Genomic DNA, 144,179 nt, shown 5'->3' with positions numbered 1-144,179 from the left:
TCCAGCTGCAGCAGGAGCCCTGCCTGAAAGCTGCTGGATAGGCAGAGCACTTCTGCCCAAGAGGGTGGGAGCAAGGCCCAATAGGGTATGTTAGGGGGTTGTATGCATGCACACCTTGCTCCCGCCCTCATGGGCAGAAGGGCTGGGCAGGGTGTGATTTGTGGGGTGCCACAGGCCGGATGAAAGTGCCTGGAGGGCTGGATATGGCCCATGGGCCATATTTTGCCCACCCCGAGGTAGACCCAGAAGCCAGTGTGTACTAAAGCCAAAAACAGTGCAAGTGGAAAGCAAGTTCAAGAAAGATGGTGAGGACTTGGTAATGAGATCCGAGTATGGGGAAATAGCCCAGGGGTTGTAGTTTTGAAACTTGCTGGAGAATTAAATCCAGACTGGGCTGTGTTCCAGCCACGTCTCCTACCTCCTACCCACTTCTGCCCAGTGGACAGGGAAAACCTTACCACTAGGCATCAGAGAGTTTAGCTGAGAGGCAGTGAACAGATGAGAGAGAGAAGTTGGATCTGGGACTCCAAATACTTGCCTGCTCCTTCAGACACAGCATCAGGCCCGGGATCCTGTCTGACCACGCTCCTCCTCAAGATAGAGACCAGGGGAAACAACATATTCCAATTATAACAGCAGTAGCCATGAAGATGGAAAGCGATGAAGGTAGTTTAAGTAGATGTGACTGCTTTAGCAGCAAGAAAGCTTCATTGTCTCATTCTTTAAAAGACTCTAGTTGGAAGATGCATGTGGTTATTTTCAGCATGGTCAGGCACAATCCAGAGCTCACTACAATCAATAAAAACACTGCCATTGATTGTAACCAGGTTTTAGACAGAAGATCAGCTATGTCTGAGCCATATCTACATCCAAACTAGGCTCATGTGTATGAATCTGTAGTGCCGTTCCATACAGATGAATTACTCTGTGAAACCAACTGGCCAGAGGCTTGACACTCAAGCAGTGAAATTATTTGGAAAAGGGTCTTTCTGCAGTCTTCCTTAATGAAGCCATGCATATGCATATTAATACAATTATTTGGTATTAGAATAGCAAAATGGAGGAAAGGTGGAAGGTGTCAGATAGTTAACTTGACTTTTGTTTTTTTGTTCCACCTCTATGATGAAAGGATCCAACTATATTTAAAACTGAGTTCTATCTGTAGAACTCAAAGTAATCAAAAGAGGACAGAAAAATGTCCCTGAAATTTTCTGCATCACCTATTTTTTCTGCTCCACCCCTCCATAAAGGCATGAATGACTGGTGCCTCCCAAGATGGGGGACACAATCTGTGGGCAGTAGTGTCAGCGGCAGGGTGGCAAGCGGCGACCACCCACAGAAGCCAGTGGTGGTGATGGTGGCAGTGGGAGAGGGTTGCAAGCAGCAATTGGCAACTGCCTGCAGAAGCCAGCGGCAGCGAGCAGCAACCACCTGCAGAAGCCTTTGGCTGTGGTAAGCAATGACTGCTCACAGAAGCTGGCAGGTGGTGGCAGGGAGGGGGCATGGCAAGCAGTGACTGCCTGCACAAGCCAGCGGCAGTGGCTAATCTCAGAAGGGGCACATGCCCCTCCACACACATCACCCATGCATAAAGGAATCCCTTCTTTCCTTCTCCCTTGCATATTTAAAGTTCCAGTCATTTATGCGTACATATGCCTTTTAAAAAAAAGTATAGCTCTTCCAATACATGAACAGAAACATTTGGACTCTTCTGTCTACAGATAATCTGGAAGCACAGAGGAAACCCTCCCCATGTGACTTTGGGCAAATCACTTAGGACTGTATCAGTAAAGTACTGGCTCTTAGAGATCACACATATCTCTCCATATGCATTGTACAGGGAGCCTTGACAATGAACTCTTAACTGTGGATACCAGGTAACCATATCCTGTAGAGTGGTAGCACTTAATTCTTTTGTGCATTTGATCCTCAGCCTCTTTTTGTGGGTTAGACCCCTTATGTAAACTTTCACTGCCCTGCCTCACAAGGGCCAGGTACAGACATTACACTTATACCAGCTTAAGTGCTCGGAAACCAGTCCCCACTAATAACTGTATCGAAGTTCAGTGCACATTGGCAAGTTTAAAAATGGTGGAGCCCAGTCTAAGATAGACCTGGATGGATATAGTATCAGACTTAAGTGATTTAGGTTAGACCAGTCTATCGAACTTCTGTATCACATTTCCTAGCAACTCAAGTTAGGTTGCAGTTTGCCAGCACTTAGTTGCTTTTGTATCCCCTGCTCCTCCCTCCCTCATGGAAGCCTGCTGGAACTCATCTTGCTCTCAGCTACTCTGGCTGAGCATGCAGCCTGCCCCACCCCCAGGCTGTCACAGAGCCAGGGCAACAAAGACTCTGCCCCCAGTCCCACCTTCTGCCTGCACTTGTCAGCCCAGTCTGGGCTGCAGGGGGTAGGGGAGTGGTGGCCCCCAGCATGCCCCCCACCCAGCTGGATCAGGTTGTGCGGAGGGAGGGCTGGGTCCAGGGCTTCATGGCATGGGCCTCTGCTCCCCCCTGCTACTGCCCAGCCTAGCTAACTGGCACAGGCAGGACATGGGACTGGTAGCTGTGCAGCTGTCAGCTGGACCAAACAGTGGGGGTGAAGGAGAGGGGAAGTGGAGGCCTCTACCGCATGGGCCTCTTGCAGCTGTGCTGGCTTAGGTCTGGGGAGGCTAGGGCCAAGGCAGGTCCTCTGCTGTCCCTCCCTGCCACCACAGACAACTGGCCACTGGTGCGCTTTTTGAGTGTTTGTACTTAGCCAAGGTGTGGTAAAGAGAGACCTGATTCAGAGTCATGAAAGATTCTGAACTACACAGGTACTAATGTAATGGGGGCATGCAAGTAGCATAGATAGGCTGTAATTTGTTCGTAATGAAAATGATTTCATTATGAATACTGGGCATATTTGGAAGGACTTTGCCCCATGACTGGACAGTTCCATTGCTGGAGGAGTGTGAGGCTGTGAATAGTCAGACTAAGTTTTCTTGGTTGTTCACATTAAGTGGGCACATAGTAACGTTCTCCCAGTTTTAGAGATCAGTCTATTCATATCTAGTTCCTAGTATTAATACTGCCTGCTTCTAGGTTTCAGATTATAAATGCACAAAATCCCTCACTTTATTACAGAATAAACTAAAGTACTGATGAATCACAGGGTAAAGGAGAAAGATGTAATTAGAGAACCTGTTTGTTCTTCTGTGCCTAAGACTATACAACACATTCGTGCCAGGCACATAAGCTTATGGTTACTCTGCACTCAGCTGCTACAAATTGGCAGAAGCTTGTTAGAGTCATCCTACTTAATGATCTTAGCTGAAGATCTTCCCATCAGTTAATTAACCTCTATGATCCAAATTATTTGTTTCATTCCAAGGGTATAAAGCATCCAGAAAGCCAACTTAACTTGCTATCTGGGGATTCCCTCACACAAGAGGAATCCTGGCCAGAGTACAAGTAGTACAGCTAATCTTGACTGTATTTCCTGACTGGTATGAAAGCATTCCTCAGAAAGCGAGAAGCCGTGGCTAGCCAGCCAGTCCCCATATTCTCTGACAGCTAGAGGAGCTTTCTGGGCCACAGTCAGGCATGGAGATACTGACTACACAGTAGCCCAATACTACTGCTCAGTAGCGTTGCGTGGCAAAAACCATGATGCAACACTACTGCGCTACAGTATTAGGCTATTGGCTACCACGGTAGCATCACAAAAAAAGGTGTTCACCAGTGCTACTGTGCAGTACTCAGGTTACTGCACATTTATTTAGTACTTGTTTATGTAGGTACTAGATAAATGTGCAGTAATGGTTGCGCAGTAGCATCTTGTGTAGACATGGTTACTGGGGACCAAATTACCTCCCAGATGCTACCAGGACTGAACAGAACGGCACAGTTCAACCAGAGAACCTAAGCCTTGAGTCTCAACTCCTCTGTCAGTTGTGCTGGATGCACTTTGATGTAGCAGCAAATATGGTGCAGCCCTCATCTTTTATTGCTATTACCATTTGTGGCATGTTGCAATCATTTCAAAATTGTGCTGTATCACAAAGATTTGGTTTTGTTCTTTCATGAGTTCCGGCTCGGATTACATGAACAGAAACACATGACAGTGAATTTTTCCCATAATCTAGTGCTGGCTTCTACATACCAGCTTCCTCAAACTGCTTCCCATTTAGGAACACCTTGACAAGCACAGGGATAGCATTGTGGATGGAGTGAGATAAACCTCTGATTAGAGTACAGTGGGAAAGAATAGAAAAGCAGGAGTTGGGTTTGGCTAAACGAGTGTTTTTTCTCAATCTTCTCTCTGCACCTTGGCTGAGATATCTCTCAAATCATGCTTCCTAGTGAGATTTTTCATTACTTCCTTCTTTCAGACAGTCCTGAAATATTGCTAAAAATTACTTTCCCACCATATCTACTTCCCATTCCAACTTAAAGCAGTGCATAGGAGCAGGTTCAATCTAAGCAGGTCTCAAAACCACCTAATCTCTTATAAAACATCTGCACAATGATGTGCTTTGTTCTCCCCTTTTCTGGAGTTTTGATAAGTTGGGGAACATTTCAGTGCTCATTTTAAGAAAATGTGGATTTCCCTAGCTTTGTTCCCTGTGCAGACAGCACTGGAAATATATATAAATGGATCTTAATTTAATTCCTTCTTGCCAAGAGGGACAAAGGTGCTTTAAATTTATTATTAGTTAGTAGTAGTACTATAAATGAATAATATCCCTGCTGTTTATTTTGATTTATAACATTATATTCTATATTGTATCTATATTATATAAATGAATGGACACTTTCGTAAGTTCCATCATTGTAGTTCAATTCAACTGTAGTCAAAAGTCTTCTGGATCTCTTCAGATGTGCATTGAAGTAAATCCTCCTGACCTGAACAAGATTTGTGATCCAATTCTGGTCCTTTCAACATTTGGCAAATTAATGTAGGTCTGAACAGGAAACCCAGATCCATTTTGCTAAACCCCAAACTTCAGATCTGGATCGTGATGTGGATCCAAATTCTGTGGTCTGGATTCTGACCTCAGTGATCTCAGCATGCATTTAGAAATGAGGCACTCCAGATTTACACTTTGAGTAGCTGAGGTTAGAATATTTCTCCGTGGTTCAGGTCTCCCTGTATAAATGGAATGAATTATAATAATTACTATAAAACCACAGCGTTTTGGGGTACAAAAGTGAAAGTACCCTTATAGTTAGGGTGACCCTATTATTTTTAAGGACATCCAGGACACTGCCACCCACCCTGGCTGATCCTCTCCCCAGGCAGCAGGAAGGGATGCCCAGCCCAATGCCTACCCAGTGGTGCTGAGGAGGAGCCAGACCAGGTAGTGTGGGCAGGGTGGCACCAATCCAGGACTTTTTTTTCTATTTTCACCAACCAGCTGGGATGCCAGGACAGTCTATGAAATCCAGGACAATCCCATCCAAACTGGGACATATGGTCACCTTGGTCATAGCTTATGAATTGGATTAGTTCAGTGAGGTTTCTCATGTTAATAAAGAAAAGGGCATATTCTGGTCTTACAGGGCTGCTTTTAACCACGCTGGACCCAAAAATATGACTAACTTGAAAAAACATTTTTGCTTATGGTGTGGAAAGTCAAAATTCCTTCCAACACAGTTTTTCTTACATCAAATATTCATAACAGAAATTGAAGACTTGATATGGTAACTTCTCATGTATTACCCCCTACACAAACAAAACAGTTACATTTCAGAATGTTTACTGTAAAATAGAGAGGTTTCTGCCCTTAGCATCCATCAGTGTATTGAAGTATGTCACTTCTACTAGACACTGAATGGCATTTAGTGGTTCAAGGGGTTTCATACTGCTGCAGTGGTGGAAATTACTGTATTCCTTACTCAAAACATTCCTGTAAATTTAAATGTGAATATTGAACATAGTTAATCATACAAAGAGAGTTTTCTGAGAGGTAGGTGTACTCCTTACACCAGCCTATATCCTGTTGACAGCTGAAATGGCAGTAGGACATTTATTGGTTTCTAGTGGTTTAACTGACAATATCTTGGTCACACAACATGTGCTATAAATATCATACTTAGCAGTGCCTTGTTGTATGGTGGTATACCAAGCATTCAGATGGCTGAGAATGATGTTTCCCAATGGGAAATGTGGCCTTTGGCAATTACTTGTTCCTGTTTCCTTTTGAGGATGTTAAAGGAAGGTTTACAAAAGAAATCCCTGAATAAAAAGAAGCAAAAAAAAAAAAAAAAAGAACTTTGACAGAAAACAGTATAGACCCTTGAATGATAAAGTGTAGGAAAACTGTGTGATGGGATACAGTGGCTGCATATTTTTACTTCTAAAGGGAAATTAATGCTTCCTCTTTCCACCCACAGAGTTGGTGGAAAAAACTACTGAGGGCCGATTTCAGTTGTTTGGATATGAGCCCCTTTCCTGAGACTGACTTTGTAGCCCAAAATCCGCCTTTAGATTCACAGTAGGCCCCACCTTGTTTCCATTACAACCCGTAAGCACTTTACCAGTGGTTTCAATACAAACAGGATCAAGCCCCAAATGGGCAGGTTCTAATATCATAGAGTTCCGGAGGTGGGTGACAAACTCTGGACTTCTCTTCATCTGGAACAGGAACATTTATAAAGAAGATGGGCAGAAGCAGCCCTGGAGTAGTGTTCAGGGCCATGGTATAATGTCAAAGAAAACCAAAGGCCTGAAGAAAAAGCAGGACGGTCGGGGATTTATCTAGTATACAGAATCAATACTTACTGTTCTTTACTCTCATTTTATTATTTCCACATATATATTTGTCAACCTGGATTTTCTGTTCATCATCAGTAGAGGTTTCTCAGCCTTTTGACCTTTACTTAATTAAAGCAAAACCTTTCTTGGGCTCATTTCCCTTCCCTTTCCCATTGGCACTACTGAGCAAGACTTTTATATCAAGAAATAAGCAGTTTAGGTCGCCTATGTTAGGGATGGGGAATGAACATAAATATTTTCTAGCTTCATCAGAAAGATTTTTAACCACTATGAAAAAGCTTGTACTACAATTCTCAAGTGAAGATGCAGGTGTAATGAAAGGAAGCAGTTAAATGCTGATCTCAGAATAAAACCTAAGACCACAAAATCATGTTTTAAAGCCTCAGGATAGTAGTCACTGCTGAAGCAAACAAAAAATGTGTTGGCTGTGCAGATAAGAGAGCCTTAGGGTACCTTAGAAATTGTGACTCCATACACTGGGTCTACTACTGTATTACAAGAAAGTGCTGACTCATTTACTACTTAGACATCAATAATGAAACTTTTGGGAGTTCTATTTTTTCCCCCCAAAACAAGCAGTGGTTCTCTATGTTGGGCTTGTTGGGCTACAGCCAGTGGGACCTGCCTTTTAAGTTGCAGGCGACAGTAAGAAAGTTTAAATGCAACATAAGGTTCTGCATGTGGCATAAGTAAAAGGAAGCAGAACAGACAGATTGAGAGTAGCTACTTTTGCTGCTGTGTATGCCTTTCCAGGCAATCTGTTCACAGTAAACAGCTAATCACAGGTTAAAAGAGGAGGGGTTCATATCAGAAGCTGATATTGCACCTGCGCAGCTCCACTGATTTCAGTGATAGGCTGCCCCAGCAACTCCAGTTTTCTTTTAATACGTATCCCTTGAACCAAGCACTTGATTAACCTAAAGATGGCTTATATTCCCAATTAATACAGTCACTAGAAATGAAGACAATGACAAGTAGGGTATCACTAACATACACACTAATGTCACTAGCTAATAAATGTTGCATCTAGCCCATTGGGCTGATGAAACCCTACTAATCCTAAAACACTTTAATGCTTCCCTACTGCCTTTCTGGACCTCAGTTCTACTATATCGTACTCGGCCTTGGTGAGGCCGCAGCTGGAGTACTGCATCCAGTTTTGGGCTCCACAATTCAAAAAGGATGTGGAGAAGCTTGAGAGAGTCCAGAGGAGAGCCACGCGCATGATCAGAGGTCAGGAAAACAGATCTTACGATGACAGGCTGAGAGCCATGGGACTCTTTAGCCTGAAAAAGCGCAGGCTCAGGGGTGATCTGATGGCCACCTATAAGTTTATCAGGGGTGACCACCAGGATCTGGGGGAATGTCTGTTCACCAGAGCGCCCCAAGGGATGACGAGGTCGAACGGTCACAAACTCCTGCAAGACCGTTTCAGGCTGGACATAAGGAAGAATTTCTTTACTGTCAGAGCCCCCAAGGTCTGGAACAGTCTGCCAGCGGAGGTGGTTCAAGCACCTACATTGAACACCTTCAAGAGTAAATTGGATGCTTATCTTGCTGGGATCCTATGATGCCAGCTGACTTCCTGCCCTTTGTGCAGGGGGCTGGACTCGATGATCTCCTGAGGTCCCTTCCAGCCCTAATGTCTATGAATCTATGAATCTATATCTGGGGTGTCAAACATATGGCCTGCAAGCTGGTCTTCCAAACTACTCGTATGGCAGGGGGAGTGGCCTGCTGCAGAACGGTGATTGGCGGCAGGAGAGTGAGTGAGGGATGATACACCCCTGCCAACTTCTGGCCACTTTGCAAGCTGCCACTGCCACCTCCCCACCTACTGCATGTCACACGATGGAGATGGAGCTATCACCACCTACTGCCACCATCCAGAGGACTATGTGCTTTGAGTCAGAGCTGGAGCTGCCTCCACATGCTCCAGTTCAGAGGCAGAGCTGCCACCTCCATATGCTCTGGCCCAGAGCTAGACTTGCTGCCACTGCTGCATGCTCTGGTCCAGAGCCAGAGCTGCTGCCACTATGGTAGCTTCCTCATGCCCCAGTCCAGATCGAGCCCAAGGCACAAGGTGAGTTTGAAGTTGCCTTTAGAAGATTCACAAATTCACAGAAGTTCATGGCTGGAAGATGTATATGGCTGTATGGCATGTCAGCAAAGTGGCAGTCCTTGTTGAAACAGTCAGCAGACAGCATATGCAGTGGACCCAGACAGCACATGCAGTGGACAGTATTCACATGGAGTTCTCCTACTTGTACCATAGCCTAGCGGAGTCTGCAGTTCTGAATTAGGCATGCAGTTCCTTCATGCAATGCAGGGAAAAAGCAAGATGCCTGTGAAAGGGATTCATGCAAACTAGTGAGCCTGTTTGATAAGCCATCCAAGCACTTCAATAGGAAACACCAAGCAGGGGGGCAGAAGCATTGTAGAAGACAGCTGGATGCCTAACTTTAGATGTGACACCTTCATAGCCACAAAAGCAAGGAGTTGGAGCACAGGCTGGAACCCGTCTTCCCAGTGTCCTCCCAATTGGGCATAGGAGGCATCTGATCTGTTCACCATGTTGCACAGGACATTTGACATATGCTAAGTGCACACAAAACATGAGTGACTACTCATTCAAGCAGTAAAACACATGCTTTTTGGGTAAAGAGTATCTCCAGATCATATGAAGGAACATGTTCTGCTGTTGTTGGCCTTAGTGGACTTGCTCCCCACCCAGACTCAGATAAGACCCAGGATTCATGTGATGGGGACAGTTTGGATGAGACCTGCACTGAGGAGGCTGGCATGGACAACCCAACACCAGCCACTGGTAAGCTTCAAGAACTCTGGAGGAAAGGGGGGGATCGCATAGTGCTTGGGGGTGACTTAGGGCTCTTGGGAGAGGCTCATGGCTCAGGGAAGTGCCTAGGTGTGAAAGTAGCAATCAGTACAGATTGTCCCCCACCCCTGTAGTTTACCAGAAAGGAGGGGGCAGAGAAGGTGAGAATTAGCGGCACACCTGTGCTTGGACCACAGCAGTTGTACATGAGCCAATGAGCCAGAGCAGCTATGGGTACTAGCGCCCCTTCACCCTTCTTCCTCCCCTCCTCCTCACTCCTCCCTCCTGCCTGCCCTGCTGCCTTTGTATTCCTGAGGCATTGTGCCATGCCACCAGACTGCACCCCATGCTAAACGTTAACTGGTAATGCATTCCTGGTATAAATATGCTTATCGTTTAAACATTTAACTTTTTACATCCCTATTCCAGAGTAGAAGGCAATGAGACTGCTCCAGGGAGTAGTGAAGCTGCCAGCAGTAGCTTCCAAAAAGTGGAGAATCTCCATGCATGGGGGAAATTCTCTGTGGAGTATCTCTAGCTGGTGAAGGTTTCATCTGTGCTTCATAAAGACCTAAAGTGGATTTTAGCAGACTAGGGGACCTGGCCCAATGTGGACCGAGGGGAGGGGAATAGCAGTGCAAACCATATTCTGCACTGAGGGTTTGAATCTATAGTGTGCATTTTGCTATTGAATTTAACTTTAACCCCGACTTCGTGTACTCCTGATGTAAGGCATGTCATTTATGCCTGTATAAGTACCTCACAAAGAGTTTCCAGAATAAGGGTAGCATTCCTGGAGTTACCTTGTTGGCTGGCATGACACCCTGCCATAAACTTGATCTTATCATTTCTGCAAAAAGAGCCTCCTTTCAACTCAAGGTACAGTTTTAAGTCCTTAAACTGGGTTCCTCACAAGTCAGAATGACCAACGGATCTCCAAAGTTGGCTATCCAGAGGGAGTCTACTGCCTTGCCCTTTGGGCATAGGGCATGGAGGGAATGCAGAAGTATACTGCATTTGCACTTTGGTGAACATCTGCATCTGTTTCATATTCTTTAGTTTATCTGTTCCTTCTTCTTAGCTACTGACTCAAACTAAAAAAAGAGATTGAGTTCAAAGAGACAGGTTCTATCATACTCGGTTTTAGCAATTAATTAAGGCCAGGTCCCAGATCACTGAAGTCAATGGCAAAATACCTCTTTTTTTTTTCAATGGGAGCCTATTTTGACTTAGAGACCAGATCTTCCGGCATATCTAGGTTGGTTAGGAGTGTGATAAAATCACAGCACTAACCCACAAAGTATGCCATGTAGATGAATTTATACCAACCAATGAAGCCTTTAGGCACTAATAGTCCTGTAACTGGGGAAGGAAGACTTTTAAATATACCATCACTAAAATCCTTTAGTCAGCATAATCCTGTGTCTTATGCACTGAATTTTTATAAAGAAATCTGTTGGGATGAAATATAGTTGGTCATAATTTTTTTTTAGAGGTTTAGAAGGATTTTTTATTGTTGAAATATACATTTATATGAGAAATACCCATTTGTGAATAATTTGGCTGGGTTTCATAAGACAAGAATTTGAAAAACAACATTTTTTTTCAGTCTTTGGCTGGTTTTTGATGTAAACCTGGAAAAAAATCCTGCTATCTTCAAAAATATTTTTGCTGGGAGAAACAAAATTTTCCCAGGAAGCTCCAGTGTTCACCATTACTAAGATAGTGTGTTAATTGCTGTTTCATTACTACAGTAGTATATGACATTCAAGAGATTCTCTAAAATGATGTAGAACTTAAGTAAGATGCACTGTAAATAGACATTTCTTTCTAGAGTTAATAACAAAAGTTTCACTCATGATTCACTAAGGCTAGGGACAAAAATTACACATAAAGCCGTATAAGTGATTGGAAACTGGTTCAGACCTGTAAGACAACAGAGGTTCAGTGCATATAAATTGCTTTCAAAATTGCTGAAACTGATTTAAGATACACCAGGATGGATGTAGTATCAGATTTAACTGATTTAGGTTAAGCCGGTTTATTGAATTTCTGTCCCAGATCACCTCCAGATTAAAGTTAAATTACAGTCCCTCAGCACCCCAGGATGCCTTGCACCTCATCTGCAGCTCCCCCCCGCCCCCACAGGGTGAGGGCTAACCTTGACCCATGTTGTCTGCTCCAGCCAAGCAGGGAGGCATGCTCTAGTGCCCCCCAGCCTCTGGTCTGAGCCATTACAGGCATGCAGCTGCATTTCTAGAATCAGAAGTGACTGTCTGTTCACTTGCTCATTAGTTCAATCTACAGTTTAGACTAACCTCCAGTGACTGAATTGATTCAGCCTTGGGCATTTTGACTTTCTGTACTTAGCCTAGTAGTTCAGTACTGTCTATTGAACTAGGTTTTAAAAGTAGGCAGGGTATCCATCCTGAAGATGTTGATGCCTAGCAAGAGAAAATGTCTTTTCTAAGGTGGAATCTGAAAGTGGTTCATGGCCAAAGGAGTGGAACATTCTTTTCTCCCACCTGCTGCCAACCCATATAATGTGAGTGGAGGCTATGATCTTTACTAGATATAAGCAAGGCATTTTATCCCTGCAAAGTGGGAGTTGCTGAAACCAAGAAGGAAAGGGAAGGGGGTATGTGCAAGCAAGTCTGGGGGATCCTACAGATGGGAGGCTTCTGGAAAGAGTGGGTCAGATTTCACAGTCACACTGAGCTAGGCAGATAGTGGGTGTGAGAGGGAGGGAGTTAATACAGAGATGGCTGGGCCCCAAGGTGTGGGAAAGGAGCAGGGTGCTCACACAAGAAGGGGGAGAAAAGTAGGGTAAAGAGAGAAACATTTGAGAGGAAAGTGTGAATACGCTTGAAGTTTTCCTTTGTGGGCTAGCAGTGTAAGCATTGGGACTGCCCCCTCACTAACTGTGCAGGGAGGAATAATCTGTTTCAATGGATGTATGTAATGGAGAACCCACTGTAGAGGACAGCAGCAGCCTAAAGAGGGCAAGGATATAGCCATCCAGCCATCACCACCATCGCCCTCATTTATAGTGATGATCAGAAATGGGATTTTCCATGAAAAGTTTCCAAAAGAAATGAACATTTTGGAAGAAGTCACTGACTTTTTTTGAGAAACACTAAAAATGTTTGTTTTGGCTTTTTTGTCAGAAAAACGGAAACTGCAAACTTCTTTACATGCAAGCCTTCTTTTTAAATAAATGATGTTTTACAACAGGGAAAGTTTTTAAATGAAAAACCTGATGATTTATTCTGGTTTGAAACAGGGATAACACCTAAGCTTGGGTGGTTTTGTTTTTTAGGTACCATATGAACATACAGGAGACAGTTATGAACTTAAATAGACAAGAAAGGCAAAAGTCATGCCAACACTGGAAAATGAGTAGCATTTGATTACATGTTAACATGCCTGTTGTGAATACCCATATAAATACCCATAGTGAAATCATGACTTCAGTGGAAATCATTGACTTGAGTGAAGGGGGAGACAGGATTTTTTGCCCACTACAGCCAAAGGCATGATGTCCTAGGGTTAAATATGACCAGTAGTAAATAATGCTTTAAAGTATTTTCTATATTGGGTGCTACATGGTGTTTAACACATTTTAGAATATAGTTCATTTTCTTGGGGTAGACAAGACCAAAGATTAGGGATAATTTCATAGATTTCATAGACATTGGGGCTGGAAGGGACCTCGGGAGATCATCGAGTCCAGCCCCCTGCACAAAGGGTAGGAAGTCAGCTGGCGTCATAGGATCCCAGCAAGATAAGCATCCAATTTACTCTTGAAGGTGTTCAATGTAGGTGCTTGAACCACCTCCGCTGGCAGACTGTTCCAGACCTTGGGGGCTCGGACAGTAAAGAAATTCTTCCTTATGTCCAGCCTGAAACGGTCTTGCAGGAGTTTGTGACCGTTCGACCTCGTCATCCCTTGGGGCGCTCTGGTGAACAGACGTTCCCCCAGATCCTGGTGGTCACCCCTGATAAACTTATAGGTGGCCATCAGATCACCCCTGAGCCTACGCTTTTCCAGGCTAAAGGGTCCCATGGCTCTCAGCCTGTCATCGTAAGATCTGTTTTCCTGACCTCTGATCATGCGCATGGCTCTCCTCTGGACTCTCTCAAGCTTCTCCACATCCTTTTTGAATTGTGGAGCCCAAAACTGGACGCAGTACTCCAGCTGCGGCCTCACCAAGGCCGAATACAAGGGGAGAATGACGTCCCGGGATTTGCTCGAGAAGCATCTATGGATGCACGCCAGCATTTTGGTCGCTTTACTAGCCGCAGCATCGCATTGCAGGCTCATGTTCATCTTGTGGTCAACGATGACCCCCAAGTCTTTTTCTTCTGTAGTGCTAACCAATGTAGCACTGCCGAGCCTATACGGGTGCTGCAGGTTTTTCCTCCCAAGGTGGAGAACCTTGCATTTTTCGGTGTTAAACACCATGAGGTTCTCGTCTGCCCATTTGCTGAGCTTGTCCAGGTCAGCCTGGATCACCCGCCTATCTTCTGGCGTGGATGCTTTGCCCCAAAGTTTGGTGTCATCGGCAAACTTGGCCAGTCCACTCCTGACTCCAACATCCACATCGTTAATGAAGATGTTGAACAGTATGGGTCCCAGGACAGAGCCTTGAGGGACCCCACTGGTTACAGGGCACCACGATGAGTGACTGCCATCAATCACAACCCTCTGGGTCCGACCACGAAGCCAATTTCCCAGCCAGCGGATCGTGGTGGAGCCAAGGCCACAACCGGCCAGTTTGGCCAAGAGGTGATCATGGGATACCAGATCAAAAGCTTTTTTGAAGTCAAGATATATGACATCAATCTCTTCTCCCTTGTCCAGGTGATAGGTCACCTGGTCATAGAAGGAAATAAGATTGGTCAAACAAGACCTACCCGCAACAAACCCGTGCTGGCAGTCCCTTAGAATGTTAGCCTGGGCCAGTCCCTCAAGGATGGCCTCCTTAATAAACTTTTCTAAGATCTTCCCCAGGATAGAAGTCAGGCTAATGGGCCTGTAGTTAGCCAGATCCACTCTCCTCCCTTTCTTGAAGATCGGCACCACACTGGCCTTCTTCCAGTCTTCTGGCACTACACCAGAGCGCCAGGAGTTTTCAAAGATCCATGCCAGGGGCTGGGCTATGACGCTCGCCAGCTCCTTGAGTATCCTGGGGTGCAGGTTGTCAGGGCCAGCTGACTTGAAGGTATCCAGCTTCTCAAGGTGTTCCTTCATGAGGTCAGCATTGATGGAGGGTAGGGGATTCCCCTCACCCAGATTTCCCTGTCCCATAGCAGGCATGGGCATCCCGTGTGACTGATGAAAGACTGACGCAAAGTACCTATTTAATAGGTTGGCTTTTTCCTGGGCGTCAGTTGTCAGTTGCCCCATCTGGTTTAGCAGGGGTCCAACATTGCCCTTGCTTTTCCTCCGGCTCCCCACATATCTGAAAAGGGACTTTTTGTTGTCCTTGATGCCTGAAGCTAGTTGGAGTTCTGTTGCAGCCTTGGCTTTCCTGGCTTGGTCCCTGCAGGACCGGACCAGTGCGGAGTAATCCTCCTTGGAGGTGAATCCCGTCCTCCATCCTTTGTAGGCTTTCTTTTTTAGCCACAGTAGGTCCGCTAGGTCTCTGGAGAGCCAGGGGGGCTGCTGTGCCTTCTTGCTGCCTTTCCTCCGTGTTGGAATAGATTTAGCTTGTGCACTGAGGATCGCTTCCTTGAGAAGCAACCACTCTTCTTGAACTCCCATCTCCCTGGGGTCATGGTCCCTGAGGGCCTGACCAACTAGCCTCTTGAGCTTGTCAAAGTCGGCTTTTCTGAAGTCAAGGACTTCTGTGTTGCTGACTGACTTGCCAGCTTTACGGCGGATGGTGAAGGTGATCAGCTCGTGGTCGCTGTCACCCAACTTCCCATCGATCACTAGGTCGCCGATTAGGTCGTCCCCCGTAGCCAGTACCAGGTCAAGCAGCGCTTTGCCTCTCGTTGGCCCATAGACATAATGAAGTAGTATTTCTTTCATTTCATGGATAGGTACTTAGCAGGTGCATGGTTTCCTGAAGGTCACACAGAAAAGCAGAGATTGGAATGAGAGACAGATTTCCTTAACTGATGGCCGAGGTCCTGGACAATCTTTCTTCCCATTTGTATTTGAGGAGTGCCCCCACGCCCTTTTCAGGCTTCAGGCTGTACCACTGTGGGCTCCAGGGAAGTGTAAATGAAAGCTGGCTCTTACCCAAAGACTCTCAAGGAGGTAAATTATAGACTGTTTATATATATTACTTATTTATATATATTATATTGTTACATTAATATAGTGGAAAAAACTCTATGGGATTCTTAGGAGAGTAAACCATGGAATTTGGGGTGGGGGGAAACAGTTTTATTTGGTTGCAATTTGCATTCTTTACTAGGCTTTTATTTCATTATCTCCTATTTCCTGAATACAGTGAAATGTCCTCACTTTTCCTGTTACCCAAGGTCAGTTATTTGTACTTTGCAGAACATATCTCTTGCATATCTGTTGGTAATCATGGACAATTCACCATTCTCCACTTGTTTTAGCATCTTTTGTATTCTCAAGTAAAAAACATCGTAATTCTCATGACGTTTACAAGCAGGATACAATTATATGGATGGTCCAGTGCCTACCCACCTACAGAAGAAGACTGGTAGGTGGATTTCCAGCTCCATTACCCCATGACTTTTCTGATCTCTTCATGTGTTTTTTTGCATAAGGGAAAACATTCGTCCAGTAAAGTCAGTAAAATTCCTCTGAAGTCAGTGAAGTCAAGTAGTGTGCCTGTGGGCTCTTCACTTGCAGGATGGAAGTGAGTGTACACTTAGTAAATTTGCAAATGATACCAAACTGGTTGGGGTAGCAGATGCTTAAGAGGACAGAAGTTAACTAGCTAAGCTGCGGTACTTTAGAAAGACCTTGTGACCACTGCGAATAAGAGTCAACAGTGTGCTCTTATTGCAAAAAAGAAAAGCTAATAGAATATGGGACTCTATTAAAAGGTGTAAACTGGGTGGTTCCCAATCATATATTCCCCTCCCCAAATGAAAGGAATGTTAGCAGGGCAGGTGCACTGAGGGGTGAAACTGCCTGTGACACAGTGTCCCTCCTTTCCCTAAAGAGCAGGGCTAGGACACATGTTAAGGCTTAACTATGTACAAATTTAATAGGATATAAAAGTTATAGGTTTAACATATTTACACATAGGATATAGGAGCTAAAATAGCTTATATACAGGTCAATGCAAACACTATACAGGTGAGAAATCCAAAAAAGGATCAAAGTAAGAATCTCATTAGAAGTCATGCAAATCTTATACTTTAATGGAATGCTACTTTACAAACTATGAGGCGCAGGGTTCACAAAATATGAGGTGCGTGGCCCAGGGGAAATAAAGAAGAAAAAAAACAATAAGGTATATTAAAACAATATTAACACCCCAAGAGAAGGAGTGGCTCTGGATGAAAGGAGTGGGGAGCCCTAGATGCCCCAGCTGCCCCTTTAACCAACTTAAATACCCCAACTGCTCATCACAGGGAGAAAGACCCTCCTCCCCATGGGAATCCCGTTCCCAGGCAACTCACGACTCCTCCAAAGGCCCAGTGAAGCTGTCTTCATCTTCCAGAGCAAGGCGTCTTTTCCCTCAGCAGGGGGCCTCAGCTGCTTTGGGGCTCTCCAGGCCTCCAGCCTGCTCGGGGCCCTGTGCACCACTCCAGGCACCATTAGCCCTACCTTGTGCCAAGGGTTGGAGACCTGAGCCAACTTGTGCAGTGCCAAGGTCTTGGTCCACTGCTGGACCCTCCGTGTACCTGCTGTGCACCACGTGCCTGGCCTTGTGCCAGGGTTGGGGTCCCAAGCTGCCTCGTGCAGCACCAGGGTCTTGGTCCACTTCTGGACCTTCCGTGCACCAGCTGTGCATCACTCACCCTGCCTCATGCAGGGGGTTAGAGACCTGAGCTGCCTTCTGCAGCTCCCAGGGTCTCAGTCCCTCCAGGATCCTCTGTGCATTGGCTGTGCACTAATGCTTATGTCCTCACAGCAAGGTTGGGGAATGCGGCCACTTGCTGTTCCTGTCCAACAATCTGTCTTCTGGCTCTTCAGGTCTACTGCTCCGCCCCACTGGCCAGCTCTCCCAGCTCTTCTTCCTCCATCTTATTCATCCCTTGATGCAGCCACCCATGGGCATGCTGCCCTTTTATTCCCTCCAAAGGCTCCTCCCCCAGATTGCAAATGGACCAATCAGAGAGAGGGGGAGTTAGTCCCCTCTCAGGTCCAGCTCTTAGCTTCAGCCCTGTGTAGAGGCAGGACAAGCCTCTCCCCTGCCGTCACCTGATTGGTGGGAACACCCCACCAATTGCTCGGAGGTCTTCTGAGCCAGGAAGCTGGGCTGCTGCCAGCAAGCCCACCACAAAGGAATGTTGTATGCAAGTCACAGAACTCCATGCTGAACTTCAAGTAAGATGTGGACAAATTGGAAAGAGCCCAGAAGAAAGCAACAACATTATTAGAGGGCTAAGAAATATGACTTCAGGAAAAGGGTGGAAGAATTGGGATTATTTGGTCTGGAGAGGAAAAAAACTGAGTGTGCAGAGCAAGTTTTGATAACAGTCCTTAAATACCTGAATGGTGGTTAAAAAAAGGCTGTCAGTCACCCTCTGTCCACAGGAGGACAAGACAAGGGGTAACAGTCTTAAATTGCAGTAAGGGAGATCCAGTAAATATTAGCAGAACTTTTACTCTGAGAGTGATTAAGCACTGGAAGCAATACCTAGGGAGGTTATAGAATCTCAATCTTTGGAGTTTCTAAGAGCAGGTTAGACAAACGCTGAGTCAGATAGTGTAGACAGGGGTGACCCTGCCTTGAGCAAGAAATTAGACTACATGGCTTTCTGAGGTCCTTTCCAGTTTAATTTTTCTATGAGTTTCATCAGAAATGAATCTGACCCTGTATAATAGGCACAAATCCAACAATCTCCGTGCGAGTCCTTTCTCCTCTGATGATCCAGAAATTAAGTTTCATATTATGTAGCATTATGTATTGTTTTTATGGTTTTTTTATCCCCTCTTTCCTTCCTGATTTTTCAAACAAGTGTCCATAACTAAGCTGCAGGCTTTTCAATAAAGCAGCTTTGTGTTAGATCTCCCCAAGTTTGCATCTGCCAGGTGCAAACTTTATCCTCATGACTGTGATCTGTCGAACTTTATCATCATGACTGTGATCTGTCAAGACACGATTTGGTATCCTACTGAATTTAAAGACCATGGATCTATCAGATGTAAAGCAGATTGTGATTCAAGTACAGGACTCATGGAGTTTAGACTCTTTTTCAGAATCATCACAGGACATGGAAGACTCATGGTTTGCCTTTTGCCAATTTTCAACTTGTTTACATAGTTCTGTTGGCTCATTTTTGCTTTAAGCTTGCAGATTAAGCTTAGCCACATCTACTCTGGGGTGTAATTAAGACACAACCCGTGTGGTGTGACAATGAAGAACAATTGATGATACTTCTTAGGTAGGATGTGAGCCAGGCTACCAGATCTGAACATACCCATATCCCTGATCTTTGAATTTAGTGCTCTTCAGGCCTATCACAAGGTAATAGAATAAGCCTGGGGGTAACAGGAAGGATATATGTTATACGTCAGGCTAAATAACAACAATCTCTGCACTCAGCTGGTAAAAAGCCTACTCCTGTGTGAATGCAAGGAGGAACTTATTAAGCTGACAAAAAGCTGTCCTCTTGTAAACTACATTAGGGAAAGGAGAGCAGCAGAGCACAGAGATTCAGTGGAAGTCAACATTCCTCTGCTCTGCTTTTACCACTCAGAAGTACTGCATACCTTCAGTGATCCCAGTGCCAGCATCTTAATGAGAGAGCAGTCAATTAGTTGTGAGAGAGGAGAGAGCAGGGACTAAATCACTTAACTTCCTAAACACCTAGAAGACATATGCATGTTTTCTTCTGTAGCTGCTCCTGACACAAAGCTAGTTGACCAGCTGATCCTCCAGTGTTCCATGTACAGTTGGGTATTTAAATATTTTAAATATATAGAATGCTTTGATGAGATTTATGAAACGGCAACTTGCTTGTACTGTGCTGTACTGTACTATAGTTATACAGCATGGGAAATTCCCCTTGCTGTCCTCCCAATGTATCTGATTGTTTGAGGACAGCAAATTTTTACTGCAAGTAGTGCTGCTGGCAGAGCATTTTTGGGGTCAGGAGAAGTTCTTAAGTCAGGCTCCCTCCCTATCCAATGTCCACATACTCCATTCATGACACAAAGAAATCCATCAGTCTAGGACCCTAAGATACCTGGGAAAAAATCCTAGTAGTCCCCTGCAATGGGAATTTCCAAATGTGTGGCATGGTACTGTTGGTGCCTGCCACTTTAAGGGCTGAGACAAGCAGCCAGCAGGTGCCTGATTGCAGTGGCCATTTTAGCTCTCTGGCTGTCCATATAATCAGAGCAGTTTGCTGCTGGCAGGCCAGGTAGAAACATAGTTTGGCTACATGCAGCATTTTGGAGGTGAGGGCAGGTGCTAAAGGGGATGGTTTGGAGGCTCCTGGTCTTGGGTATGACCTTAAACTGTACCCTGCTGGGAGTGAGTGTCACACACTTCCAGAGGGCCATGGGGGGTGGGGTTCAGAGGAGGGCCACTTGCATGATGAGTGGTCTCTGTGAAAGGCCCTATGAGGAGAGGCTGAGAGCTCTGGATCTCTTTAGCCTGTACAAAAGATGGTTGAGGGGTGACCTTGTAGCTGCTTATAAACTTATTGAGGGGAGGACAGCAGGGAATTAGGGATGTACTGTTTACCAGAGTGCCCCAGGGAGTAACTGGAAATAATGGGTACAAACTAGTGGAGAGCAGATTTATGTTAAACATTAGGAAGAAATTTTTTTTACAGTAAGGGTGGCCAGAGTCTGGAATGGGCTTCCAAGAGAGGTGGTGCTATCATCTAACTTAGAGGCTGTCAAGCCTCTTTTTGAAGATCACCTGACCTTGGTCCTCTTTCCTGCCAGGGGTAGGGAGTTGGGCACCGTTGGGTCCCTTCTGACTCTAATCTATGAATCTACCAGTGGCCTGGTGGGGCTCCCAGTGGTATGGGAGCCCCCAGGAAATACCAAGCTAGCTACCAACCTAGTGAAAGGTTGGTTGGGGTGCCTTAATCCCTAGACCCACAAAACTGAGTACAAGGGGGGGCCAGGCATAGCTATGGCCACCTGACCCCCTACTGGGACTGTCACCCCAGTGAGGGGGTGGAGATGAGAAGCCCCAGTAATAGGCTGGCCCCAGTGAGGGGGAAACCAGAGGGCTAGGAGCAATGTATAGAGTTGCCCAGTGAGGGCTGTAGGGTGGAATTAGCCCAGAATTTGGCACAAAGCCAGACCACACAGAGCAGGGGAACTCATGGGAGCTAAAGGAGCTGCATAGTGAGGCTGGTATGTGAGTAATGAAGCCTGATGGCCCAGAGGGGTTGCTCATGTTTTGCCACCTCATTTGGACCATTACAACTAAGTCCTACTTCTAAACCCAGTGTAGAACTGTCACCAAAAAACCTGGACCAATATAAGCCTAAAGCATTCAGATCCAAGGTTAACTAAGGACCAAAAATGCTTGTTCTGTTCCCTGTTCATCTGAACGGGTTTTTCTCTAGATCCCAGGCATCTCCAGCAGAGATGGTGGCTCTAATGCAGAAAAACTCTAGCTACACTTACTTTTATTGAGAGAGGAAGAAAAAAAAATTATACCAGGCCAAGTGCAATGGCAGGAGTGCAGAAGTCCTGAATAAAAGGACTGCTCTTGCCCCTTTGAACTGCACATCCATGGATCTTTGGCTAGAGCCATATTGTACAAAACAGTGAGCAGCTGCTGCCCAAGTACAACTGAGAATTGAATTCTATTTAGAGAGATAATTGCTTTATAGATATAGGATATTTATATCTCATTATAGTTTTCCCTAGTAATATACAGTATGTTCTAAACAAAAATTAAAAATAAAGAGATGACAAGAATTGACCTTTGGAGAAGGTGAATGAGTTTCTTTCACTTCGGGGAGCAAGAATGCACAATACTCCAGGTCAGGGGGAATGCTAATTGTATCCAGCTCTCTCATCAGAGGTAGAAACAGAACACACCTGTGCTCTTCTTTCACTTAGTAGTTTCTGAAGTGTGTTTTCCTCCTGAAGTTTCTGTGCCTTGGACAAAGAAGGAGGAATACAAACTCCTGTATTTTTCCAGGCCATGTTATTAGCTCTTCATTATGGTACTAGAGGACCCACACTTTCAGAACTGACTGACTAGTGGTTTCATTGATTGGTGTTCCTTTTGAGCTGCCTTAAAAGGAGGTTTATCTGTATGTTGGCTCACCCAAAATTATGATGATGTAGGTGATGCCTATCTTTTTTTATGGTTCTCCAGTAATTTCCTTCCTTTCTCATGTGCTTGACCTTTAGGGCAAACTTTGAAAGAACTACAAAACTGTCCCACATCAAATACTTACAGCAGGGAAACATCAGGTGTACCTGTGAAGATGGTGTAACTATCAAATCTGAATGTCATCTCAAAGCAATTTCCTAAATACTGTCTACTACTGGGAAGCAGGATATTGGTTAAGAGACTAATTCTGAGAATTTGCAATCTCCTGCATTTTATAGTTAATGTCATCTTTTTTTTTTTTTTCTTTCATACTTCACAACCCAGATTACCACACTGCAAATGGATATCAGCAAGTGTGGCACTGGGGCTGATTGCCTGCTCTCTATTGTAGTTTAGATAAGGAGTGAAGTTTTCTGAAGCAGCAGACAGGTTCTGAGGTCAGTCCACTTGCACAGTAGCTTCTGTATCAGATGCAATCAAATGGCCAGGCAGTGTTAGAGCACAATCTTGTATTCTTTATGCACCCTGGTTTCCATGGACTTTTGCAAGAGCCAGGAGCAAGCAAGGACTGCAAGAGTGACCCAAATGTTTTGGGCACTCTTCAGTGTTTAGCTTCATGTCTGATTAAAAAGAATTGCCTTTGTTTCTTGAACGTTAGTTCCACAATGACCTCTGGCCTACCTGTATCACACTGAGCACCCACACACTTCAGCAACCTTGAAGGGAGTGAGGGATGATCAGAGTAGAATACATCTAATAAACAACCGGGAGGTGTTGTTCTGTTAGGGCTGGTGCCATGCATAAGCTCCTTCCCACCCCTCAGCATGAGTGTTGGGAGAAGGAGAGGGGTTTGCAGGTGTCGGTATGATGCTCTAGCAGTAGGGGCTCCTGTACCTTCCTCAGTGTTCTTGCCCTGTGCTAAGTTGGCAGAGGGAAAATTCTATCAAAGTGAAATGAGAGTACTGCACAAATCTCCCCTGCTGTAAGCAGGAACTTACCAAAATCACAGTTGTGCGATTTTTTTTTTAATTTTTTTTTTCATGGAAACTGCAATTTCAGGTAAAAAAATTCAGACGGGCGTCATGATTTTGGCAAACTTGCTGCAACCCCCCCCCCAAGCAAAACTTACTGGCAAGCAGAGAAGCCCTGCAGTCTTGGAGCACAGGGGCAAGGCAGTGGGGGGTGGACAGTTCTGGGTTGTTTCTAGCAGGAGGCACAGAGGCCCCAAGTCTTTGCAGTTAGCCTACCAAAGTCACAGAGCTTAGCACTAGGGGACGGTCCAAAATCATGGCTTAATTACCCTGACTAAACCTGGAAAGCCATTAATCCACACTTAATAACATATGAATTAATGGCTTTCCTGGGCTTAATCAGGGCAATTAAACTGCACTTTTGGGCCATATGGGAATCTGTGGGGAGGGGCAGGACTGCTGGGGTCCCTGAGCAAATCAGAGGCATGGGTGGGGGGGTGCTGCTATGCTTAGATGGTAAAAATGGCAGCCAGCCCCCTGATATGCCCACAGAATTGGGCAGCTGCCTCCTCAAGTTCATGAACCATCAGCTGTCTTGGAAAGGCTCATAGGATATGGTTTCTCATCATGCTAACAGTAAGAACCAAGGTCATTCAAATATACTCAGAAAAACTATTCATGTTGTAAATTCTGAGCAGGGAATACATTTTCTTCCACATCTGGTTAATGAGGTTATGCAATGAAATTCTCTTGCACCATTTTGAGAACTTACTGCAAGGCAACTGATTAATTGAAAGAATTTCAAATGATAGCTGCTATTCTTCAACATAGGCATAAGACTTGTTTGTCTGAGAGAGATTGTAGATTCTGTTCCATTTATTGATCATCTAAGTGGACTTTGACACTTAAGTAAGCTTCTATACCACCCTGTTGAAGTCCTGAAAATCCAATAAGGCATCTAATTTATTAACACACCATCATCTCACCCTTAAGACTAAGTCACAAAAAACAGTAAGGAAGAGAAGGAGCACCCACCTACATGTAGTAACTGGTTTTGGGGGTCTTGAAGACAGTGGCTTCTGATCTCACTTAAGTCCACCTAGATGCCAAAAAGGAATCTGACCCTTAATCTTCTTTTGTGTCTTAGTTCCCTGTCTGTAAATTGGTGATGGTTTAGTTGGTTATTTAGATTATAGGCACTTTTGTGTACTGCCTGTCCTCATAAATATGTTTGTGTAATGAGGACTGCATCTTGGTGAGGACCTTTAGCTGCTACTGGAACATAAGGACTAATGGTATGATGGATATGGGATTTAATTTTGTGATTCCAATAAATGCCAGTAAACCATCCCTACAGTCCTCATTCACACAAATGGATCCTTTCTGACTGTAGTAAGGATGCCAGTTTAAGAATGGTCACTCAGATAAAACAAATGCACATGGTTTTTTTAAAATAGCCTCTCCATTCTCCAGTGTCCTGGCCTGCTCCAGCTATTCCCCTGTCACTACCATCATGGAGAATGAAGTTTTGGTAGGTTCTAGACTTTAGGGAGAGGTTTACCCTGAATTAATTTAGCATTACTGCTGCACAAGTGGCCATCAATCAAATCTTGCAATGCATTCCCTATGGAGAACCCCGCCCCCCACCCCATCCTTGGTTCTTGCCTTTCTTGCTTCTTGGAATTATATGGATTGTAGCGCATCTAGGATGCTGTTTCCCTGGTATACTCCATCACAGCAATGATAAGCAATGGAACAGCTTCTGCCCAGCCAGTGCATAAGACCCTTTTACATTCTGGCCTCAGAAAGCAGAGAATTCAGGTGAACCTGTGGGAGCTAGCATGAATTCATTGAAGTACTGAACTGGAGCATGTAAGGCAGGGTCTAGAAGTGAAAAGAAAGGGCAAAGAAGTGTCTCAAGGAGTAAGAATGAAAGAAAATACTTTGAAGGAGGGCCTGTGAGGGTTCACGCAGAGGATGACTATCAAAGACCAGATACAAGTGGAAGGAATTGCAGGGAAGAAATGGAGGGCCCTTCTGGGATCATACAGAAATAAAAGCATATACAAGGGGTCACCTGGAGGAGGCGAAAAGACTGGGAGAGGTCTTGTCTATTGGTGGAGGGAAAGAATGTCTAAATGCTTTGCAGCAGGAGAAAGAGAGATTGCAGGGGGATAACAGACTGCTTGAAGAGGCCAGGCTCTAACAAAAAAGAGCTGAGGTGTTAAAAAAAAAAAAACAAAAAACCCCAAGATGAAGAAGGATGAGATAGGAAGTTTGAAGTTGAGAGGAGAGAGTGTTGCACAGGTAAGGAGTGTCCCTGAGAGAAGCCAACAGCATTCATGAGAGGGAAAGTATTCCCTGCTAGTGACCAGCAAAAGCCCCGAGTCATGGAATTACCAGATGTCATCCACAAGGCAAGAGATACCTCTTGCACCAAATTTGGACTTCAAGCGCATGAGTCTACATCATTCTCACCACTAGTTAAGCCAGAATCCCTGTCCTATTAGACCATTCCCTCCATAAACTTTTCCAATTCACTTTAAAGCGGTTAAGGTTCTTTGCCACTACTGCTTGTATTAGAAGAACTTTTCAAAACTCCATTCCTCTACTCTTCTAATTTCCAACTTAAATTTATCCATATCCAATTTGTAGACACCTGATCTTGTGCCAGTGATGTTTTTCAGCCCAAACAGCTCTTCCCCTTCCTTAATGTTTATAATATCCTCTCATTCAAAGTTTTTCCCCAAGATTGCCACACATTACTTCTCAAGTGTGATCATGTCCTTCCTCAATATCCATTTTGCTAAATGGAACAATCCAAACTCCTTTAATTTTCTTTTATAAGAAAATGTTTCCATTCCCTTAACCATCTTAGTGGACCTTCTTTGAACCCATTCCAGTTTAAATTAATTAAGTTCACTGAGCCAAGGGTTTTCTACTGGGTGCTGAGCATCACCAGCTGTTGATGATAGAAGAGGGTAGTCAGCATCTTGCAGAATTGACCCTGCCTCTATCAAGAATTTGGGTGAGTTGATTTGCTTGAGACACAAAGCAGGATGGAGAGCAGTTAACATATTAGCTGCCTGGTCATTAATTACCATCAGAACTAGTTCAGAAGCTTTATTACTGTTGCAAATAATAATAGCAATATTACATAATCTTAATAACAGTAGCACATCTCTAAACGGCTGCAGCCTTCCTCCTTTGACAGCTGCAGTGGAAGATGGATCACTAGATGGTCATGAAATGAGTATTTTCCCTAATCAGAATGGAGAGCTTTATTAGCCTTCTAATTACTTGTTTAGCAGTCACTTATTAGATTTTTTTTAGATCCATGAGTAATAAAATGAGCCTGTTTATTAAATAACATTTTAATTAGGAATCATTTTTAACATGTGCCATGTTCTTAATGTTTTCTCCTCTGCAATTACTTAGATAAATACTTGTATCTCTGATGACTCCATTGACACAATCAGCCAAGCTAGTTACGTTGTACTTGCTCAATATATATATGACAGGTTCCAGACCTCTTCACATCCTGGCAAGGCTCAATCTTAACTTATTCTAGTAAAAGATCGTTTATTTCAGTTTACAGAACTGATTGGACTCACTTCCTTTTAAATTACTCTGAGGTCCATCATGAATCCCTGAGCGCTCAGATAAAGTCTCATATTCCAGGGGAATGAGCCTGCTCAACATTTTCTGAAACTTGGTTTTTCAACAATATTTTTGGATGAAATTTTAAATTTTCTTTTAAAAGAAAGAAACATTAACAGAGCCATTTTGAACTTGAGAAGCTGGTTATGATCTTTTACTTGAGATGAGGAAAAAAGTTGGATTTTCATATTTTAACCTCAGAGGAAATTATATCAAATTTCCATGAGCTTTTTTCACTTTCCAGCCAGCTCTAAATATGAGACTTGCCTATGATGACTTATATGATCTGGATGTTATATGTTTCCACTCATTACCTCTTTAGAGAGGTGAGTTCTGGCAGTAGCATGAGCCCTGTAAAATCTTTACTCTGTGGTGCAGATAGTCAGCTGATGAATGACGATATAGCTCACATGACTTACTGTACCTGCTGACTTTACCTCAGTCAGGACTCTAGCTCCGCAAGTCCACCTGTTTTCATCGTGCCTGACTTTTATCATATACTCTTCCTCCCTCATGCTTCCTGGTTGTGCAAAAAGACCAGATGGAAGCTAATCTTACTGGTAGCAATGTAAATTGTCTTGTGGCTTGCAGCAAGTCAATTTTCCATTAGAAGTGGAGGCCAATATTGCTATTCTTTACTATCCTTTCTAAGAGTTTAAGTCAGAGATTCCAAATCCATTTCTGTCCTCCATTCATTTTTCAGTACAATTCTATCTGTGATAATTTGTGCTTCTGATTCATCCACAGAACGGTAATTTGGGACATTTGGCTGCTTGAGCTTCCATTTTTTCCATAAATGTTGTTCTCAAGGCACAAGGGATGGAAGGGTCCAGTGGGAGGACCAGTATATGTTTTAAACCCCACTTAAGAACTGGGTTAAGTTTGTATGTGAAGTGGAGGGGTCTGTGTCGGCACCGGGCTGCAAGGCATGAGTCTAGCTCTTCAAAAGTAGGAAGGGGAGAGCACGTCTGGAGCTATGGTACTGAATTTCTGCCATAGAAATGATTTTTCTGAAAGATAGTTTGAAAGGACAGATGTTGCAGGGGCTGGCCTGGGCTTGGCTTTTATACTGGCAGAGTTGGCAAGGACTGGGAATGCTCTACGGAAAGTCAGCCCAGCTCACAGCTTGTCTTGAGTTTCACATGCTGGTCATTTCAAAGTGCCACAACCACTTCTTTTGGAGGAAGAAAGGCTTGGGGTGGGGGGGGCGAGTGAGAGTCAGCGGGGGCTATTGAGATATCTCAAAGGCCCCTTTCAAAAATAGGAAAACCCATTGTTCAGTTAACAAGTTTGATATTTAGAAGCTGTCTGTCAGATCTTAGGTTGAAGATTGGCTCCATAGACGTTCCTGTAAATATACTGATTCGTACCACAAGGCATGCTTGTCCTTGACAGCTACAGGGTATACAGGGTACATGCTCAGACAAACAAAGGAAGGCTGACAAAGGGTGTCTCCTAATACCCAGACCCTAATTTCTGTCACATAGCGGATCCCTAATTTCTGTTGATTGCTTTCAGTGTCTGCTGCTGATTCTTGAGGCCAAGTTAAATTCTTATGCAACTTGATTAATTTGATGGTTTGAGTCCGCCTCACCAAAATCTATGAAAGTTTCACATTGACTTTAACAGGAACAAGACCAAATCCTTAGTATAATTGCTCCAGGGCTAAATTTAGCCACCAGCTACCGAAGACAGCAAGTGAATATCATTGAATTCTACCAGGAAATATTCCAGCAGGGAAGTAGGACTATATAAGGAAAAAGTAATCTTTTAGAGGAAGTGAAGGAGAGTCTTCCTGGAAATCTAATGTTAAATTCATAGTAGTGCATATGTGGGGCATGAGAAGCAAGCATGAGAATGTTCTAAAAGGAGGCCCTGATTCTGCTCTTAGTATAAGATACAAACAAGTTGTTGTTCTGTCTGTGACAATTCACTGTAAAACAGATTGGACTGAATTTTGATTTCACTCACATGAGCACAAATATTTGGGCACAATTTTATACAGTTGGGCACAGCTGCACAGTCCGTCTGAACAAAACCCTAGTTATTTACTCACACCGGTGGTAGCACTGTACACTCCCTTTCAGCAGATGTGAACAATGGGGAAAAGCACTTTAGACTGTGAACTCCTGAGGCAGGAACTGACATTTACTAAAGGTTTATGATTTTTCCATGATTCCATGATTATATAACACCTAGCACATCTGTGTCCCAGCCCAGCCTCCAGATACTGCTGTTACCAGAATTTTACATTATACCCTCTGGGGCAGCAATGGTTCTGTAGATGGAAGAAGGAATTTCTAGCTATGTTCTGGCCCTTGGGCATGAAGACTCTAAGGAAGTCTATACTGAACAGCTGAACTTGTCCTAGATAACCTCCCTAAAGTTGGTACAGACTCCCACCCAAACTACCATTCTCTTAGCATACAGCTCAGCAATGTGCCCCAATTATTTCTGTGGAGTTGTTCCCTATTAACACCTCCTGAAATGCTTTAGAATTACATACATGGTTAGTTAGACAGATTTTTGGCACAATACAATCTCTAAACCTGATTCAAGGTTTTTTTATTTTGATAGATTAAGATATTAAATTACAGATCAGATCAGAAACCAGATCTTGATTCCTGCTTTAGCCTCTCTCTGTGTCCTTCCTCTGATACAAAGGCACACAAAACTGACAGCTGGGATTTCCCTAAGATTTCCCCAACTTGCATGGCTATTTTGGGCCACTCCCACCCTTTAGAAACAGGGTCATTAGCAAAGCACAGTACTGATGATCACTGAGACTGTTACCAACTGATGTCAGTTGGATCACTTGGAGGCTGCTCTAATTTACTTGATGGGATAAACTAGCCCTTGGCAGGCATGGGAGTAGAGAAGCACAAAGGGACATGAAGCCCTTCCCTGCCACCATTTTTAAGTGCAGGACATTGATGCACTTGTATCAGAGATGCTGGAGGCTGACTCAGTTAATTGAATCTGTTCTTCTAATGTACTATAAGCGTCGGAGCAGCCTTGCTGCTCATGTATAGGTGCCCAAAGGTAGTTTTCAAGGCCTAGAGTCAAAGGGTTTGTTTGTACTTTGTTCCCACCTCTCCCTGCCTCTCAGCCATGCCAGACTTGAAAATGAAGTGGTAAAGCCACTTTTGGGGAAGTGCCAGGGACATGGTATTGACATACCTGGAAGGATTTAACCCTAGATCCAAGACAGGAGGTATGCAGATTTTAGGTGCGTAAGTCCAAAATTACAATCCTAAACACCACCTATTCAGCAGTCACCCAACTGGGAAGCCCTAAAATTCATTATGTGCCTCCTTGTTGGGCCTGGACATGCCCCCAGCACCTCCAGTCACAGAACTGAGTGTGCCCAGCCCTTTCTGGACATGAGCAGTGAGGTGCCTAGGTCTTGTCTACACCCAGGATGATCCAGAAGCTGGGTGGAGAAAGGCTGAGTTCCTGAATATTGTGGAGCATGCTTACCCCACATAGACAGGATTGGGTCCCACAGAAAACAGTTATAGTCATTTCATTTTAAATTGGGCCTGCAAGTGGTGGTGATGACGTCGCCCATCACTTACACAATACCCTTGCATGCTTGCCTAGAAAAGGGGAGATATAGGTTGTAGACCTTTCTCAGCCTTGGAGGTTTCAAACCCAGACCACCCCCTCCCCCCCCGCAAGTCCCTTCCACTCCTATGTTCCCACTTCCCAAAAAAGCAGTCTTAACCAAAAGGCCTCTGAGCTCTTCTGAAGACAAGGCAATCCCCACTCCTCCTCCTGTTGAAGCTGGGTAACTGTCCAAAAAAGAATATAAGGTTCACAGTGCCTGCAAGAGGTGTAAGGTGTATGGCTGTGATTCTGGATAGGTTTTGTAACCACTAAGGAGAAATGTTACAATCTATGCATTCTCCTTTGCCTGAGGAAGGGTGAGTATGCCTGAAAGCTTGCAAATAAAGAAATTTTTTGCAACTATTTAGCCTAATAAAATATATCACCTCTGCTAAGAGTTCTGCATATTTTTTGCCTGTAGACCAACATAACTAAAACCTGTACCCCCTAAACAGTAGGCTGTTATACAGAAAACGGGAATCCATCAACAGACAGAGCTACCTAGATGTGACCCTGAGTCAAGTAACTAAGTTTCCAAGTGGGGCAGGAGTCTGGATACACCCTGCAGCTTGGCATCGCAGTTGGGTTGGATGAATGGACTGTAAGCTGTATAGAAAACTGGCTAGACCATTGGGATCAGAGAGTGGTAATGGCTCAATATCTAGTTGGCAGCCAGAATCAAGTGGAGTGTCCCAGGGGTTGGTTTTGCTCAATATCTTCATCAATAATCCAGAAGATGGAATAGAGTACACTCAGCAAGTCTGCAGATGACACCAAGCTGGGGGGAGCGGTAGATAATCTGGAGGGTAGAGCTAGGATTCAGAGAGACCTTAACAAATTGGAGGATTGGACCAAAAGAAATCTCATGAGGTTCAATAAGGAGAAATTCAAAGTCCTGAATTTAGGATGAAAAAATCTCATGCACTGACAGGCTGGGGACTGACTGGCTAAGCAACAGCTGTGCAGAAAAGGACCTGGGGGTTACAGTGGACAATAAGATGAATATGAGCCACAAGCATGCACTTGTAGTGAAGAAAGCTAATGGCATACAGGGCTGCATTAATACGAGCGTTGCTAGCAGATCAAGGAAACTGATGATTCCCCTCTATTCAGTACTGGTGAAGCCACATCTGGAAGCTGTGGTTCCAGTTTTGGGCCCCCCATGACAGAAAGGATGTGAACAAATTGGAGAGAGTCCAAAGGAAGGCAACAAAAATAGGGGTCTGGGGCTTATGACTAATGAGTAGAAGCTGAGGGAACTAGGCTTATTTAGTCTGGAGAAGGGAAGATTGATAGAAGATTTAATAGCAGCTTTCAACTACTATTCCAAAGAGGATGGAGCTAGCCTGTTTTCAGTGGTGGCAGATGACAGAAGAAAGAGCAATGGTCTCAAGTTGGAGTAAGGAAAGTTTAGGTTAGATACAAGGAAACATTTTGTCACTAGGAGGTAATAAAACACTGGAACAAGCTATCCAAACAGACTGTGGAATCTCCATCCTTAGATGTTTTTAGGACCCAGCCAGACAAAGCCTTGACTGGGATGATGTAGTTGGGGATGGTCCTGGGGGTTAGACCAGATGACCTCCTGAGGTCCCTTCCAGCCACAATTTTCTATGATTCTGTAATTTTAGCACCATTCCTCATAGAGGTAAGCACTTAACTCCCAGCTGCAGGGAGATGTTTGCTTCTGCTTGGGATTCACAGCCCTGACCCTTCTAGTCAGGTCAGAAAGCCTGCCATGTCTGATCAAATGCAGGAGGAGGCGGCCATACTACTCCCTCAGCCTCAGTCAAAACACTTGCCCAGGACATAGAACACTGATGGGCTTTTCTCTGTGGCCGTAGAGGACAGGATTAGGAGCAATGGCCTCAAACTGCAGCAGAGGGAATTTAGGTTGGAGATTGGGAAGAACCTTCTGACTATGAGGACGGGTAAGCATTGGAACAGGCGTCCTAGAGAAATTGTGGAATCTTTTATCCCTGGAAAGACAAACACTGGTTGGAATGGTTTCATCAGGGATGATCCTGCCTTGAGCAGGGAGCTGGATTATATGACCTCATGAGGTGCCACTAGCCCTACTTTCCTGTGATTCATTTTTCCTGTGTAAGAAGAGCTAAACCCACATCTCTTGTAACAGCAGTCTATCACTCAGGCTGCAGTGCATTTTGGGCTGGTACACTCTCAGTTTCTTCTACTGAAGCTCTTCCACTTCCCCTTCTAGGCCCCTCAACCCCACTCAAATGACCTATAGTCTGTTGGTCAGAGCATTTACCTGTTAGGCCAGTGCACACTATTTCCTAAACCACAGAAGCTGGGTAGCCCTTCTTCTTGCCACCTGGTAGAAACCACATGGGAAAAGGTATGCACCTCTAATCAGGAACCACAGCAACAAAGAATACCTACTGAACAGGGTCTCACGGGCAAGGGAGGGGTTGGATTGTGATCTTGATGAGCTAGGTTTGTAGCTGCTAAAACTGTTGAAGCGTTGCAGCTGGATGCAAATAGAACCATTTGTTTAAGTAGATGAGGCACTTGTTTGTTGGTGGAAACTTAGGCATGTTAAGGGCAAGCTGAGAGGGGGGATCTGAGGATCTAAACTGTTAACTTAGGCACTAGAAGAGCATTTAGATGACAGTTAGATGCTGAAGTCCTTCTGAGCACATAACACTAACTCTCCTGACAGTTGGACCTGAGGTTTTTTGGACCCTGCTTAATATCTGAACTACTTCTTCCTCTCTGAAAGAAGCCTTCTGATCTTGAGATTGTAGACTCTTGAGGTCGTCCTGATAAGACAGAGTGTTTGGAAACATTCTTCAGACCAGATAAGTTTCCCTCTTTAAAAAAAAAAATGAGGAACATTGGTGCTTTAAGGATGAATAAAAGCTTTCAACCTGATCAGTTTTAAAAGCTGCTCCCATTTCTAGCTTTTCTGGTATCAGGGACAGAGGCAAACAATGCTTGTCAAACTTGAGTCTTGTGAAAAGACACTAGCTCTTGCTCTGGTGGTGCCCCTCAGTTTCCATTGCAATGGCTTGTCCTATTTTAAATTTGTAATGAAAAAAAATTCTAAAGCTGGTAATCACGCGCCTTCCTTGTATAAAAACACATCTTGTTTTTATCATCAGTAACCTGTACTACACAAGAGCTCTGACACATACATTTCAGGATAGATTAGGAATTGCCTGCTGCATTTACATAACATTAAAATCACTGTCTAGGTACACAAAATAAAATGAATACCTTCCTGATTCTCTAGCATGGGCTTGCATAAAAACGATTTTACCTTGCTTTCATTATTTTTTTAACGCAACGGTTCCTTTTTTATTTCTTTATTTATTTAGTGGGTTGGAAGGGAAAGATTTGATAGCTGAATGAGGGGACACCCAAGCAATCCATTTTTCTAGCAGTCTTTGGGCAGTAGTTTTGCAGCACTAAAGGAGGGGTGCATGTGTGGAAAAAGGAGTTATGAAAAAATGTGAGGACTGTGTAACAGCCCAGCCCTATCTGACTCCCCATCATTCCTTGCAGCTGCAGGAAGCCACCCGCCCGTCTTTCCAAACCACAGGCTCATGTGGGTTATGATATGATTTCCTCTGTCTTATGTTTTTCGAAAAAAAGAAAGAAACCCAGAAGTGTCTACACGCCCGGTTAATCAAGGCAATGATGCTGGCCTCTCATCCTCCCTTGAAGTGATTCTTGCAACACTGGGAAAAGCAGTTGGAGGATGTTTGTGACAAGCAGCACGGTCTCAATCTACATCTAAATAATCTATTTCAATTGTTGTCTCCTTTGCAGTAGAGTAAAAATATTTTATATTGAGTTCCTTAACTTCCTTTCACTTTGTTATTGTTCAGGTCCATTCCTGAGTTTTCTTGTTTTGTTTTCTTTTTTTTCTTTTTTAAATCATCACTGCTGGCCAAGACTTTTATGCTGATATCACTATAGTTGAATTCATTTTAAATAATAGAAACTTCACTATGAGTAGTTAGACTGTACTCATAATTTGGAAGTGTAGCCATCTCCAGATTTCTAGTGCTTTGAGATACAAGACAGCATATTCCTTAAGCAGTCTTTTTCCATATTCAGGCTTTCTGCATGATCTTCTAGCTGGAACATACACACTTGTTGAAGGGGCTATTTGAAACAGAAAGTTGACTCATGCTGGTTTAACTGGGGAGACTGGTAACCTGGATTCCTAATGAGCCATAGGTAAAATAGTGGCAATACTGAAATAAATGACAACATTCCCATTGATCATCTCGGGTTGGGATTTTACCCCTAACTGTTCCAAAATGGCTTCCAAATTGCCCAGAAACAATAGTTGTTGGCTCAGGTAGGCACAAATACGTCTGCCATATATGCAGTAGAGGAGTTATTGCGGTTTGTTCAAGGTGCAAGTATATTCACCTAGCAATTACCTGGCTTCACATGCTACTGCACGTTCTGTGAATGCAACTAGCTGTTATTTCATGCATTCATTTGGCATTCTCGCGGGCACCTCTTTGAAAATTTAGCTTTCTAATTTCTAAGACATACAATGGTGAAGAAGTAATAAGAGGTCTGCATCACTCACGGCATTACAGTTTATGAATGGGTTATAAAGGATTAATAAATAATTAAGAGGAGTTACATGCATGTTACAGACATAAGTTGTTTGTGTTACTGATGAAATAGAGCTTATAAACTGTGGTTCAGAGGGCCCATTATCTTGATGGATTCTATAAAAAATTCTGCTGTTCATGAAAACATCTATTCCAGATCAGTATTTACTTGTATGATGGTAGCACGTGGTAGCTTAGGTCAGGGACTAGGTGATCTGCATACCCAGGTCAAAGAAACAATTCTTTCCTCAGAAAGCCAAAAGTCCAACTTTTAGAGAAGACCAAGGGATTTGTGCAGATGGAGAGTACAAGGAAATACTACCTCAGTATTTGTCAGTGTGACAAGCAGTTTTCTCAGTGCACTGGCAACTTAAGCACTGTCATGTTTTTTGGTAGTTAATGAATTATAAGAATAGAGCTGAAAGAGACTAAAGTAGTAGTTTTGTGGATGTCCACAAGGACGTTCCTTCCAAGCATGAGGATCACATGGGAGAAAGCAAAGATGTGTCTGTTTGAAAATTTTACAAGGGGAGTGGGAACACTGGACCCTTGGGCTAACCAGACTTGGGAACTGACATTCCAATAATAAATGAGATATGATGGGAAGGACTGGGATAGGGCATGAATGGGCTTGAAAACAAAACACAGAGAGCTTGTGTTTGATATACAAGAGAAAGGAAAGTCAAGGGAAGGACGAGAAAAAAGGAGGGGCATAGTTATAATTATTCTAACAGCATTCTAGATTGACACAGACAAGGCTAGATCATATTGTCAAGACCAAATTAAAGGATGGTTATATTCTAGGCACAAGAGGAGAGGAAATGCTCCATCTTATGCAGAAAGATGTAGTCATAGCCTAACTATGAGGCTAGAAAGAGGTCTAAGTTGAAAGGGAAGCTCAGGTATGAGGCCTGAATAATAGGCTGATTGGTGGATCCTTAGAAAGACATACTGGAGGAGGAATTATGGGGGAAAGAGGTTAATCGGGACAGGCATGGCTTGAACAGCCAAGGTAAGGCAAGATTTCAAGAGGCAGAGGCAGAGCCTGGTCAATGGTGCTGAAAGCTTATGGCGGATGAGGATGCAGCTTGTAGTTGTAAGGTTTGGCTACAAAGAGGTCATTAGAGATGCTGGTGAGAGACGTTTTCATGCAGCAAAAGGAGCAGAAGCTGTATTGGAGGGAGGATCAGATGGAACTAGAGAAGGAAAAATCCAGAAAGAATTGTGGACAGCACATTCAGTGGATGCAAAGCTGAAAGGGAAACAGGAACTTAGCTGGCCAGGTAAAGGGAGAAAAAGATAGATGTTAGGACTGACTAATAGGCTTCAACTGTGAAGGAAAGGAGTGAGATGGAGGTGATGAGAATGGGAGAAGGGAGAACAAGAGGTGGGAAAGACTTGGGTCACTAAGGACTTGTGGCAGAGAGCAGCTGAGAAGCTGCTGAATCTGGGGCAGGGGAGGAGGAGGAACTGAAGGGAAGAGGAAGGTCAAGTTGTATTGGATTGCTTTATAATAATACAGTATTAATCCTTTATCAATACAAACTTGATAAGAAGCATGACTGAAGCTGGATATTACTTTTCACACTTCCATGCATGTGAATAAAAATGAGCTACACACTGTAGATATTATGTTAATGTGCCTAATAGGTAACAAAAATGCAGTTTAATTGTGGTGATAATATGAAACTGTGTGCACTGCAGGCACACAAATTCTGGAGGGGAGAGTGTCAACCATGGATAGAGACTGAACAGTTTAACCCTCTTGGGACCAAGCCCTGCTTCCCTGACTTGCCCTAGCAGTCTCACAGAGCCATACTGAGTGCCAGCTTACACATTATGCATTCATGTTAGGATTTGGCCACATGCCCCCACCACTTTGCTTCCACTGTACTCCTGGGGCCAGTGGTAAAGGCCCCTCCTCCTGTCCTGTGGCCAGCCATGACTTCACAGTCTCTCTGCACACCTGTTCAATGGAAGCCTACACAGGACATAAAATGGGGGTTAGAGAGTGTTACTTCCTTTTATATCCAGGAACTATGGTACTGTGCAAGGGGATCTCAAACCCATAGACTTTGAAGAGATGGTGCAAGACTTCTTGGAAACACTATAAACAAGCTACTTTGGGTGAGATTTTTCAAAGGCACTGAGATGATTTAGAAGTACAATTTCTGTTGACTTTCACCTGCACTCTGAAGTAGAGAGATGGTCTTGAAAACTCCTTTGTGCATTTTATTTCCTTCTTGTAAAGGGGCAATGGGGGAAACTTATCTTTGAAGCACTTTGAATTCAGCAGAAGGTGGGGGGGGGCTCTTCAAAAGCTGAGCAGCCTTGTTAAGATGAGCAAGATTTGGCAGTGTAATGGTGAACTGAAATCCTGTTACAATTAACAAGCAAACAAACACATAACTAAATCAATCAATAGAGATCCTAAGTTGTTAATAGAACTCACCTGTAGGGACAGCAGCATCAATGTTGAGGGTGATCTAAAAGTATTTCTAAATGTTAAATTGCCAGGGAACAGGGGCTGCAAACTGGAAGGAAGAGGAGGAAGGGGAAGAGAAGCCAGGCCCCAGATCCTGTCCAGGGAAGGTAAGTGATCCAGAGCTGCCTGTGCCTTTGGCTTGCTGAGTGTTTGTTTGGGGGGCTGTGTGTCTTTGGAGCATGTGCTCTTAGAAGCTGTGAGTGTTGCTGGCTGAGGATTGTTGATTGCTGTCTGGGCCTGACAGAAGCCCTAATGAGGGGGTGGAGTCAGTCCAGGCCCAGCAGGGTATAAATAGGAGACTCCCTGAGCAACCAAGGAGCCAGCAAACAGGGTAAGTAGTTTGCAAGCCAGTTTAACACCACCCCTTACCCTCCCTCCCCCAGCTTTTTTTGAGGTGAGAGCAGATTAAGAGACCCAGGGAAATGTCTGGTGGACATCACGCTGCCAGAGCCACTGCCTCATCCTGCACCTGTAAGGTTTCTATCCAAGCAGGACTGCTCACCATTGAGGCTTCCACCCAGGTCAGGGTTGGGTGCTGTGGGGCCTGCAGATTTCTTCTCATGCCTGCCAGGTAGGGGGGTGCCTGCGGTGTGATAAGTGTCTCCTGGCCTCTCTCAGGGAACATGCAAGAGAGCTACAGGAGGAGGTGGTAAGGTTCCAAAACATCCTCTGCCATGAGGAGTTGATTGATTCAATGCTGGAGGAGACCTCCAGGATTGTGGAGGATAAACTGCCCAAGGCAGTGCTAAAGAAGGGAGAGGACATGGATTCCCATGGGGATGGATGATGGAAGCCTGTGACTTCTGGCAGCAAGCAGAAATCTTCACCTTGACCTGCAGCAGTTCGTCTGGAGAACAGACACATGGCCCTGGCAACAGAGAGTGAAGAGCATGTTCCATTGGTGGAAGGGGACAAGCCAGGCCTCGCTATGGTGGGAAGGATCAAGACAGCTACCACCAAGAAGATGTGATGGGTGGTGGTGATTGGAAACTCCTGTGGGGGACGGAAGGCGCCATCTGCCAACCTGACTTGTTGTCTCAGGAAGTCTGCTGCTTGCCCAGATCTGAGATATTGTGGAGGGATTACCGAGACTCATCTGACCCTCTAACCCCATGCTGCTCATCCATGTAGGCACCCATGATACTGCCAGACAGGGACCCTGAGCAGATCAAAAGTGACTTCAGGGCTCTGGGTGCAAGGGTGAAGGGGTCTGGGGCTCATGTGGTATTCTCCTCAATCCTTCTGGTCAAGAGAAAGGGCCCAGGCAGGAACAGGTGCATCCTGCAGATCAATACCTGGCTGCACAGGTGTCACCATCAGGGCTTTAGCTTCTTTGGCCATGGGATATTGTTCCAAGAAGAAGGATTGCTGGGAAGAGATGGGATCCACCTGATGACCATCTTCACAGACAGGCTTGCTAACCTAGTGAGGAGGGCTTTACCCTGGCAAACCTAGTTTATGAAGACAAAAGCCCTGAGGTAAGTAGGGAAGCAGAAGAACGGGAGGAAGAGCAAGCAGGAAGGGGCAACAGGGGAGGTACACTCATACTTCCTGAGAAATCAGGGCAATTAACTAGTTACTTCAGGTGCCTGTATGCAAATGCATGGAGCCTGGGAAACAAGTAGGAAGAATTGGAAGTCCTTGAACAGTCCCGGAACTATGATGTGATTGGAATAACAGAGATGTGGTTGGATAGCTCACATGTCTGGGGCAGTCATGGATGGGTACAAACTATTCAGGAAAAACAAGCAGGGGAGAAGAGGAGGAGGAGTTGCACTTTACGTAAAAGAGTCATATGATTGCTCAGAGCTCCAGTATGGAACTGGAGATAGGTCTGCTGAAAGTCTCTGAGTTAAGGTTAGAGGGGAGATGAACAAGTCTGATGTAGTGGGTGTCTGCTATAGACCACCAGACCAGGAGGAAGTGGTGGATGAGGCTTTCTTCAAACAGCTAGCAGAAGTTTCCCAAACATAAGCCCTGGTTCTCATGGGGGATTTCAACCACCTAACATCTGCTGGGAAGGCAATACAGCGATGTGCGGGCAATCCAGGAAGTTTTTGGAGAGCACTGGGGACAACTTCCTGGTGCAAACGCTGTAGAGGCCAACAAGGGGCCATGCTCTTCTTGACCTGCTGCTCGCAAACAGGGAAGAATTGGTAGGGAATGTAGTATTGGATGGCAACTTGCAGTAACCACAAGATGATTGAGTTCAGGATCCTGAGGAAAGGAAGGATGGAGAAGAGCAGAGTAAGGACTCTGGACTTCAGAAAAGCAGACTTCAATTTGCTCAGTGAACTAATGGGCAGGATCCCCTGGGAAGCCTGTCTGAGGGGAAGAGGAGTCCAGGAGAACTGGCTGTATTTGAAAGAAGCCTTACTGAGAGTGCAGGAACAAACCATCCTGATGCACAAGAAGACTAAAAGTATGGCAGAAGACCAGCTTGGCTTAGCAGGAAACTCTTCAGTAAACTAAATCACAAAAAGGAAGCTTATAGGAAGTGAAAACTTGCACAAATAAAGAGGGAGGAGTACAAGAGCATTGCTCAGGCATACAGAGACAGTCAGGAAGCCAAAGCACAACTGGAGTTGCAGCTAGCAAGGGACATGAAGGGTTTCTACGAGTATGTTGATAGCAAAAGAAAAATCAGGAAAGTGTGGGTCCCTTACTGCAGCATTTTGCAACCCATGGGTCACAAAGATATACAAAAGGGTCATGAACAAACTTTAAAAATGGATCAATAAACTTTAAAAATGGATTCTCCTTTAAAGAAGAAAAACACGGGAAACAGTGGTCCTTCACAAGTTCCAGAATGCAACCTCAATCCCTGGAAAAATCATGGAGAGGATCCTCAAGAAATCCATTTCTAAGTACTTCTAAGAGAAGAAGGTGATTAGGAACAGTCTGTATGGCTTCACCAAGGGCAACTCATGCCTAACCAACCTGATTGCTTTCTATGATGAGGTGACTGGCTCTGTGGATGAGGGGAGATCAGTAGGTGTGGTGGTATTCCTTGATTTTTAGCAAGGCTTTTGATACGGTCTTCCACAACATTCTCACAAGCAACCTAAAGAAGTACAGACTGAATGAATGGGCTGTAGGGTGGCTAGAAAACTGGCTTGAGCATTGGGCTCAGAGGCTAGTAATAAATAGATTGATGTCTGGTTGACCGCTGATATCAAGTGGAGTGCCCAGGGGTCAGTTCTTGGGCCAGTTTTGTTCAATGTCTTCATCAACAACCTGGAAGATGGCATACAATGCACCCTCAGCAAGTTTGCAGATGACACCAAGCAGTGGGGTGTAGTGGATACGCTGGAGGGTGGGCCTAGGATTCAGAGTGACCTAGGCCAGGGTTGTCAACTGGGGTTACTTGAAAAGGTGTTGGGGGTACATGTGGGCAGGCAGGGATGAAGCGGCACCACCCCACGTCACTGCCTCCCAGGAGCAGGGGGGGTGCAAGGGCAGCAGCTCCCCTCTGCAGGCCTCGCAGGCATTGCCTGGCCAGCCGGAAATGGGGGCAGGGGGAAACTTACACGCAGCAGCTGCCACCATCACCATCCACCACTCCATGCTGCCGATGCATGCAAGCCCCCATGTTCTACGTCTGGCTGCTGCCACACCACCCTGCTCCTTGTCCAGCTGCCACCAGCCCCTCTACCCACTCAGCATCTGGCCTCTGCCCCCAGAAGGGGTACGCTCCTTAAAGGTTGAAAACTCCTGACCTAGGCAGATTGCAGGATTGAGCCAAAAGAAATTTCATGAGGTTCAGCAAGAACAAGTGCAAAGTCCTGCACTTAGGATGGAACAATCCCATGTATCGGGGCAGGCTGGGGAACAATCCCATGTATTGGGGCAGGCTGGGGGCTGACTGGCTGGGCAGCAGCTGTGCAGAAAAGGACCTCTGAGGGCTTACAGTGAACCATAAGCTGAATATGAGTCAACAGTGTGCCCTTGTTACAAAGAAGGCTAATGACATACTGGGCTGCATTGGTAGGAGTGTTGCCAACAGGTCAAGGGAAGTGATTGATTTTTTTCCCCGCTATTCAGCACTAGTGAGGCCACATCTGGAGTATTGTGTTCAGTTTTGCCCTCCCCCGCCCCTAAAGAAAGGATGTGGACAAATTGGAGACAAAATGTGGACAAAAATGGTGAGGGGTCTGGGGCACATGACTTATGCAGAGAAACTGGGGAAACTTGTTTAGTGTAGCGAAAAGAAGGCTGAGAGGATGCAGCCTTCAACTACCTGAAGGGGGGTTCCAAAGAGGATGGGCTTGAATTGTTCTCAGTGGTGGCAGATGGCAGAACAAGGAGCAACGGTCTGAAGTTGCGACAAGGGAAGTTTTAGATTAGATCTTAGGAAAAAAATTCTCACTGGAAGGGTAATAAAACACTGGAACAGGTTACCCAGAGAGGTGGTGGAATCTCCATCTTTGGAAATTTTTAATACCCAGCTAGACAAAGCTTTGGCTGAGATGATCTTATTGGATATGATCCTGCTTTGAGCAGTGGCTTAGACTAGATGACCTCCTGAGGTCCCTTCCAACCCTCATTTTCTATGATTCTATTTTATCTACAAAGTCTTGAGAATCAAGATCCTCATTTCCTTTGTAGGACAGAGGAGATTGTAAATTCCTGAATTGTGCAGACAACTCCATACACTGCTTCAGGGGTTACAGAAGTAACAGGGAGCTAACTTTAGGTCTTGGAAGATGGACCTGTTTTTAAGTATTTTTCCTGGAAATTTACTTCTTTATAGTGAGTATTTCCAGATGAGACCATTCTAGTACCTTTTTGTATATGCAGACTTATCCCTGGGTCTTATGTATGGTTAATGACTTACGAAGAGCTTTGTGTGTTTTTCAAAAAGTATTTCTGTTTCTTTTTAATTTATAGAAATAGCAACATGCTGGATTAAAATAGGAGTTTCTTTTCTGATGTTTGTTGAAGGAAAACCCCCCCAGGAATAAAGCTTTGTTGTTGTTTACAAATATTTAAACAACACTTGTAACTTTATTCCCATTGCATGTTTCTGATTGTGTTCTCATGGAACAGCTTCCCTGCTCATGCAAAGGAACTGCTCTGATTGACATCAGGTGAGGATTTGGCCCAATGTACCTAATACTGAAATTTTTTCAGTAGCTGATGAGTATCATGGAGAATTATCAGCATATAGGCATCAGTGCAACCTATGAGCACTGGTGTGCAGTAGGAATTGTTTTCCTAGTGACAATGTAGAGTGGAGCAAAACAAATGAAATAGTATAGAAAAACATATTTGGGATATGTGGAATTTCTAAATGATCTTGAGAAATAAATTCTGAGTTAAATAAGGAAAAGGTAGCAGGGACTGGGGGGTTGTCAGATCCTGTCCCAGCTTCAATGTAGCTACACCAGCTTACACTAGTGGGTGAATCTGTCTCAGTATTTCAAAATTGGAGCTTTGTTTGGAATATGGGCTGGGCCCAACAGTTCAGATGCAAATCTTGGAGCTGTATGATTCATATAGCAGCTTGCTTGATTTCCAGAAAAACATGTACCTGTCATGTAAATACAAGAAAGGGATTCCACAAAACTAAAGGCAATGAGAAGATAGATTTCCTTCAGACAGTTGGCAGGTGCAGTGGAGTTCAGTGAGTAACATTTTTCTTCTCCAGTTGTCTAATCAAATCAAACATTGATATTTTTTAATCATATTGATTCAATGGGGGTAAATGATAGTACAATCAAACTCAGTCACAGTTGATGAGGATAATCTACTGGCATGTTCAGCCTGATTCTTTAGGCCCCGATTTCAGGATTATGGGAGAGAAAACAGGAGAAGTGTGTTCAAATATTATGCAATTGCATTCAGCCAATTCTAATTCAAACTTTTCCTGTATGTAACAATAAGTAAATATTGACTTATCTGATCAATATTTATCTTGTAAGACAAAATCAAAAATAAACCTTTGACACTTGCTTCAGTTTATACTGAAGTCAGTTTATACATTGTTACACTAACTAATGGGACTAGATTTATATCTAACTGTATATGTTCTCAAAAAGACTTTTTTTTTTTCTTTTTGAAATTAACTCCCTAAAGGGAAGAGGAAGCTAGGGGACCAGAAAAATAAATGTTCTTCACCTGTCTTGAAATGAATAATATTTTTCACTGGACTCAGTGGAGGCCTGTCACAATCCACCGAACTGATTATGCAACACAAACAGTTAGCATTCCTTCAAACCTTCGTATTAGCAACTAGTTTGAAGGTAAGACCAGAAAATTAGCCCCGGGCTCGTAAAGGTTTCTAGGCACCTAACTTATAATTTATGTTCAATTCTGAGTCAGAGGACTTTTGCATGAAAGAACTCTTAGCCTAAGTTTGGATTACTTCCCACAAATACCTTTAATAGGCCTAAATATCTTTAAAAATCTGGGCCTAAGTGGCTAATCACATGGTTGCCTTTTAACCCAGTCATAGGCTAGGAGTTTTTTTGTGAGTTCATTGACATGGAACTAACCATAAATTATACAAAGATAAACTAATTATAGATTAATGGGGCAGTTTTGGTGTGTGTTTCTTTTCATGACATTTATTCTCTGTTCTGTAATAGCTCTAACACAGTGTTAATCTTTTTTATTCTTAATTTTCTCTTTATGGCTAATTTCCCCCTAATAACACCAACTGCCATCTGGGGTCTCCTCAGGTACATCATTGCCAAGGGGGCACCCACTTGGGAGGGCAGGTGTAGAACGACCACAGGCTGCTCTGTGACTGCTGTCTCATTAATATTTTTTTCCTGGAATGAAAAACCTCATGTTAAAAGTGTATAATTCATGTTGATTTGGTTTGATAATGTGGCTCTCTTCAGGTTCTTATAGTCAGTCAATGGCTGAATTGTGTAGGTTCTTTTTTTATAACATCTCTAGGACACAGTCCTTCATACTCATCTATGCAGCTACACCTCTCATTCATCTCCTTTCTCAATTACTTCCAAAGGCTTTTCCTCAGATCTTGGAAAGTGCAGCCTGACCTTGTTCATGGTCATCCAGAATGCTATTAGAAAGAACATTGTCCTAGTCCATTATTTTGACCATCCTGCTTCTTGCTTTGCTTACCTTTTCTCTCAACCCTTGCCTCTGGAGGCCACTACTCTGTGGGTGTATGTACACATGCGCTTTACTGTGGAGTAGACTGATTAGCTCCAGAGTAAAACATCAGAATCTACACATACACTGGTATTAGGGCACAGTAAACTAATTAAATCCACTGTAGGATAGTACTGTCGGGGACAGTACTCTTATGGTGGAGTACTTTACTGTGCGAAAATGCATATGTTGATGCTGACTGCAGGTGTACATTGCACTCAGTCAGTCCAGCCAGCCAGGGGCCTGCTCTGTTCTGGCTCAAACTGCTGCTGTCCCAGGCACACATGTAGACACTGCCCAGGAGAAGTTGAGTCTGGCTCAAACTGATCCAGAGCTTATTGAGTCACATAAATTGCTCATGTAGATGTACCCTGTTGCACCAAACATAAGCCTCTCATCTTCACTACTGCTACAGTAACAAAAATACAAAAAGTTCACTTTGAGTATGGCTGGTCAGAAGCAGTCTGAGGTGCTGTTCCACCTATCTTAGGTACCCACACAGACCCATCTCCTGAATCTATGATCCTCATCATCTTTAATCCCTCAGCTCCCTATGGGGTAGAAGGTGATTTAATACCCATTTTAAGTGGGTAACTGTGGTAAAGGAAGGGCAAGTGATTTGTTCAAGGTTACCTTGGAAGTCTGTGGTGAAACACGGACTAGAATCCAGGTCTCTGTTACTGACACATCCTTCCCTCTGGAGTATGTTCCTGAGTTAGAGAGCTCACATTTGGATTTTTTAACAGACATTCTTAACAAAGAAAAGGTTCCTAGCCAGTGATAAAGATCACAACGGCAGTCTGACCACAATGGCAGTCTGACCACATACCTGTCATCATTTAAGAGCTATAAATAGGACGCCCTGGAAAGGAGTGTAAGGACACACCTTTCACCCTGTTGAATCACAGTGAAATGGGAGAAGTTCTGGAGGATCAGAGACCAAAAAACAAACAAATGCTAAAACCCACATACATTTTATTTTAAAGCCAAAGCTGCCTCTCCTAATTATGGGTATTTTTGTCTGGTAAGTTACTAGCTTCCAGCAAAGCCCCTGAGAAGTTCTAATTAGCATACATGCCCAGGGTCCCATAGGAACAGGTTGCCTTTGATTTTTTACGGACAGGTGAGTCTATGTATCTCAATGTGTATCGTGGTCATAGGTCCTCTAAAGAGTGGTCAGGGAAGAGGAAGGTTCCAAGGATCCCATACACTGGAAGTATTAGTTCCATTCTTATTACATACATGGAGTTTATCTCCACTACTTGCCAATTATTGAACCTGATGTGTGCCTGTAAAACATAGCAGGCCAAATACACACCAGGGTAATTCCCTGAGGCCATGTGTATACCTTCCTGCATTTGTGCTAACAGTAACAGTTCAAGGAATTGAATATTACCAACAAAAATGTTAATAGAAAGCAAATTTCTCAGTCACATGGGAAAGAATTTGCACAGAATGAATATTAGACTCACACATGCAAATACTCTTGCCACTCATCTGGTCAGGGATCAGAAACAAGGTTATGTGATTTATCTAGCCAATTAAAATTAAGCAACACAGCATGAATTCTGAATATTCATGATCAACATATAGTGTAAAAAGTTCAGAGATATTCATTGAACAAATATGAATAACAAATTAATTTGAAGGAATCATGGTCTGCCCATGGATCTTGAGCAGAAAAGGAGGAAAAATCCCTCAAATGAATTCTCTCCAAGTGACTCTTAGGTTTCTACTCATAGCCTAATATTTCTATATACAGAAGGTAGCATCAGTTCCTAAATCTTTCTCATCTGACTTTAGTGGAGCCAGTGCATGGCATATTAGCTGAATGCCTGACCCGAAATGTTAAAGGATGGTCCCGGGACTGAAAAAAACCGTATCGTATTGCATAGTTTCAATCCCCTTGCCTCCCAAGGATTACCACTGCTGAGCAGAGTATTCTGAAATGTTTTTGTTTCATTTTCTTTTTGCCAGAAAATTGAATAGCAGGCTTTAAGCATGTGAGGCTCTCCATATGAATCATTTGGGCAAAAGGTTAGATGGAGTATCATTTGGTCTTCAGACTTCTGTCTCTGTTCTATTACTCTTTTCAAACTGGCATACAAGATTAAATAACAGATATGTCTTCAAAGTAGCTCCTAAATCTTCTTCCTTTGGAGAAGTAACCTTCTTTAGAATTAAATTTGGTGGTTGTCTTCCCAGAGAAATGTTGCCAGGTTATTATGTGATTCCATGGCGGAGCAAGGCCTGATTACCAAAACAGATAATGGGCCCATGCTTGACAGAATTTGGGATTATTTTCATCCCTAGTCTGGTATATGGTTTGTCCATGGTAGCCATGATCTTCAGCATCAAACCTACTAGAATTTTTTGAAGGTGTGAATAAACAGGTAGATCAGCGTGGGGAATTCAAAAGAGCTGTGATATTTCAACCTGATTGTTGTCTCTAGGGTCTGTATGTATTCCTTCTTTAATTGATCTGAAAAGGTACAACAATGTCACTAACGTTTTTGCTTGAAATAAGGTTTAGTTTTGACAACAACCATTTTAGTAACTGACAGCAGGGAGGGATTAGTGTTTCCAGGTTTTGAATATAAAAAAGAAGGAATTTACTTTACTGGATCAGACTTGAGGCCCGCCTACATCAGTTTTCTTTAATAGTGGTGAGGACCAAATGCTTCACTGGAAGATGCAAGAAACCTTCAGCGAGCAATAGTCAGATAATCTGCCTCTCAAATGCCTTTCCTTTGGGTCTAGTATGGAGAGACATTGCTTTAAGCCCTGAAACATGAGGGGTTTTTGTTGTTAACTATTATTATTAACTAACATGTTGTTGTTGACTGTTATAAATTGAGCTAATCTTCTCATGCATGTTCATTCTTTTTGCTTCTTGCTAAATGTTTTGCCTTGATGATGTGCTGCAGCAAGAAGTTGTCCAGTTATGATTGTGTGGGAAAGCATGTCTTTTTGTCAGTTTTTACTTTACCAAAAATATCATATGTACTCTTGTTCTTATATGATTAGATGGGAAGAAAGGAAGTATGCCCTAAGCCCATGTAGGTACATTTTTATGGATGAGGAACAAGTTATGTATGGATGGGGAACAAGTAATGCTGCTTTGTGGCGGGAGAGCCCAGATAGCCTGGAACTGTCTATGCTGTCCAGACACCCCAGACGGGCACTCCTGGAGCTTGAAGAGGCATGATCAGATCCACCATGAGATCTCGCATGCAGAATTGGGCCCCTCAAGTCCTACTTTCCTCCCTTACAGGGACATGCCCCAACGAGTTTCTGTAACTGGGGAAATCTGGGGGTTACCGTTTACAGAGACATGCCCCAAGAAGCCCCTAGAGTCTCAAGAGGCACATCTCCATAAGTGGAGAAGTCCCAACTTTCTCATTTACAGAGAGGTATGCCTGGGATTGCTTGGGGTACCTCTCTGTAAGTGGGAAAATCCCAGCTTTCCTGCTTGCAGAGGACTCTGGGGAATCCCTGGGGCACATCTCTGTAAAAGGGGAAATCTGGGGGCAGGCACTCTGAAGGCGGAAGAGACCCCATCCTCTGTAGGAATCCCTGGGATGCACAGGACTGGGCCCTTCAAGTATCCCTAGAGAACATGTCACCTGTTGTCCCACTAGTTCAACAGGCGGGATGAAGAGCAACATGTTTTATCCAATGAAGTAGATCAGCTGTGCTCATCCCAGCGCAGAGTATCCACTTCATTTGGTAACATCTGTTTCTGGTCTCAGTTATATACCTGTGAATCTGGAGAAATACCAACAGAAGCAGGATTTGTTTCATTGTTTATACAAGTTTAACTATTTATAAAACTGATGTATGAACTACATTTCCCATTTGAAATCCACAGATAAAGATACACAACTACTTTTAATTGGCCATAGATTTGGGTATTTGAATTTAGAGAGCCAGATTCAATCTTAGCTATATTGTAGGAAGTCCTAAATCCATGTGTGTATATCCAGAATAACTATTGCTTGGCCTGTGAAATAAGATGTGAAGTTCCTACAGATCTGACCTTTTAGGCTGTTTCTTTAACATCAAGGACTATTGCACCGGGGGGGGGGTGTCTTCTAATCATATAGACACTTAACAATATTGTCTACTTTCTTGATTGCTTTGAAATTCTATTATTTCCCATCTACACTACAGCTATAACCAGGATGAGACTTAGTTACAACATGGTTCCATTTTGCTAGGGAGGGCCTTACTGACATGGCCCAAGGAGACTGCATATCCATTGTGACAAGGATGGTGTCTACCTCCTGTCCACCTAAGTGTATACTTCTAGCATAATGGGACCGTGATCCTGACTAGGCCCTTTTGGCACAACACTAGTGAAAATATGCTCTCAGAACTACAAAACGGAACCATGTTGTAATTGGTTCTTGACTCCACAATAGCTGCATTGTGGATGGACCAATGCATCTTTGATTTAGTTGGACCCTCCAGACAGGTGTGGTCATGGTGAGACTATCATGATGTTGGGTAGAGCCACACTGTTATGGCAGTTTAAAATGTTGACAAGCAGCCATGGATTCAAATTGGCTGTGCTTTGTTCAGACACAACAGTGATTTACTAGCAAATAAAAGAAAAAGGGAAGTTATTCCAACTAGTAAGATAAGAGCAGCATGTGCAGCTCATGGGACTGATGTTGCATTTCTTGTACATCTCAAGCTTTCCTTTTCTATGTTTTCTGTGTGGGTATGTATACTCCATTCATCTATATCTGTCTGTCCATCTCTGCCTGCCTGCCTCTGTCTGTCTCATCAGTATATATATCTCTTTCTGCCAAGTCTTGGACCAGCCAAAGAGGACACTGTGCATTGAATCCAGTACTGGGGGGGAGGGGGAGAAGCTGTGGGCCTGATCTGGCTAATGGGATCAGACATACGTTGTTCATCTGGCCCATGAACTAGTCCTATACTACCTATCTGTCCTGTTTAGTTGGATGAGTTTGAGAACCCTGCTTTAGATCTTCAAGAAAGTCTGGTTTCTGGAAAAGTAACTCACAGACTAGGAAACAATCCAAAAAATGGAACATCAGGTAGGATTTTCTACAGCTGATCACAATGATTCACTATAGGCAGCATAACAGGAGCAGGGTTTGAAGAGCAATTTTAAAGTGGAGAGAGTAGGGCCCTTGTGTAAATGCAGAGAGATCAGTCAGTGTGCTAGGGGTGAATGAAAGAAGCTGTGGATGTGATTGTTTGAAAAAATAATAGGTGGGAATTCTGGAGCAGAGAGGAAGGCAGAGGACAATATGAAAGTCCACAAAGGATAGGAATATTGAAGGAAGTGACCTATAAATCAAGTGCAAGAGTGAACAGAAAGCCAGCAGAGTGATACAAAGAAAAAAGGGATAAAATGAAGGGGAAGGAAGAGGATGTTAGTGGCTGCACTAGTGTATATGTTTGGATGGGCAACTTGTCAAGGCAAGACATAAAGGTCTGAGTAAAAGACTACACTATAAGGATGAACCATGAGGATACTAATGTAGAAGAAGTGTTGAGGCTGTATTAAAAGGAGACTGAGCTCTGTAGCTCAAAAGTTTGTGATCTGAATTTCCTGAAGACAATTAGTTCTCAGTGATTAGCTGTTTAGTGTAAAGCCTGATGACAGGTTTTCTTAACACCAAAGGTATCTATAATGCAGAGTTCCATGGATCTTAAACCCAAAAAGCACAACTTCTTTGTTCAACAAAATTTATCATGCTAATCTATTATGGTAGAGTCCATAATTTGGGGGGGAATGGGGGGGATTTTTAAGTGCACAATGAAAATTGGACATCTACATGGCATGTATGCCCGTGACAATCTTGTCAGTCTCACTGTTATTACATTAATGACTGCATGCCTCATCCTGGTCAGAATCACTGTTATCCCAGATAAGTAGCAATTGCTGCCCTGAAAAGTTTATAGTCAAAGGCTTCGATCCTACAAAGAGAATCAAATAGTGGACCCAATGCTCAAGTCATTATTTTTGCAGAACAAGGACTAGAAGACAAAACATAAAAAGCAGATGAAGCAACCAAGCGGTTAAGGGAAAAGAAGCTAAAGAATGAAAATAATATGAGAAAATAATAATCTGTTCCAGTGGAACGGCAATAAAATTACTCATCTGCTGCATTCTGGATGCTGCGGTGAACAAATTCTGTGCTTCAGACAATCTGAAGTAATTTTTTTTTCCTTGAAGAGCTGGATATTATGTAGAACTACTTGGTTAAAGTTGATTCCTGACAAAAAGAAGTTTCACTATTTATTTTCTTCTCATGAATCATCATCAGCCAGCTAGCAGTTGGGTTGACACAGCCCACACGTAGCATGATATCTCAACAGGTAATCCCGTATGATGATTCTGTCATGTGATAATGAAGGAGGACACTACACAGGAAATTACAGCTTTGTATTTTACCTTATAACAAATCACCCATGGCCAAATCTATGGGGTAAGCCTACCATACCTGGCAGTGACACCATCACACAGGCTGCACAGGTCCACTCAGGCTCCCTCTGAACCAGAACCACAAGAAGCTGCATCTGTATGATATGGCAGGTGGGCTAATTAGCACCTTGGAGTGACAGCCAATTAGCTGTCTATGGCATCCACTGCTTAGGTTTAGCATGGAGACACAGCCTAAGCTGCGCACTTTTGGTTTTGCTAATTGCAGCAGAAGACAATTTATAATAATACAAGCTAAGGGAGAATTTGAGGAGAAACTAGCTAGAAAACAAAAGGTAACAATAACATATTTTTAAAGTACATTAAAAGCTAAAGGCCTGCCAGGGAGTCATTTGGGCCTCTGGATGATCAGGGTGTAAAAAGGATGCTAAAGGATGACAGGGTCATTGCCAAGAAACTAAATGCATTCTTTGCATCTGTCTTCACCATGAAAGTTGTTAGGGAAATGTTGTCACCGGATCCACTCCTCTTGAAGGACAAATCAGTGGAGCTGACCCAAACTGAGGTTTCAGTAGATGAGGTCACAGAAGAAATTGATAAACTAAACACTAACAAATCACCAGGACCCAATGGCATTTGCCCTAGGGTACTGAAGGAGCTCTGATGGGAAATTGCTGAACCCCTAACTGTAGTATGCAACCTATCAGTAAAAACAGCCTAGGTACCAGAAGTCTGGAGGGTTGCCAGTGTGACTCCCATATTTTAAAAAGGCTCTAGAGGCGACACAGGGAAATACAGATCAGTGAGTCTGATTTCTGTTCCTGGAAAACTGGTAGAAATAATGATTAGAAAAAAGAATGGCTCAGTACATGGATGAATATGATTTAGTAGGTGCAATATGATTTACTACATATGTGCTTTACTGCAGAGCTTTACTGCATACTTAATGAATTAGCTCCACACTAAAGCATCACAGTCTATGTATGCAGCCATATTGGGGAGCAGTAAGCTAACTTTTCTACAGGATAGTACTGTCTGGAACAAGTACTAGCTTACAGTGGAGTTATGTGTGCTCAAACGTGTGTGTAGATTGTGACTGGGGCATAAAGGTGCTACAGTGTGGGGGGTTTCTGCTGTTTAATGTTGCACTGTAGCACCCTCATGTCCCAGCCAGCCTCTCCACTGCCCAGTGCCACAGAGCCCCAGGCTGACCCCCCCCGGACCTGTGGTCTGACCCAGTAAATGGCAATTCTTGAATTCTTATATTCTTACATATGTTCTGTAATCAAGAATTAATCTGACTGGAAATATTCATAGTGAAACAGTTAAAATGCTCCCACTGTAGAACTGACAGCAAAGGGGAAATCTCTTGGACCAACTCCCAAAGATAGATAAGCTCCTTCCTGTCAATATTTTGCATTCATTGCAACCCAGTTTTACTGATGTAAGATTCCCAGTGAAGTCAATGCAGCACCAGACCCCAAGAGAGTAGTTGGTTACAGTGGCTGTAGGTCATGTAGACATACCTGAGGTTTAAACAAGCTAGCTCAGGTGTTGTTAACAGCACAGAGCTCAAAGCAGGCTGCAAAACCTGCCAGGATGAGGCATGGATGAATGGGCAGTTGGCCCAATTTGAGCTCCATGCTGGCTTGGCTACATTGCTGGCCCAGTGGCAGTGCCCAAACTAGGGAGCTTAAAGCTAGCTCCAGTCTGTCTACATCAGCTGTAATCACAACAGATTTGAAGAGTGCAAGCAGAACCTAATGTGTTCCATGTGCTGATGTGTGGAAGGTCCCTAGCATCTTGCTGACCACCTGCAAATAGATGTCACATGTCTGTAGCCAGCTGATTCTGACCCTACAATTTCTTATGTGAAATCTGGGGAGAAAAGGTGTGCAATGTGCTTACACACAGTCTTTGTAAATGGCTTTTCCTTTTAAATACCTCTAAACTAGTGCACAACTATGAACCGCTGGCCTGCAAAATTTTATTTAAAAATAATGAAGCTTAGAGGCGCACAAAAAACTCCCCTTTGAAACCACAACTCCTCTACTTCAAAATATCCACTTCAATCGATGTAGCAGAGCACTTCTCTGAGCTGCTTAACCAGCTTCCACTTTCCATCCCAGCAGTGAGCAGAGTGCTCCCTGCATACATTTCCAGCCCATACTGAAGCCTCATGAAACTGAATTACTTATTGCTTGTCCTGTGATAAATGGCACTATCAATGTATTGAGAGTGGTTTTTTCCCTTTTAATGCACGGGTGAAATCTTTCCAGCCAAGCCTTCCAAGCTCTGCTACGTGTGTGCCACCCCTGTAAGGCACGTGTGGATGATAGCATAGCTGATAGGAGAATTTGGATTCATATCTCAGCCCACAACCAATCCATGTGGCCTATGTACCAATCCCTAAAAACAAGGGTTCATAAAGGGAAATGCCAATGCTTTCATAGTTACGCAGCAACAAATCTCTCCTTTAAAAATATCATGAACATCAGGTACGGTTCTAAAATACTTGCTCTCAGGCATAACTAACATCCTGCTTTGGGAAGTATAAGTCAATTGTATTTGCAACATTTCCTGGAGAGAGATGAGAGTTTTATACATCTTAGAAACCTTAGTTATAACCTTATTACTGATTGGAGGTCAGGCAAGGTGGCACATTAGCAAATAACTGGTTCAAGACAGGCATAAGCTTTTGTAGGCAAGAACCTACTGTTAGATACTACAATCAAGCTGGTTGTTGCTTATGCCTCCCTGAACCACTTAGCTCCAAGGTGCCATCCCATCCTAGCATCTGCCTGACTTTAGACTAATACAGCTAACTAACTCTCTAACCTCATTATTATTATAGGTATTGTGAAGTTCCAGAGCTACTGTGCTAGGTACTGTACAAACGCAGCAGTTTCTGTTCAAAGATCTTCCAACTTGACTTGATGGTGCAAATATTAAACACTTTTTATACCTATGAGTGACCCCTTCCAGTCAACAAGGCTGCTCAGGTGTACAAAGTTACATGTGTGCTAGTGCTTTGTAGCATGAGGGCAGAGGCAGAAGGGACGCAGTACTTTTATAGATGGGGAACGGAGGCATGCCAAGAACAACAGTCCAGTCCCTGCACACCCTTATGTGGGTGCTTGACTTGTTGCACACGCCATTCCATTCGAGGCCCTGGAGTGAAACCTGGGAGATATAGGTTCCAGGCTTGCCTCTCATACTCACTTTTCTACCTGGCCCAGAAAAGCCAGGGCAAGTCCCACTCTGGCAAACATTTAATTCAGGGGCTTGTCTGAACAGTACTCATCCTTCTTTCACGATGAAGGGTCAGGTTGTTGAGACATAAGCAGTCTTTCCTTTCAGTAGAGATGCTACTGAGAGGCTGTCTTAAGAGGTAGCTGCTTTGCCTTGGCATCCATCCTGGGCTGGCATTTTCCTTTGAAAACTGAGCTGGTTTGGCAGCTAACTTGTGGGACAGGCTTTGCTGCCTCCCAGCACCCCTTTTCTTGGGAGCAGTTGTGGCCTTTGGCACCCATGAGGGGAGCAGTTGCCCCATTTCCCTCTGGGGACCAGGCTGACATTTTGCCTTGAGGGCTGAGCTGGTTTGAGGGCTAACTTGTGGGATGGGCTTCGCCACCTCACAGCACCCCTTTCCTTGGGAGCAGGTGTACCTTTGGCACCCATGAGAGCAGCAGTGGCTGCATTCCTCTCTGGGCCGTCCAGGCTGGCATTTTGCTTTGAGGGCTGAGCTGGTGTTGGTGGCTAACTTATGGGATGGGCTTTGCTGCCTCCCAGCACCTGTTTTCTTGGGTGCAGCTGTGGTCTTTGGGCCTGAGCGGGACAGTTCCTCCGTTCCCTTCCAGGCACCGGCCTGGCATTTTGCCTTGAGGGCCGAGCTGGTTTGGGGGCTCACTTGTGGGTGGGCTTTGCTACCTCCCAGCACCCCTTTCCTTGAGAGGGGCAGAGCCGGGTGGGGCTGAGGAGCTGTGAGGGGAGGGGGGCACGCACCAGCTCCCGCCGGCCGGCCGGCGCCCACAGCCAGCCCGAGGGGGTGTTGCCGTCATGTGCCAGCCCCTGCGTCTCGGGCTGGCTTTAAAGGCAAAAAGCCCGGGCCGGGCGAGGCGCGGGGGGAGCCGGCATGCCCGGCGCAGGCCAGAGCCGCGATGCTGCACTGGAATGAGGAAGTGGAGTGGCGAGGGGAGGGACCGCCAGCCCCACTGCCTGCGCTGCGCGCCGGAGCCGCGGCACATGGAGCGGGACCGGGGTGCTGGGAGCGCTGTGTGCAGCCCGCCGCGGCCGGAGCAGGTACCGCGGCCCCGCGCCCGCGCCCGCCGGGGCTCGCACCTGTCGGAGCGGGACCGGGACCGGGACCGGGAGCGCGAGTGCGAGTGCGAGCGGGAGCGCGGCGCCGAGTCTTGGCGCTGGCGGGGCAGGGGGCGAGGGCTGCGCCGGGACCGCGCGGGGCGGGGATGCCCCGCCGGAGACACCTGCACCTGCACCTGCACCTCCCGGGGGCGGGCAGCGCCCGGCCGCGGCCGGACCGACCTGAGTCCTGCCAGCAGCCGGGGTGGGACTGGGTGCCCCTCCTGGGGCTGTGATGCTGGGATGCTAACTCCCTCTCCCCAAACTCATCCCAGCCAGCCGGGCTTGCTGCTTTCTCTTCTGGAGGACGGAAAAAAACAAAAACCGACAAGCAGGCGAGGGCAGGAAGTTTTCGTGAAAGAAACCTGGGAGATTACAGAGGCTGTAAAGCCGGGGGAGGGCCGTCTTTTAGAAAAAGAAAATAGCCATGAAGATCACCGCGTTTGCTCCTCTGTCTAGACCAAGAGCTAAAGCCACCTATTGCTATGTAGGCGGCCGAGAAAAGACCTAGGAGTCGCTTTGGATGGGACGTCTCAAAAGTTTGCAGAGCTGGGGGAGCAATGATTTGACCAAGATGGTTGGGATAGGGGTGATCCTGCCTCGGGCAGGGGGTTGGACTAGATGACCTCTGGAGGTGCCTTCCAGCTCCATTTCTTTCTGATTATGAACTTGTTATTTAAAAGCCTGAGAGGCGAGCAACAGGGCAGTAAAAAAAAACCGGAACCCACTCTGCGAAACAGGCAGTGGCCCCTTGGTGTCAGTGTCTGGGAACCCCCTGCACCTAGGTTCATTCAGAAGCGAAGTTCAACTAGTTGGCTCATGGGATTTGTAGAAAGAAGGTGCCGGGGTTGTAATAGCTGTCAAGTTTACATAACATTAGCCAAGTGCTTTTAGTTTGGGGGTGGTGGGGGCTAAGGGGACAAGGGGTATAAGGAGATAACTGCTGTACAAATGAAAGCCTGGCAAATAGTTTCCTTCTTTATGGTGAAGGCGCTTTCAGTGGAAGCTTTGCTTTTTTTTGTCACACCATCCAGCAAACTTCTTTTTTTGCAAAGTGACAGCTTTGCTGTGTGTTCCCTTTTAAAAGTGGGGTGTATAGAATTAGGGTTGCAACAATGTCACCCCTCAGCTGTAATTTATAAGGGAACTGTTCATTTTGTTGTATCTTAGGAAATCTTTCTGGATGGCTCTTGGACAGTATTTTAGAAGGCAAGGGCACAGACGTCCTACGTTGTGCAAAGCATCCTGCATTTAGGACTTTTTTGAAAGTTAAGATCATGATAGTAATAATGGCTGCTTTCTGCTCACAAGGAACACTTAAAACTAAAACTCTAAAGCCAGTTATAACCTCACACTGAGCAGGAAGCTGGTGCTTTTAAGCACGGTCTGCTGCTCAAACACGGCAAATGATCTGAGAGGACTGTAAGGTTGCTGTTTTATGAAAAAAAGCGCACTTGCACATGTAAATGCAGCTGGCATTTTCAGAAGGTTTAATTGTAAAAATAGGAATGACTTTCTCATTAGGCTTTGTCTTAGGATGATTTTTAACATGTCAAAGAGCCAGATGTCTCATAGGTTGTGTCAATCAATATGCATCCACTGCTTAATAGTCCTGGAGAAACTAAAGGAAAAGTAGTATAGAAAGGATACTACATTTCTTTCATGTGTCTATTTCTCTGGTCACCCTCTGCCCCTTTTTAATTGGGAGAAAAGCTTAAAGTTTAAAAAAACAGTAATGAAAGGTGAGGGACCAGATTCTGCAAATGTAGACACACAATCTGTAGCTTTAATTGTGTACTCCTGTGCAGGATAGAGCCCCACGTAAATACAGCTGCTAACTCTTCTGTAAATGATCATGAAAGCATAGAGGAAAGAGGAAATGTTAAAACATACTACTTTTACAAAAAGTAGCAAACTCTTTCCCAACAGTTGAAACGGTTTGATGCTCATCACCCAAAACAAAGATATTTCATGAGCCTGTTGCCACTCCATCTTTGATTTACCTCATTTTGCTAAATGTATTGTAAAAATTTACTCGTGTGAGAGCTCAGAGTACCATTTATACTGTGGCGTCTAGCCAAAGCATGTGTATGAAATATGGAGCAGCAGTTTTGACTGGAAATGTTATTGTGTTTATTGATTTGACAAGCCAGATCCACAACTTCCATTCAACTTATGCTATGATGCCATTGTTTGCTAACAGAAATATTTAAGGAAAAGACAAAAAGATTGCTATTATTTGTGAGTCTACTTTAGGCCTAGTATTCCTGTTCATGGAACTAATAAGATTTGTACCACAATGCAAAACACTTTTTGAAAAGTTGCTACTTCACCTATGGAGAAGCTGCTTTTCTAATGCCAGTTAGCAATTTAGATTCCTTGCCTCATATTTCATTCCTCAGTGCCTGTCCAAAAGAGAAATAACTGTAGATGTTAACTACTTTTACCTTTTTTAAAAATTGGAAAGAACCAAAAAAAAACCCCTAAACCCTCCAGACCAAGCACTTAAACTTTTTATCTGAAGCAAATTGGAATGTCCACGTGTTAAATCCTTATCCTTTCAAACTGCTCTTTGGGGACAGTAGAAATTAGATGACAAGTAAGTGCTTTTTGAACCCTCAGTGTGTCTACTGACAAACTCTTTTCAAAAACTGCTATCCTCATTAGCGTGAACTGGGTGGGGGGAGGCATGAGAGCTACATTTCCTTGCTTGTGGTTCATACTTGGTAATCATCAGTCTTAGAGATGCAGGCAGCTTTAAAAGTCATGTAACAAACATTAAGCGTGGGTGAATTTCTTCTGTGGATTGAGTTATTGTTTTATTTGTAAAACTTAATTACAATGTTCTTCTTTTATAACGTTAAACCTACCAAAATGGAAACTAAAATAACAAAGTTGGAGGATTTTTTCAGTTTGTTTCTTTTATTTAAGAAGCAACATTTTGGATGGAATCATGACCTCTTGAAGCCAATAGGAGTTTTATCACTGTCTTGACTGGGAGCCAGGATTTCACACCTGACACATTAACACCTGGAGGGACAACCTATCTTCCATATGTTATATCAGTGAAGCTGATCAGGAGACAGAGGCATACTGTGAAATTTTTAGAAGCAATACAAATTTAGTCTGGGGTTAGCAGCTGAGACTTACCCATTAAATGCCAATTATTTATTGGATAATCCAGGGAAAAAACCCACAGGAGTGCAATGGCTTAAATAGGATGGTTGTCCCTTTGCATGATAGTAGCTGGAAAAACTTGATGCGATTCTTTGGTATGTGGTGTGTGGTGAGGCTTTTTGCAGCATAGTCTTTGTACAGAAGTTGCAGTAGAGTAAAGAACACATCACGCAATTGTGACTAAGTTTTCTCACTGGTATGGCTCACCTGGGACAAAGGTTAGCAAAATGTTCCGCAGGATACGTTTGTGTCTGGTACTCATGAATGCAGTATGCAACCAAAAGCAGCTATCCCCATTTCACTATGAAAATAGTTGGGCTTATTTAGTTGTTGGCTTTAATAGTGGTTTACCTGTCCCTTCTACTGACTACATTCACTAACATTGTGTGACAGGAGAATCACATCTTGGTTTTTAAAGGTATTGTGACCATATTGCTCTGCAGAGAATTCAGAACTCAAAAATGAATGAAAATTATTTTTATTTGAGCTGAAAAGTGTATTTTGCACTAACAATCTGATCATTCAAAAGGTAAGGAAAATGGGGTTAGTTTTCATTTAGATGGCACAAAGTATGCAAAAGTAGAATTTAGTTACATGTTTTGTTTTGGCTATTTAAGCCTCAAAACTGAGGTGGGGGAGAGGGAGTCTAAAATTATGCTGTCAGCCCAATCCTATTGTGCTGTGCCTGACAAATCTTCCATAAAAAGTTCAGAGGAAATTTTGCATGTAAGAGGACTATATAACCTGATTTGTAGTGAGTTACTATAATTTGTTTTTAAAATATCCCATTTGCACTTGAATACATTTCAACTAAATTTGCACCAAATAGTAAATTGTAGTGCAGATTTTACAAATGGATTCTTTAGGAGATAGGTTACCAGTTCTGCATCTGTGAAGAGTGAGATGCTGCTGAAGTGATAATGCTCACCTACAGAATTTCCCTTCTTAGCTTGCAATAAACTGTGTTCCAGGAGAACACTTGATTATCCAGAAGAAGGGCTGGCAATCTAAGAATTTTCCTTTTTGTAACCCTTATATGTCCCTAACAAAAAAGGGTGTAAGACAGCCTCCTCAGACAAACATACTTGCTTGTTGGAAACATGTAGAAATGAACAGGAAATTCAGTCTTCTAGCTGAAATGTAGAGGTGGATGACTCCAATAAAAAAAGGAAAGTCTTGGAGTATGTGAAATCTTCTGAAAACTCTTGTTCCTTGCTGGAGTGGTCCAAAGCAAAGCTTGCTCTTCACAATCATTTTTGGAAACTGGAAAATCCCCCCAAATCTCTTTGATTTGGCAGTGAATTTTAAATGAGGAGTTGTCTAAATCCTTTCAGCACATCCACAGTGACTACATTATTTCCCTAGTGGTTGCCCAGCAGAACTGAATACAGCAAGCAAATTTTTGCTCCTGAAGTCATCTTTTATTTGCTCTTCTCCATCCTGTGTCCCATCTGTGTGTGTTATCACTATGGAAAACTAACAGGAATTTTGCATCTGAATACAGCCATAAATTTGAACTGACTTACAAATGTCTTTTGAGAGAGGGAGAGGAGATTATGGTATAATTTAAAATCTCAAACCACGCCTTTTCCCATTAGGACACTCCCCCCTTTTGTACTCTGGTTGCATGAACACGAAGACAGTGCAGAACAGATACTGAGGTGCACAGTTGTGATTGCAGTCCTGGACAGACCGTAGTTAAACTGGACCTGTCTACATGTGCAACTAGTGCACGTGAATAAACTCCAGAGTTTATTGCTCCAGAGTGATTTGCTCCCAGGTGCACCATTTGAACATGTGCCTGAGAACTATTAACTCCAGAGCAATTTACTCTGCTGTTTATTCAGGCAAACCACATGGAGCCGGTTTGAAGTAGCCCATGGTGGCAGGGAGCCCAGGGGGTCAGCCTGCCAGCCCAGTGCTGTTTCCCTGGCTCCACATGCTGCAGAGGGGCTGGGTAGGGCACAAGGCAGCTTCAGTGTAGGGCTAGCCAGCAAGCAGTTCCTGGACTCAAACACCCTTATACACCAGCCAGCCCAGCCAGTGTCTACATGTGCACTGCTGTGGATTTGCTTACTCTGCAGCAGGATAGTACTTATATTCACCAGTACTATCCTGCTGTGGAGTAAATTAGTTTACAGCAGCCTAATAGCTGCACAAGTGTAGACACAAGACATTTACTGAGCCAATTGCACAGTAAATATCTTGTGTAGACGCATCCACTGAGCTGTAGGTGTTGGGTGCAAATCTAGGTCCTGACCCTGCAGAGACTCATGTATGCACTTTCCTTGTCTAATGTGATCATTCTGTCAGGTTGGATGCTTATACATGTATGTGTGCATCAAGAAAGCAACAACAAAATGCATCTCTGGTGCTTTTCCAAAAGAGGCATCACAAGGCGATTGAAATAAAATATAATCTAAAATGCTCATAATCATACAACCAATAGAAAACATTTATTTCTTCAGTTGAATTTGAAAGCAGAGATTATTTAAACAAATAAAAATGAAAATGACTCCTGTTGACCTGTTTAATAGATTTCTCCACCAGGGTGAAGGTCTTATTTACTGCTGCATTCTTCCAAAATTACACCGATGTTACCTCATTGAAAACAGTGGAGTGACAGCAGAATAAAAGTGGAGCCATCTTTGAATCTGAAGATTGCTCAACACAAAGTCACCAAACTGGAACAAACTGTGGAGAATATCTGCTAATTTATTTCATGTATATAGTAATCTTAGATGTTATTGGAAACTGTATATGGCAAAAAAATAAATAAATAACATAGGTTTATTAAATGATTATTCAGTCTGGTAATACCCTTTACAAATCCATAACAGCTTTAACACTGTAAAAAGAATTAGGAAGTGTTTCTGCATTTGTTGAATATAGTCATTAAAACCTCTTGTACTTTGGGAAAACCAAATTGATTGCTGATCCTTACTTCAATGTACAGTCTAGGATAGTTGGCAGTAATAGTTCTGGATATAAAATGACCAAGACCATATTGGTAGATTTGCTGTGATAAAGATATTGTGTTCTTCTTTTTTGAAAAGCAAGTGATGTATAAAAAGACGCAAAAATCATGTGTTGCTCCCTTTGATTTGAATGGAGCCTTGCAATAGCATCCGAGGGAACTGTTTGGCTGTGTGATAGTGTTCATTGTTCTTAGTCCCTGAATTTACACACCTCTTATTATTAGCCAGTTTATTTATTTGATGGGAGTGCTTATTTATGTGATGGTGATTATATTTATTACTTTTTTTCCATTTGGCTTTAATTAGGAAAACTGAGTTTTGTCATATTTTTTCTCACATTGTGCAAAGCATAATAGGGTAGTTTGTCTAAAATTTTTGAGGAAGACCTCTTTTTTTATATTTGCAGCATTTTGGGTATTGATATGTGCAGTTTGCTAGAATTTATATACAAAGTAAAGAGAAAATATTTTTCTCACACTGTAATATTTCTATTACTAAAATAGAGGACTACTAAGAATACATTTGGAAAATATAATATTAATACAAATAGAAATGTACACACACGTATAGAAAAGATCTGCTTTTTGTCGTCATTTGCAGTGGTTTTACAACAAATTCCAAAAGACTGAAAATTATATAGAATGTTTGATACAACTTTTTTCATACCCTCACAATTGTTCACTAACATGGAAATTAATTTTACATGTGCCAGGCATATAAATGTTTCAAATCTGCACTGTTAGCAGGGTTCTTTTCTTAATCTCATGTCTTGAATTACAGCGCTTCCCTCATTTTGTAGACAGGAGCTCTCCATTGAAATTTGACTGCATGCTTATAATTGTATTGTCAGTTCCTATAGTTAACCAGCATTTGCACCAGGCAGGAGCAAAAAAAGGACTGAATTAAATAAACACTTCCCTAGCCTTTATGGAAAATGATAAATGTAGAATTGGTGGAGAGAAGGAGGGTATAGAGGATATTGATCTACTTAATTTTAAACTTTTTTTCTGGAAGTATCTCAATGGGAATTGGAATGATACTGAAGTCCCTTGTGTGATCCTCAGTTTTTAGTTTTCAAAAAGGGACCTTTTTCCTCCTTAGTTATTATTTATAGTGACTAGTGTGATGAGGAGGAAATTAAAAATAGAATTAAAATGGTTCTAAAGTAAAGTCATTCATGGAGATTGTGAAGTCTACTTTATTAAATTACAATAATAAAGTTAATTATTAGCTGCTTGTTGAGATATTGAACACTTTTAATTAAAACTAGTTTGCAGGTTTTTAGCAATTTTCTACCAGTATTTTCACCATGTCCTTATGGGTTGCGCATTATACCCCTCATTTATCCAAACTTAAAACTTCCTGCTTCTGTTTTCATTCAACATGAAGGCCAAAGGTCATGTAAAACTAAACAACATAATATTCAGGAGGTATTTTCTTTATAAAACAATAGAATATAACAGATAAAGCATTATGTTTATTGGATTTTATATTTCTATTGTCCTTTCTTCTGGTTGTTGAGCTTGACCAGATTGGAGGGAAAGACCTCCTCTCTAGCATTTTGCAGTTCAAAGCCCTCTGGTGCAGCCAGAGATCCAGCTATGCTGGAGACCTGCAGGAACATGCAATTGCTGACTTTTTTTTTTTTTATTCAATTAATTGGGGTCCCTGTGCACATGCCATGTAGCACTTAGTTATGACTTTGATGTACATATGCTTTCAAATACATGGAGCTGGCTGGTTTTTCAGTTGTCATGCTTGCTTGGTAGTTGCTTTGGGTCAGTTTTGCTTACCTGTCCCCTTTGTCTTTGGGCTATGGTTGAAACTAGGATCCATGCTAGATACATTGCTGCAGCTAGGGTTTTTGTTTTTTGCGTTTTGTTGGTGATGTAACCTGTCTGATTTAAGAGCCAACGAGACTTGATAAAGACCACAAATATGAGTTTTACTCTAACTTGAGTTGTCGCTTTAGGCCAGATCCTGCAGTTCTCAGAGTCGTCCATTTACCTCATTGGACCTGTTTGGGTGAGGGAGGTTACAAAACCAGTCTGTACCCTGTGGCTGTTGTGAAGGATTGTTTTTTTTTTTTTTTTAAACCTGTGGTTACAGCAGTTGAAGAGCCCATATTCAGTCATTCTCACTGCTGCATTCATTGTGGCTAGGATTTTCAAAAGCACATGAGGGATTGAGGACCAGAAGCCTTAGTGCAAATGGGACTTGTTCTTCTAAATCCTTTAGATATGTTTAAAAATCTCACATTTTAGTTTTGGGCATAATATGAAAGAGAGATGTTTCACTGGATGTGGGGCTGCTTAGTTCTGTAAGTGATTAAAGTTAGGTTTTTTGGGGGGATCCTTCTATAGACTGACTGAAGCTACACATCCTACAAAATAGGAAAAAAGTAGCAAGAGGCATGAAGTGCTAACAGAGTCCCTAGTCTTACTTCACAAAACCATAGCTAGGGATATGTAAATAGTGCCAGGCTCTGAGCTTGGGTGTAAATCCTAAGTAGCTCCACTGGCAACAATCAGGATACGCCCAGTTTGTACTAGAATAGCAGCAAGTAGGATATGGCCTTTCCTTAGTTAAAGACACGTGCATAAACTTCAGGCTTGTGTTTTGTCTCAGTGAAGTCGCTATCATGTGCTTGAAGTAAAGAGTGTCTGTAAGTGTTTGCACCACTGTAAAGCATTAGGTCATGATCTCAACCCTGCAATATTTCTACACCCTATTCCCAGAGTTTTTGTTGTGTAAGAGATGCAGGATTTAGCTTCATGCTTGTATAGCATTGACATTGATAAGGTACTGTATGAATGCTAAGTATGGATTTTCTGTGTGAAAGTTAAATGTTTGAGGTTTAAATTTACCTGTCAATTTGCATTGTCGGATATGAGGTACAATAATCAGCATGCTATTTGCAGAAAACAATTTAGTGTATTTTGAAAGATTAGGAAATTGCCCATATGATTCCTCCTGACCTCCCGTCCTCAGCCTTCTCAATGACCCCTTTAACTTGTGGGCCAAAATTCCCCCCAGTGTTGTTCTCCTGAAGTGATTTAAAATATGAGGGATGAATTTGACTCATTTTGATTATGCATAAAGTGGGGAAAAGGTTCTAATCTAAAATGTACATATTAGACCAAATCCCCTTCTCAGTTCCACCAAGACACCTCAGATTAATTTAATTGGCATTGCATGCATGTACCAGAGCAGAGCTGTTTCTGTGGGGCTGGGGACTTTTGTGCTTGCTTTGGCAGCATGTATACTAACATTGGAATTATGTAGAGAAGATTAATATAGTTGTTGCACAATGATAACACAATTTTGTGAAGTGTTCCACAATTTTTTGGAGCTAGACTGTTCTTGGTGGCAGATGACAGATCAAGGAACAATGGTCTCAGGTTGCACCAAAAGAAGTTCAGGATAGATACTAGGAACAACTTTCTCACTAGGAAGGTGGTGAAGTACTGGAACAGGTTACCCAGAGAGTAGTGGAATGTCCATCCTTGGAGGTTTTTAAGACCTGGTTAGATAAAGCTGTGACTGGGATGATTTCACTGGGGCTGCTGGTTCTACTTTGAGCAGCGGTTGGACTAGATGATCTTCTGAAGACCCTTCCAAACCTCATTTTCTATGATTCTGTTAAAAATTAGAAGTGTTCCTCCCATGACCACCTTCAGAATTATGTACATGCTACCACTTAAGCATGACAAAGCTGGTATACCGGTGTACTTCCCATAATCACAGCACAAGATGAGTTATGGGGAGAAGTTGCAGAAAGGGGAAAATTGGCCATGCCCGAACACGTGGAATTTGACTAGTGGACTGTATAGATATTACTGAGAATGGGACAAGCTCCTATATCTGTACTTAGGCACCTAAATAAAAGAGACATGCATTTCCAGAATTGCCGAGTCCTGAATCTCTTCTTGTCTTAGTGAGAGCTGGGTGTGATCAGCTCCTTGAAAACCAGGCTGCTTACATTAAATGTCCAAACATAGGCTCTTAGTATCCAACTTCAGCCATGGAAGTTTAAAGGATGTCAGCCAAACTCACTGCTGGTGTTAGCAGAGGCAATGGAAGGAAAGGCAGTGAAATGTCTGCGCTTATGCCAGTGGTGAATTATAAGAAATTACAAGAGGGTTGTTTTTCTTTCTACTAAGTAAAAGGATCTTTCCCCAAATTTCATGCTGTGAACACTTCCATTAAAGTCCTTCTGGTGGATACTCCTGATAAGAGCCTAGATGATTATTCACAATACTACCACTTAAACACAATGAGGCTCATATACCTCTGTATTTTCCATAATCACAGCATAAGATGAGATGTACTGAGCTGTAGGGAGGGTCTTAAATAATTCCTTTGTAGGAGATCCTAACATCCTTGCTTATAGTGCTGTCTTATTGCCCTTGAAGTCAATAAGCTCCTGATTTGAAGGCTCCTGATTTTTCAGGGAAGCAAGATCAAGGCACTCTTTCTTACTCGGTTATCTTAAAACCAATAGTGCCATTGATACTCCCGTAAGAATTTAGCCCAGTAAAGATATTGTGCCTCTGTAAGGATTCAAGAAAACTTATTCTAGTGGTAAAGAGAAAAGGACACAGTTTCACCACACACAGATTCAGAACTTAGTTGTGTATTCCTTACTGACCTGAAACTCCCTGAAGTTGTTTGGGACTTGCCTGGGAGTTATCAGCTAAAGATGTTTTAATACAGCATTGTGTAGGTATTTTTACCTTTCAAACTTCTACAAGTTTAACATTTTATATATTTTTTAATTAAAATTGTTGATTCTGTGTGTCTTAAGCTCATATAAGGCACTCTATACATTTCCCCAAAAAATGTAAAAAAAAGGAAGTTCCTCCTCTCCCTTTTCCCCACCAAACCCATATATTCTCTTTGCACTCATTTCAAAAGTCTAGACAGTCCTGTGTTGACCTCTTCTCCCCACTTTCAAAAAGAAAGAGAAAAAGTATGAGCCTTGCAGCATGTCCTGAGGAGTCAGTGAAGCCAGGTTCTGATAAACTCAGGAAGATCTTTTGCAGAATGGTGGGCATCAATCTGAGGTCACCCAGCCACCTGCTCTATCCTATCTAGCCCAGGAGTATTCTCCTTTATAGAAGTTGTGCTCTTCAGCTCAGCTCCCCATTTAGAAATTGAGAAATCTTTGCAAAATTAACTCCACATCCGTCTCCAGCAAACAGGCAGGAAGGAACATGCATTAGGAAATATACATGATACGGCACTGGGTCTGCTGCCGAAATAATGGGCTGGTGAGTTTTATTGTGTTGAATGCTGGTAGGCTCAGGAATGATATAATGGAAGTGTACATATTTAATTATCCTTTTCTGTGTGAAGTGCCCATCTTCAGTGGATTTAATGAAGCTCACCTCAGATTTCTCTTTGCTTTCTCTGAAGCCCTAGAGATAGAGTTTGAAACATCTTGTTGTTTGAGGAACTTGATTTAATTAATGCGTAAAATTAAAAAATTCCCTTTTATGGTGTACTGGTATCTTCCCAAAGTGGTTTCTTTTTTCTCTGGTGGTCTGGTGGATTTCACCATGCTGGATGGAGGATTGATATTAATTACAAAGCCTGATGTTCCTCTAAGGCAGTAAGAGATACATAAGAAAATCTTTCCATTCATTTTGTTCAGTCACTGTTGCAGGAGAAATAAGGGAAAGCGTTTACTGAGCTCTTGTACATCACAGTATCAGCTAAAAATACATATTTCCAGTAAATGATCGGGCTAGTTATAAGAAAATGCTGGGTTTTTCCTTCTGTGAGATTGGTTGTATTTCCCACTGACTAAATAGCTTTGTTAAAAATGGACATACTGAAGTCATGCCAATAAGAGCAAATGAACATTTTTGGGTAGGACAAGGCTTTTCACATTTTGTAACAGTACAATTCATTTCAGACACTGACTTTTTTAGGAACTGTTTTCTCTTGGATTCAAGTTTCGGAGCCTAACTAGAGCAAAAACAAACATTCTGGACTGTTTAGTAGCCACACAGTGTTCACTTGACTGGCAGGGGTGTACTGGGAAGGGCAGAGATCTGCGACAGTAGCAGAATCAACTGGTCAAAAGTCTACTCCCACATCCATGAGGCAGGCATGTTTGGATGCCTACTCTCTCTCTCTCTCTTTTTGGGCACAAAAAGCCAGTGCCTTGAAATGAAGGCCTGCATGTCTGTCAAGGAAATCAGTATATTGACTATGAGGTACCTGCTGCAATTTAGAAACAAGTTTTCCCTGGGAAGCCCTTGTTATTTGTAGGAGATTTAAATAATATGACTGTTCTGATCATTTTTTTCCATTGCAGTCTATCTGGTCTCATCTTACCTCCCCTCCCTTGATGGGTTCCTTTTAGAAAGGATGTTTGAGAAGAATAACTATTCTAAGCTTGGCTACAGAACATAAGGATAAAGGCAAAACCTTTTGTGAAGTAACCCAGCCAGTTTTCTCTTGTATTTCCATCTCTCTAATGAAGAAACAGACCTGCAGTGCCATCTTTTTGCATTTCAGGAAGCTAGGTTGGATGGAAGAGATGACTAAGGGCAACAAAAAGCAGGATGCTCACCTGATGCAAATTGTCAGGGCCCTGTTGAAGTCTACAGAGTTTACAGCAGTTGAGGACCTGGTCCAAGGTCTCCTACTTAGAAAAAGTGCTTGCAGGTTAAAGAAAGTTATTTTCCCCTAACGTTACCTCAGTTGCCGACACCATGCTGAAAGTTCACTTTCAGGTTGTTCTGGGAATACCTTTTCTAGCAAGGCATTTATTATCTAAGGCGTTACCAGATGTCCACCACAGGCACTTGGGACTCCAGACTTGTAGGCTTGTGCTCCAAGTGAAAACTTGAATTTTATTTCTACCCCACTAACCCTAGGCATGCTTCTCCTGGGTGTTTGTGGTCACTCACAACGTACGCTTCAGAACATTATGTGTTGCAACAGAAGTGCAGCAGCTTCCCAGTATTAATTACCAATCTGTAGAGCCAGCCATCTGTCAGTAAAACAGGAAGGCCTGGGTTCCCTTTCTCTCCTGGGCTTGTTTCACTATTTTAAGGAGCTTTACTTCTCCCTGTATAGAAGCTAGCTGGTGTGGTCTGAAGCAAGGACTCCTGAAAGATTGAGGGCCAAGGACTGAAGCTGCTGTTTTGCCCATCTGCCACTGCTTGAGGTGTATTCATTATTAATGGAGGTAGTGGCGGTTGCTGCTCAGATATGCAGCCCTGCCTGGGTAAATGAGACATTCTTCAGCAAATTGCTTCGTTTTTTGATTGCTGATTGTACGCGTGTCACCAAGCTGACTCAAGGTTCATCGATGCATGCTCAGTAAATTAGAAAGAACATAACTATGGATCAACCAAGAGAATGAATTCTGTGCCTACAATGACCCAGGGCCATTTAATTTTCTGCTTAATTTTGTTGCAGTCAGTTTGCATTTTGGGTTATTATGCAGTAGGAAATTAACAATAAATAACAAATTTGGTCCTCCTGTGCTTGTAATGATATTTTTATAAATCTTTGTAATGCTGTTTTTAAAAGGATCAAGGTCTGTGCCAGTCTGATACCCCAGCAAGTATGCAGGGAGGAAAATAAAGAGAAAAATACATTATTCTTGCCAGATAATCTCATAGTTAAATAGCAAAAGGTTTTTTTTTTCTTCTCTCCTCTCTCTGTCTGTCTCTCTCTCGCTTGCTTTTTGTTTTGGCTTTTTTAAATATATTTCACATTAACTTAAGGCTCTTCCTCTCTTTCTCAGATAACTTGAGGAAAATGGAAACAGATGAGGCTCAAGATATGTCCCAGGTTTCAGGTGAGATCTCAAAGAGTACGTCTGTGAAGAAAATCTTGAATTCCTGTTCATCATTGCCCCAGAATAGAAAATTGCTATTATTTTAATTAAAATTGTTTTGGGTCTGTTGTAAAGCTAGAGTGGAAATCAAGATATAATTAATGATACCACTTCATGGAGAACCTCACGGTGCATAGATTTTTTCCAAGGGACTTTTATAAATAAAGGAACCAAGGAAATAGATAAGTAATTTTGTATTATAGCTACTCTAGTATTTCTGTGGGATATGGTCATAGGAACATGTATCTATCTCTTCTGGAAGCAAAAGGCTGTTACCTGGCAGTTTCAGGATGAATAAAATTTACTTAGATGAAACTATTACTTTAAGCAAAAATTGTTCACTAAATAGGTTTTGGATTTTTTTTCCTATTAAAACTGAAGTAATAGGTGTTAAACATAAAAACTGGATTCCAGGTAGATGGTAAAAGCCCTAATACTGTGAATTTGATACTTTTTATTTAGTTTTATTCCAGGGTAATCACACTTTAGAAGAAGCATTACTTGACTGGGATCACCCTACAAAATGGAAAATTTATGCTTTTAAAATTCCCCTATGAATAACATGATTAGGCTTTGGGATTCTTTAGGCCTTTGGTACCTAATGTTTCTCCCACAGGAAGTTATATTATATATTGGGCCGTTGGTGAGACGAAAATACAGATTAACAACTAATAAGTACCTTGTTTAGTATGCTAGTGCTCCACCATTTGTCAAGATGCACACAGTTTGCTGCCCCCTTTTTTTGGCTTCCCAGTATGGGGAGAGCAGCAACGGCAAATGACTTTCAGTTATCAGTTTTAGTATTCTGTCTGCAGCATACCCCATTTGTTCACTGAGGCCTCCTTCCTGCAGCCACTGAAGCATGTGGTTCACTTAAATGGATGAGTCATGCAGGGCAGGATCAGGGCCTCCAGAACAGTTCAGTGGAAGTATAGCATGTTCTTGAATGGTAGAGCTGGTCAGGGCATTCTTTCTTGAAAAAAAAAAAAAAAAAAAAGATTTGCTTCTTAGTTTTGGCACCATTTTGAGGTTTGCATCAAAAAAACTGAAAACCAAAAATGTTTTTGTTGTCAGTGTTTTAAGTAAAAACTTTAAATGTTTACAAGAGACTAAATGGTCCCCATAACGGTTTCCCTTCTTACCAAAAAGTCACTTTCCTTTAACAAAAATTTCATTGGCACATACTTTTCAACCAGCTCTGTTATTAAGAAAGCACTCTTCCCTATCATGGAAGACTTGTTGCATTTCCCTCAAGGTATTATCCTTTTTACATGATAACAGTATCTTAAACTTCAGTGTTTCCTTTATGTTGAAATCATTTAACAAAGATAAAGCAAACCCTCTCTGTAGTTTGTATTTCTGCTTAACAGGAAAAGATGGGAAAGGGGGTTTAACCCCACATTCCCTATGGAGTCAAGATTATTAAGATGTGACCAGGCTCTCCTGGCTTGGGGAGTCTGAAGGCAGGTGGGGCAGGATCTGTGTCATTCTCTTCCTTTGAGGCAGCACATACCTAAGCAGGTATCCACACCCAATTTCATAGCCTTTAAATCAGGATGATCATGATCTTCACACCTGCCATTTCTTGCAATCACTAGCCAGAGGTGACATCACTCACCCAAGTCATGCTTCCATGTATAGGAGCAGTATAGAAGGGCTGGCTCTCCATGGGACTGGAAGCTGCCTTGTCTCATGGGAAAAGAGACCACAATGCCCATCTTCTATTTAGCCTGCCTTCCCTTGAGGGGAAGATTGGAGGGAAACTCATGCTGTTTCTTCCATATCTCCAAATGCTGAAGAATTTGTACTCCTTCAGTTCCCTTCCCACCATTCCTACGTGTTTGTGGTAATCAAGCTGGTGGAAGTAATAGTCTTCTGTGGTGACAGAGGCTTCTCTTTTCTTAAAAAGCAGACCAAGGTGAATTTTAGCTGTCACAAAACTGGCAGGCCAATATAATCTACTTATAGTAAATGCACTTCCTGCTTTAATTTGCCAACAAATGCCTGCTGATATTTCAGTCTTTGACTTGGACAAGGGATTTGAACTAGAGGATCTCTTAGGGTTTTCTCCAGCCCTATTTTTCTATGATTCTGCAACTGTAAATTTGTTTGAGCTGTTTGGTAGGTTTGTAATGTGATCAGAAGGCCACTTGTAAAATTGCTCTAACTGGTGATCTGACTTGTGTGTGAACGCCGGAGACAAAAAGCCCACTGGAGCATTTTGATGTATAGAGTGACTGTGTATTTTCTTCCTTGAAAGCTGGCAAACTGCTGGCCAATGGATGTGGCTGAGGGAAAGGAGTTATGGTTCTGCGTTTCGCTTTTCTCTGCCCCATTTGGGCTGCTGGGAGTCTTGAACTGTGCAACCTCAGGGGGAGGCTGCTCTATCTGTGTACACTGATGGCCTTGCTAGTACTCCTCTATTACATCTTCTACTCGGAGCCAGCAGGAACACAGGGCTTTATTTGCAACTGCCTTTACCTCTGTACAACTACTTACATATGTGCACAGTAGGTGTCAGAGCCCTCTCAAACCAGAACAGCAGCATTTTACATTCACTTGTTTTCCGTAGCTGTAACTGCAGCAAGGCGTGGCTGCAGTGAATCAGGTCAGCATCCATGAGGCCAGTCAGGCCCTCAGTATTGACAAATGTTCCTGTTTCTTGGAATTCAGTCATCACTGGCTCCTAAAAGAACTGAAAGACCATACAGTAAGCTCACAGTTCATGTTTTTTTCTTCTTGAAAGTGATATTTCATGAGACAAGCAGTTGCAGTTCTGAAATGAAGACAGAGCTGACATATTTAACCAAACAGTATCTGGCTCCCATACAATAGAATCAGAAAACACAGATAGTATCTCACTTAACCAGCAGTGTTTTTCCTGCTGTTTTATTTTTTCAGTTCTAGATGGGTCTACAGTTGAGGGAGAGCGAAAAACCAGTGCAAGCATTTCCGCCACTGTCACCCAGAGGGTCCTCTGGAGGAGCTGCTTTTTGTCATTCTTCACTTCAAGCGAGGCTAGGTGAAAAGAGGGAGAATAGTTTTGTTTCTGACACTCTCCTACCGTTCAGTGTTGACTTACTTTGGCTGGGCAGTCAGCTTCAGTCAGGGAACTGATTCTCTTTTCAATACCTTGGAGTAACTGCATCAGTGTGAAAGGCATCACACTAGTGAAAAAAGTGATGTAAATGGAAGGAGAATTAGGTCTGTAGTCTTGGATCACAGGGAGAATCTCTTTTTTTTACTTTTTACATGGCTCCATTAATGCCTGTGTAATTACCACTGAAAGTAACTCTAGGAGCACTTGGCCAATGTTATAGACAGATCGCTATCTCTGAAAGGAAACATTCAGGGTTTATTTTTAAGAGTTCTGGGCATCTCTCAAACACGTTGCAGGCATGGACCTAAGAGCATCAAAAGAGCTCCATGGAGGTGCCTGGGAAACTTTGTATTCACTGACCCAAGAGGAGTAGAGAGCCATCAGAGTTGAGATCTTAAGCTCCACAGATCTTGTTTGGTTGCTAAACACTGGACATATCTGTATAAGACGCTTACTGCGCATTAGCCTAATAACACTGCTCAGTAGCATGATGCAGTCTACTGTGCAGTGTTATTAGGGTAATGTGCAGTAAATGTCACAAAATAACCATGCACCGGTGCTACTGCTCAGTAACTGCAGTTACTGTGCATTTAGTTAGTACTTTAATAAGCAAGTACTAAACTAAATGCACAGTATCTAAGGTGCAGTAATGAACGTGTAGATGTGCCCACTGTGGGTTACACAGGTACAGAGAAGTTGAGGGACTGATGATGCAAAATAAAAGGGTTAGGCCCTCCTGCCATAATATTTACACGTGGATGGTGAGGTTTACGCATCTAGGGCTATATTTATGAGCCTAAATGTGCTTTTGGTTGCCTAATTTTAGATGCCTAAATTTGAACCTTTTGGCTTAGGTAAATTATCCAGCATCAGTCAATGAGTCAGTAGCAGAGTCAAGAACAGAGGCCAGATTTTCCAGAAATCCCAGGCCTGTGCACTGAAGCTTTGTGTCAGCAATGACAAACTTGCTGCATAGTTACTCAGAGGCTAGACTGCCATGGTTATATGTGTTTGTATTTCACACAACTAAGTAGCACAGTGCAGCAAATGTGTGGGATTTAGATGACTTGGTGACATTTTAACAATTTTCCCCAGTACCAGCATCAAGCTTTACCTTTGCATACCTTCCACCAGTTATTATTCTGGACATGCCTGTTAGAAATTAAATGGAAAACTGTTTCTCCCCCTTTCCATTTTTAAATTCATCTGCAAGAAAATGTTAGTGCGAGATTGCATATCTGTAAGATTGCCGTTCAGTCGTGAACTTATCAGGGTGTAACAATTTAGATGTAGTTAAGGCATGAAATATGAAATATCATGCTCTGGAATCCAAGAGAAAGAGCTCCAAAAACATATCCATTTTACATCTCCTATTTTTACCGTTTTTTTGGATACAAAGATTATGCTATCGTGTTCAGCGTGAAGAAATTCCAAGCTTCTTTGACAAGAATTATTAAAGCAAAGTTTGCAAAGTCACGTTTCCTGACCTCCAGTCCCCCAAAACAGAGAAATACCCCAGGCCTTCAGCTTGTACAAATTAGAACCACTGACTTAGTGCAAACCAGTATACCCCAGTTGGGCATCTGGTGTACTTTTTAGTGAAGTTAAAGAAGCAGACACTTGTATGCATCTGGCCATACAAATTATTTACCATAAGATGTCAAAGTGTTTGGCCTATATTTATTCTTTCTGTATCCCAAAAAGATTATTGTAAAATAGGATGCCTAACTTTGGGGTAATAATATTCTGATTTCATGCTTTTTATTTCTTATCTTGTGGATCCAACAGTTTCTTTTTAATTGGTTTTTAGAAGCACATGGCCAGAGCTTTTTATGATAGCTTTTCTCCTAAATCTTACACTAACTTAGATTGCATAAAATATCCATTACTGGACATTTTTAAGAACAGGTTTGAAAAGCACTTGATTAGTTTAGACAGGGATAATCCTGTCTTAACCAGGGGTTGAACTAGATGACCTCCTGGCATCACTTCCACCCTGTTTCTATGATTCGTTGATTTGAATTGGTCCAGTTGAAGTTCAGTGTGGACCTTCCCCTTAGAAATGGATTTTGATTTTCTTATAAGCAGCCATATTAAGGCAAAGCTAAGATCAAGGAAATGGGTGCTGATTAGGAGCCACCCTTGCCAATCAGTTACATTTCTGTTTTGTAAAAAGCTCAAATGTTCCAGGTGTGTCACCCCAGTGCCTGACTCTGCTGCAGAAAAGACAGTTCATCTTAGCAAATTGTTACTTGCAGGACTAAAAATTATCAGTAGTGCCTAAGTCCCTTACCTCCTGTTAAGCAGGGACTAAATGAAACAAAGGAGCTATGTAGTTCATGGCAAAAACAGTTTTTCCATCTGCTTACTTTCTCCTTTCCCCTATTGGACACTAAATTCTTGTTTCTACTCTTCCTTTCCTTAACCTACCTTCAGCTTTGCCTCTATAGCTGATGACTGTTATTTCTCTCTTTATGAAACTGCATAAGAATTAGAGACAGGAAAGGTCTATTAACTCTTCTAGTCTGTCCTCTCTCTTATATTTATCCTGAAGTCCTTTGGCTACCAGTTTAAAGTGATTCATTTAACACCACTCCTCCAACTTCCTTTAAGAGGCTGTTCTACAATCTCATAGGTGCATCACTAGTCCAACTGCTTTCTTCCTCTTACTTTCACTCGTTTAAACCTAGGTACCTGCCTACAAACAGTCCAAAACCACTCTTTTGTTTCTACCTTATATTTAGATACTTGTAGATGATCTTCATGAAAGCATCAATGTCATTAGGGAAGAGAAAGAACAATTAATTGAAAGCACATCCCATGTGAAGGGAATAGATTTATACATTTATGGCTGTACATGTATACATTTTTGGCTATTTATACATTTATGGCCAAAGCGTTCATAGGGATCTGACCCATTTACTGCTTTCGGTAGTCAGGGAGCCAGAAAGCCAGAAAGAAGTACCCATATTACAAAGGGTTTGATAGAACCTATACCACCAAACTGTTGATGGCGTATTCCCTAGGCTCTCTTGGCTGTGGGAGCATATATATGGCTATTCTTAGCCATGGAAGAAGCTGCAAAGCATTGGTTAAATGAGAGCAGCTCTGATCTGAGCAGGCCTGTGGAAGGGCCAGAAGTAATAGGAATAGTTCAAAGATTACATAAAGCCACCTTCCATCTGCCTTGCCTCCAAAGTCCATGCTCAGGCATCAGTCAGGGAAACCGAGGATGTGACTCTTTTGCCTTAGGCAAAAGGGTGACAGGAAGCAGTTTCATCATTTCCTATCTCTCTCTCTCCAACTCCAGGTATTCTGCAGCCTTCATCACCACAATATATCATTTAATCAAACTACACATATTTTAATTTTCCCTTTTCTTAGGATTACATTACTGTAAACTAGGAATCACATTACCTTATGCCAAGAAAGGAGCCACTGACTGTGCAGCATGAAGCCCCAATGCTAACACTGTCTCTCATGTCCTATGACTTGTGACATGGGGGTCACCATGGTGCAATGAATATCTCATGTGCAATGAATATCTCATGTAAATCAGGAGTGACTAAAGTCAGTGGCTGTGTCAGCATCAGTAAGCGCTGACCCCAGCCCAGGTTCTGTCTCATTCTTTTATTGGTTGATCAGAGAGTGATGTTTTAGGATTGTAGGATAGTATGGCTGGAAGGCACCTCACAAGGTCATCTTGTCCAGCCCCCTAGTCCAGGCAGGATCAGCCCAACTAAACTATTCCAGCCAAATAGCTGTCTAACCTGCTCTTTAAAAATTCCAAGGATGGAGATTCCACAATTTCTCTAGGTAGCCTGTTCTCTAGGTAGTCTGTTTTAATCCTAGTGGACTGAATTCCTCTCAGTTAACTCAGTTTGCTATAGTAACTCAAAGCCTATCTTTGTCATATAACATTTAAAACCATTGTAAAGGGAACTCCGCAGAAAAAAGAAAGCCAAAGAACTAATCAGTGTCAGTACTTACAGTGACTGAAAGCTGAAGCTGTAATTGCCATAAAAAGGAGGGGAATTATTATTATTATTATTAAATATGTTGCATTTGCAAGTTGCAAGAATACTTTTTTAATTAACAACTTACTGCAGAGTCTGATTTGTTTATACCACCAAAGCTTGTACACTGCCATGGAATTTGTCCTTCTTTTCAAATCAGTGATCATAAAATACCTGAAGTGTCACAAAGCTATGTTTCGCTGGATCCTGGCAGCGGTGAAGATTCTGCAAGGCATTAAACAACTGAATTCAGTGGGAGCTGAGGACCTAAAGAGTTTTGTATGTCCAGTCTTCAAGCCTGTAGTAGATCTGTGATTAAGAACAAATCCATGTTGTAGACAAAAGTCATTTGTAGGTAGGGCTTTTTGAGCATTGAGACAATTTGTAAGTTTGACTTTGCTGTTAAACTAAGCTGTTAGCGCTGAAATAAAAATCTACTTATCTTTATGTAGTGTCCATAGAAGCAAGGAAAGCTTTCACAAAAGCTATCACACAGTTGCCTTTACAGTCTGTAAGTACATGTGTTCTAGAGTTGGATCGTTTGCATTTAGTAGCTGAAAAAAAGCATTTGTACTTGTCATAAATATCCAAGAAGGTGGGACGAACAACCCCAGAAGTCACTCCCTGTGACTAGGGACAGACATTATACATAAACCGGTTTAAGTGATCAGAAGCTGTTTAAACCTGTAACAGAACAGATGTTCAACACACATAAACCAGTTTGAAAATGGCTGAAACTGGTCTGAGATAAGCCTGGTTGAATGTAGTATCAGACTGAACTGATTTGGGTCAAACCAGTTTATGCAATGCCTGTCCCAGACCCCTTGCTGGTCTAATATAAACCAGACTCCCTCAGCATCCTGGCATGCTCTCTGAGTTGGCCCCTACCCTCTAGGCTCCCTGGCTGAAGCTCTCACAAGACTGCAGGCTGCTTTTCCCCACTCCTTGCTAAGCAGGAATTCTCCACTCCCCTCTGCCTTGCGGTGAGGTATCTGTGTTTTAGCTAGCAGACCACATGTTGGTTATAGTCCATGCTGAATCAAGTAGAATCAACAGGTAGCTGGTAATGTCCCTGTGTTATCAGTTTCCTGCTGGGCTAATCAGAGCATCCTGCTGGAGCCTAGCAATACCCCCCTCAGCTTAGTATTGTGGAAGCAAGGGAGGGCTGTTCTAGCACCTCTGGCTTCTAGCCTGAGCCACTGCAGGCATGTGCTGGCATTTCTGGGGTGTCTGCCTGGTTACAAATGTGACTTAGCCTAGCCAGGGTAAACTAACTTGCAAAGATTGAATCTATTCAGGCTCAGGCTTTTTAAACGTCTATCTCTAGCCTGTGTGTTCCCATTCAAGTTTATGAAAGATATGTCCCAGTTCTGCACTCCTGTCCTGCTGTATTAATGCGGAGACTTCCTTGGACAGCAGGCTATGTTCTGGGGTAAGTTTTAGCCATTGTAGTCATACGTGACAGTATTATTGATCAAATCTAGGTTTTATTTTGGCTGTGTTTTGCTGTTCTGGTTACGGGGCTGTATGCTTACATTATTTCCTTTATCATTAGGCAAAGAAAGTCCTCCTATAAGTGATGTCCCAGATGATGTAGATGAGCCTATGCCTGTACCTGAGGACCTTTCAACCAGTACCGGAGGACAGCAGAATTCTAAAAATGAAAGAGCTTTGGGTAAGATGGTTGATCTGCTATGTTAAGAAATTATAGTATAGTGTAGTCTTAAACAAAGCATTGTAGAGCAAACTGGCATATGAGAAAAGACTTTGGTCCCTTCATCCCATTCAGCAGAGTGAAGTAATTCAGCGCTTTCTCCCTCAGCTATGAGGAATACAGTCTGAAGGACAACAGGACAAGTTCCTCCTAATGAACTAGAGAAATGTTGCCACTTCTCTAGTTGATAAAATATGACCAGTAGCATAAAAAGTCCCTAAAGGACCATTAGTTTATGAAACCCTTCTCATTCTGCTTTATGAATTTATTTTACTGTAAGTTTTGGTAATGTGTGGTCCAGGGCAAAAGCAGCTTCACTTCAACTTTATTAAGACTTCAGTGAGCATTCAGGATTTTTTTTTTTTGGTTCATTATCTTGGCTGTAAGGACCTTTGCTATCCACCTCTGTGGTTTTCTTCAAAATCCTCATGCTAGAGCATAAATATTCCTTGTATGTTGTAAATTCTTTTGTTGCTTATTACCTACCTTTGACCAGGCTGCTCTGTGTTCACTGTCACCTGTTGTAAGAGTCCTTTTATTGAGGACACCCTGAAAATCACTTGAGTTTCTCTTAACTGTATAATCTTCACATTGGCCAAGTTCATCAGCTCAAAGCTTATAACCAGAATTGATCTGCAAAATGCTACTGATGTTTCTTAGATATAATTGGTACTACACAATCCTGTATCAAGTATGTGGACCAGCTGCAAGAATAGCACGTATTTCCTGGAGATGTTGAGGAATTTCCTTCACTAAAGGCATTCCAGAGGAGGCTGAATAAGTACCTGTCTGAGATGGTTTAGGAAAAGCACATCCTGTATCTGTATGTGGGAGTTATATTGGATGACTCTTGAGGTCTCTTCTAACCCTATGATGCTGTGATTGCTGACTGATAGATATACTTGTCCTGCTAGAGTAATCTCCATGAACCTGCCTGCAGAGCTGTTTGCCACCTGAATGGCATCTTCAAGGGGAAAGGTATTTCCAGGGCTATAAAAACAACATATCTTCTGTCTTCTAGAACTGGGAGCAGTGCCAGAAAAGATATAAATATCTCTTTGGGCAAGAAAAGGCAAGGAATATCATATTATCTTCTGTATAAGTCTGCCAGCATCCAGGTTTTAGCAGTGCTCATCATCTTTTCATTTCCATTTGTACCTGGATGAACAAAGCTACTGGCATGGTAGCAGGAGGAGGAAGATTATAACGCCTGAGTCCCTAGTGTGGCAAAGAATATAAAAACATAGAGTAAGAGAGAGTTAATTCCCTGAGGAGCTTCCAGGATACGGAGAGAAGGATGGGAGGAGGAAAGGAAACACAGGATGGTGAAATGGTTTGCCCAGTGTGATATAGCAGGGCTGTAGTGAGCCAGGAGCAGAAGAACATGGGTTTTGTCCTAATTACCCTAACAGTTTCTTTGGTGCCTTCCCTTTGTTGAATTCTTGATCCAGCATTACTGAAAGTGGGGGTGAATCTTGAGGCTCCTGGAGGTATTTTAGCTCACATAAAATAAGTGCCCTAGCTTGAAAAGGATAGATGCACAGCTTTTTGGGTAAATTGGGCCTTCTCTTTGAATGCTTGATCCAGGATTTAAGAGGTCTGAACCTGAATTCCAAACAGTACCTCCAAACACCTATTGCTTCAAAATGTTGGCCTTAAAACCCCACAATCCCCTAATCCTACAACATATGCAGACCTGGCTTAACTTCCCTTCTGTGTTTCAGTAACTAGTAAATGAAATACCCTGTATTGTGATAAGCTATTAATGTCATTTAACTGTTCACAGATTATCTGCACTGGTCCATGATACGACTTATGTTTGCTGGTAATCCAACTGTCTCCTAGGCTTCACTACCATCCTGAGGCAGCATTGAAAAGTAGTGTGCATCAATAGGGGATTTAAATAAAACAAGCAGTTTATGAAACCTCTAACCCCATCCTCAAGATGTTAGTTAAATTTATTCATCTGTTTAGCATTTCAGAGGTGAAAAGATTAGTGTACCTAAGTGACTTTAGATAAAATTAGAGGCCTTAGGTTTTCTTAGTGTCTCTGACATTTTTGTTTCCTGGGAAGTTTAACCTCATGTTGCAGAGCCATGGGAAAGGACATTCTGAAGTTCTGTCCCTTGATGAGAAGTGCTTGCTGAGCTGAGTCACCAGTTCTTACTGCCTCCTGTACATGAGAGGTGGTGGGGAGGGAAACAGAAGACCAACAGAAACACGAGTCTTGTTGCCTGGGAAATGTCCAACAGAATCTCCTTTGTTCTTTGGTGAATGCTGTGTGGGTGCTCCAGCTTGTAGACATGATATGAGAAGATATGGTGCTGGTTGGTGCCATCCTCTTTTAAGGAAGGGAAAGTTCATCTGTTATAGTCCTGGGTAATAATGACCAATACAGAATGCACCAGCCAAGATAATCACTAGTGAATGGTGATTTTGGAAGCCTTACTTAAAACCACTTAATGTGTTGTGAGTTTCAGAATGTCAGGTCTCAGCAGTTCATGACAATCAGGACCTTTTTAAGTTGTCTCCAGATGGATGCCTAAGAAATAGAGGCAACCAGAATCAGTACTGTTAGAATGAAAGGCAGCTTTGGAAAGTTGGTGAGCACCCATCTGCTATCCTAGAACAGAAGAGCAGAGCCCTAATAAACTGTAGCCTGATCCCTCTAAGCTATTTTACTCCCTTGATCAGCAGTTTGCCCACTCCTGGACCACCATGATGCTAAGCAGCTTCCCCTCTTTAACCTTTAGGTCTGCTGTTTTGTCTACCAAATCTCCTTTCTTCCTTCTCTCCTTCTCTACCCCAAGTTTCCTTCTCATGCTATATAGGCACCTGTGACTTTTTTTTTGCTTTTTAACTCTGCTCACCCAGAACCAGCAGTCTGAGTTCCTGAAACTTTTCTTCTTAAAACCACTGGTGAGATCTTTAAATGTTTCCGAGGCCCAGATTTTGAAAGGTATCTAGTCAGTGAGGTTCCAGTGAAATCAGTGGGGAAGGTGCAGAGTTGAGCCATGGATTCTGTCTGGCTCTAGATGATTCAAGAGTATGAGCTGCACTAAAATCCTATCCTATGGTGGCATAAAAGTGAAGAGATTGCTCCCTTTTCCCATACTGAAACCGCACCCTCCTTCCCCCGTCATGGAAAAGCTGAGCTGGGATGTTTGCCACCCATTCCCACTGCGGCCATTCAGGTTTTGGAATAACATTTAAATTACTTCTGTGAACAGTCAGTGTTGAACTGTGCTTAGCAAGCAGGTACATGTTGAAGGTTTTTCTGCCCTGGAATTTGCCATAATTTGAGCCATCTGTGGCCAGCCAGTGGCTGAGGTGCACACCCCTGAGGTAGAGAGTGAATGGGGCTATAGGTCCAGGTAGGACTTACCCTAATTTTAGATAAGAATGAAGCTGCCCCCAGTGCAAGCTGCAGCTTCCTTTGCTGACACTTGAGGTTTACGTAGGTGTGACTGCATGTGAGCGAGTAGCCACAGATGGCTGAAATTAGAGGTAATGTCCAGGAGTAGACAAGCCCTCAAAAGGAGGTTGTGGGCCTAGGCGTTGCTAATATTCTGCCACTGCAGCTCTGTTCTAAAGGCAGGTGTCTCTAATGTTCACACACAGCAGTTGCTTTAGACTTGCAATTCGGAGTCTGAATGAAGGAAGCAGCACTGAAGAGAGTGGGCTCTGCACACAAAAGGCAAAAGTACCAGTTCAGCAGCTGGGGATGGCGATGAACTTGGAATTCCCAGACCACAAGGCAGTTCTTCCTCCCAAGAGGAAGTGGGGAAAACTCCTCTCCCATGGGCTGACAGCATGCTAACATGCCCAAGAATCACAGGCTGACAAGGTCACTGGAGGTCAAAGTTTTAATCCAAGGGATGACAGCTTCTATTGCAGTCAGGTCTTTCTGCTTACTTAAAAGAAACGAGCAGGAAAGTAATAGCACTATCTCTCCTCTCCTCCTCTGGTGGTACTACCTCCCTCCCACACACTGAAGAACCTGCATAAAAACCTGTTTTGGACCTGGTGTTGCCCAGACTCTGACACAGCCACAGGATCCTTCATTTCCAGCTGCTTTGTTGACTCAGAGGAGTCCATCAATGTCTTGTTGGGACTGATGCATACAATGATCATCATTCCTGGATTCCCCTGTATATTATTTCCTTAGTAGCTGGCAAATAGGCACTGAGATGCATGGGTGCCTCTGCTCACTAAAATAGCCTTTTACCGGTAGCGGGGTAGAGGCAGAGCAAAAGGGAGGGAAGGCTGCTGAAGGAGAAGGGAGGAAAGCAGAAGGGGAAGTACCCCACCCCAGATTGCAACACTAAGTTGCTGTTGGTCCAGACAGGTCTGTATTACTACATCCAACTAATTGCTATCTGGACAGTGGTGTGCAGGGCTTATTTAGAAGAGAAACAGAACGAATGTCTTTGTAGTCACTGGCCCTGTTTCCTCCAGTTGGACTCTGGTAGTCATGAAGGGTGTGTGCTGTATCTCTATATGGCGTGTAACAATTTGGAGAAAATGGAAAACCAGGGTGCACTTAAAGGAATTACTCACAAGGGTTGACCTCCCTCTCAGCAACACTAATTGCAGTGCTGAGAGGAGTCCGTGAGACTTATGCCAAAAAATTCTAGACCAGCTCCATCAGAAATGCTTGGAGAAGACGTAAAAGTTCATATTTGGGATGTTCTATTAGACTTCATGAGATAATGGGATTCCTGCAGTGTCAACAGTCCAAATGAAGAAGCTTCTGAAGGGGTGGAAAAAATTGTTACTGACATGTTTTAGAAACTTTTAAAAATAGGGAAGTTGGGAATCTCCCCTCAGATACAGTCTAAAGCTCCAATTTCTGCCCCTAAATAGTCATGAGATATTGGACCTTAAACCTGCCACTGGTAAAGGACTGATCACTGCCTGCCCTGGGACCTGGGCCAGTATAAATTTTGTGGGGAAATTCCACCTTTGAAAGGAAAGTAGGAAAAAAATTTTTTTTCCTGTAGAAGTTCTCTCTCATTTAAAAAGAGGAGGGCTATATGAAGCGGCTCAGGGATTTTGAATGTTAAAATAGAAATGCCAGAAATAATTTAGCAGGCAGAGTGAAAGCGGCTGCTGTGAATGGTTCATGATGCATTTCATGAATGCCCATTGTTGTGTGCCTGTGAGGTACAGTGTGGACCTCCCTTGCAAAAATTCTGCTTGTCCAGTGGACAGGAGAAAGCAGTGTACTCTCAAATCTTTATCTGGATGGCTTGAAGGCAGCATTAATGTGGTGGGAGATTGGTAAATGGTTGGGGCTACTGGAGTATTGGGAAAGTGTGCCAGAGTGCCACAAAACAGCAAATACCTCAGTCAGATACACCTGCCAAATTTCAGAGGCCTCCTGCAAATAGTGGAGAATAGATAATGTTTCCAGTCAAAGGTGCAAAACTAATTTCTTATGGAAAATGTGAGGCGTTTTGAACAAAGAGGTCACTGCCATGCTGCTATAGCAGAATATTTTGTTAATCTGTGGTGCTACACAAAGCAAGTCCAGATCTTACTGGAAAACCAGTTGGGTCAAAAGGTGCTCTCTGATACAACTACAGTCTTCTGGACCTTGGGGGCCTCCTTGAAAACAGAACGTATCGTGAACATTAAAATATTTCTGTAGTAACGTGTGTTTCATTCTACAGGCAGCTTTTTCACACTTCTCCATTTACATGGAAAAGGCTGCCTTTCCCCAGAAGGTGACAACATGCAGTGGGACTGGTGGGGAAAGCATTCATTCTTATTTCCCCAAATTCTGAAATTCATACCATTTTAAGGAACACATGCTGGTTGCCAGAGCACTGCAGAGGGGAGTGCCGTTGCACGCTGGCCAATATTACTTGCGTACAAGAGAGGAGTTGCAAACTGTTAATCTCTTTTCTTAATGGTGGAAAGCAAGCAAGCAGTGAGTTTTGGCTAAACTGGAGACAAGCACTGTTTAGCTATGTGGCTTTTTAGTACAGATACTGAGCCTGCTGATCTAATCTGCAGTTAGAGGAAGTTGCCTTTATCTATGAAGCACATCTCTTTTGCTCAGATAAGCCCCATTCTAGCTGGGGAGTTAAAATTATCTAACAACATCTCAGCCATGGCTGCAGTGTAGCTCTGACATGTAAGGCTGTAGCTGGAAGAGGGATAGCATAGACTGGAGAGGATTTTACTAATACCAGTTTGCTAATTCTTGGATTAATTTAGGAGAACGACTGTGTATGGAGAGCAGGAATGGGCTCTGAGTCCATCCATCTTCATATTCTTTGTCACTTTGTTTTAGACTTGTTGGTGGGGATTAGGCATGCAAGCTCTGACCTGTGTGCTTGTGCCCAGAGCAAAAATGATTTTTTTTTTTTTGGTGGGGGGGAGGGAGCTGTCATGTGCCCATACAAAGGCAGTACTTTGCAGCTGAGCACTAGCTTTCCTTTCCTTAATGACAGAGCTTCCTCTCATCACACTGCAGCCACTAAGATACTTTGCACTTGCTGCTGCCTGACTAGGAAAAGGGGTTTTGCAACCAGTGGGAGCTGGACTGGTGCAAGCCCCTCATGCACCAGAATGAGCTGAAACTTGCACACTAGTGAAATAAGTGTGTGGCTAATGCTGTAGGTGGCATTTTACAGCAGCATGATTTCTGTTTGGACTGATTCTTTCTTGAATGTGTATCTGTTATGATGGGGCAGGCTCCCTGCTCAAGAGTAAATTGGATGCTTATCTTGTTCAAGAGTAAATTGGATGCTTATCTTGCTGGGATCCTATGACCCCAGCTGACTTCCTGCCCTTTGGGCAGGGGGCTGGACTCGATGATCTCCCGAGGTCCCTTCCAGCCCTAATGTCTATGAAATCTATGAAAATCTGAACAGGCAATTAGCTTGTGAACTCAAAGGCAACCGAGCCCCAGATCTCTGGCCTCAGGAAACGGCTTGTGGAAGGTCCAGCTCTCACCTCAGCTAGACAGACTCTGGAGTGAATGATATGGAAGAAGCATCCGGCAATAAACAGGCTACTCCAGCTGCATAAAAAATGTTGCTGTTTCCACCACCCACCAGACTTTTTTTTTTTTTTTTTTTTTTTTTTTTTTGTAGAGGCAGGGAAGTAAATTATGTTTGAGAAGTAAATTTTGGGAAAGTAACCAGTTTGCCCCCTGCTGTTGTTCCCTTGCTTCCTTTACATTTAAGTTGGGGACAGTGTTTGCAAAAATCCCAAAATTTCACTGAAAATGAGATCAAAAGCCAAAGGTACTTAGGTACCTAAAATTGGCATTGATTGGGATTTCCAAAAAGCACGTACTGGCCTCTCCACTGATTTTGGTAAGGTACATGTTCTAAGTACCCAAGTCCCTTGTGAAAATACGATTCAGGTTCCCGAATCACCCAGGAACTTTAGTAAATACCCCAGAAATTAAAGACAGGCAACAGATGTGCTACTAATTTCCCTATCAGGCAGAGCTGTTTAAAAAACTCTGACTTGTGCTTCCTTTTAGTCATCTCCTGCTAAATCTAGTCAGAATTTTTCTGATTTGAGAAGAGTTTTCTGATTTGCAAGCTAATAAAAACTCTGCTTTCTACTCTCCCAGGTGCCATATCAGAGAATTTAAGAAAAGAGATGAGACATTCCTCCCCTCCATCCCCTGCCTCCTCAAAAAAAATGCAAGAAAAACTTTAATGTAAGACAGCTCTTTTGCCCTGGAAATGTAGCTTGGGAAGAGGCTGCTCCTAGAGTTTTTAGTTTCCTCTAAGCTATTTTATGATAGGATATGAGACCCTTTCTGCCTTCTACCCCAATTTTGTTTTCAAACAGGAACCATGTTATCCAGATTGCCAGAAAATATCTGCACAAGCTTTTAGCCTGCCCTTTCTATTAGAATTTTCGAACTAACCTAATAGAAATTTCTAGTGGAATATAAATGTGGTTTTAGCTAAGTCTGAAGATGATTTGTGCATATATTGCAATTTATATAAGAGGAAATATTCATTTTTTATTTCATCAAGACATTCTACTCAACAGCCTACCCAACGTAACTACCCAACAGCTACACAGGCTGGATGCAAACTTCCCAGATTTATTAAAATACTTTTGTTTTTAGTTTTTTCTACAAGCCAAATGTTCTGTGCATTAATCCTTCCATAACATGAGCAGAAAATAACCTATCATTCTCGTCCAAGGCATGGTTGGTTACATCTCAGTCTTGTCAAAACAGGGTTACGGACATATAACTCCTGCTGAAAAATGTACAGAAGTAGTGGCAGTGACCAGTGCTGAGGTGAAAAGTTGGCATAAGCACTGAAGTGGGTTCATCAGCCTAACAGTATTGCTAGGCCTTCATCTTTTACAAGGGAAGTCATTGTGCTGGAGATACGTTTTGAGTCTGTTTGCAGGCCAGACTCCACTAAGAGAACAGCTATGCATGTCTTTCTCCAGCTATGCTTGTAGAGACTTCCACATTAAAAATAATCATGTGGATTAAGTCCCACTGTCTTTGGGGAGGGCCCAAATGTCAGTTTATCTGGAAGAGGACAGATGAGAGTCTGGTGAGAAGAGCCCTGGGGGTTTTATAGAATGACTCAGACTATCTAGGGAATGCCTTGAATCGGCCATTTCCCTACCTTGGCCAGCCCTGCCCACATTTTAAGCTGTCAGTCACTTCACCTGGTCTGAAGAGCCCATCTCTCTGGCATCCATCATTCCACAAACGTGCTTGTTAGTAGTTTGCATGGCTCTGGCTCCACTGGAAGAAAATATGGCTAGACTATGTTGTGATTAAAGACTGGAAGATGGCCCGATAGCAGCACTGTATCACAAGGAAGTGACAAACAAGGATTCTTTTCTGTGCCTGGCAGGATCCTTAATCCTTTTGATCTTCCTGGAATCAAAAAAAAAAATAGGTGCCACAGTGGTGAAACTGGGAAGGCCCATTGCAGTGAAGAGGTTGCTGGGGGTATATTTATACTGAGAGCTAAAGCATTGTCCTAGAAAGCAAATGGGAATTGGACTTTTTTTGTTGCACATTTTTCTGCACAACAGTAGGTAGGAATAGAATTAAAAAATGTTAATGCACTAACAGAAGATTTCAGTGGCTTTGGAACCCATCACATGTAGAAGGCACGGAGTGAATCAGAGTAATGAAGTATTATCTGCAGTAGCACCACATTTGCTTAAGCTTACCACCACATCGCAAGTAGATCCTAGTGAAATTGGTATGCTATCATGGGCTTATTGTGGTGTTAAGTAGATTTTTTTTTACCCCTTGCAAAACAGTCTAGGAAATGTCTCATTTTGTTTGTTCTGTAATTACACATTAATGGGTCTGTTCATTTGCTATACAACTGTAACCACTGCTAATAAGTTCCTTTCTGCCATGCTGTGAAAGAGACTGATATATATAGTACACGTTTTGGCCTTCGGTGTTAAAAGGCCAACACCAAGATATTTTTAATTTTCAAATCTTTTTTTTTTATTCATTGTTTTTATAGTCCTTCTTTCAAAGCTTTTAATAGCAATATATTTCCCAGCCAAAGAATGGTCGTTTATTCCCTTGTCTTCTTTGTCTCTTTCTGACATGTGATGTACAGACACACATTTTCTTACTCTACTTAGTAGAAAAAAAGTCCTGTGTGTTTGTGTAAATACAGACAGGTGCAAATCTGCATTGTATGCATATAAAATCAAGTGTACAGGTTTGTTAGTGTGGGATTTTCAGTCTGGCCAATTTTTGTAAAGAGGAAAAAAGAGTGTGGAAGTATGCATTTTGCAAAATAAATAGATTTTGCAGACCTAGAAGAGGAAAAGATTAGTTCCTGATAATTTAATAGTATCCCTTTAAAAGCTAAGCATGTAAATTCCAGTTGGGAAGTGGGCAGCAGCTGAGGAGGATATGCATCAGTTTTTAGTGTGTACCCACTGCCTCTCTCTCACGCATTGTTTTGTGTGTCCATGAGCTCCTCTGCTGTGAAGGGCAGAAGGGAGTAAGAAGGCAAAAGGGGCCCAAGTCCTATGAGAATAGGAAGGGGAAGGGGAGCAGTATCAATGCAGCAAGACTCTGCTCACACACTTCTTTTAAGCCTAAACTGACTTCTGTGTTTCTCACCTCTGTTTCTTCCCTCTGAGGCTGGGGCTGCATGGGGGTTTCAGGGGGTGGTACCCCAAACTGCGACGCATGTGGGACCCTTGGGTTTAAAGGCAGTATGAGCTCTGATTTCCTTCTTGCTCAAACTGATGTAAATTGGGAGTATCTCTGAAGTCAGTAGTTACACTGGTGTAAGTGAAAGGAGCTTCAGGAGCTTCAGGGTATCTACAGCATGTATACTGCACAGCTGGAGGGTAGAGGTGGAGGGAATCCAACAGCCATCTGACTCCCAAAGGAGTTGTGTGTCAGGTGGTAGAAACCAGAAGAACTGCAAAAAGTTGCCCCTGGATCCAGGAGGCTGGGCAGACTTCATGAGTTTTGAGTCAGATCCTCCAGGGCCTTCCAAACTCCTCCGGAGAAAAGCAGCACCAAATGTCCTGAAATCCCTGTCTCCTTCCACTGGTCTTGCAGTGGGAGGGCAAGATAAAATATAGTCTTGTGTCAGAAACAACAGTTCACTCTCAAAATATGGGTCCATCCCAGTACTGGAGCCAGCTGAACAAAGAGTAGTTATGCAACGAGCTTCTGTGGGAGCAGGACAATCTCTTAAAACAGTGCACAAACTCAGATGCTAACTCACTCCCTGGAGAGCATGCTTTATTTCTTATGGTAGTTTTAGGGAGTGTGCAGCAGATGCAGAATTTTGTGCTAGGTGCAGACATTCAGAAAGTCTGAGGCAAAATCAGTATAATTTGCATGGTTTTCTGTAAGTGGCGTAGTTTAGACTGGTAGCAAACAACACACATACACCCTTGGGGGGGTAAATCTTAGATCGGGTTTCACCATTTTTAAACCGTCCATGTGTGCTGAACTTTTGTTCTGTTATAGGTATAGACCAGTTTTGCGTGCCAAACTTCTGTTCTGTTACAGGTATAGATTAGTTTCTGATCGCTTACGCTGGTAAAAGTGTAATACATGTACCTGGCCTTGGAGGCTGAGGAACAAATGAATGAAATATTAAGGAGTTAGTTCAGAAGACTGCTCTTACCATATTTTTTTTAGAACATCAGTTCCAGTTTGTTTCTAACTATCTTGTAGTAAATTTAGCGATGCACACTGGTGATTTGGGAAGCATCTTTTCCTCGGAACAGAGGGATAGATCTCTAACGTGTTGGAACGGATATCATGTGGAAAATGCAGATATGCATTGCTGTATCTCTTCAACAGATAGTTTTCCACTAAAAGCTGATGCATGTCTTTTAACTTGATAACTTTCTAAGAGATGTTTCATTAGCTGATTGAGCAGCTGTGAATAGGAAAGGGTGATTACAAGAGTCACTCTGAGCAGAAATATGTATTGACCTATCTCTTCTCCAGTCCCAGGAAATGAGTGTGGTATTTAAGGAACCTCACTCCTGTATGTGCAAGGCCAGTGCACAGTGCACCATGCAGCAGTTCACAGTGCCTGGGTTACATGAGCAAAATGCAGACCCCAGCCTTCCTGTGTCAGGACTGGTGTTGGTTGTGTGATCTCCCCCCTTCCTCCCCCCTTTTACCTTCAGAAAGACAGAAAGCAAATAGTTCTGTTACTTGCGTACTTCCTGAGAACACTGTGATCCACACATTCTGGGCTGTGGGTTTGGTTTTTCACATTCAGGCATAGGATGGGAGCTCATCAGATAGCTCTGTGTTGCTCTAGCAAGTACTACATTTGCATCAACAGAAGCAATTGCACAAAACATGCAGGAAAGCTTTGCCGCTGGTTGCCAGGATCCTGCAACTCTGCAAGGCACAGCACATTTGTTTGATAAAAGATGAAAAGGAAAAACAAACCTCTTAATGTTTTATTCAGCTCAGTGTTTTCTTCAACAGTTGCGAGTCCTGTTTTACATTGCAGGACATAATTGTATGGCTCACACTCATTCTGGCTTGGGGCCCCAGTGAGCTACAGATGCGAAGAAATGGATGAGCCATATTTTGTCCACTGAGATAGTTGTGCATTGCATGGCATGGTGGGGCCCCAGTCTGGACTGGCATCCCAGGTGCCACTCTTATGCAAAAATAAATAGTAAGTTTCAGACAAGCTCAAGGGAATTGGATACCCAGATCCCAGTGAAATTCAGTGGCAAGTAGGTGCCCAGTCCCACAGGCTCCTGGTACAGTCCCAGCCTCAGACTACTGTTCTATTGTAGGAAAAGAAGTAATTAAAAATGGTATCATGTGTTTCCATGTTTTTGCCTCAGTGGTTTCCTGCTTAGCTGTGTGTAGTTTACCAGTAAAATATGTATTTTTCAGAGCCAGCCCTGAACAGTCACTCTGTCTCTGAGAATTGAGGTGGGATGTTTCTCCCTTGGGTAGAATCACTAGAAATGCCAAGATGTGAAAGAATGAGAAGTAGTTGGCTCCATGGCGCTGCTTTAGATAGAAAATTTCTTCCCCCATTCACCTACCATGCTGAGTGCTGGCATGAGAATCCTGTGTGTTGTGAGCCCTGAATAGAGGCTGTGTTCAGCAGTGACCTTACATATCACTTGAAGTAAGGGCAGATCAGCCCAGAATGCAGGTGCTTCTATGGTTGAGACTTTCCAGAGCAATGCATGCACGTAGCTGTCAGACACAACAGCTATTTTTGATAGCAGTGTAGGAATTGTATTTTACTTGCAGTGGCTTAAAAGCCATTTCTTTAGAATGAATGTAGAGAAATTGCTCTAGGAGGGTGCTGGTCACCATGAGAACAGTTCTTTTGGATTTATGGCAGCCAGTGAGAGCCCTGTCTGAATTAAATCACCAAAGCACTGTCAGGTCTCTGAATAGATGTCTGGATTGTTATACCCGTCCATAAATTGGTGCTTAAGTGTTTGCAGGATCAGTGCCTTAGTATTTTGGATGAAGGAACAATCCTTCCATTATTACTCTTGTCTGTAATCTGTGTCACTGCAGGTAAAAAATTCATTGTATGCAGTATACAAGTTAAAACTGAAGGCACAAAAGCTGGAAACAGGCTTTAAAAAAGTGCATTTTGGGTATGTGTCCTGTATTTTTCAAAAACCGTATCTAGTTAGACCAACATTGAAATTTACCTTAAAATATACTGAGCAAGCTATTTAAAAACTCATTGTAGGGACTGGGCAACCAAGAACTGAGAGGAAGCTTGAAAAAAAGACTTTGCCTGCTAGAGATGCTTTTGAAGATTACATAAAAGCTAGGAGAGAGGAGATACCTTTGGTGATAATCTTAATGGAAAATTAATGCTTGGAAAGGGTGGGTATCTACATTTTGAACCCTCTTTCTTTGCCTGGCACAACGCCTTGCAATACAAACCTTGTTTTGGTTGTGCATAATTGTGTGTCCAATGTGCACATTAGCTGGGTAAAATGCCTCTTCCTGATCTTTTTAGCATCACGTTGTTTATGCAAGGCTGCAGGCTTGAACTGTTTTGAGGGAATAGAATTATGCTTTTGAGCTTTGTTGGTAGGCTTTATCTCAAATTGTCATCTTAATAATAATCTATATTGCAGTACCATCTCAGGTCCTCAAGATCAGTACCCCACTATACTAGCTACTGTATGTACAAAGCCTGCAAAAGATGCTCCCTACAACAGAGACCTTCCAATCTAATTGACATTTTATAGGTGTCATTAATTAAGCACTTGAAAGCCCTGCCTATAGTGCTATCATTTCCATTTTACAGACTGGAAACTGAGGCAGGGAGAAGCCTGAAGGACTGCAATAGCAATAAAGCCTAGGAATTGAATTCATGTGTTGCAATCTGATATTCTAACCATTAGACTATGCTTTGAATGAGGCCTGTCCTGGCTTTCCTGTAAAAGTGAAAGAGCAAGCCTGTCTTTCCAATAGCTGCAGGAGAGAAGTCTCAAGTGTCCATTCCAGTATGGAGCAGAACTGGTTTGGCCTGAGGCAGGTGCATGTTCTGCTCCATACTGGAATGGATGCTTGGGACTTCTTTCCTGTAGCTATTGGAAAGACAGGCTTGCTAAAATTTCCCCAAGTAGGACCATCACTGACACATCAAGCAGCATCAGTAGTAGATTTTAATTCATTATTTGTGGGAACTAGGTAAATGTCAACCAGTCAATTAGGTTACATGAAAGTTTGGCAACCAAATTAAACATATCCTAGCATTTATCTTTCAAGTTTAAAGTAGTTGAGCTAGTAGCAGTCAGACTTTGTGCAGAGAAACTATTGTTCCAGCTTTTGAGGGTTGGGAGGAAGGGCAGTTTACACGTCCTGAGCCCAGGTCACCTTTGTGTTACCCTGCTGTTACATTTGTGCAGTTGTGGAGTTAAACTCCTAACACTGCCCTGGTGCAATGGTGATTATGCAGAGATTCATCTGAGCTGTGAAATCTGAATGTGAGTGCACATTCACTTTAGCTGGAGGGGCACAGGGTTCAAATCCACAGCTTGGTCCAGGCCTACCTTTGCTCATATGCAATAGAGAGCCATAGCTGGTGTGAAAGCCCGTTGCAGGATGAAAACACACAGGCAATTTCGTTTTGGAGTGAGAGTTCACACCTCATAACTGAACTTGAAACCTTTATGTCTCAGTATGAGAAACACTACAAAGCCTAGGTGGAGTTAGTATGTACTTTAGTGTTTAGTCATTTCCTACAGCTAAGGTGCAGACTGAGCCTGTCACAAAGCGCTCTACACGTCTGCCACGGTGACTTCAATGCATGGGAACAATGAAAAGAGGTTTGGGAGAAAGACTGAGCCATGCTAAATTTTTGAGGATGATTAAGTTTTGATATTAAGTCTCATCCTCAAGAGAGGGCAACAAGGGAGCAGCTGAGGGAAGGAATTGTGAGTCACAAAGTCCTATTTTCTTCTGTCATTCCCCACCTTTACTCCAAGGGAGAAGTAATCTCCCTATTGTCCTGAGGGATCATAAATAACATCTTTTCCTTGAAGGAGGACTGCAGAGTGGGTGTGTTTTCTCAGAAAATAAAATGTGGTTTTCCACCCTCGTGTGTCTGTGGGGCAAGTTGTAGCTAGCTCTGAAAGATGTGAGGGCTGGATTTCTCAGTGCCTAAAGCAATTTGGGAAAACAATTCTCAGTGCTACATCTGTACAGGTAACAGAATGCAAAGATGGATATGGCTGAATGGTCAGAGATGGACCTGGGCTATGACAGCTGATGTGACTCTACCTTAGCTTTAGCTAGAGGGGCAAAGAGTTGGGTTTCTTTGGAGAGGAAGTGTTATCCCTGTTTTTTACAGACAGGGAAGTAAGGCACATGACATTAAATGATTTTCCCATGGTTGCACAGGAAGTCTGTGGCTAAGCTGGTAACTGAAACTAGATACCCTGAGTCCAAGTCCAGTGTGTTCTTCTAAGTCATAAAGTTGGGTACAGTATACAGCCCTCTGTAGGCATAAGCATGACACTGGACCTAGGAGAGCGAAAGCCTTTGTTAAGGGCTAAGTAGTGTAGTTAACAGGAAAGGAATTGGAGAAAGATCCTGACAAAGCACTTTCCACATCTGTTGTTAGCTAAATATTCTCCTTTTCCAAGTTGGCATGAATGTGGAAATCCCCGTCTGAGTGGTCCCTTGATCATGTACTCTGTGCTGGCAATGAATGGAGTCAGTGATACATTTTTCTTTACAATCCGAGTGCCAGCAGAGCCCACTGTTCAGGATTTTGTTTGTAAGTTTCAGCCATGTTTAGTAACAGTCTATTTATTTTACCAAGATGCTTCAGGACTATCCTAGCAGGATGTCAGTAACATTTCCACCTCTTTTGCTTGGTATCTTTTATTCAAAATCATAACAAGAAATGAAAGCCCAAGTTTTTCCTATTGTTTCCTACAGTGTAAATCAGGAGGAACCCCACTGGAATCAAAACTAATCCAAAATAGATAGCATATCAGATCCCCTTGCCTCAAGCTGAAAGACCAAAACCTGCAGAACACATACATCCTTCTCATCCATTTACTCACGTAGATGCACAAAGAGCCAGCTTTACCTACCTTTAAGGTGGTACAGTTACATTTACTACCCCTGTAAGAAGAATACAGTGGATAAAGCACCTTAATCTGGAGCACAGATACTATGGCATATAAGGCAACATATAGGTGCTGGAAGATGAAACAGATCTGCTTCCCAGCTGAGCTCCCAGTCCAAAAGGATAAGCTGGCATAATGTAGTATGGAAAAAATTTTGCTAGATATACCAGTAGAATAAGATAAAAATTGATGCTCTTCCCTACATAATTCAGAGTGGGCAGATTTCATCTTTCCCCCTGCCCTATCCTGCCCAGAACCAGAATACATTAGTCTTGTGCCTGGCATTAGGTAGGGTGGACCGGACTGTACATTTTCCCAGCCTGCAGGCAGATTGTGGGATTGGTGCATGCCATTGTCTCTTGGCACTTCTTGTACAGCAGTTCTTAGCTAAAGTATCAAGTGTAGGTGCACTGCTCAAGCCAGTTCTGAACCCTCCCCTCTCTTCAGTATATACTGGCCCTCATGACCTGCCTTTGCAGAGAGGGTTGGTCACAGGGCTTTCCACAGGCAGGGTGGCTTTCACCCAGTAAATGTGCCTCAGTATATTGTTCATATGCAACTGTCATATCATGCCATGTTGTCTTAATTTATGTGTAGCTTGTCGCCACTAACTTCCAAAGAGGATCCAAGATACAGCTTGCAACAGAGCTGAGGTAAGTGTTGGAACATGAAGTGCAAAATCCGTTAGAATACTGTCCTTGATGAAGAGTCAGATGCTCAAGGTTCACTCAGTTTTTGCTCGGGGAGACCCTTATTAAAGTCATGAAGAGTTGGAGAAAGCAAAAACTGAGTTGAGTTGCTGGATCTGGGTCTAAAGGAGGTTTGCACATTATTTTGCCCCTGGGCCTGCAGATGGAGAAGAGAGAACTCTTCACGTGAATTTTAAAACCTTTGGTGGTGTAGTCAAGTTTCATTCTGATTGAGCAGGGAACAGAACTGTGTACCATTGTATTGGAAGGACTTCCTAAGTTGTCTTCTCTTTCATCTGGCTGTGGCACAGGTTTGCCCAAAAGGGCAGCCTCCTTCTGTGTCTTACCTCATTTGTTTGTCATGACTGCTGACAGCGCGTGAGCCTGGTTTCCAGTCAAAACTTCTGAGCCCTAGAAACATTCCAGCTAAAAGAATATTCATTTGAAGGCCAAACAAGACTGTTCATCTATAAAGCTGTTTTAGAGGCAGAAAAAGCCCAGCCCGATTTTGTTTTTTTTGGGTTTTTTTTGCTAAGCCACCAAATATAATTCCTGGTTTGTGCTTCCCTTTCTGTCACTTCTCCATAATTCTTAGCATTTCGGTTGGGCTGTTGTCTCTCTGCTGCTTCCCCTTTTCCTGCATTCCTATATTTCATTATTTGCACTTCTTCTTCTTCAGGCGCTTTTACAACAGTGCGAGGAGGATGTGGAAACTCAGTTACAATATGACACACAAACAGCAATGTCACAATTGCTGGTATGCAGTTTCACCTCCTAGAGTGTGGAGAAGATGGGTGGGGGTGGGGGTGGGGGCAGAGAGAGGGAGAGAAACTTTTAAGCCAAGGAGGCTTAATGCCTTAAGCTGAGGGCTTCCAGAGCAGGCACCTATGGCAGTGGCTGTCACCATGTGTGTGGATGGTAAGCACTGGATAGGACAGACCCTTAACTGGTGTGTATTGTCGTCACTTCTTTGAAAGCAGTAGAGCTTTGACAGCTCAAACCAGGTAAAGGTCCATCCTTTAAACTAAAGAAACCATTAGTCCAGACCAGTGGTTGTCAGCCTTTTTGGACTCGAGACATGCCTCATTGCACTCGAGGCACCACTCACTGGCCTGGCGGCACCCTTTCATTATTTTTGTGAATTGAATGGCACCCAATTTAAAAAATGAATGCATGTATTACAGTGCTTACCTCCTTGCAGAGGGGCCTGGCAGGGAGAATAGGGGTTTGTCCAAGCAGGGACAAGCCTGAGCCTATGCTTATCTGCTTGGTTTAGCTGCTTGTCTCCAAACACCTTACTTGTCTCCTCCCACCTCACGGCACTCTTCAAAAGATCAGGCGGCACCCCAGGATGCCACTGAACCCTGGTGAAGAGTCACTGGTCAAGACATAAAGTAAGCTAAATTAGCTGAATTAGCTACTGTAAGTACTTAGTGTAATCAGTCCTGGTTACTTTGCCAAACAGTTTTGAGGCCCCCACACAGAGTACAACTCTTGCACTACAAATGCCACTTGCAGACCTCAGCATGGTCTGGGCCTCTGCCTGAAGTGATCCTCAGCCAGAGGATCTGCAGCAGAATCTGCAGATTAAACTAAAACTATAAACGCAGGTCTCATGCTTTTGTATGTGAAGCCTTCTAGGCATAAGGGAGGCAGCAAGGTCTTTCCAGGATTACAGGCTGTTAGGAAAAATTGCCTTGAGAGATGAAAGCTGCCCCCATCTGCTCCACAGTTGCTGTTTCAAGCATTTTTTTTCTGGTGGAAGCCTGCTGCAGCCTTTCAGTGTGGTGGCCCAGATCCAGACCCAGTGTTGGATCTGCTCCAAACCTCTGGGTTAGGGCTGATGGGAAGGAAGGGGACAGCTAAGGAGACATTCAAGTGTGGGATGGGAGGAAATGGGTATATGTCCAGACTGCTGTTTGTGGAAGGAGTTAGAGGAACAGCAGATCGAGGTTTCCTGCTAAGCCGGACAAGGGGGAAGCTGTGACATACCTCTGCTATGGTTGCAGTTGAACTCAGGTTCCATGGGGTTCTTGGTGTAAGATTCTCAAATGCATTTAAATTTGAGTTAGAATCCAATTTCCCAGTGAAAGCCAAGGGGGTATAGGCTTCTAAGTCACTGAGGCACTTTTTAAAAAGTAGACCCTCACTACAAAGCAGCTTGTACTCTGGGCTCTCTAGCAAAAGATCTCAGGACCAGGTGGAGCAGCTGCAGATTTAGAAGCAATGTTGAACTAGCTTTGGATGAGACCTCTGTAGCCTAAAGATTCCAGGAAATGCCAGCATTAGTAACTTTTCTCCTACCCATCATATTAGCAGAACCACTTAGTGCGCATGTTCTCCAGACTCAGACTGCCCTCTGTTTCTCCAAGGTGCTGCAAACTCCTGCTTCCTACCTGCCAAAATGTCCAGGTTGCCCCCGACAACTTCTACTGTGCAGCTCCCCGTTGTCAGCCCCAAAACAGCAATGTGTTGAAAATAATTATAAAATAAAATAGATTGTAATTAACATTGAACCCATAGCACAGGGGTGTGCTGTGCTGATTGCATTACTTATATTCATGTTTAATTAATTCATCCATTGATGTGGAGTGAATTTTTAATCTCTTACAGCAGAATACAGACTTAGCTTGCTATGCACTGCCTGCATCTTCTCCTGAGCAGAAGTCTGAGAAGCTAATGGGTGCATGGTGTGGCTGTGATTTTCAGAGGAGGAGACAGAGATTTTTTTTCTATTGCCTGAATTTTGGAGGTTGACTTTGAGACACTTTCTAATTTTTGGAATGTGGGTGTGCCGTGTTTTGTATAGATTAGGATGTCCTGTCCAGGTGTTTCAGTGTAGGCACTCATAACTGGAAGTGACCAAAGTTACTGGTTGGTATTTATGAGTACAGTAATGGTTAGCTGTGTTAGTCTGAAGTCAAGAAGAAGGCAGGGAAGGGTGGCACCTTTTAAAGACTAACTGCTTCAGAGAGGCGCAAGTTCTCATAAACATCAACCTGCTTTGACAGATGCTAGCGTCTTTGTTGAGGCTGTTACCTATCAAAGCGTATGCCATCTGAACTAGATAGCCTCTAAGGTGCCACTTTGACCTATCTTCTGCCTGGTTGCATTTTAACATCTTTTACTTTTGGGTAGGTGAACAACAACAACACGCCCCCCTCCCCCCCTGATGAATAGGCTTCTACAAAGGGTTAGAAGCTGAAGCCAGACAAATTTGTAGTAAAAATAAGGTACAAGCTTTTAGCAATTTAAAACTGTTATAGCAACTTACCCATGGTGGTTGTGTATTTCTCATGATCAGTGTCTTCAAACCAAGACTGAATGACTATCTAAGAGATACATATAGCTCAGCCAAAAACTCTTGTCCTGATTCAGGAAGTTATGTGTGAAATGTTCTGCCCTGTTTTATGCAGGTCAGACTAGGTCTGATGAAGACCACTAAATCAAAGGGCTTTTCCCTGGGTACAACACAGGCATTTGGGGGGATAGAGATTTAGATTTCCATCCCTAAATTCCCTAAATTCAGATTGTGATCCATTGTTCGTAGAAACTATTCACATGTGGAAAGCCAGGGCATGTGTAGATGAAATGGGAGCCCTAAACTGAAGCAGTGGGTTTTTAAAAACAGCGCTTCAGTTTAGGGCCCCTTAAGCCCCTGTGTCATGCACACACCCAATCTTATGGCAGGGAGAGGAGGACAAGCTGGCAGTGGGCAGAGCAGTCCCTGGGCTGTCCGGGGGGGGTTGGTGCTTCCCTCCATGGCAGTGGTGCACTCCCCCACCACACCCAGGCAGCACCCACTCACAGGCACCCAGCTCGCAGCCACAGAGGGAAGCACCAGGCCCTGATGCAGCTTAGATAGGCTCAAAGTGGGGGAAAGAATCTCGAGAGGAGCTTGCCTTCCCAGGCTGCTGCCAGGCTGCCTGCACTGGCTTTCTGCAGAGCCCCTGAGCTGCATGGAGCTCAGTGCTTTGCGCCGCAGCTGTAGGGCATCAAACTAAAACTCCTCAGGAGAGTTTGAGTTTCTGCACCCCAAATCATTTAAGGTGCATTATGCTGCCAAATTTGCTACGGTGGCTGGAATTACTGTGCAAGACAGTGCCGACATGTGCAAACACCAGCACCATTAAAGCCATGCAAAAGCATTTAACCTGCTTTATAGTGTCGTGCACACATGCCCCTCGTTTCATCTACGCATGGCCCCAGCTTCTATTCAAATGGACATGCGCCTGTCCATTGACTTCATTGAGAGTAGGATTGAGGTCTTAGCTCAAAAGCAAGGATGAGTGCGATTGTCTCCTTCACTTCTTTTATTCTGCATCTCAGAATCACTGTGCTTCTTGGACTAGTTCAGTAAGACTGTCAGTCTTAGCTCTAGGAAGGTCAGGCATGCCTGTGGCATTGCACATTACAGCTCAGGTACATTTATAGTGCACAGCTCAGAAGCTTGCACCAGGGATCAGGGCAGTTCCACTTATTTCAATGGAATTATCTTTGATTGACAGGGGAAGGTAGAAAGTGGCTTACTCTGTCTGGCCAAACCAGTGTTATTTGTCTCCCACTTGCCAGAAATACTAATGGTTCGATCTCATTGCAGTTGCATTATTTTACACAAAATGAGAAATGCGATCCTAAATCCATGTATAGAAACTGAAAGATTTGATTTTGACCTTGTTTATCATTTATGAATCGGGTGCTGATGCCAGAGGAATCACATTAACTGTGAAACCAGAAATGGGCTTGAAAAGCTCTGTTTAGAAGTTGTTTCACATTTCAAGTTCATTACATTGGCCAAAGTAGGAGCGTGCACTCATGAGGACTGTCATGCGCCCCTGCATAAGAGCTCCATTCTTTAAGCACCAACTTCTTCGAAGTGGTGTGCTACATGTGCTGCAATAAGTGATTCCTCAGAGCATGAAAACATTTCATTGCATACCTGCTCTTTGAGTCAGTAGTGAACCTGTTAAGCACATTTGAGGTCAGATTCAGGATTTTCATATGGCTTGGAGTAGAGGGAAGAAAATTTAGTGTTAAGGCAATACCATACCAAAAAATCACCAAGAAATGCCTGTCACCTTGCCATTGCTTCTTAACATGCCTCATTGAAACGGCACCAAATTCTACACATATATGTCTGATTTTATCCCCATTTTAGGGCAAACCAAGAACAGGCCTCAGTTTCAGGGGCAGCGGTTCTCAATTTTTCTAGATATGTGGCACCCCTCATTAAACCGTAGGCACCCCTCCATAACTTTTGTGAATTGAACAACACACCATTTGAAAAACTAGCTTATTTATTACAGTGCTTACCTCCTTGCAGTGGTGGTGGGGGAGCAGCCAGGCAGGGAAAAATCCGAGGCTGTGCTTATGTCCTCACCCCTCACAACACCCTTCAAAGCACCTTACAACACCGCTGTGTGTCCCAGCGCCCTGGTTGATAATCAGTGCTCCAAGGTATTTTATATCCATTACAGCCCATATTACAACAGCTCATGTCATATAAAATGTTTACTATCCTACACAAGCTGTTTCTTTTTTGAACATTTCCTGCATTTCCAAAATGTTTCCCTCTGAATTTTGTTTTCTGAAATTGTGAGGAGATGGCATTTGCAGTGGGTCAGGCAACCTCTGCTATGTGAGTTGTCTGATACTTTTTGTGAACTCTATGTCTTTTGTAGCATTGTGTTTCAAGGGATCCCTGACTAAGGAAGCCTGTAAAACATTTTTTTCATGAGTGACTGGTGCCTCCTGAATCTGGGGGGGCACCTGCAGAAGCTGCCAACGGTGGTGGCCCTGTCAGGGGGGCACCAGCCCAGCTGACAGCATCAGTGTTGGCGATTGGGGGGGCCACTGGCCCTGTTGGGGGGGGGCACGTGTACCCCATGCAACCCCTACCAGTCGCCTATGCATTTTTTTACAGCTGTTGGATGCAGCATAACAGAGAAAATTGTTACAGGGACAATTCTTCCCAAAGTCCTCGCAATGATGGAGGTCAAAGGAAAGAGAGAAGCGTTTTAGGTTGTTTTTTTTCCTGGGGAAGGCAAAGAAGCTTTAAAGAAGGGACTGGGGACGTGAGAAAAAAAGGTGGCTTCAAAACCTTGGGATAAATGTGTGCTGCAGTAAGACTAGTTTAGACATACCCTAAGCGAGACTTCAAATCTATAGATGCTTTGAGTTCTTCAGTCCCTGTTTAGAATATTCTGTTACTTGACATCTTGCTTGACTGTTTGCCTGGTCACCATACATGATGTAGGATCCCAGTGGCAACATGTTGGCTGTGATACCTATAGAGGAAGGAATTATTTTGTGAAGAGACTTGCTGAAGGGCTCACTTTATTCTTGAGATTCAAACAATGGATCTGGGAATTTAACAAAACCATTTTTGCCCCATCCCAAAGATCTACATTATGGTTTCTCTTCATCAGAGCAGTTGAGTGTAAGGTATTTGTTAACAGTTATCAAAAATGCTGGGACTGGCTCCAGAATCCAAGAAGAAAAAATATTTTAAAAGTCAGGTAAATACAGCTAACAAGGAAACAGAGTCTGGTATGTCTAATATGTAACCTACCTCAAACTTATTTTCCCAACTGAATCAATCATGGTAGAAAGGAAAATAAAAATGATCACTTCCACAATTTGAGGGCTGCAACAGTATGAAAAGCCAAGTTCTCAGTTCAGTGATCTGACTATAAAAACCTCAGATTCCCAAGATTCTTTGCAGCTTTGTGTGAGCACAAAATGTCTCATGTCTTGCCTTGTGAGTAGGCCAGGGGTTGGAAATGTCACAAAACCTAGCTTCTGAAGTGCTGAGGTGGCAAGATCCTTGAGCCTTTTATCTCAAGACCAGAACAGATGGACAACACAGAGGAATGATGCAACTTGTATGGGCACACCCACAAACCTGGATGAAGTTGGTAGACCTAATTTTAGACTTGGCAAACTTTAAGAAAGCCAGGGAATCATCGACAATCTTTTAACATGAACAGTGAATTATGGCTAAAGAATGTTTGGACATTGTGCTGATATTTTGCCTACCTAGAAGAAAAAGGAGGAGGCTACCTAGTAGTGAGGTGATATTACTTTAAACATGCATGTTTCTATTTAAACAGGTCACTTGGATTTAAAGGCCAGACACTCCAGTGGTATAATTCTATGATATTTTACTGAAGTCATTAAAGACACACCAATGGTCATCATGTTTTAGTATTCAAAATGTTTACATCCTTTTCCACAGTAGCTGAATCAGTGCTTTCAATAATTAGTATAGCTCTTTTCACCTAATGCATATTAGTCTTATAAATTCTTCACATATGAAGCATACAGAGTGGGCTACCTGACTCTGTATGGAGCTGAATTTTCTCCACAAACTACCATGCCTTTTTATTCCTGAATCCAACATGTCGCCTTATACTGCTGGATGCCTATATTATCAATACTTGTTTAGGGTCTCTCCATCATTCTCTATTCTCATAAATGAACAATGAGCTTTTCCAAGTACAGTCACAATGCTGTGTTTAGAAACAAACCTGGAAGGGTTGTCTTTGGGACCCACTGTTAATTTCCTGCCTCAGAAACACCACTCCTCTTCTCAAAACACTGGCGTTCTATACAGATCTAGCAGTTCTTTTACTGCAGGGCTAAGGCTGTCTTTGGTAGTGTTGAAGTGATGTAGCCATGATAGTCTAACATTTATGCAAGTGGCAAGGATTTTTGTGGGTGCAGTCATTTATTGGATCAGCTGCATGGTTGGGGTAAAGTTATATAAGTTTTTGAGTACCACAGCACCCTTCCTCAGGTCTTCTTAAGGCTGTCTTCGTGACTCAAGATCTTGTAAATAGAACTTTCTCTCTGCCACTATGCACAGCACTCTGAAACTGGAGAGTAGAGGGCAGCCACAGCAAGGCTGGATTTTTGTTATTGTAGCTGAGTATAGATTAACACTGATAAGCTTCACCAAAGTGAACTTTGAAGAAGGAACAGAGATAGTGGATGCCTTAACAGTGTTAGATTGTGATATGTCTGAAGTTCTGCTTCTTTTGGAAAACTGTTTGTGTGTGTACAGACAGTAACAGCGAAGAAGTTCCAAAAGCAGCTTCATAGATTTCAGAATTGACATAAATGCATACATGCAGGTACAGTCCTATCAACTTTGAGTGTTTTTAAATCTAACAATGATTTTATCTTACTCATATGCAGTTTGCCTTGGGTTTTTGTTTACATTGCTTCCAAAAGCCTTTTAGCCACTTCCGTATCCTGTAATATTCATGCAAAATAAAGACTACTGGAAACCAGCAAGGAGCAATAAACCTGTAAAGTGGTGAAATTCAGCCAGGGGCTTCAGGGATCTGAAAGCCTTTACTGCCTGATTGGGGTAACAGCTTATTAATGAAAAGGCTGCAGCAGATTCCTCAACCTCCCCTTGTGACCCAGCCAAAAAAGATCGTAGTGTGCACGTAGAGGAAGCATGGGTTACATGTAGAAGTGGAACTGGAGACACCAGTATAATGTGTCTTTGACTGATAAAGCTGTTCTCCCTCCTTCTGAACATATTTTTAATGGTGCTAGTCAGCTAGTTCATGGAGAGGAGCCAAAGAACCAGCTGGATTCAAATGCCCTTCTTGTTCTGGGGTTGTTCTTATCCATAATCCAATAAGCTAATGAGGTGTGAGACCCATCAGCTAGATCAGATTTGTTAAATTGGTTATAAGGTCCCTTGATAAATACAGATTCCCTGGGACTTAGCTTTCAGAATGGGAACAGAATTGTAAGGAGATGGCTCCCAGTCTTACAACCTTCTACCCCTTACACATTCACACACATATGTGCACACACGTAAGTTATGTATTGCCAGATCACTGACATCAGTGGGGGCCAACCTTTCAGGAGCCACACATTATGCCAGCATCCTCCCTGCATACCACTCAAATCCCTTTCTTTTACCAATCTGCTGCTCTGCTTTCTGCTCCCTGCCCTATTTTCCACTGTTCTGCCTGTCCCTTCCCCAGTCTGCTGCATGCCATACACACAAGCTGCCTGTCCCAGAGGTTGTCCACCCTGGCCTATATAACAGAAAACAACTCTTCTGTCTTTGATGTGGTAGGGACTTTATGGGTAACTAATTAAAGTTCCGTGAGGAATTGGGACCCCTTTTTCTGAACATACAGAGGAGCTTTGCAAATGTCCATTCACTTGCATTCTCTACACTAGTGCAGACTGTCTGCATGATTTTCATACATAAGTGCAGTTGCATCTGCTTAGCTGTGTCACTGACTGAAAACCTGTACAGACAAGGCCTCAGTAAAAACACTCTGTTGACTTGCAGGTCAGTTACAATACCACAAGGACATGCTAATCTGTTTGCATGGTACAATCAACAAACAGCCAAGTGCTTTGTTTATTGAAGGAGACTGTAAAAGCATGAGCTGTTTCATCCACATGTTTCTTCTGGGAACTAGTTCAGGTTTTGTGTTTTCTGTGGAAGGAAACAGCAGCCACCGATTACCAGATGGGTGTAGCTCATCATGCTGGTTGTCCCATGGGAGATAGCTTATCTGAAGGAGCCTGTGTTTATGGAATGAAATATTTGTGATTGAAAGCCAGAACTGGGGTGCAGAAAAAAATTGAATCCTCAAGTGGATTGACTGGGACTTTTGGAGGAGAAGGATGGGTAGAATTTACTTCAGAAAGATTGCTCAGGGATTATTATTATCCCACATGCTTAATTTACTGCCATCCCTTCCATCCATCAAGACATTCATGGAGTTCTTCTTTTCCTCCTTCTCCTTCTTTCTCCCTTTTTCCTTTAAAATCCAGCAGAGAATTTGCACCCCTTTACTTTTCATCTAGAGTTACTTCTTTGATGTCACCAGTTTTGAGTAGCACTGCAATACTCATGAGCAAACATTGTAAAGGAATGTCTGACTGTTGTAAGTTTCTCCACTAGTTTTGAGCCCAAGTTTTAAATAACTGTCTAGGTCATCCCACAGTTCACCCATGCACTGCATTTTGGTTCTTTTTATTTGATGTAGTTTTTGAAGACAGGGGTATATTAGAACTTATTCCAGTCGGGAAGCAGGCAGTTAACTGTCTGTTGTTTGCATGGTTATAGTGTTCTTTAAGTTAAAACCCGGCAGTATTTTAAAGCTATGATTAAAACATCAATTAATGGCAGAAAAAGATGTCTGACTTCCTTTAGAATAAAAAATGAACTGTTGAAACACAAGTCACATGCACTCAAATTAATGCAAATTAACCTATGAAGGGGCCTCTTTTTTTTGTTACTGACTTTTGGGTATCAGAGGTGTTTCATCCAAAAGTGAAGCAAGAGCTATGATTTTCAAAAAAGGTTACACCCCAAACTTTTCAAAGTATTTACTTGCCACAGGATGTAGATTGGCACATACTGGAATGAATAACAGTTCTGAAACTTGTGAGGTGCCTTAGTCTCATTTTGAAATCACCAGGAAGAAGGTACCTAACCTGCCAGAGTGTTTTTGGAAAGATCCTGCATCTTTAAGTGCTTAAACGCCGTTGACAACCAGGCTCTAGGGGCCTGATAAAGATTGGTTATGTAGGCTTGTAGGTAAGACCTAGGCCAAATTTAGATTGGGGAGGAGAGTGGGGCAGGATCCAGAAAGGGAACCTGTGCTGGGAGGTGTCTAATCTTTGCATGAGACCTCTGAGAAGTATCGTCTGCTAGCTATACTCTGAGTATGCCAAACTCACCACAGAAGCCATGAATACAGCCAAACCAGTGGTCATGATGATGCTTTCATATGCCATCTATCCAAGACCCTAGTGATCGCAGCAGTCATTCAGAAACTGGGGGAAGGGAGGCAGCTGGTTATGAGCCTTCCACCCAAACCCACATCACCCACTGTCCCAGGCGAGTGCTCTAACCACCAGACAATAGAGTTTAGAGTGCACCCTTTGTCAAAGGATAAAGCAAATTGCTACCCCTTCTCCCGCTGAAATACCAAATACCCTTTCCAAGGAACCAGAGTTAAGTTGGTTTCCCTAACCCTTGCTATACCAGCACAACATTTTCCATTTGGAACCTTAGTCTGGATTTCACTCCCCAAACTCTTCTGGGAAAAACAAAAACTGTGAACAGTACTCCTCACAGCACATGTCCAAAGAGCTACAAATCTGATCCCCTTCCATTAGCTGACCCCCTCTGCCATCCCTTCAGAGCTTCTGTGCTGCAGTTATGCATATTGTCCCCATGTACTGAGCAGCAGGCTAGGCTTCCATCTTCTGCATCTGGGTAGTATTTCCTGAATACTGCAGCAACTTCATGGTGCTTTAAAAATAAAAGTCTAATAGAAGTAATCATGGAAACACTCAAAGTTCAGTTTATTTTGCTGTCCTTATATTTCTAGTTTCCAAGGTGCTTCAGATCATGCAATTGACAACATACTGGGAAGATATAGTGGGGTGGGGAGATATAGGATCTGACAGATGGTCAGGTGCAGCTTTTAACACCTGGGGAACCATAGGAGGCACCAGGGCACTGTGAGAGAAACACATTGGTGGATGGTTCTAATAATACAGTCACTATTATCTTTTATAATGTGCAAGTTCTTCTTTCCCTTTGCTTCCCTCCTAGTTCTCTTCCAGTGTATGTCAAAGCAGTCTTGGAAGGGTGGGTATCTCAGTTATGTTGCTGGGATGTGTACATTCATCATGGTAAAAGCCGCCTCTGATTTAAGCTCCTGGGTGTTTGTATAGAACCTAATTCACAAGCATGTGACCTGGTTTTACGTTGAGGTAATTCAGTTAGTTGCAGTGGAGTTACACCAGTTTGAAAATAAAGTAGCAGTAGTGAATCCGGCCGTTGATTAATAGGAGCTTAAAAGGTCATCACTGAGCAAATTTGAGAAAATTAATTAAAGACTAATGTCTTGACTGTGTTAGAAGAGCTAGGTCTTCATAATAAGTGTTTGCATGTGTGTGTGATAGTGGGGGGGTGTTATATAGGTTGTCTACATAGAGATAATACTGGGCAATTGTCCTTTTTATTCCTGAAAACCCATAAAGTACCAGATATTTATTGTTGCATCAGTAAATCTGAAATAGTCACGTCATCTGAACATGGGAAATAGATTAATTTTACCACTACAGCAGGGATGGAGAGTATACAGGTCTCATTTTACAGCAGAAATTGGAATAAGTATCAAGGGGCATGCCTACATGTGCACTTTAATGCGTATTAGACTAACGAGCAGTAAAGCATCAGCATCTACACATGTGCCACAATTAGTGCACAGTAGATTAAATTACTCTGGTGTATGATAGTCCCGTCAGACACAGGTACTATCCTATGCGGCAGTGAATTACTGCGCTTAAACATGCATGTAGACGGTGATGTCAGGATTAGTTTACTGTAGTTCAAATTGAGGCAGAGTATATTTGGTCAGATTAATTGCTCATGTAGATGTGTCCAGTATTCCATATTTTTCCCAAGTACATATGCTCATTCCAACTAAAAATCTCCAGATAAAGTTTTAATATCTTTAATAGGTATTACTTATACCATGCTATTAGTAAATCGAGTGTTATTTTTAAACCAGTGGGTTTTTTTTCTTCCTCTCACACCCCCTTTTCTACCCATGCTGTTCCACTCTCTCAACACATCTAGTTTCCTCTTGTGGACACTTATACTCTTTACCAGTATCTCAGTAATCAAAGTGCAGTTCTACTCTGAAAGGTAAATTGGTCAAAGTATGCTCAGTTTACCCAAAGATAAATGTTTTGCTAACAACCAGATCAGTAAAATCATCCTGAGGTCTTAGAGTCAAAGTGGGGTTTTTCCTTTTCTCATGTCACAAAAGTTTTGAAAGTTAAACAAGTCCCTCAGTGATGCTAATGTGGTACCACGTAATAAATGCCATTGTGTGGATGTGGCTTATTACATGCTAAATCTTATCCACAGTGGAGGTTTTAACTACTCATGCAGCTAAGCTAATGAACCTGAACCACTGCAAAAGCCTTTACTTTCAGTAACACAACTTATTCCAAGTGACACTATTGGACCATGGATTTACACTAGTGCAGACTGTCTGCATGATTTTCATACGTAAGTACAGTTGCATCTGCTTAGCTGTGTCACTGACTGATAACCTGCACAGACAAGGCCTCAGTCAAAATATTGTGTTTATGGAACACACGTAATTGAATCCAGCTCCCTTTCTGTCTATTCCTCAAGGCTGGCAGAAGTGGGGGGGAAACAACAACTCAGTTTTTGTCACTGATGTCAGTAGAAGCAAAATACTTACAAAGTGCAGTTCTGTGAAATGGCGTGTTGACAAAAGGCAGCCTTCTACTGCATGGTAGGGGCCTAAGGGAATTAGATGCCTAATTCTGCCTGATTTTAATCTCAACTCTCGCTTGGCATTTTCAGTGAAAGCTTCTTTTGATTTCATTGGGAGTTTTGCCTCAAACTTTTAGGATGCAGATTAAAAAATGTTGGGGGTTTACCAAACATGGTAGAATTTCCGCAGCTCTTGAGAAAAGCCACTTTTCCAATAAAAATTGTACATATAAGTATTCTCTTTCTAATTATCCTTCTTTTGTTCTTGTTTTGTTCTGTTTAATTTCTGTGCTATACCTGTGGTTATAGTTCTGTCAGTCTTTTTGGAAACAATGTTTTTTATAGTAAGAATGCCCTCTTATTTGACTTTACTGCTAGAAATACCACGACCCAGCATCCTCTTTGCCTTCTTTATTGCAGCTGCATATGGGGCTGAAGGCTATAGGGACTTTCATGCAATAATACCTAAATCTTTTTCCCGTAAGTATACAGTTCACTGTCTGTTGACTGCAGAGCATGTCCATCCTTAAATTTTTTTTGTCACTTCACTTATCGGTAATTCATCCTTGTCTGTCTGTATTACATAAGGACTTAGCTGTTTAATACAGTCTGTTTTTCACATACTTTTTTCTGTTTGTTTGGTAGCCATGAATGTTTTAAAAGTTTCTGTTGGCAAATTTCCTTATAGACAATGTTTTGTAACTCTTGAATAGGTGTCATTTGTTTAAACAAAAGCAGTTACTTTTTTACAAGGAAGAAAAAGCCTGGTGCCTGGTTGAAAACAATCATGGAACAGACAGTACATTATTATTGTTTATGAGGTGAACAGTATTGATGTCTGTAGCAGAATTGACCGAGTGCACATTGCAAATGTGCAGTCCTTCCTGACTGCCACTGAATTCAGAAGAAACTAGTAATCACTTCTGATTAGCCAGTCACATAAGTTTATGCAAATATTTGTTTCATAAATCACTGACAGGTGACTGTTAATTTTTCCTAGACCTCTGAGTTGCTCTCTAGAGTAGAAGTTTAAAAACAAACACTGATAGTCATCACTCACCTATTTTGAGATTAGTTTATATACCTAGAAAAAATACAATAGTTAAAAAATGTATACAAAAATGCTAGAATGAGAATATGGATTTACAAAAGACTTTCAACAAACCAGCCCTATAATCTAAACGTCATCATCCTCAGAGCCTGTATCCAGGGCAGTATATTATTTGATCCAGATATTGTTAAGGAAATTGTTCAATCCCATTGAAACCAGTTTCCTTCAGTGAGGTTGCTGAGGACAACAGTATTCAGCATGTTGCAAACTGATTTCTTGTGTAGATGCACATCATGACCTACGTTTGGGGCAAATACTGCCCTCTTTCTGTATTTCATTATCATTTCTGTCTCCTGAAATTATTTAAAAGAAAAAAATGAAATTATGACTTTTTACATGAAATCATTCTTCTATAAAGTAAAGATCTTGACCCTGGATTAGGAGACACTGGGCATGTCTACACAAGACACTAACTGAGCAGTAGCCTAATAATACTTTGCAGTAGTGTGTCAGAGCACAAACAGTGCTAATATACTACTGGGCAGTATTATTAGGCTACTGCACAGTAGCATCAGTAAAAAGGCATGTGCTGGTGCTACTGCACATTAATTTAGTATTTACTTATACAGATACTAAATTTAATGTGCAGTAACTATGGCGCATTAATGAACATGTAGATGTGCCTTGTGGGTATGTGCAGACATTACACATAGATTGACCTAACTCAGTTTAGGTCTAAATGACAAACTAATCATACATTTGGGGAGTTTAGATTGGGCAAAAAACAGCCTGCCCATTCTAACACAGCTCACCTAAGGAGGCGCAGTATGTAGACAGGGCTAACCCATATCCAATCTAACCAAGTGTATGTACACGTTTGGAGTGCATCCCCAGGGCTTGGAAAGCCAAGCACTTGCCCCAGCCTCTGGGCTGCACTTTTCCTACCAACCCTGACCACAATATTTTTAACTATCTGGCCCCCACATCCTCAGACAGACAACTCCGCCCGTCTCCCCTCCTGTCCGCACCCACAGACTCACCTTCTAGCCCCACCCTGATTTTGCTTGCCCCTCCCCCAACCCTGGCTTAAATTGCATTCCCAGGGCACAAGTGGGGGGCCGACCTATGATCACACAGTTTAAAGCAAGGTGCATAAACGTGCACATGCCTACTAATTATATGTTCAAAAAGTTGTTTTTTTCCTTATTTCCTTGTAAAGGGAACAGGATTGATATATGGAATTGTAATGGAATAAAATTCTTCCAAGGACTGTTTCACATGTTTTATGTGTTCACATAAGATACCACCTTCAGCAGCTTTCACAGGCAGTATTTATACCTGTAGCTTAGTCATTTGTAGAAAAATAATAATTCAAAACTTCTTTTTTTCACCTGTTTTTCTGGCATAAATATATGGTTTCATATTAATTAAAAAAAAGGGAAAAAAATGAAAGCTGTTTTGGATGTAATTCTGTTAAGGGATTATAATGCAAGTGATTCTCACATACTTAGGTTGCAGGGTGATGAAATTACTATGTCGTAAGCATGGGACCACTCATTTCTGGCCCCTGTAGAAACTATATTGAATACTATAGAAATCCCACTCCTTCATCCTGACATGTCACCTTTTCACCATTTACCCCTGGTTCTAGAAACAGTCTTCTGTTACCAGTCATGCTGTCCCCGGAGCTTGATTCCTACTCATGTATTTCAGTCACCAGTCCTGATGGCCTTAGCTTGCTTCTTTACCGGAGTCCTAGTTCTCTTGCTTAACACTTCTTTGCCATCTCCTTCCATAGTGACAAAAATTATCATCTTCCTTCCTCACAACAAGGGAAGTCTTGGTAAGGCTATCATGGCAGAGTGGAAATATTGTATCCATTCCCTTTCATGGGTACTGGTTTCCATTCTTCAATGCCTAACAAATCCAAAAGATATGGATTCAGTATAATGTCATTCTAGGTAATATCTGCTTTGACAATCCAGATGTTACAATGACATAAATCTGAAAGGGGTCTTGAACGGATGTTTTAAATGCATTCAGGTGCCTAACGCCCCATCAAGTCTTGTCTTACTCGTGTACCCACAGCCCACAGTTCCATATGCCATCACTCTTACTGTGTTGCCCATGTAAACATTGCCATACCTGCAGCTTCTGTTGTTTAGGTATATTATACATTTTGTTTAGAAGTTATCTCCTTTGATTTGATTGTTTTTGCCACTGTGTTTGTTTTGTAACAAAACTGAGGGGCCTCCTGTATTGTTTTTTTCAGCCAGTAATATTAAAATAGAGACTCAGAGTGATGAAGAGAATGGGCGTGCCTGTGAATTGAATGGGGAAGAATGTGCGGAGGATTTACGAATGCTTGATGCCTCTGGAGAGAAAATGAATGGCTCACACAATGGCCCAGGCAGCAAAGCTATGTCAGGAGTTGGAGGCATTCGACTTCCTAACGGAAAGCTAAAATGTGATATCTGTGGGATAATTTGCATCGGTCCCAATGTGCTCATGGTTCACAAACGAAGTCACACTGGTAAGGCCTGGCACAGTTTTTACTTTAGCAGCCAAGAAATGGCCACATGTATAGGAAATGATTTATTTTCTTTGAGTGTCATGTGCATGTTCCCATCTATACAGCAATGCAACATCCTTAGACGTGTGAAACTGTGCTGTTGAATCATCCAGTTTGAACTGGAGTGAAAAGCAAGATTCCTTTTAAAATTGATCAGCTCCACCTTATAAAGCTAAAAACTGAAAAGGAGTCCATGGATTAAATAAGAATTCATCTTATAACCAATATGAGACATATATAAAAGTACTACTTGCTCCTTCCTGCCATTAACAGTGGTAGATAGTCCTAATTATAGACATGGACTCCAAGGGTGATGCTTAAACTAGCTTAAGTTGCTGGAATTTTTTTTTAATTTTGACAAAAAATAGACAACAATCTTCTAAATATGTTTGCAAAAAATATCCACCATTTGTTTTACCAGCTCTAAATTTATCACATTTCTGATATTTTCAACAATGCAACAGTTTCATGTCGTAGACACAAATAAAATGTATTAAAAATAAGAATATTAAAAAGACATTCAGATCATGAAGTCAGAAAGAAAACAGAGTTGATTCTATAGGAAATACTTTCTAAAATAAAAGCTAGGCAGAATTGTCATCCATAAATGCAACTGTGGAGAAGTTTCATAGGGACTGCAAAGAGGTATGTTGAGGATGGTATGTTCTACAAATGGTAATTTTTCATTATAACATCATTGAAGTTCTTCTGCCAGGGTTATGTAATTCTCAACAGCCTCAAAGAGTGTTAAGAAGTAAAGATTCTGACACTAAGCAATTAGCTGGTTATGATCCTTCATTTGACTGCATGTGGTTGCACCTTGAACTCAGTGGGGCTCAGTCAGGTGCAGCATCAGAACTTACATGAGCAAAGAATTCAGCTCTAGAGATTCCTGTCACCATGAGAATGATAATTGCTGCTTCTTAACAAAACAGGGATGTTAAAATTGTGTATAAATACAAGGAGGCAAAGGAATTACTTATGGTAAGAATGATGTAACCAAAATATTAAAGCCTGAGTTTAATAAGTATGACTAGAGATACTAGGTAACTAATGGAACAGTTTGCCAAGGACTCTATTGAAGTAACTTCCCGAGAGACATTCAGGGGCAGGCTAAATGAAATGCTTATGGGTTTAATGCAGGAAATAGTGAAGCCATTAATTGGGGAGGTGGCTGGAAATGGCACAGGAGAGCCTTTCCAAATTGAGCTTCTATCATTTCAAAGGCACTTGACCAAGATAAAGGTGGGGTCACCATCCTGCAGCTTAATCCTGATTAGCAGCAATCCAAAGTGATCTTGTTGATGGTTAAAAGTAGTGCAGTGCTTGCCTTTTCAAATACTTCAGTGAAATAGCGTATTGCAAACACTGTTCAGTGAAATTAAACACAACGTACTCTGCCGTCAGGGCACAGCAGATGTTACCTATCTTTCATTGGAAAAGCAACGAATATTCTTGGAAGCATGAGGTTGCACTGTACTTCATAGATATAGGGAAGCATGGTTTTTTTTTCTGTTTAATTAAGTGTTTAAGTGTGATTCTTTAAGAGTTAATAAAATATCCATCAGGAAAATGACCTGCATATTGAGGTCTTTTAACAGGCAATTTGGCCCAGTGTATTATGATATAAAGACAGCGATGCAGTATTAATTGAAACAGTTGCTACTGATTGTGGTATTTGGAAACAGAAGGACAGTCTGTTATTTAACAAGCAGTTATTTTTCTTAAAGTGTGGTCTGAAAGTAGAATTGGGTTTTGCTTGGGATTTTTTTTCCTTTCAGTTATTTCTTTGGTCATCTTAAAACTTCTGTTTGTAAGATAAAGCTAATTGAATTATAAAGTTAATTTATTTGGTTAAGAGCTGATCCAATGAAAGTGTACGTGCATGTGTGTGGGTGTGTGTGGGTGGTGGAGATACAGTTCAAAACCAGAAAGCTAAAAGTCCATGGAAAAACAGGTTCTCAGTTGTGTGAAATTCCCTCTGTGCTGAAGGAGGCCTAGTCACATGGAAATCCCACTTAACCCTTCCAAATAGAGCATGAATGAGATTTACACAGGTCTTGTACAGTCCCACTGTAATGTTCTGGGGTGATTGCAGCAGAATGGCAGGCAAGTGTCTAATCACTTAATAGGGTGGAGGGGTCAAACTGTGTATGGATGTGATATACAGGGAAGAGTGATGGGGGCCCCTTTTTCTCCCAAGTGTTCTTATGTCACTAACAAAGATATTTTGGCTCCTAGTTGAGCGGGAGTGGAAATGGGGGGTACTGCTTATGGCCAGGATGAGTAACCCAAGTGAGGGCCTGGTTTGGCTAAGATGAGGGTGTGAACATGACTCTCCTTGACCCCAATTATACCAGACAGTGCCTGGAGACTTGTGGTACATACCTGCATGTTATTTCTTTCTAACAGACTACCTGTAATTACTCCCTAGTACTAGGACCCTTGAAAACAAGACTGCCTTTACTCTACCACAGACTGCCATGTTATGCCTTGACATGACATTTACATGGTTGAAAAGTGCACATATAACGTGACCAAACTAGGTCAGCCACTTTGTGCTCACCTTCGCAGAGGTGTTAGTGAATCCAGAGCTTGAAAGGGAAACAGACCATTATGTGCCAGCCCCCTGCAAGCTCCCAGCTGAGTGTCACTCCTCAGCACACCCCTGCTGGGGAGTAGGAGGAGGAGCCGAAGCAGAGAACAAAGTATATGACATAGGAGGCAATGTGGAAAATACTATACAAGTTTTCACTCAGGTGAAGCCACCATTTTTCTTTTTAATGAAAGAATGTTCTGAGAATGAATTCTTTTAATCCTCCTTTGGGAGGTAACACTGTGGTTTTCTGTAGAGCCTGATCTTGGACTCCTTTTGTAAGTCTTCTGTTGAAGTCAGTAGGAATCCTGCTTGCCCAGGGACAGGTGTCAATGCTCAGGTTCAGAAGCCTGTGAGTCTAAATTGAAGGGCTGTCTTAGGGATACAGCAGTCACCCTTTTCCCTTTGACTTGTGCTGTGAGAATTAAAGTAGAAATGGGATACACTGTTAGAGACATTTAACTGACTCTGCTGAAGCCCATTTCAATGCGTGCCTGATGAAGGATTAAGCCTTGCAAATGAATTACTTGCCTGCTAATTCATGTAAAACCTGTGTATGCACTGAAGTTCTCTTAAATAAATATTTGATAAATGAATAAAACTCTGGCACACTAAAATGCCAAAATATAATGGCTGCCTGGCCTGATAAAAGGTATAATTACGTTTAATGAATACACCTGCCAAGTGCAGATATGCAGAGGAGCACCTGATATTTTCTACCCAGCCCCATCTGTTCTAAGCAGCTCTAAAACACCAGCCGTTCACTAGTATTTTTGCCTGCCTCTCCTTATTGAAGAAGAGAACTCCATTTATAAATATCTTCTCCCCAGTCTCTTAGTTGATTGCTGGTATTCAGTCTAACTCTGAGGTTAAACGTTAGGAGAAGGAACATTTGAAAGGGAAAAGTCATAGTTGCTGATTTTGATACATCAGACATCTTCTGTATAGATTCACGCTTACCTGGCTTAGCTGTGTTTTTTATCTGTGCTATCTGTGCTCCACTGGGACCCAGCCCTAGCCCCTTTGATTCTGCTGTGTGGTCACCTGGTCCTCAGAGATAGATTGGTACCTGTTGCCTGCTGTAATCAGGAGGAGTTAGGCACCTAAATGCTTTTGAGAATCTGGACTTCCATATCTCTCTAGTTAGGCATCAGACACTTGGAGCCATCATCAAATCTGTTGCCCACTGCTACAGTGTAGTTCCAGAGTTTACTGTGACTTTCCCTGCAGGGTAACACAGTGCATTAATGCACTGGATAGTCTCCTGTCAGAACCTAGATTTAAAATCTTTGCTAAGGTCCCAAAAGGTAGAGGCCCTTTCTGTCAAAAGAATCCTCATTTTTTCCAACTCATGAAAACAACACATGTCCTGTTCTTGAAAAAAGTCAAGCACCTGCAATGCTTCTGAAAGCCAAATGTGTTCCACCCCCTCAGGATCATTTCCATGCCACACAATTTGGAGATAGACCTTTAGAGAGGGCCGTTGTTGCAGGTCAGAATTGCACCTGACTGGGCCTGTTTGGGGAAGGTGAATTAGCACTTATGTACATGATAGCTGGTTTATTCCAGTGGAGAGAGGATAAAACTAAGCATGTATGAGAGTGTGAGAGGTGCATATGTGTGTGCAGTAAGAAATACTTTACTGAAGGGGGACGAAAAGGTTGCAAATAAGATGCTGAACCTTTCTCACACAGGAAGACTGTGAAAGCCTATACAAGGCCTGTGCTACAGAGTCCTCTCTTTCTGGATCTCTGCATGGGGTGAAAGCTACCCAGAAAGAGTACTGCTCGGAAAGGCAGGAAATCAGATAGCAACCGTTAGACCAGATTACTGAAGTAAAAAAAGACTGATTTTACTTTGGGAACTGGGGGAACTACCGTGTTGTTTCTTCTTGGTAGGGAGATGATTAGCCTTGGCCCACGATATATCCGGATACATTCCAGATGTGACCGGTTTCCTTAGGAAAGCAGTTTGGTCTGTTAGGTGCCATATAAAGCACATGTCCAGCAATGATAGAATGAACAACCTAAGGCTTTGAATAAGATAGGCGTTCACCGCTGGTGTATTTTCAGCAGTCATCATATAGTGAGTCAGGTATTGGTTCCCCAATATTTCATCCCATGTTGAGCTTTGTAGCATTATACAACACGCAACAGTCTCATTTCAAATAGTCCATCTGTCTGCCTTTTCCGCCCAACCTAAAGTTTCACCCTGTAATTATGAGAACTGTAGGCTGGAGATACATTTCATTCTTACTCTGCATATATACCCCTGCATACTTTTATCCTGATTTGATCCTCTGAGTAAACCTAATTAAAATGCTGCTTGGTAAAAAATAACCATTTCCTCTGTATTTGTGACCATCAGTGAGAACTGCCTTCTCAGTCATTGGTTCATTCCACCTCCAAAAATATCTCATATATTAACTGTCACCAAAATTGGGAAAATATAGCTAAACCAAAAACATACTCCCAAAGAACAGCTCAGTTGTTTGCAACTTCTTCAGTAAACGGCTTCTTCTCAAGAGGTCATACTGTAAAACCCAGTTGGGTTCTCTTCTCATTCTCATATGAAGCTATCTACCACTTTAAAGTGGATGAGGATTTTAGCTCTCAAAGTTTTAAGTGAATACAGGAGCTCATTTCCTTGAAGTTAAAATAGGTTCTTGACCTATTTGAGGATGTTTGGTCAGTCAAGTTATCTTTCTACACAATATCCTAACATTAGCACCTCTTTATCATGTTAGTGGTGGCTCTGATTACAGTTGTCCATCACATGTGATCATGCTACTGCTTTATCTGCTTGGTTCTCAGCTTTCTAACCACATTACTCAATAGTGAGAATGGTTATAGCTTAATTTTGATATTGACACATAGATACATACCCAAGCTAGTTATTCCTAAGTATGTCCTAAAAGACATCCATGTGGTTGGAAAGCAAATTGTATAGCTTGTGTAATATTTGTAAACAAGTGCAGTTCTTTTGCACTGGATAATATTTTTCTTTTCTTCTTCTTTTTTTTTTTTTTTTACAAAAAATAAAACTAATGCTAAAATCTTGGATAACATATCCTAATTTTAACTTAGATGTTTAAGAGAAACAGAAATCAGTAAATGAGTTTCAAAGACTGGTTTGACTTAAGAGTTAGGGACTATTTCCTATGGCAAATAGAATGCTGGAAAGTGGGGCATGATGTACAGGATTTTTTTTCCTATGTAAATTGGTGCACCCATTTAGTACAACTCAAAATGCAGCATTTACCCGAAATGCAAAAATCAAGTACCTTAAACCAAAAGAGCATATCAACTTCAAAGGGCAATAAGGAGGGAAGAAAATACAAAACAAAGCCTTATTTAAAACTTTATCTTGGCAATCTGACTTACTCACTTGATAATATGTAGCAATTTAGACAAATAATGGCTGGGTTCCTTAAAGGGTTTTTTTCCCCCTCTCTGAGGTGGAGAAAAGCAGTGCCCATTAATACAACTCCTACGTTCATATCCTGCCTAGAGAAGGGTCAGGACTTTTGTATGGAAGGTACAGGGTTTCCTTTGCACTGTCTTAACTTATTTTATTTCTCTCTCTCTTTCTCTCTCTTTCTTTCTCTCTCTCTCTTTCTGTCTCTTTCCTGATTTGGCTGGTTAGGGACAGACAGGTAATGGAGAAGAAATTGAAAGGGAAAATACAGGGAAAATGTAAATGAAAAGAAGTTATTATAACTGTTATAATGAAGTGCCTTTCATTTAAATATAAGAATGTAACGCTGAAATGAACTTGTGATCCTGAAATGCATTTTTAATGAGTTTCCTTTTTATTTTGCTGCTTCAGTGGCATATTTTAAAGACCCTTTGAAAAAAGCCACATTAAAAACCCCACCAAATGCCACAACATGCAAAATTGGATATTGGTTTATTCCAAAACTGCTGATCAGGAAGAGTGGCTCTTCAACACAAAATGTTGCAGTCACTTTATTTAAATGAGTTTGAATTTGCATTGTGATGTGCCATTCTGATTTAGGGGAAAAAAATTAGATTTTCAGATCAAATTGACCCAGCCAGTGAAGCGTTAAGAAACTGGCAGGTTTAGTCTGAAAGCCTCATGTTATATCAAACCTGCAGCCGGTGGAAGTCAGAGCACTAGTGGGAAAACAACTTTCTCACTGAAATCTTTCTCTTGTTACTATGTAAGATTTTTTGTTCTCACAAATTTCTCCTTCTCCTCCACTCAGGGGAACGCCCTTTCCAGTGCAGTCAGTGTGGAGCCTCCTTTACTCAGAAAGGCAACCTCCTCCGTCACATAAAACTTCACTCAGGTGAAAAGCCCTTCAAATGCCACTTGTGTAACTATGCTTGCCGTCGCAGGGATGCCCTCACCGGTCACCTGAGGACTCACTCGGGTAAGTTACCACACTGGAGCACTTCAGCAGTTCGCAGGCAAAGTATCTTTTGTTCTGGGCTGAGTCCTGAATTGTGAATGTGCTCACTGCCATCCAGTCTTCTTCATTCAGGATGCAGGTCCTCTTATGTTGAACCTGTGACTTTAACAAGAAATGATTGGCTGCCATGTTTTAGCTGTGTGAGAGTTACTAAACTGCTTACTCTGGTGACCCCCCAAAAAGCGTTTTTTTCCCTCCTCTTAGCATCAAGTTGGTTGGAAGGTCCCATGTTAGGGTCCCCTTTCATGGGATGATTTGCATGAGTTCAGGTTGCTTGCATTAATTATGGATTTCAGGATATGAGTGGAATTACAGAGCCAGTATAAGGCCCGTGACTTAGTAACACTTAGGCTTGGTTCTGGTTCTCTGTATATAGGCTGAACTTACATATAGCGCACAACATAGAATGTAGGCTGCAAGAGGCACTTTTGTGGGACAAGGAGGCCGCTTCTTTTTAAATATAAGAACTCTTGTAGACAAGTGCAGCTCCATCTATCAGGAGTAATATAAAGATTTATTTTCTAAAATACTCTGACTTTCCAGTGGAAAACAGTCTTCCCAGTGCCTAAAAAAGACCAAAGGATCTTGCTCATTTTGAGAAGCAAATCCAGACCCCTGCTCCCAAACCTAAAAGCAAACAGCAACTGTGCTACCTAGGGCCACAGTCTCGTCTGAGTTTAGGAATTAAGCTGGAATACGCTCTGTCATTATTTAAGAGAGAGCCTTCACTGCAGGACATAGTTTTAGGAATATACCCTTGAAAGTTAACTCGGGGCTAATAACTTTCTACAGTGGTAGGGGCAATAGAAATGCTGTTGTTATACAAGGTATGAGATGGAGAAGGTTCTGACAAACCATGTGTAGCTTCTGATGAAAACTGTCAATATACTCTTTTTAACTGTAAGGCTGCAAATGTGGGACCAGAAATTAAACACTAACAGTCTTTACTGTGGGGTTTCGAGTGCTTTTTCTATCTGGTCAAACTTTTACATCACCCATTCTCATGATACTTCAATGCTTCCATAAGCAGGAAATACAAAGGAAAGTAAATCTAAAAGGATTTAGTATTATCCAAACTGTGCTGAACTTCAGTTTAGAGTTAGCTCATGTTTAGGTAAAGGATTGAGTCAGTTCCCATTGCAGCAGAACCAGTTCACCTCTGTCTAGTGGCAGGGTATCCACACTTCAAAGAATATCCCTTGTTGGCTTTCCTCATTGGCAGTCTCTGCAGAGGTAAATAATTCAAGGATTTAGGCCCAGAACTGTAGTGATGCTTTGGTACCCAGTGATAAGCTGCCTAAGTATGTCTGAGGCTCTGGGCTGTAGTGATAGGGTTCCCTTCTTGGTCCCCCACATTGTAGCTGAGGCACATTATCCAAGCATGGAGAGGGGGCAGGCTTGCATACCTCAACTTCTTTTTGCACTTGCTCTTTGAACAGACAGACTTAATTACTGAAAACTACCAAACTGGTAACTCCTGACTGCTAAGGATTCTAGAGGATAAGGCGCAAGGGTCTGAAATTCCAGAAATAAGGATCCCAGCATTTCAAGAAGGGTTTCAACCTTGAAAACTCAGGATTTTAACATTATTTGTCCTGGAGTTTTGCAATTATTTTTATATCTAATAAGCAGTTAAAAAGGAAGAAGCAAAATATTTAGATAAATGTTACCAAATTTGCTACTGTGCTTTAATCTATATGGTGCCTCTGTGATTCTCTGGTTGAGCCAGTGCTTGCTAGCAGTCACTGCTGTAAAAGAATCTGTTGGATACCGCATTTAACATTAGATATTTGAAGCAATTTCAAAGCAGAACAGAAAATCAACTGGGATCATCAACAACACAAAACATGGTTTGGTAAATGAGCTTCTGCTTCTGGAGATTTAAGGCCACCTTCATCTTCCAGTGTAAATCAGGGTAGATGCATCAAAATCACTTTAACCAGTTGATGATTTGACCTGTTAACTGTAAAAAGCTTGTAACTGGATTTTCATTGTTTCTTTTAGATTCCCTAAATGCCCTACTTTTTCTGTTGGTCACAGGTGGTCATAACCCTGGCTGATTTCCTGTTATTGTCATTCTTATACTATTAATAATTTAATTTTGCTTACTTTCTACATTTTGTTCTCTGCAGTGGGAAAACCTCACAAGTGTGGATATTGTGGCCGGAGCTATAAACAACGCAGCTCTTTAGAAGAGCATAAAGAACGTTGCCACAACTACTTGCAAACCATGAGTCTCTCAGGCAGCCTGTATCCTGGTAAGTGTACAAAGCAGAAAGGCTAATCTTGGAACCAGTCATGATTGATCAGTGATTAGCTGCAAATGTAATTCTCCACAGAGCTGTCCTGGAACTATAGCACCTTAAGATGAAGATTTGTGGAGCCACTGATCAGATGTTTGGAGATAAAATATCTATTGCACTTGGAGTGATTACTGTATTCATTGACTAGTTGGCATTCTTTGCTTCTTTACAGTCATGTGTAAAAAGCTATTTTGGGGTTGTATGTAGAGACACACAGACAGATTCTGTTCCACTTTTTAGGCAAGTAAGTGGACTTAGACACCAAAGTGCAGTTCTATTTTACCTGATTGAGTCTCTAAAAATCTATTAATACAAAAGGTATGTGAGTCTTCCTCCTTCTCGCTGATCTTTTTTGCATGTGACTCAGTCTTAAGGGTAAGAAGATGGTGTGTTACAAACGTAGCTGCATTTACGGATTTGCAGGGACTTGAGCAGGGTGGAGTAGAACCTGGCCTATTTCCTTTAAAATCTAAGTAAACTGCTTTGCGATTTCAGAACTCTTACACTCACCATGATAATGCTTGAGGCAAGGGTTGGTAATAAGTTGGTTTTCTGAGCTTTTTCATTTCTCAACCCAATAAGATAAACAAGGAATAAAAGATCCTTATATCTGCCCTACATCGTAGGAGTCAGTATACCCAAGACAGCCTCTGTGGAAAAGGGACCATCAGCAAGCAACTATCAACCTAAATCAAGTGAGGCAGGTATGCCTCATGCCTGTCAGAGACCCAGTTTTGGGGTGGGTTTTTGCATGAGGACCATTTCACTCTGACATCCCACCCCCAGTTTTATAGCCCTAATTCATTCTCCTTGGGAATAATGTGCCAGAGATTGATTAGGATCTGCGAATAGTTTAATATAAAAATACCAACAAGATGTAGGGAGCTGATCACAAGGGAAAATTATACAGGATAAATTTATATTCAGTGATCTAGGTGCAAAACATGGGCTCAAGCATATGTCAGAATTTAAGGTTAGAGTCTGCCTGGTAAAGCACATTTCTTGTACACCTCTTTTGATCTCGTCAGTATAAATTATTCAGTTTGTCAGATGACAAAAACGGAAGGTTCTCTCCTTCCTATTTGCAATGATGCCTCATTTAATATTGGATATCCAGACAGAACTTGAATATGTTTTTACATGTTATCAGATAATGTTAAGTATATGCACATAATGATAACACTGAGATTTTTCTGACAGACAGCATGTTAGAGCGGCGCCCCTTCTAATTTTGTTGAGGGGCTGGAGAATGTATAAATAGAAAAGCTGCAGCTAATATACTCACTCAATATTTATTCCATAAAGTGATGATAGGATTTAGAAACAAATATTCTGTCTGGGATTAAAATTTTCAGTGCCTGGCATAAAGGTTTGAAATGTCTGCATGCAAAATAGGAAAATCTGTATGAGCTTTTCAGCTCCTGGCTGAAAATAAAATGTTAGTAAAGAAAAATATGCAGATGAAACTGAGGTCAGTAACCAGAGACTTTCATATGAAATAACTATCAAGTTCTGGGAATTGCACTATGTTGATAGTAAACTGTGACAAAAAAGACTTAGGTGTTCACACCAGTTTAGGGTTGTACAACTTAGTACTCAATATTTGAATCAGTTGAAATTTGGCATATTTATGAGTGGCTTATAAGAAGCATTTCTCTCTTGCATGTACAATGAGAAATATCATACAGATTCCCATTACCTCTAACAGGCCTTTGATTTTAGAAACCTGGGGTAAAACGGAGGGAGTAGCATTTTTTAACCACTGTATCTTGCTGCGTTTTTTAAATAAAATTATATTATTTCTCATTTCATAAAATATTTTTTTCATCCTTTTAAAAATAAAACTCTAGTGAAAGCAATCCTGGTATTTTAAAGTATCAACCATGCTTCCTGCCTCATCACAATCAGTGTTTCTCTGACTATAAATGCCATTTTGCAATATTTAAGTTATTTTCCTTATTTCCTTAAAGAGGAGAATGTGCAATGAAGCAGATCAGAATGAGTCAAGGTCCTTGTGGTATTTTAAAATGTCTTAAAATGTTTATTATACTTAGAAAAGTAACTAAGACTTATATGCAAGAACTACTGTTCATATAGCTTTTGTGTGTGTATTATGGAGCTATTACAATGGTAATAAAATCCACTGATTTTTTTATATTCATAGAAAAGTTAGCGGTGGAAAGCCCTATTAGGTCATCCAGTCCATCTTTCTGTTAGAGCAGAATTATGTTCTGTGGCATGTATGTGTTTTTAGCATTTTGCCCAACCTAATTGAAAAAACCTGAACAGTTAGGTTTCAGCTACTTTCTTAAGGAACCTGACAGATTTCATTGAGAAACATTCTTCCCAGAGAAGAGATAGGAGAAGATGAACAAGAGCTTATATGTTTTCCATCATTTTATTTTGTCTTTTTAAACAAAGAAGAAGCTGTAGGAGATGGATGAATCTCTGAGTCCACTGAAGTCAGTGGCAAAACTCACATAGTCTTCATTACGGCCACAATTCCCTCCCCAGTGCCTGGTACTGTTCCCATAGACATCAGTGGGAGCTTCATGCAACCTTTCCCAGCAGTATATAAAATAACAAGAATTTATAGATTGAACTTCACTGTTGTAGTTTATTATGTTATGAAAAGTAGTTGGGGAAAATACGGCAACGTGCGGCAAAAACAAAACCTGGCCAAGTCAACACTATTTAGATACATACTAATATTGAAGCAAGTTAGGAAAAGTTCCACAAACCCCCCCCCAAAAAATCCCCAGACAAAATATTTTCATCCATGTTTTTCCTTAGAGACTATAGGTTTGTAACCAAAATTCTTGGGGGTACAGTTGCAAAATGGAACATATTCTATAATCTACACTTTTCATTTTGGGTTGATAACTTTTCTTGACAAATTAATGATGTTGAAATAGTGACCTACCTTTATTTGACATTTAATCCCATGGAGACTATGATTGCTTGTTGCTTTGGGCCATTATCCCAAAGAGATGCAGATTTAGCATTGTGGAATTGCACTGTTTTTCCATAAACTACTTATGAAAAACACGTGTATGCATTAGCTAGTAAAAGACTTGGGGACTTGCCTGCATAACGGGTGTGACACAGCACCAACACCTACACTGCCTGTCTGGTCACTTCTGCTGCTGTTCCCAACCTTTAAAATCTTTGATGGTCTAGGGTCCAGTTGTCATGATTCTCCTGGAGCACTGGTTAAGATCTGCTGGAATGCTCCCAGTACTGGGTTCTAGGACCATGGGACCTTTATCAGCTACCTCAGCTGCTCTTTGTAGACATTTGTCACAAAAAATCTGGCTGTAGTGCATCCCCATTGCAGATGCCCAGTATAGTTACTTCTACTGCAGTGAGATGCCTAGTTACAGCAGCCAGAAGTGCCATGGACATTTTTATATATAAGTGAACACATCCATTAGGAAAAACATGTTCATCAGCCTACATAGAGTATAAAATGCAGACCAAGGTTTGGAAGCCAAGTAGCTAAATCAAAGCCTCATCACCTGTTCTTTTCACTTGGTCATCTGATACCAGTCACAATTTTATGCAACAGACAAAACCCCACAAAGACCCAGGAAATTATCATGCAATACAATACATGCTAATGCCCAGGATACTCTCAGAGAACCATTGTCATACCCCTTCATTTTCATACCTCCTTCAACTTCCGCACTGTAAATAACCATAACACTTTTCCTAATGCCTCAGAACTAAGATTCTCTTTGCTGAGCTTCCTTTCTCAGCCCCCTACATATTTAGCAGCAGCAGGAAGTCAGTAAACAGGCTGAGTGCAGGAGGTCAGTGCTCCACCATAAATATGTTTAGCCACTAGCTTAGCTAAAATTGGATTTTAATGACTAAAACTGCATCAAGGAAATAGGGTAATAGAGAACTGCCAGAGCAGTTGTTTTTGGTGTAAATTATAAATATGTTCTACTTTACCCAAGTGACAGCCATGCCCTTGTTTCTGTGGAAGCAATGGTAATAGAAGTGTGTGTTTCCATTACTAAAAAGAGCTGAGGACAGGCCAAGGGGTGGAGTGCTTGCCGTCTAATATGGTATTAAAGATCTTAGGGTTTGTTCTTCCTTGCACTGTACCACAGTCCATCCCTTGCACCATTGTAAAACAAACCAGCACCATTGCATTATATATTCACTTTGCAATGGTGCACTACATGAAACAAGGGGCAGAGAAACGGAGAATCAGACTTCAGCAGTGTCAGTTATACTTCACAAGCTTATCTCTACAAAGGGAATGAGTGTAGTGATATAAATTAGTCAGCATGAGGGGCTGTGATATAAGGAGTGAAAATCAGCCCATCTCTGTCATTGTGAACTCCTACTTTTCTATAGTCAGATGCTACTGGAAGTGTGACTAAAATCATACCAACTGATGTTCCATATAAAACAGAGCAAGCGTACTTAATCTGATGTTATTTGATTTCAGTCATAAAAGAGGAAACTCACCAGAACGAAATGCCTGAAGACTTGTGCAAGATAGGGCCAGAGCGATCCCTCGTGCTGGATAGACTAGCAAGTAACGTCGCCAAACGTAAGAGCTCTATGCCTCAGAAATTTGTTGGTAAGAGTTAAACGTTTGCTGTCTCCTAAAAAAAAGCCTGATAGGGTTTTCCATCTTGCTTTATGATTTGCTATGATTACATTAATGGGATATAAGTCGGTAGGGTCAAGTGTAAGGATACACTCAAAATGGACAATTCCCCAGCTAGCCATTTCGGCATGTGTAACCTGTCAGTGTAAAATGTCCAGTAGGGTTTTAGTACATTTGTTTTGAGCCTTTATGCCTTTTCTTACTGTTCTTAGCCCAGGTCTTTATTATTACTATTCTAGGAATAGGAGGCCTCTGTTTAGGAGCTTTATTAACTTTAAATTGGATGCAGAGCCCTGCTTTTTGCTAGATGTGAGGTTATGTGTGTGCAGATGAATGTGCAGTGTTAATAATCTTTCATTGCTGCAGAAGGGCTGGGTGCTTGCCTGATCCATTCTTGGATGAGCCTGGAGATAGGCGCTCAGGTGTCTGACGAGGATAGTAAAAGTACTACCAAGACGGTTATACATTCAGACTGAAAGCAACTCTTACTCCCCAGTTGCCAGAATATGCTTCCTTCCTTTATTAAAAGACATTTTCTTGCTTCAGTGACTGAGACTGGAAGTTGTATCCATTTTATTTTTCCCTTTGGTATTCTGTCTTCAGTGTAGCAATGGTGTAGCAAAATCAAATGTTATGTCAAGACAACAGACTTGCTGTGCCACTAAGTAGGAACATTCAACATGCTGCATTACTTTTCAGTAATAGCCATATACATACAGCAGTGAGAGAGCTAATTAGCTTCACTTCAGCACTGTTGAGCATGCCTGCAGCACCTAGCAAACACAGATACCCCACTTCCAGTTTAGGAAGGAACCCACACAGACAGTGAGATGTACTTGAAGTACCACAGCCCAACACAGTAAGTTTGTCACATAGATGTGGCTAAAGGAAATTAAATAACACAGGTAAAAATGGAATTGCTCTTTAGAATTGGATTTAAAACCTCAAAAACCTGGAAGCCAAAGGAAAACTTGAACTTTGGTTATCTAGATAGGTGCTAGAATATTCAGACTCCATCTAGTTTTATAGCAGCTCCTGAAGGAGAGAGTTAACTTTTAAGAAGAGGGAACAGGTATAACAGACTGGGTTAGGGAGAGAGATTCCATGTTGTGGCAGGACACAAAGTGGGCAGGTGCACACAGGTACACCATAGTCTTCATCTGTGTCCTGTGCTAACTATGCTAGAGAAGGGTTCTCCTGGAGAAGAAGGAGAGGGTCAGCTAAGAACCCTGGGAGATGTTGACAGAGAGGAAGAGAGGGGACTGCAGAAGTAATCTGAAGTAGCAGAGAAGTGAGGAGACCATAGAGCCTCTAAACCATAGGGCCTAGGAAGAGAGTATGATTGGTCTTATTTATTATTGCAGAAAAAAGCAAGAGTAAAAGGATACACAAGAGTCTTTTGTCATTTGTTCAGGGAAAGACCATTGGGAAGTTTCAATAGCACTGAGATGTCTGAGCTCAACTGCTGTTGATCAAAGGTGTGACCAAGCAGCAGGAGTAAAAAAAATTCTGGAAGAGAACAGGGGTTGATGAAGAAGGGCTACAAGGAGAGATGTGCATTATCTAGCTCTTATAAAGTACTTTGCATGGATTGTCTGAGGGCTGGTGCATGAGCCAGAACAGGGAGGCTAAGATACAGAGCATGGAGGATGGTTCAGTAAGGGAGAGAGCAAAGGAACTTAGAGTTTGGGAAGGAAAAGGGTCAAGAGGGCAGCTGGAGGGGCCATGGGATGAGAGTAGTGCATGGAGGCAATTCTACAGAAGGCTCTCGACTGAATTTGATTTTAGACTTTTTACACAAGAAAAAAATATTGGTCCTGTAAAGGCACCAGGACATTTTTAAAGGACACTAAGACATTTTCTTCTTGTGAGGGTGGGGGGTGGATTCATTTTTTTGTCCTCCTTACCATTTTCATGCTGACAAACAATAGTCAAAGCTGCTCGAATTGGAGACTCAGGAGGCAGCAGTTTTCTGTAGTTATTCAGGGTATGGTGTAAGAAGGCATGCTAGTGACAGCAAATCTTCATGGAGGTTTTGTTGATCTTCTAAAGATTGGACACCACCAACAAAGAGCAGCACTGAACACTTCCAAATTGCCTTCCTCCCTGTTTTCCACAGTCATCACCCTTCTTCTTACAAGTGGTCCTGAATCCAAGTGTGGCCCACTTGCCTGGATCCCTTTTCTGTAACAGGAGAATAAAGGGCTGTTTCACCATTGTTGAAATAAGTCCCCTTCTCTCCCTTCTGGCACCTAAAAATGAACATAATTGTGCTATAATTTGACTACTTAAAAACACACAAGGCCCAATTTTCCTTATGTATCTTGACTTTAGTCAGTGTAGATTCATTGAGAGACTTTGAAAGAGGGGAGATGTGAGACCAGAAGAATCCTGGTTAGTAATACCATAGGAAGTACAGGTTTTCATTAAACCAAGCCCACCAAGTATAAACCTCAGGGCTAGATAGGAAACAAGAAGCACCAATGACTATTGCAAAGAACACAGTGTTATACTTTCCTTATAGGCCCTTTGGAGTAAGTTTCAGCCCGGTGCTGAATTCAAAGGAGAACACCTATACTGCAGAGGCAGCACACTCTTCTCAAGAGTAGATTTGTTACTTTCCAGACTGAACTCATTTACCAGGCGGAGCTATTTAGCTGTACAACTCTTTGACAGCAGTTGAGCAGTGGCAATGCTAGCATGTGACATCGTTCTTTGCAAACGGAACAGATCCCAGGTCTAAGAGCAGAAATGGGCCTCCCAAACTGAAGGCCAGACAGGTTGGCCAGTAACAAGTCAGACAGAACCATGTCCAATATGGCCAGCAAAACCTGTCAGAATTAAACTACTAGCTGTTTGTTAGCATTTTGTTACAGGAACCCTGAAACCCTTCAGAGCTTCCAAAATGTTTCAGACTGTTAGCTGTTTGACTGACTTATGCTTTGATAACCACAAAATGAGCTATTCTTTTTAACAAGCACAAGCAGTATCTGCATGGCCCAGATGTAAAAAACGATACCTGCCTACCTTACGTTTGTGTATGTTTCAGACACCCTTGTACTGCAACAAATTTTCCTTAAGAGGATAGATTACTTCTGTCAGCTGTAGTCTAGTTACACTGCCTAATGGAAATATTGACCAATAAGCAGCTTCTAAAATCATGTTCCCCCTAATTTTTCGTGTATTAAGCAAGCCCAGGTTCTGCTGTCAGCCTTTTAGTGATGTACCGTGCATATAGACCATGGCTAGTGGATATGCAAACCCAAATGCCTTAGTCTTGTGATTTTCTGCATCAAGTATATAAATTCTTATTAAAAATGCAGTGAAACTTGTAGTAAGTCAGACACTTGGACAGAGTCTGTTTTGAATTACTGGCACTCTACATTTCAAAGCTGGGGATTAAAACAGTGCATCTAATAAAAACTCTACCAGAGATGAGACTGAGCTAGTGTGGTCAGAGAAAAGGGAGGAGGATGCAGAAGGAAGCAGAAGCACATGATATATCCATTTTTTGCAGGTGTCTGTGCTGTGCTCCTCTAATGGAAATTCAGCCAGGCAGTAATGTAGCTGAAAGCAGTGCTACTTCCTCTTCTGTGCCAAATACTGTCCTGACTTTGGAGTGCTACTAGAGTAGTGACAACCAAATTTTTTAGATCAACAGAAAACTGTCAGCTTTCAAACTTTCTCCTGTACTCTTTATCATTGGACCTTGAATTGAAAAAAACCCAGAAAAATTATATAAATTACAATAAAGTCCCAGGTTATGAGATGGCTCTTCACCCATCCAAAACACCAGCTCCCCCAGGGAGAGGATGTCTCCTATTCCATCTTTCACAGTATTTGCCTTTTCACATTTTGGGAGTGCCTCTGTGTGACCTCACATAGTGAGAGACCTGAGCAGCAACTGGAGAGCTTCATCACCCTATGAGGCTCCTTTGAATGCAGGAGTCAATGCGTAGGGTCTGCATAGGGTCACACCCCAGTGCTAGAGTAGTGGAGGGGGGAGTTAGGTTTTCAGGGAAGGCAGGGGTCCAGGTAGAGTTGGGTGAGCACCATGACTTACTGTGCTGCAGTACTACTCTTGCAGGATTTAATGCAAAGGGTTTCCAGGCTCTATGCCAACCTCTTCACTGAGTTTGGAAACCCTTCTCATTTGAGTAAAGCCCTGCTGCATTTGCAACAGCCCAGGAGGGAAGTTTCTGCCAAGTTCCTCTTGCAGAGTTTGCACCAGACACTCTCTCCTCAGTTAGCCCTCATGTCATGGAATCTTTGGGGATACCTGCAACCTCCATTGATCCCCCAAGCTCTGCCCGAACCCATCCAAAAACCAGTGTATGGCACCCTAAGCAATACTGTCTGGAAAGCTGAAGAAAGTTCTCTCCGCTTTATGATCCCCAGAGATCCTTTATGGGGCTGGTCATAACACAGATGTATTAGAAATACTATGAGGAGCCTATTTGTAATTCAAGGCTACCTGTAACCCGAACACACTTCAACAGCATGAGCAATAGCACAGCATAATGCATTGATGTATTTTAAATCACCAGCCACATGTTTAAACAGTTCCTCTAATTTCCAGGCCTTATGTTTTATTTTTAAACGTACTCTTTTTTGACCCAGTTTTTCAGAAGTGACCAGTAATAGTAGTCATAGCAATTTTGGCGGGTCCAACCAAAACATGCGTTAAAGGAGCCTGAATTCCTTCTTTTAGATGGGAAGTTTGACTCGTAAACTAGGCACTTGCAGAAGTCTTGGCACACAGCAACTTGGTGCTTATGTCTGTTCATAGCCATAAGTTAATCTTCTAACAATTTATATATGAACAGCTGTACTTTTCCTAGTGGACCCTATTGCATACATGCAAGCTTGCATCTAGGTTTGATTGGCAGATACAACAGTTCAGCTAGCTTTAAACGCTATTTGTTATGCTTCATGATCTCACTCTCTTCTATGGGCCAGAGTCCCTTGAGGGACTATGTCTCATAATACATATCCCCACCATGCAACTGCAGTGCTGCATTGCCTTTATTCACCAGGCTCAGAGCCCAATGTGCAGCAAGGAAGATGAAATTCAACCAGGGAACACAGTCTATAGAGAAGGGAAGTGCAAGGCACCCAAACTGCAGCTCCCAGGTGGGAGCACACACTTGTTCAGAACAAAAATAGTCTGGTTTTCAGCCACAATATTTCAGGTTTCAGTTTTTTGCCCAATGCTCTGAGTTTTCCACAGGAAAAGCCCCATTTTCTCATCCACTGTAGCATAGCATACTACTGCAGGAACTGTGAATGCCATTTCAGTTTCAGACACTGGTTTGTACCCTGCAGCTTTTTTTGATTTCATTGATGCAGAAAGTTCAGTTGTTTAGCCGCACTGCCTTCCCAACATCTAATCCCTACCTGTTTTCAAACACAGGTGAGAAGTGTCTGTCTGACCTTCCCTATGATGCCACCACCAATTACGAGAAGGAGAATGAGATGATGCAGACTCATGTCATAGACCAGGCCATTAACAATGCCATTAGCTACCTAGGAGCAGAGTCTTTGCGCCCACTTGTGCAGACACCACCAGGCAGCTCTGAAGTTGTGCCCGTCATCAGCTCTATGTATCAACTCCACAAGCCCCTTGGGGACAATCAGGCTCGTTCCAACCATACAGCTCAAGACAGCGCGGTAGAAAACTTGTTGTTGCTTTCCAAAGCAAAATCTATCTCTTCTGAAAGGGATGCCTCCCCCAGCAACAGCTGCCAAGACTCAACAGACACCGAGAGCAATAATGATGAACGTAGTGGTTTAATTTACCTGACGAATCACATAGGTCCTCATGTCAGAAACGGCTTATCTATCAAGGAGGAGCAGAGGCAATATGATGTCCTGAGGGCAGGTACTGACAATTCCCAGGATGGGTTCAAAGTGATCAGCAGCAGCGGGGAACAAGTGAAAGTTTACAAGTGTGAACACTGTAGAGTCCTTTTCTTGGATCATGTCATGTACACCATCCATATGGGCTGTCACGGCTTCCGCGATCCCTTCGAATGCAACATGTGTGGCTACCACAGCCAGGACAGGTATGAGTTCTCTTCCCACATAACCCGTGGGGAGCACCGTTTCCACATGAGTTAAAACTCCCCCTGGACAGACACAGCCTTGACAGACATATTCCTGGAGACGTGTGAGCAACACAAGTGCAAGGCACAAATCTATTGGACAGTAACAGCAAATGAGACCTGCCCCCCCAGCAACTTCACACCTCTCAGTAGCATGCATCAAAATTCAGTTTTATAAAATGAGTATTGACGTTTTTATTTCAATTCTTTGGATCACCAAAAAACCCTTAGTAATGTAAGTAGGCGCTTTTATAGTCAGGTAGCTGAAGCCCTTTCCTTTTAACTGTTGCTTCTTGCAAACATCCCTTGGCAAAACAGCTAACCTTGTGCACAGTGCACAGAAACCTAGATGAGAGCTAGAATTGGCTTAACTCTTTCAGTGTTACTGTGCTAGATAATAAGAATAGGGTTCTTGCTACAGCAAATATGGATTTTTTTGATTTCCCACTATTATTTGGCTCACTGTGAAGAGTTCAGTAGGGGCCCAGCCAGGCTTATAGGGTGGCACCAGTGATACTCTAGAATAGGTTGTGGGTGAAATCTGAGTTCATAGGGTATTGCTACTGTAGCAGCATTGTAAAATAAGACAGCATACCTGCTAAGGTGTGTATTATATTGCCTTGTTTATATTCTGAGGCACAAGACCAGGTGTTGCAAGGATGTGAGAAATGCCCTTGTAATATACCCCCCTGGAGTGGGAGCTGCATTTGTGCATAGCAAGGGGTTTTGTTGCCTTTTAAAAATTAATGTTGCCCCTCCCTATCCAACAAAAACCACACTTTTCCTTAACAACATAAAGATTAGAAACCTCTCTGCATAACAAACAAAGACAATTTATGGGAATTTTTTTTAAGTATGTTTTAATTATTTTTTTTAAAGTACAGGATAGCAGGAGAGAGAACTAACTAGAAAAAGGTTTGGAGACTAGTTTTTTATGAAACTTTCATTTTGAGGGCAGTATTTTTACAACTGGCTGGAAGAATCTCTGCCTATACCTGTTTTGCGTATGAAAAATGCCTATTCTGTCTGCAGTGAGTCTTCTTGTAAAAGTTATGGGTTGCACTAGGGAAATTTTGCCCCAACGCTTTTTTTACAGGAGTACAATGAATTAAGCCGTTCCAAAATGAGTGGCCCTCTCCCTTTTCGCTAAAACTATTCAATAAGGGCCATATCCCCTAACCCTCTTCCAGAACCATGCCTCAGTATGTGCCTAACTAAGCATGGGAGGAGGCCACCTTAACGCAAGTGGACTCCTCTGATTTTTGAGTTAGTAGGTGTGTAGGCACTCTGAGGGGGCAGAGTATTTATCAGAATCAAGAACTGCAAAATCCAACTCATAGAATCCCTTGGCAAGCTTTCCCCAAATCAGAATTTCAGTTGTGTTAACATGAAAATCCATATATAAAGAGCAAAGATACTGTCCTGCCTCCCCCCCCACCCCCATAGTTCCTCTTCCAAATAATGCATTCCTCTCCCCTGGTTTTAAGATTGGGCAACTGTGAGATGTATGCAATTGGGCTGAGAATCTCATCAGAGCTGGAATATTTCCTCACTAAACAACATCATGTAAACAAAAAAAACGTATTTTAAAAGGCTTGCAATACACTTATGCCTGTTTCCTCCCTCTCTACACACATAAAAACATGCATGCACACAAATTCAAATTGGAACTGAGTCTCTCTCTCCACCAAGGATAAATTGATCCAGGCATATATACGTCTGTTCTATAAACACACTGTCCCTTGTTCTGCCTTCACTTACGCAGGTGTAAATTAGGAGCAACTCCACTGAAACTTCTGGAGATTAAACTCAAGACATGCACTTCACACTTCATCCTTCCTAGTTCAGTACCCAGCATATGTTCACCTGATATTCACATTGTAAAAGGCAGGCTCCATGGATAGTGATAGATACATAGTCACATTGTTTCAGTGAACTGAAGGCACTGTAGAAACCTACACACACCTACACTGGTGGGGAAAAAATGCTAATATCTGTCATACTGCAGACAAGATATCACAAAAGAGATAGTAGTACAGACAATATCCCCAGCTGTGATCACTGTACTAGTATAATAATTACACTGACTGAAGAGCTATGCCTGGGTAGAGAATGGCCCTGTATATCAGAGATTTCTCAAAACTTTTGAGTCTAATCAGAGATTTCCTCACTGAGCCTGTTTTTGACAACTCAGTGAGAGTGAAACAATATAGTTCAACCAGCCTTATAGGAAAGTTCTGATATAAAACTAAAAGGGAGGACAGAAATAAGTTATACTAATATGATTAATTAAGAGTCTATGCTCTTTTTCTTTTTTAAACCCCCAGATTTTGACAGGATCTCATTCACCTGTCCTTTCCCTTTACACTTGCTATACCTCTCAGAACCTGGGCCATTTCACAGGCTATAAAATTACGTCTGTGCCTAACATCTTGCCCCCAACAATACAGATAGTTGAATAAAAGATAACAACAAAAAAATCTTTGTCCCTACAGGATTACTTCATGTTTAGCTTTTGCAACAACCCCCTTTTGCCAGCCTTTTTTATTTCTTTCATTCAAAACAGCTCAGGCAGTAAGCATAGTAGTTCATTTTGGGTCATTTCTTTACTAACACCCAGTATGAGTAAAGCTTGATTTGTTACTGGGATAAGCAGGCACAAGTATGTGTCAAATCTGGCCTTCAACATGGTAAAAGTTAAGTGATTTCTGGCTTATGAAAAGATTTCTCTGCTTTTGTATTTCTGATGTGTGTGAGCTTGTCACTTTTTCATATGGACATGCAGCTGTTGCTGGTTGTGTGTATTATATAATACAACAATATCAATCACAGCGAAGGTGTTTCTTGGGCTCTCCGATTTCCCTATTTATATTCTACAATAAATAACACAGGTTGTATGTCAAGATACAGTGTATCAGAGGGAGTAGTCTAAAAGCAGGAGCAACAGCTTCTAGAAGGGGCTTTGGGTTTCGTACTTCTTGCACAGAATCAGCCTCTGTTTGGAAATAAATATATTGATAATTTTATTTATTGGGATAAACACGGGTGTGAAAAACCCCCCTGCATAGTAGGAGACCCTCTGTGTCTGAGAACAAATTGTGCCCTTAGAAAACTAATTGAGTGTAATCACTCTGAAATACTGCCCAGTAATGGTTTACTGCTACCCAAAAAAGAGTGAACAAGTGGAATGGCTTTAAGTTGGGAACTGTTAAAAGAAAAATGTAAATAACATTAAGAACTGCTTTCCAGATTCTCTTTCAACCCTTTCCCCTGACACTGCCTTTTATAGTCGATATATACACAAGTGTATTTACACCCTTTTTTGCTGTGATTTTTATATTGTAACCCCATTTTTGTTTGAGACCATTGTATTTAAAAAAATTAAGTAAATTTCATAAGATTTGAAGTGTAATTAAATGATGTCTGCAGAGTTAGACATATCTTGTAAGAAAGAACTTGGTAAAGTTCTTCCCTGGATGTTGGATGGCAATGCGCACAGAGGAAATCCTTTTGTGCATGTGTGCCTCATTGCAGGCAAGTGTGACTGTGTGTAGGACTGTGTGCACCTCTCTCAAAGTAGTTGGGTGGGGGAGAGAGAACAGGAGCATGAAATACAGCTTTTTTGACAAGTGGCCTGATTCTGTTCTTGCACACACAAGTATGAATCAGGAACCACATAAAAGTCAATGGATTGAAACCAACGTAAAACCCAGTGGGAAAGCAGAACCCTTCACACAGCCTTTATATCATGCAGGTCTGATTTTCAGCAACATTGCCAGTGCCTTGTGCCACATCTTTTTGCTATGAAGCCAATGAAAATGTCCTAGAGTGAGCCACTCTGGTGCATGGGAGATTCTTTTCTTGTGGGCAGCCTACACAAGGAATTTTGTGGCTTTTACAAGCTAGGCAAATTAAGGGAGCCCACAGTCTTCTCAACTAAAGTGCAAAGACAATATGACACATGGAGCATCAGCAGGCTCCAGGCCTCACAGCTGAGTATTAAGCCTACTATGTACTAAGCCACCAACTTCCATGCTGCATTTAGGTGCTGTATAAGAGTCTGGCCCTGAAATCACTGTGCTAGTGCCCATTCCTTGACTGACTTGATTTAACTTCTCTCTCTTTGTGTCTTCAGCCCTCTCTTCTCATTCTCTCTTTCCACCGACAAGAGTAGGGCTTAAGAGAACACATTTGTCCTGCTTGAAGAGGGTCATAGTTTATAGAAGCACATTGCCCTGGAAATTATATCCATTATTATTTACTGCAATTTCTCCCCAGACCTTTCTAATAAGCAGAGTTCCTATCAAAAACCAACACTAAGTTAAGGCTTAGTGTTAAGGCTTTGATACCATCTATGGTAAACAGAAATCAGATTTTGTTTAGATAAGGCACATTTGTTGAGTTCATGACTATCTTATCTTCTACACCTATTTATTTGTGAGTAAAATGCAATGAAGGAGAAAGTGTTTGAGACCATCTTACACGGTGGTTTGCAATTTATGAGTACCTCAAAGCCTCGTTTGGTCAAAGGGAACCAATGATATTGCTAATTATAAAAGCAAAGCTCTAGGTGCACTTTAAGAGAAGCTCTTGCATTTTTCTTTCTTTTTTCCTTTCTTTGTAATGTAACTCGTGTCAAACAAAATGACCTACATGACAGTTTTAAATTTCAGTAATCAGCACTCAGGAAAATTAACATGGGCAGTTTTATCTAATACCACTGACATATTCTGATCCAAATATGATAGTGTTAGTGACACTGAATACTTCCTTAAATTCAAGCAAAGACCCTCATTGCACTTATAGACTCAACAACAGTTTGTGTGGCTAAAAACTGTGCGATAGCCTTGAGGCCCTTGCACATCCAACATGTTTCAATGACTTTCTCTTGTGGTAGTTTTTATGGTTTTTCATAAACCAATGCTATAATCTAATTAATTTTGATCAGATGCTGTTGAAGATCGACAGACCCCCCTTTTTGTAGAAGTGCTAAATAAATTCAAAAGTGTAAGTAACGCTGGTCATCATTTCAACTTTCAGTATCTCAAATACACACTGAGACTCTCAAATCCACATTTAGGAATTTAAAAGTTAATAGGTATTTTTACAAGTGCTCAGCAGTCATCTATCCCATTTCAGTCAAAACAAGAACAAAGGAAATCCCAATGTTTGAGACCTGAAGAACATATTGCATTGAAAAGCTTGTCTAAATCTATCCCAACCATGCAATTGGTCCAATAAAGATACCACCCACAAAAATCTTTGACTCTTGCATATTTGAAAACCTGGCAACTTTTAGCTAGTAATGAAAATTGGGGTATAGAAGCCTAACTTCAGACACCTGGGTCTGACAATGTGACACTGCTACTTTTTTTGATTATGAAAAATACCAATACATTTTCAGCTTTATCAGATCTAGTCCTGATTTCTTCTATAGGCTTCTATTAGAGACATAGAACTAGAAACTGGAAAGAGCGTCCTGGACCATCAAGGACCTGTCTTTGGAAGACAGCTGGTCAGGAAACGGGAGGGCTTGTGGGGGTGGGAGGGAAGCTCCCACCGTCTTCAAAGACGGACAGAAAATTTGAAGAGTGAAAAATACTCTGGCTGAAACTCAAAATATGGTGAAGCTGCAGTGCTGCTGCATTGCTTCATGGGAGTCACAGTTCTATTGCCTCATCACCCTTTATGGGCAAATCTTCATAGTCAGACTCTACATCCCATGATGCACCATACTCTCCTCAGTTAAATGCCCAAGGTACATCATAGGAGATAAAGTCCAGCTGAGAAAGGAGTGCAATGGAAGTGTTCTCACCCTAACCAAAACATAGAAATAAGTTGCATCACCATCTGGTGTGCCAAGTAGTGTAACTGAAGTACAGAAAGCTCGGGTTTTAGTTTTCCTAATCCAATGGGCTTTATTCTTAATACTAGAGGCTTTAGGGACACACTACAAAACAACTGGACTTTATTTTTTAAGAGCTGCAAAGGAGCCCCAACCATACTTAAAACCAGTGGGAGTGACAGATACTTAGCACTTCTGAAAACTTGGCTTGAAGTCATCTGAAGTTGGGCAAGCAAAACTTGAGACTGCCCACCAAATTTAAAAAAGAAAAGAAGACACTTTCCTTTTTGGAAAATCCAAGGCCAGAAGAAGAGAGTCACTTTCAAAGCTGAGTTTAAAATACCCAGGCTAGAAGTGCCCAGGCCTTACTGCAAGAGTTCAGTGTTGTGGTCCTTGGTTGACCAGAAAGTGTATTTGCAAAAAAGTGTCATCAGAGTTGTTGAATTAAGGATTTTAGCATTAAGCCATATATATATATATATATATATATGTATGTATCCTTATATGTGTGTGTGTATTTTTAAATATAAATTTTATATATATATATAAAAATTAGTAAAAATAAGATCTCACTTATTTTAGAGAATGTTCCAGGTCATGGGATGATTCCCAGTTTTATCTGTCCCAGCCACACACATTAAGTGAGTGAGGGAGTGCATGAGGGAGGGAGGGAGGGTGGGCAGCTGCTGGTGCTGTTTCTGCTGCTGGTGGTGACGGCAAATCACACAAACCAACGCCTTCCTGTCCCTTGGGAGAGAAGTGAAGGTTCTGGTTTATAAGCAGTTAGAAAAAAAAAAATCTACACCTTGCAGCACACAGTAGGCCTTGGGCTGGCTGGGTGAGGAAGTTAATCAGCACTGAGCAGGCTGTTCGGGATGAGGCCAAACAGATGGTTCATCTCTGAAAGGGCAAAACGGGAAGCAGATGTGGCCACTGCTTCTCCCCATGCATAACTGGGAACCAGCCGGTTGGTGAGGAAATTTGCATAACAAGGATAATTTGGTATCAAAACTGTCCCTTGAAGTGAGCTGAATGGATCTGGGCACAGTTGACAATTTTCACTTCCTGTTTCCCAGTCATTGTTCAATCAGATTAAATTTTAATTCTGAACCTACTGCTTGCTTGTGTCCTGAGCTATTTTCTAGGGAAAGCTTTGGTACAGTTAGAGCAGCGTCAAGCTGGTATTTCAACTTTTGCCATGAAATCCTGGTCCCAGTGAAAACAACATAAATTTTGCCACTGATTTCAGTAGACCTTGGCCTTTCAATGTCAAAGTCCAAAATAGCAATGCACCAAGATGGTCCCAGGCCAGTATCCTATATTTATAAAATGTCCTTGACCTACGTGAAAGTCAAACGTGAACTTCAGTATAGACTTCTCTCACTTTCCAGAGCTAAGTAAAACCTAGAACAGTTTTGACCAAGATGTGAATGGCTCAGCCCTGGTCTATCTCTAACAATATTTATTGCACAACTTTTTTAAGTGTATTTAATACGGATGTCAGGTATGTGAGAACCTGCTCACTAGGAACAGTTGTCAAACTTTTAAAAGGACAGGAATTGGGTGAACCAAATTGCACAATCCTGTCTCAAGTCACCTGGACTACATTGTAGGGGTAGAGACCTGACCCCTTTCCTCCCAAGTCAGCAGACTTTTCCCTTCTGCTTACTATTATTCTGCAGAGGCACACAATGTATTGAATAGAGTTCCAGTTCCCTGTTAAGAAGCAACCAGAATATTCTGACATATTCGTGGTTCCCAAGGTGTGGTCTGTGTTCCTCGTGGGTGACCTGCATCGTGCTGCCTGGGCTTGTGGTTCTAGCTCCTCATCGGTGTTGCTAGTTGCCAAACCACATTTCAAAAAACATTTAAAAAGGAATGTAACATTTTCATAAGATTTCTTTTCCATGGGAGCAGTTGCTCTAGATACTCGGTGATGTCATGTGATTGTGAATGGCAGGGGATATGATTGATCTGTGGGGTTATCTTTCAGCTAAACTGTGATCCCTACTTTGAAACACTTCAAGAGTCTCTTTACTTACTCCCATAGCACTTCAGCGAAGCCTCTGGACAAGGATTCCAAGGCATGACAACTCTGAAAGCATCAGTGTGTGGGGCTCTTCCTCTAAAAATACCATAATATTCAGAGAAAAAGTGTTTAGAGCATATCAGAGCCAGGTGTGTGGCACAGCTCAATGGAGATGGATCTTGCTGCCACTTGCAAATAAGGAAGCAGGGGAAATGTGTCAGAACACATTCTTATATAAACACACACTTGTTCCCATGCCTTAAAGACTTTTGTCTTTAAAGGATGGAATAACAAGGGTTATTAACTAAAGCTTTCCTGTTAAACTCAACAACATTGTTTATTATCCTGAAAAGGAATAGACACACTATATATTTCATACATCCTAGGGCACAAAATTCAGATCCAAAGGTTTCTTTAACTTTGGGTAAGTTCAGATCTGGGGCCAAACTTCTGGCCTTGAGTACATCACAACTTATAAATAATACATCACATTTACATATGTAAAGCTAACATCTGTTGGAGGTTACATTGTGTCATATAGAAACAACTGTGATGTCATATTCCAGGACTTTTGCATAACCTCTAGACAGGACAGAGGGTAGATGAAGCAAATCTAAAAGATGTTCTTCTTAGGGGCCACGAATACATATCAAGTATATATTACTTTTTAGATGTAATTCAACAATATATATTTGAATGGTTTTCCCCAGTATAAAAGTACTCCTTTAAAACAAAGATTCATAATATTAGTGATTTATTACAAGTGAAAACAAAACTTATCTGAATACAACGTTAACACACACACGTGTGTGTGTGTGTGTGTGTGTGTGTGTGTGTGTGTATATTTGCATAATCTTCAGGGACTGATTTAACACATGGGAAAATGCACTCATTCGTGGTTTTTGGACCCACTAAATATTAGTGCAAATAAGAAATATTACTTCTGCTTTGGGAACATCTGTCTTGCTCTCCCTTTGTAAGCATAAGATGTCAGAGGTGCTAATTTGATTGTTAAAATAAAAAGAATAGACCTAAGTCTGCTTTTACTTACTCTGGTACATATCAGGAGTTATTCCACTGAAGTAACCAGTGTAGGCCTAAGCAGGCAAAAACAATCAGATGAATTAAATACAAAAACTGCTGCATGAACCTCAGCTCATGTACCCACTGCATTCTACCTTTCTCAGTCTATTCACAATCATATTATGTTTATGCCCTCTTTAAATGGAGAATTGATCCTGATCTATGTTGTACAAATGAAAGCAAAAAAATGGATTTGTATGAGGACAACATAAGATGACTATCACTAGACTGAAAAGTCTTAAATAAAAGAACTTTTAATTTGATTCCTGTCCCCAAACCACAGTAAAAAGACAGTAACTATCTGAGTTTTATAGACTGATTTGTGGTGGTTGAGCAATAGTTCAGTCATGTAAGGTAGGGGGAAACGTACTGGAAGTGATAGGGAGGCCAGAAGGAAAATGAAAAGCAGTGGAAAATTGGGTGGAAAAATTAACACATCACATTCAGCAGAGGTAGGAAATTACCTTTCAGCATAAAGGGGTTATTACCACAGAATTAGCGAAGGCCAGAAAAAGTTAATTCAGGAAAAGTTGTGATTCCACTGTCTTTGGTAGTTCCATGCATTATATCAGGTATTAAATAGGGCCATTGTCTTTATTCACCCAAATTGTAAAAGGAAGTGATGATGTTAAACTATCTTTGTTTGGATTTAAAAATTCTAGTGCAGATACATGTGCTACTTCAGTACTGCTAAAGAATCTCATGACATACTTCAATAATATTCATTATCAAAGACCAATCCACCAAGTTTTGCAATCTTAATAATGAACTCTGCAATATTTGATATTTTTAAAGCCCCACTTTCTAGCAATAATTCACTAAGTGAGGATCTCACCTTTCCTTTTACAAAGTGAAGGATTGTTCTCATGATTTTGGAGAAGACCTTGAAAAATTATACCTTATGTAAATTATTATTTCTTAAATAAAAACAAGATTTTGGAATGCTTGGAGTTGGCATTGGTACAATATCTTTTTTAAACCATTACCCCTGTTTTATTGAAAGGCAAAATGAAGCACAGACAAAGGAAATTCCTTACCAGGATCACAAAGTGACACAGCAGCAGAACTGAGGCTAGCACTCAAAAGTAGTCATCCCTTAGCTTCTTTTAACTTCTGGCCAGCCTTCCTTCCCTACAGGGCTAGCAGGCTGAGGGATTCACACGCTGAACTTTAACACACCAATAACTTGAAAAGAGTCCTGATTGGCAGTAACCCAAACCATCCAAAGAACTACCTTGTTTCAAGATTCACAGTTCAAAATGTTTCACCAGTGATATAATTTGGGGAAGGGAAATTACTTACACTTCCTTATCATTTCCCACTCAAGATTTCTTAGTAATATTGCCTGGAAGTGGCAGGTTCTTATTTTGGCCATCAAAAACCTACAGTCCTTCATATTGTTTATTTTGAATTGAGACAGAAAAGCTTCCCAGAGCAAAAAAAGTTCCTCTTGGTACTGCACAGTATTGGCAACCTAAGGCAGTTTAGCTGTGGTAATACCCCATTGTAAAAATGTATTTATTTGTAAAGCAGTAAATTGAATTTGTCAAACTGGGATCTCTTCAGTTTCAAAAACAGACCTGACTTTTTCCTCTTCAGAGTAACACAAAAGAATTCAATAAAGTTACACTTTATACTAATAAAGAATTGATATAAGTGAAAGAATCAGACCCAAATACAAACAACTGCTTGCTGGATTGTTTGATGTGCTGGCTTGTAATTGAGCATGTAAATTAGCTGAAAAGTTTGCACAGATACTGACATGTAAAAGAGAAACTCAAGATAAGCTGTGGAAAGAGGGTGGGATTTCCAGAAAATAGGGAAGGACTTGTTACACCCTGCTTGTCAAGTTTTGCAGGATCATTGCAACTTCTCTGGAGAATAGTGGGGGAAAAAAACTAACAGCTTTCCTTTTGCTTCTGCTTCTCCTAAATAAACTGCTTGCCTAATTTCCTTTGCAATTAGAGAAATGTTCCTTTTGAAAACCATTATTTCCACATGCCACGTTCTCATATGGCATGAACATTTTCTGCACTGCCTTTTGGAAACTTGTGTAGTTTGGAATATTATTCTTATTACATTAACATCTTGCTTTTCTAGCATCTCAAACCCTAAGGCACGCACATCTGAAGGCAGAAGGCAGGGTAGAGATGCACTGTGTGTGTGTGGGTGTTTCTGAAGTCACACAACTCTCCTACCCACTAGTCCCTTCCCGCCTACCATAAACATCTTGTTACAATTCTGCAAACGTTTAATGTACCTGCTTGAAGTTTCACATCTAAATTGCCCACTGAGGTCAGCAAATCTGTTCCAGTGCATAAAGTTTAGCTAGTCAGCTGGCATTGGCAGGACTAGGGCTACACATGCTACCAGGGGCCTGATGCAAAGCCCACTAAGTCAACTAGCGGTTTACCCACTAGGTGACTATCTCATAGGAACTAATCTGTTTCTGTTCATTATCTCACATCTGAAGCTCCAGTTTCTACAACACACCCCTGTGAGATCACTAACAAAAGACTAGGATTTCAGGTAGGATAAATACATAACATGAACAGATGGCTTCCCGGAGCTCTATTTTCTAAGAAAGGTGCATATATTTTCAGCAATATGAAAGGTATCACCTTTTCCATTGTGCTACAATACAGGCTTTCCTGGTCTTTTCAGATCAAAAATAGTATCATCTTCTCTGCAAACTACAAGTTTCCAATCCTCTGCTTCTTTAAACCCAACCTTTCTGCAACGGGAATACAGAGAAATCCTTGGAGCTAGGTACAGAAAACAATGCTCATTGCAGTTAGACTCCAAAAACCATAGTTAAGTAATGGGAAAAAAAGAAAAAGAGAGCAACAAATTGAAATATGGTGAGTAATGAACACTTGTCTCTGGAAAGCAAGGCTTGAAAGGAGACAAATCTCATGAAAGCAATGTTAGAAAACATGTTGGAACTATTTATTGCAGCAGTATGCTAGAAACCTGAGAATATTCATAACCATGTTGACCTGGGAGACTGAAGGACTGCAAGACAATTCCTTGGCACGTATGACACTCAGAGGTCCATTAAGAGCCCAGTGCTAGTCCCATGTCATTGCCAAGACCTCAGTAAGGGCAGACTTAGGTCCCTGGCAAAAAAGCATAGCACGGTAATATCATTATCTTCGTCTAAGAACTACCCATCCAGCCCTGGTGATCAGTCTCTGACATGTCTGAGGTTCATAAAGAGTGCAGCTGCCTTGCTCTCTAGTACCTGTAGCACTGCCTTGTGCTGTTGCTATTCCCTGGATGTAGCCAGGAGCATGGCATTTGGCAGATTCCTTCAAAAGCC

General features: G+C 42.2%; 1 protein-coding gene and 1 non-coding gene across 6 annotated transcripts; both read left to right on the top strand.

Moving 5' to 3' along the window:
* Positions 1 to 55,020: 55,020 nt before the first annotated feature.
* IKZF1 (IKAROS family zinc finger 1) lies at positions 55,021 to 134,731 on the top strand. Of its 5 annotated transcripts, none has more exons than XM_090049674.1 (8): positions 55,021 to 55,192; positions 69,173 to 69,226; positions 77,937 to 78,056; positions 111,536 to 111,796; positions 118,660 to 118,827; positions 120,999 to 121,124; positions 125,632 to 125,736; positions 131,210 to 134,731. In XM_090049674.1, exons 1-8 carry the CDS (start codon positions 55,051 to 55,053, stop codon positions 131,914 to 131,916), a joined length of 1,683 nt encoding a protein of 560 aa, XP_089905800.1. In that variant the 5' UTR covers positions 55,021 to 55,050; the 3' UTR covers positions 131,917 to 134,731. The 5 variants fall into 5 exon arrangements, with proteins under 5 accessions (XP_089905800.1, XP_089905799.1, XP_089905803.1 ...); XM_090049673.1 differs by having other exon boundaries at positions 125,632 to 125,766; XM_090049675.1 differs by lacking the exon at positions 55,021 to 55,192 and adding an exon at positions 76,834 to 76,892 and having other exon boundaries at positions 69,182 to 69,226; positions 125,632 to 125,766.
* Positions 64,646 to 64,750, top strand: LOC149864388 (U6 spliceosomal RNA). The gene has a single exon (XR_016442832.1). It is a non-coding gene; the product is annotated as a U6 spliceosomal RNA (small nuclear RNA).
* Positions 134,732 to 144,179: the final 9,448 nt, after the last annotated feature.

The sequence above is a fragment of the Crocodylus siamensis genome, chromosome 5, assembly GCF_052110815.1.
Source record: "Crocodylus siamensis isolate JL-2025a chromosome 5, ASM5211081v1, whole genome shotgun sequence".
Lineage (NCBI taxonomy): Eukaryota > Metazoa > Chordata > Crocodylia > Crocodylidae > Crocodylus > Crocodylus siamensis.
Note: the sequence above shows the minus strand (reverse complement) of the source record. Positions and strands in the feature narration are given on the sequence as shown.

Coding starts and splice junctions, on each gene's coding strand:
- IKZF1 (XM_090049673.1), top strand. CDS start 55,051: ATGCTGCACTGGAATGAGGAAGTGGAGTGGCGAGGGGAGGGACCGCCA. Junction 78,057..111,535: donor TAAAAATGAAAGAGCTTTGG/GTAAGATGGTTG, acceptor TGTTTTTTTCAG/CCAGTAATATTAAAATAGAG. Junction 121,125..125,631: donor CTCAGGCAGCCTGTATCCTG/GTAAGTGTACAA, acceptor ATTTGATTTCAG/TCATAAAAGAGGAAACTCAC.